A 144,179-nucleotide genomic window follows, 5' to 3' on the forward strand; every position below is an offset into this window, starting at 1 on the left:
CCAGGAGCACCTCATGAAGTTCAACACATTCAAGTGCAGGGTCTTGATTTCTTGAGATTTCATTCTTTGCCTGTTTGACATCCCTCAGCAGTGTGAACTCCGCAATTTCATGGTCACAACAGTCCAGCAACCTTTTCTTATTCTTTCTTATCTTCCAGGTTCTCTCCTTCTGCCTGGATGCTAGAGGGCAGGGGATCCATGGCTACTTGCAGAGTGTCCCCCAGGTGCTTCTCTTGCAAGGATGACAGGAAATGGCTCCATCAGTAAATCACCCTTTCATACTCTCTGAGTCTTCGTAATCTGCTCCTATAGTTATGCTACCAGGCAGAGAAGATTGTCCACCTGCTCACATTGCATGCAAGGGTATCCTCAGTACCTCCCAGTACCTGTGCCAGGTTCAGGCACTCCCTGCAGACCTGGACAGCCACACGTTTGCATGGGTGCTCAGTCTGGGTTGCAACAGTCTTCTTGGCAATGGCTTTCATCCAAGTGGAGACCATGGCTAGCCTAGTTCCACTGATAAGGCAAAGAGCGTTAGGTGGGTTGACCTCTTTAGTAGGATCAACTCCACTTCACTGAAGGAACTTTCACCAAAGTAGGAAAAGACCTACAAGATCATCCAGTCCAACCATCTACCTATCACCAATACCCCTCACTAAGCCATGTCCCTCAGTGCAACATCTGAATGTTTCTTGAACACCTCCATCATCAGTGACTCCACCACCTCCTTGGGCAGCTCATTCCAGCACCTGGCCACTCTTTCAGAGAAGTAGTATTTCCTAATGTCCAGACTCAATCTGTTCTTTCTAGTTCTATCGCTAATTACATGAGAGAAGCTCACTACAACCTCCCTTCAGGTAGTTATATACAGCAATAAGGTCTCCCCTGACCCTCCTCCAGGCTAATAATCCCAGCTTCCTCATCTGCTCCTCATAAGGCTTGTGCTCCAGACTCCTCACAGCTTCATTGCCCTTCTCCAGACACACTCAAGGGCTTCCATGTTTTTCTTGCCATGAGGGGCCCAAAGTTGAACACAGTACTTAAGATGCAGCCTCAAGAGTGCTGAGTACAGAGGGACAGTCACTTCCCTGCCCCCACTGGCCACACTATTTCTGACACAAGCCAGGATGCCATTGGCCTTCTTGGCCATTTGGGCACATTGCTGGCTCACATTCAGCGGAGTACTGACCAATACCTCCAGGCCCATCTTCTCTTCACAGTCTTCCAGTCACTCTGTCTCAAGCCTGTAGCATTGCCTGGGGTTGCTGTGGCCAAAGTGCAGGACCCGGCACTTGCCGCAGTCTTGCAAAAGCCCACACCAATGTCCACACCAACAGCCATGCCATGCTGTGTTTGCCTGTCCCATTCACAGAACTCCTGGGTCGTTGTGCTCCTTGGGATCTGCCTCAGTACACACGGAGGTTTGGTTTTTCTTGTTGCTCCACATTGTCAGAATTGGAAAATGGACTAATGAGTTCACAGATGACACATATGTACGTATGTAGGTCATCCAATCTAAAAATGACTAAATGGAGAAATAAAAACTTCTCACTAAAATGAGTTACCAGGAAATTACATTGCCTGAAGATGAAAGCAGTTATTCAATAAGTGAAAAATAATGAATGTTGGGCAGGGTGAATTCCTAACCACAGATATACAAATGTGCATCTGAACTTGTTATCATTCCTTGAAGGCCTCATCATTATTTCAAAAACACTTGTGAAAACAGTAACTAAAAGTTCAGTTACAGCCAAAATTCAATTATGACTTGAAACTATTAGAGTAGAATGTATATTAGAAAACATATTACAGAAAAAATAAAACACTGCATCATGCCAAAACAAACACAAAATTGTTGAATGGTTAAGGTTGGCAGGGACCGCTGGAGGTCACTTGACCCAACCCTCTGCTTAAGCAGAACCACCTAGGGTATATTGCACAGGATCTCATCCAGACATCATGTCTTTCAGGACATAAAGCAAGAAGGAAAGGCTCAGGAAAGAAGGCAACAGGGATGATATTGAAAGGCTACTTTATAAAATACCATTAAACAGATCAAGACCAAAATAAATAAATAAATAAATAAATAAAATAACTTACAGAGTTCAGAAATTTAAGACCAGTGAGGAATCCATGTCCAGTTTGAAATATATGAGGAGATGAAAACAAATTGGACACGATTCTTTCTTATAGGAGAAATACTGCCATTCACATCCACATATTTCTCAATTTGCCAATTTGCCAGAGAGAGAAAATCACAAAAATAAACAAATAAATAAATAACCAACCAGCCACCAAATGACATCCAGTCCACCAGCCTAGGCAGGTACCCCACCTAAGGCTCTGAAGTCAGCTCTGGAGGCCAGTGGTTACACTGACTTTGACTTCCCTTGCACCCACTCTTCTAAACTAAACCAAGCACTGCTTCCCTTTAATTGCAGTACTTAATTCATTAACTGGTGCTTATGCATGTACTCAGAGCACAACAAAGTTCATTCCTATTCCAAAGAATTAGGAAATACTTTTAGTTATAGATTTGCATCCTCTCCTGTCTTGAAGAAAAATCAGTTAAGAAACCAGCAAAACAGCTCCATCCAAAAATCAGTCTGGAAGGTTAACTTTTTTCTTACAGGACAGACACTTGGTATACTGATTAACCTGGGAATTACGTCTGCAATGCTCCTTCAACTATAATTCAGGGAATGATGTCAACTCTTGTTTCTGAATAGCTTTTAGCATACACTTTTCTTCTCCAAATTCTGGGTTAATTTTCAGTTAGGAAGACATACATTTTGTATTGTTTCTCTCTAATTAGAATTACATTTGAAGGACATTAAATATGATCAGCCCTTGGAATGCTAACACACTGTCCTTCAGCCAATATGACTGCACAAATGTTGACGTGGATGCCCTCTTGTGTTAAGTGAGCTTTCAAACAAGAAAGATCATATGTACTAACACTGAACATATATTCTTTAGAACTGAATATTCCAAATACACAGAAATATTTGCACTTTAACAAGCCTAACAAACATATTTTCTCTTAAGAGTGAATGAAGACTTGGATGAAGCACAAACACAAGGGACTATCCTTGATTTCCATACATGACAGATCTTCAAACTTCTTGAAGAGCTTGAGGAATTAATTTCAAGACAGAATACATAATTCAGTATGAATATGCACTGAAAAAATGAACATTCAGTAAGGTTTGCTACCTTGAGCACAGCAAAGAGTAGACAGAGATGAGCTCTATAGCCAAAAACAGAATTTGCAAGCATAACATACTTGTGCTCCTTATGATACCAAAGTCTCTTGAATGACAGGCACACTTTGTCTGAACATACTTTTAAACAGAATATCATATTTCGATCACAAAGGAATTTCTTCCATGATAAGACAGATTGTGACCACTGCTGGGAGAACAGGAAAGAACTTCCCCCTCTCTTTATCACATGGAAAACTCATGAGAAAGTTGTTCCTATCTTTATCTAGGAATGCCATCAAACAAATTTGTAGCTCCTTCAGAGATGTAAATCACTGATGACACTTGTGTTTATCCATCCCATTTTTATTTATTTATTTATTTGTTTGTTTGCAGTGACTACTGTCTCATAGCAGTGCTAGACTGAGAAAACAAAAAAGACAGCATTAAATTATCATACCAATAGCTGCACTGGGATATTTTCCTTTGTCTCAACAAAGTTGTAGTAAAGCCATTTCAAAACCTCTAGTTTTCAAGTAGATTGTCAAATTTGTCAGTAATTTATGGACTACATTGAGCACACAAAACAAAACAAAACAAAATAATGAAAAGCAGCATTGCCAGGCAGCACAGTCAACCTACCTTCAGCCTGCTGCTCCGAATCTTTATGATTCTTATTTGTATTGTACAGGCTGTCAGCTTTCGTTAAAGCTAATTGTTTTGTCTCTATTCATCAATTTCAACACTCATTTATAAAACCTTGTCCAGAGCTCACTGAATTTCTGCCATCTGTCTGATGAATTTGAAGTTGTTTACACCAATGAAATCGTGTTACTCAGCACTGAGTGATTTGGTTCACCAGGAATGAGACTGCGCTTCCTTCAGATAAGTTTGAATAACTCTGTCGTAGTAGTCATTTCAAAACAAAATCTGAAGCAAAAAATAAATGTTTACATTAATGGTTAACATATGAGTATATGAGATCAGCACCTCATGCTCTGGGCCACAGCTATTATCTGTAACAGCTGGAAGCATTTGGAAATGTTTTTTTCAATACCGGCATCATTATACATACATATTTTTTATTACTTCTCCCAGTAATCTCTATATTGCCCCAAAGGGTAAAGGTTTTTATAATTCTTGCTTTGGGGTTTGGTTTTGTTTTGCTTCCCTTTAGAAAAGGACTCTGTACTTAGCTGCACTACTAGAAAATATTAGATAAGTATTTTCAATGAGTTTGTCTTGCAAACTACGATGCCCCAGCTCTATTTGTAGTTAAATACATTCACATAAAGGGCCCATCCATGGGAAGAAAACAGTGATAAGCACAAGATAATTTTTTCCCTGCTCAGAAGTTTATAAGCTTGATGAAGTTGTTGCTAAACACCACATCCTGTGTACCACTCTGGACAATATTTATTCCATTAATTAGAAGGCCACAAATGAGTACAGCACTTACACACGCCTAGCTTGAAGCACACAAGCACTTCAGGGTCTAACAACTCCGAGGACTTTATCCATCTGCTTGCACGTAATGTACACATGTGCTTCTCTGATTCCATGGTGCAATGGACAAGCAATAAAGAAAGCGAGGAAGTCATTGCTGAGGGCGCACCTGTCCAATAGCTTGGATATGACACCCTACATTTAATGCAGCCTTTTCAGTTTTCTCCTACAATTACTCCACATAAAATATTTATCAACAGATACATACATTATTTTTAATTTATTATGTTTTTCTCCTTCATTTGCCTTCTTATTTTGGTGCAAAATTCCCCTTTTCTCTGTGCGTAAATTAAAAGTTACCAGACTCCAACATTTCAAAATCAATGCTTTTCTATGGTTCTGATTTATTATTTGTCTTAAAGCTGCTGTAGAAGTTTTCAAGTTCTTTATTTCCTTTAACAACATGTAGTTGTTTACTTCCTTTTATATCATTTCTCAATTTAAGATGATGATGTGCCATTTAAAATCCCAGCCTGGCTAGGATTATTTTTATGCATATTACAACAAACATAATCAAGAAATGTAAATATGACTTAAATGTCATGCTAATTTTCCCTTTGAAAAAGGAATTATAAAGAAAATCTATATTCTGACAGCAACAACATTTAACCTCGCCATTTTTTTCTTTCTTTTCTTCATTTCTAAGCTCTCCAGCACTGAAATGTGGCCCACAACAGTTGTGAGAACACAACAAACACTCTGCCTTTTGTTACATGGCACTTATTGGAAGAAATATAATTCTCAGAGCAAAATTAAGAAGTGAAATAAATGCTGGTTTCCAGTGTACTTTCATTTTGTTCCAACAGTAACTTAAACAGCACAAAAGACAGTTCTGGAAATGAATTACTGTAATACAATGTTTGGAGTTTTTAAAATTCCTAATTACAGCATATTTCCATCTTCATGAAAAAAAAACAAAACAAAACAAAACAAAAAGGAAAAAAAAAAAAAACAAGAATAATCAATTGTTTTATACTAAAATGACTTTATCTTTGCTCCCACTGTTTTTTGGTGAGATGTGCTTGATAGCTAACCTTCTTAAGTCTTTCAGATGAGACTCAGAGATGGGTCAGCATTCATGTAAAGCACATAATACCAGCAGGTCCACAACAGAACTCATTGCAGCTTCTCAAAGAGGTTACACACTGCCTGAAATTAAGGCATCTGCCAGCTAATCGTGTATAGTTTATATCAACATGGCATGTGGGAAGATGAACACAGTCCTAGGTGGTCCATCTGTCTGAATCTAAATGGATGTGGAAAAACTGGAGTCCAGGCCAGGAACTTCCACATGCATGAGAATTGCAAGAGGACATTCAGACTGTCTGTGAGAAGAGATCAACTGATCCCAGCTGTAAGGTGGATGTGAAAGCAAAACTTTCCAAGTGAGCCTGGAATCTCCCCCACTGTCTTAAGGTAAGTAAGTTATTCCAGAAAGACTTCTAAAAACCTATGGGAGGGAGGGGGAAAGCAGGGAAAATATCCTGTTGCAATTCTGTGTACAAGGAAACTGAACAAATGGGGTTGTTCAAAACCAAAGTGGACAAGCATGCATGATGATCTGACATGGCAAATGAGATTGCTGTCTCTCAGAGATGTGCTGGAACACTTCCCTTAGCCATAAAAGAATTCCCACTAGTATGCTTATGGTAAAAATGAATTTCCATTTGTCAACACCCAGTGCCCAGTGCTCTCAGGGCACTTTAACAGATGACAATTTGTTGAAACATTTGTTTTAAACATTTAGACAGAGGAACATTTTGTTATGTATGCATAAAGTTCTGCAGAATCAAAATATTTTTACTGGAAATTGAAATTTCGCTTCTTCCAAAGACAGTATTTTTTTACTTGGCAGAAGGGCACAACAGATGGAGAAATTACTAGAATGCTGAGAAAAAGTTCTTCTCTATTTTGAAGACTTTTGAGCCAGTGTTAAGATCTTTCCATTTGTTCTCCTTGAAATCAATGACACCTTATACCACCAATGCATACACTGCATAAGCTTGCAAGAAGTATTCATATAATGCCACATTTATTGAAAGCACCATCCTTTGCCTACCTCATCAGTGCTCCAGGACCTGCAGGAGCTCTCATGGGAAAGAAGAGATTATTATGATCAGTGATCACAGCAACCCAGGTGAGAACTCAGTTCCCATGCAGCTGATGGTTGGAGCCTTCTCTCACTCACACAAGAAATCCCACTACTCTTCATCCAGCTGGTGAATACCTTCCCACTCCGTTTCCTTTTTGACAAGAGATCCTTTTTGGAACAAAGAAAAACTTTTCACTTCGGAATATTTGTCTACCTCTGCTTTCGAGTTTACTTTTGTACAGCTCAGTTAACAAATATTAGTAGAAGAAATTCTATAGATATGAAGCAAAACTTCCAAGTGCTGGAGGAGACCAGTGGAAGTATTTGTATACAGAATTTTATGTATTAATAAATATACAGGATTTACTCAAAGAAGTGACGGGAATTGCTGGGTTTGTTCCAGACACTTGTGGATCCATAGGCTGTGCTTTTCGTGAGGGCAGTGGCACATGAGGAGCTGGCATCTCTGCTCCCAAACAGAAGCAAAGCTGCCACAATTCTCCACTTGCTTTCCACTGTGGTTTACCTATGGTCAGATTACACCTGCTTACTTGTACAGTAATATCATTCTTCGATGTAAGTAGTACTTTTTCCTCCCATCGTTCATCCTGTCATATTTATAGAGGGCATCTACAGCCCTCTGCATCTGTTTTGCTATGCTAGAGAGGCAGCCAAAGTCTTTATATTTGAAGGGTGAAAGGGACTGTTAGACATCTTAAATACAGGAATCCATTAAATTGCACCTAGGTCCAGTCAGCCTGTAATTTCCTTACATATAGAAACAGCAGAGCTCAGTGTCTCAAAGCTCAATCGAGATTTAAAAATGTACTTTACAGTTAGAAAAAAAAAAAAAAAAAAAAAAAAAAAAAAGTTGTTAAAAGTGATCAAAGCAAGTTAGTTATCTATCAGATGAAAAAACTAAAAGAATATATTGTAGAGATGTGGTGAAAGAACTAATAGCAAGAGTGCCAAAGCAGGCAGGCTATAAGCATGAGTTAGCAGGAGGAGAGAAGGAAAGAGAGAGAGAAAAGCAATAAAAACCACAATACTTCTATGGATTGCATTTTGCAGGGCTTGTGTCATATATCATCTGAATATCAAACCTTATTTTTAAGGTTTTTGCTTTTGGAAAAAAAAAAAAATAATAAAATAAAATAAAATAAAAATCCCAACCAAAAATGCAAAATACATATTCTTAGGCTTTACACTATAAGTGCATTCACTGTGCAAAATTTATAATTTTAGTGGAAACATAGGCTCTACTGCCTTCTGCACTGTCAAAAAGCTTAGCCTCCAATAGAGATGGTCTGAATGATTCTCAGTGTTACTCATATTCCTATGCCACTGTACTACACAGGCACATATAACAAGGAAAGAATATGAGAAGGCTTTGGTTATTTTTAATCCAGCTGTCTCTGATCAGCAGGACATATATTTCTACACCAAGAATGTTGCTCCTGTCTAGATGGCTGCACAGCACTCCCACAGATACGGTCTGTATCTATTCCAGATACAAAGCCCACAGACAGAAAAACATCCTCCAAAGTGCTGACACTTTGCTGTTTCTCGGATTGCTCTATATGTCAGCTAGTTTGCTAACAACTCAGAGGCAAAACTAGATGTTTCTAAACCAGACACAGTATCACTGAAGCCAACCCTGCCATAAGCGCAATATACATCAAAGGTCTCCAGGTGTAATCACATCCCAGAGGCATTCTCTGTTCTCCCAAAACAGTGCTTAGTTCTAACGTTCATGTCCTGGTTTACTGCCTTCTGCCTTTTTCCATTATAGCTGGGAACTTAGCTCAGTTCCATAACATCCAACACCCCTCAGTCTTTGGGGAATAAATCTCATGTTGTTCCTGTCATCCACAGGCTCAACGGGTGGCTACAGGAGATGGGATTTCTCTCTAGGAGTCACCAGGGTATTCATGGCCATAATACAGCTCCCTCATCAAACATAGCTCAGAGTTGCTTCTTGTCGAGTATATATTAAATATTGACTATATAATAAATAAAATAAATAGAATAAATATTGACACCATGATTTTAAGAAAGTGATGCTGGAGTAGTCAGGGCTCAGCTGCCAACTTCACAACCAGTAAAATGCATCATCATGATTCACCAGTAAATTACTATTAAAGTAGTATTCCACAGCTTCGCAATGTTTTGCTAGCACACACATAATGTGAAAGCATCCTTAAGGCAATGATGAATTTGTGAGGAAATATTAACCTTCTTCTATGTCAACCATTATAGAATCTGCCTTCTTGTGGCAGGCCCAGGTATCCATTTTTTTCTTACTTATTACTTATTATGCCAACCATTAAAGGAGTATCGACAGTAACATTTGATAGATGTTTACTTTTGCAGATACTTCCAGTAGCTGCCTATGTACCAGCTTACAGGCATATATGCCAGGTAGTACATGGAAGGTGTGCTCAGTAAACACCAGTGGGAAGAAATGGTGTATGTGATCCATAATTTAGCAGTGATCTGCTTACATTGTAGCCTGCAAATTAATACTAAATATTGGCTTTCTCTTAGCTTATCTAATTAGGAACTGCCCTTGAGACAGCTACTCCTGAGTGTAACTGGTACAGTGGGAGAAGTAAAAGAAATCCTTCTTCATCAGTTCTAGGTTTAGGATCTTTTCCTAAGAAACACTATAAAAGGAGATACTGCATAGATAAAAAGTCTTTATAAACTTTCCTAACACACTGTTGAGTACTGGCATGTGCTTGACAGTTTCCAGAGCAGAAGTTAGATAATGGGGGGGACAGTTGTTAAAATCTCTTGAAGTCTCATCCAGACACTTGGTGCATTACAATCTCTCTGTCAGAAATTCCTGGTGCTCAGTACTGGTAGATTCACCTCTCCCTGTCACCTGTCTCTCACTTTTGTAGCAAGGAGGTGATATTTTCACAACAAATTTACTTATAGCTTTCTGTAGGGAACAGGGAGAAGCACCATTCATTCAAAACCTTATCAAGTTAGAATGGAGGAATAAAGTGAATAGCCTTCTACTTTTCCTTCATCTGATATACAGGCTACTGTAATGTTTACAGCAGGCTTTTGTTTTCTTCAGGCAAGAGAGATCTTGTCCACATTAAAGGCAGCACCAGTAAAAGCTTCAACTTCATGACCTAATTACATGACACTTTCTTTATTTTTTCCTTCACCTCCCTCTTCACTCTCTGACAGCATTGTTAACAAGAAAGTTATTTCTTTGAAGCATTATCTCCTTTACTTGCATGATATTTTACATTCAATTTCAACGTGTCACACAGATATCATAAATATATATTTTTTAATGCTTTACAAAAGGAAAAAGTGAAAACAATAAGTGGAACACTCTCTGGAATTTACAAGGTTCCAACATGAGAAAGATACTTTTCACAGGCAATATGGATATCTGATGCTGTAACAGTTAAATGGCTAAATCTTCTGATGAATTTACGCCTACCTTTTTCTTAAGTGGAAGAATGCTGTATACTTTTAACAGTGACAAGGGGAAGTGTGTCAAACAAGGAATACAGAGAACTTACATGGTTCTATAAGCCCATGGCAGACAACCAAGGAGCCTCCAAGCTGCCAATATACCTTCTGGAGGGCTAGCCAAGTGGCCAGACACTGCTTCTGGAAAAACAGCTTCGCATGCTTGCATCTATTGCCAAGAAAGGAAAGAATAGCACAGAATAATACAATACGCTGCACCATCACCAGAATATTTCTATGTTACCAAAAAGCAGCTCATGCAAATTTGGTGACTACTGGGAGGGAGATAATGCCTATAAAGAAAGACTCAGGACTCACATAATTGTGATCTCTTCACTGTAAAATTGGACTTTGATTCTCCAGGATACATAGATGACATTCTCGATAAGAAAATCTTGCCTATCAATCAACAGAAAAAAATAACCCACAAGTAATTTCTATGTTAATCAAAGTCTGAAACATTTCAACAGTATCCCAGACAGCAACAGCTCTAACAGTGGTTTAATGCCACTGCTGAATATGGATTTTTAAGGTATGTTTTGTTTTAGCATCTGTGTCTTCCCCACGCAGGAAAATACAGGTCTCTTCCACAGGGGTTTGATTCAATCTATGTGAACTGTATAAGACAGACCTTAGTAGTGCTCACTGCCAGGCCAGTCAGATGCACTAGTAGGAAATTTCATTTTATAGCAAATTGATTTTTCTGAGAAATGAGATTCTCTAGTTCTGAAAGATGCACAGCTAATGACTGTCAGCTCCTCCTCAAAGAGAGGACAACCAAACCTGAGATATAATGCCTACACCCAAAACTGATAATGACACCTTGTCTCTCAAGCAGCAGTAGCACTGTGAAAGTTCAATTCTCACAGCAGACCAGGCTTCATCTTCTTTAATTGTAAGACTATATCTTTCAATTTAATGAGGAACTGAGAACCATGTCTACATATGTAAAGTATACATACATTACATACATACACAGATACACATATGTGTATATATACACTCACCAAGTAAATATGCATGTGTAAGACATCTGTGTGTGACATCTGATCTTTCACTGTTATGTGTACGTACATATACACATATCAAATGTGCTTACTCCAGACTTCCCCAAGAAGATTATGATTTTCAGACTGAACTGAAATTTTTTAGCACCACACACCACTTATCTTTCATTAAGAAATCTAGCTCCCACACTAATACTCTGTAATTCTGCATCTTTATGTGGAGATACTTACCTCAATATCTAAGATGTAATAGCAGATAACAACTGTAGCAAAGTGATAAATGTTAAGTCCATTTTACATACACAGATACAGCAAGTTGATATTATATCCAAATTACTGTACTGAACTGTAGTTCCTATACTGACACCAACAGGAATTAGATCAAACAGGGACTGTATTTTTAAACTCAGGGATGAAGAGCAAACAGGATGTTACTAAACGAAATCAGGAAATTCTTGCATCTTGCCTTCAGCTTAAAATTTAGCACAAGCTCCAATTTTAAAGATGATCATCAGGAGGCTAAATGCCAGTTAAGAGTTCCTCATGGCTGTTTCCAGACAATATCTGGTTGTTAAACAGTAACATTTTTCAATGTTGTCATTTTGTTGTTCACTGCTTCTGACTGCAGATGAACACCTGCAAGAACCTCATATAGTTTGCATGTGTAGTAGATACAACTATCTCTCCTGTGGATCATTAATCTGATATTGTATTTAATCAATTTATATCATTCGTTTAACCTCTTAATTTAGGATTAGTTGAAGACACTGAAAATATGTATATATTCTTTGATAAAATATCAATCCATGACCTTGAACATACAAACATTTCAATCTGTAATGCCACAAAGGCAGAAAATTAAACGATTATGAAACCTGCAGAAGTCTGACTTGGTAATATCTTGTAAGAAGTGATAGCTTAGATCATGTTCCGAGACTGCAATTTATGCACCTCATTGGGATGCAAGACATTAATAGCTTCTGGCCACTTGATCATACAGAACTAGGTTGTGAAGTGTTTGTCTTCATTTAAATAACCTACGCTGTTTTGTTATTAGCCTGGAAAAAGGCACCTGAATGGGCTGGATGGATCAGAGAATCACCAAGGTTGGAAAGCCCTACAAGATCATCCAGTTCAGTGGTCCACATATCACCAATAGTTCTCACTCAACCATGTCTCTCAACACAGTGGATAATTAGCATTGCCTCTGGTTGCTAAAAACAAACCCTTTCTGAAGAAACGTGACAGGCTCAGTAAGTTCAAAGTTAGAGCAAGATACCGTAGATATAGCACTACTGAAGCCAAAGCCAGACAGTTTAGAAGGCAAGGGAATCAAAGAAGTTCAGTTTCAAATCGCCTTTTCCAAACCAAGGGTTTAAAGATGGCTTTTCTTTTTCTTACTTTATTTTTTTTTCTTTTTTTTCTTTTAATACAGTGAGTGAAGTCTCTTTATTGCTAAGTTTTTAAAGTTTTCCTTCTCATAAAAAGTAGGAGCATGCTAATGAGGACAGGATCAAAAGAAAGGAAGATCAGAACAAAGGAGGATTTAGCTTGGAGTTTGGACAGGAAAAAAGCTAAAGCTAAGTAAGAGCTAATAAGCATCACTACTTTAAGCTGGGTACCCTGCAGGCAGAATTACCCTTCCCTATAGGAGCTCACCAGCTAGACAGAAAAAAAAAAAAAAAAAAAAAAAAAAAAAAAGAGGTAATAGATCTGCATAATACCATTTAAACACAGAAGATCTACATGGCAACTGTACAGCTTACCTAAGAATTCATAAAATGTTAATCTGAACAGAACTACGTTCATAAGTATCACTGAGGTATGAATGACATTCCTTACTTAGAATTACAGATATATTTGCAGAATGGCTTGAGACAGACAGACAGAAAAAAAGGAAAGCAGGGGAAAGGAAAGGAAAGCAGGGGGAAGGAGGGGAAAGAGACAGTCCCCAGTAGGACAAACAGGATGACAACACCACTATTATTTTTAAAATCAAAGTGTGATATTTGTGTAAATTTGATCTCACGAAACCATAACCTATGCCATCAAAAATGAAACTTGACAAGTCAAGACATTTTTACTGGTCAAATGTATTATGTGGAAATTTTTCTTCCACCTCATAAATCTAAAGTGTTTAGATTACAGAAAGAACTTTTGACTGGATGAATGGGGGAAAATGCAAAATATCCCAAAATTTCCAATTTTCACCATTTCTTGTTGGTAGAGGTATGTCTAAGTGTTGTTTTACATTATAATAGAAACAAAAACTGACATTTTCTACAAGTAAGAAATTTATGTTTTCTGCTTGTATTCACTGTAGTCAGAGGTTCATTGGATACTTCCCAAAAGATATGGTTCACAGGTCACAACACTACTGATCTTATTAGAGATAGGTGATGTAAATATGGGCTTAAATTTGAATACAGACTGGACAGCTCAGAAGGGTTCTGAAAGCACACTGGGGTCCTGACTCCTTCCTGACCTAGTGACTTGCTTAGCATCCAGCTCTCAAAAGATAAACACAATGAAACTGAATGCAAGTGAAGAAGAGCTGCATTTGTGTCTTCCACAAATTCAGTTGGTCCTTGTTCACATGGGCACAGTCCAGCAGTGTGTGCCAAGGGAGCAAATTTCATGTAAATTAACTTTCTCTGAAGTTGGTATCTTTAAAGAACTATCCCATGGGTTTCTAAACTAGGTTGATGAGACACTAATGCTTGAACTACACTATGTGGTTTGGCTAAGCTACTTGCTGCACCATGCCACAAGGCTGTAGCTCTAAGCAGGCAGCAGTCACTGAGCACCAAGCAGCAAGAGGTGCTGCTCCTGGGGCTGGTGCTGTATCCAGAGGAAATGAAGGATGTTTGATGTTTGGACAAAAAGGTAAAACTATGAGCTTGAAACATCCCTACCTGTAGTACAGACACCACTTTTTTTTCTGCAATACAGGACTTCAGTGACTCTTCCAATCGCTCATGAAACCACCACAAGTTCTGTACAAAATTTTATTTTCCCTTGAACATCGAGCATATGACAAATCTCATAGTGGGACAACAGTAAAACAACACATTAGAAAAAGCCACTTATAAAGCATTGGGTAAGCTCAGTACAAAACTCTGCCTTAATTTAAGAAAAGGATTTAAAATTCTCCTGGAACTGTGCGTTTGCCATTTGTGTAAAAGCAAGCAATACACCTCATCAGCAAAGCATACAAAGAAAATTACACAAACCTTGCTTAAAATGAAAAAGGAAACAGCACAACAAACATTGCAGTTAGTTAGCCAGCAGTTAGACCTCTCTCCTTGTAAACCTACTTCTTCAATTTGTCAACTGTGGTTCTTAGGGAGAAACAGCAATGGCTACATAACTTAATCCATAAGTATGCAGAACTGTCACAATGGGCTTGTGTAAACTTTTTTATTAATTATTTTTTGTCAAATTATAGCTATAAGGCAACATTAACAACATTCCATTCTTTTTTCTTTTTTTTTTTCTTTTCTTTTTTCTTTTTTTTTTTTTTTTCCAAATATTTTCACATAAGCTGAATCACCCACATGAGACCTTTTTGACCTGTAGCCAAAAGTACCAACTTAAGTAAAACCTCGGCTCTTCTTCAATCAGTAGGAGGTCTAACCTTGCATTTCACCTTGGTTTTAAATAGGGAACTGCATGGCAAAATAGGCAATACTACTACTATAACAAGTAGAGATATTTCCTTTAATTTATAAAAATCCAATATAAATTTTTGCTCACGGAACACTTGGAGCTATGAAATGCACAGAAGCCAATGAGATTAACACACATATGAAGTCAAAGCCAGACACGTTCTTTCAAAATCAAATACTGTATATGTCAGCTGCATGTGAAAGATTTCACAGTAGTTTACACCTGACCTATACCATTTCAGGCCAGCTCTGCTGCCAGTGGAGTTCCCTGTTCTTCTGCAAAGGACTTCAGTGGCAGCAGGACTATGATAGGAAACTTAAATACTAAATGTCAAATATTATAGTTATACTTATTTCTATTAGAATTGATGATTTATTTAAAAAACACTTCAATTGTTGCAAGTTACTAAAAAAAGTTGGATTTCCTTTTTTAAAGGACTGTAAAACATTTGGGAACCTTATTTATAATGTTCATAGTGTCAGAGGTACTTCTGTTCTTGTTTATGGAACTATTGCTGGTCACCTTCCTGAGACTTGAAAGACCATTAAAGACAAGCACCATATTCATTCCTCTAGATTATTATATCAAAAATTAATAATTCGGTCCCTTTCTAAATGGATCTCTTCCAACAATGACACTAAAACACAGGGATGGGTCACAGATTCCAGGGGGTCCAACTGGTCCTGGCATTCCGGGACTGCCACGATCTCCATCTTTACCAGGCTGCCCACGCTCTCCAGGGCGTCCTTCCTTACTCATACCTGGGGGACCTTCCGGACCTTAGTGACACACATGCAAGGAATACATGCATTACAGAGTATTTTTATTCACATGGAAACAAGAGCAATTAGTGACTCAAAATAGCCCTGTTGTTTGGTGAAGTACTAAGATAAAGAAAACCTCACTTCCTGAAAAAGACACGTGTCACAAATTATTTATATGTGTACTAAGCAAACTGATTATCTTATGAAGACTTGGAATGTAGAACACAAAGTAAAAATAGCTTTTTGAAGGAAATATAAAAATCTGCTTTGGCACAATTATACTTTATCGTATAATCTGGAAGCACTGGGCATGAATCAGAGTCCTCTGAAATGTATTCATTCTTCTAGCTCTGGACCACAGTCTAATCTCTCTTCCAAACACTCAGCTTTGCATTCTGAATCAACACAAGGCTGTTAGGAAGAATATTTCCATTGCTAAGTAATGGTTACAGGTCACATGTTTATATCAGGATTCGGTTTTCAAATAATGTCTGATAATAGTGACCCGCCTATCAAGAAAAAGGAATCTCAGGTACCAACCTATTCAAGATGGGTCTTATTTAAATAATCTATCCTATGACAATCTAAAGGGCATTCAAGAGATAGGCATTAGCCACGAAAGATATATGGAAAATAAGATGTGTAAAGGTTATTCACATTTTTCTCAACTATATAAACATTTTATTATAAACTCTTTCTTTATATTTAATGGCATGCATTGAATCTACAGAAACCATCTCTCACCTGGAGGTCCTGGTGGGCCTTGGATCCCAGGAACTCCAATTCCTTGATTGCCTTTTGCACCATTTTTCCCTGGCAATCCTGTGGATTAGCAAACACATGTATATCTTTGCTCACTAAGAATTATCTTTTTAAGAACAATTAGAAAGTCAACATTTGATTATACTTATTGAATGAAAATATCTAGTTGTTCAAAATCAAACCACGGGATGTAAAATAAACATTCCCTTGTAAACTGCACAGTGTAACTAGGTTCTTAATTAACCTCATCTTCACTAAATTAAGAGCCAGCATAGTCCCTGATAAACAGGTGGCCACTAAGAGCTGAGGAAGCAGATGACAAAGAATTAAGAAATATGTTCACTGTTATTACTTTCCCATTGGCAATGTGTTTATGAATATGCATAAATAGAGTGTAAGATGTTCACCACAGCCCCTGCAGAAAACAGACTACACAAGAAATCAATGTACAGCAAAATTAAGTGTCCACCAAGAAAGATATACTCTCTGAGAGGGGCAAAGTACATACTCTCTCATACCAGCACAACTCAATTCAATTGCTTCATAGAAACAGATACCTACTTTTCTCATATGGAACAGACAACATGGTTAGTCAGAGTCAGCTCCAGAAGAAAACTGTACATTCTCCTTTCAGAGATGGAATTATGAAAGTGCTACAAATGATCACTGCACCCCAAATGAATCTGATACGTGAAGTCATAGTTGAGAAGTCACAGAGAAAATAAATATTTAAATATTTTTCCTGTCAAGCCTTGGCACATTACTACATAGTAATATAACTTTCCTGATTATTTTGACATAATAGAAAACACAGCTGCTGCAGTTACCAAATGGACTTCATTTCCAGATTAGATGTACAAATCTAAGCTTGCAAAAAAACACTACAGAAATCAGATGAAATGCCTGTATGGCAGAGACACCTAAAAGCATTAGCTTCTTTAGTATTTTTAAAAAGAATTCAGAACCTTTAAGAAAAAGTATAAAGAAAATAATAGAAATCCTTTCAAGACAAAAAGGAAAAAGGAGAAAAAGACAGAAAGTCAGAGGGTGATAGATCTATCATATGCCAAAGAACAGCCTACAGGTAGCAGGCAGTAAATAACCAGTGAATATAAACAGTTTTTAAAATAGCAAAAAAAAAGAAGTTTGAAAGAAAACAAATATGAAAATATACTGAAACCCGTATATCTAAACATATCTGATCTAACAATAAAAACAAAAATAAAAAGTAACTAAATGCAGATAAAAAATATCTACATGAGATGATAAACGAAATAAAGATCACTCTGAAAGGATCAAAGTTTAAGTACAATAGAACTGAACAGTAGTTATCTTGTGCATTCTGGTGTTGTCTTCTGATATGCAAACTTCAAAAGCAAAGAAACCTTTGCACCATACCCCCATTAATACTTTGCAATACAAACTCAGCTATTCTCTTACTCCTCTACTGATAGTAAGTAGTCCCATCCAAAACTGCAAGCAGAAAACAGAGCCATAGAAACCATATGTACACAGTACCTCTTGTCCCACGAGCCCCAGGGCGACCTGGGATGCCAGTCAGACCTGGAACACCATCATTCCCTGGCAAACCAGGAAACCCTCTTGGACCTTCAGGGCCTCTTGGACCTGGTGGTCCTGGAAGTCCTGGGGAAGCACTTTGGGACTGACAGTGGTTGCAGTTTTGTAGCCTTCCGCTCTGTAGGATCATAGGTAACTGGGCTAGGAGAATTCAAACAAACAAACAAAAAAGTGCTTAGAGTGTTTTAACTGTAAAATATAGAAATATTTCAACCTATTCACTAAAATAATACCAGCTTCCTTTCTTTAGGCAATATGGTATCTTTAGGAAACAAGGTGCTTTTAGCACATTATGCAGCTGCTGGTGTGGAAGTGTATTTCTACAATGCTATGAATCCAGTGATAAAGCAGATCAAAATACTGGAGTTTTTTTCAAGAAAGCATCTTTATATTTACAAGGAAACTTCTTCAGCATTTTAAACAAGGAAAGAATAGTAAAGAGCCTTTAAAACTTACTTCTCAGTACATCTGAACACACCTGTCGAATAAATTCTTCTGAAAATTCTCGTGCCTAGATTGAACAGAGAAGTGTTATAAAAACAGACAGCCCACATCAGTTGGGAGTTTTAAAGCACCCAAAATGACTAGTGTGGGTTCCCATGCATACAGGTTTTCCATCTGATCCAGGTGGTCCTGGGGGCCCTCTGTCTCCAGGCTGACCTCTGACACCAGGAGGTCCAACCAGACCCTGGATACCGGATTCTCCCTTCTGTCCATTGATGCCTCGAATGCCTGGGTCTCCCTTCTCACCTTTCTGAAATGGAAACCAGTGAAAAGCAAATTGTACCTTCATATGCTGTATCTTTACATGGAAGCTATGTAGCACCACAAATATATTCTAAGAGAAGCTCCACTGACAATCTTCATTTTAAGTTGCCACAAAAATTTACGAAGTACCTAAATTTCCATATTAGAATTGAATCATAGAATCATCTGAGTTGGAAGGGACCCTTAAAAAAAAAAAAAAGGGACCCTGAGTTGGGACTGGTCCAACTCCCCTGCAATGAATATTTACAATTCGATTAGGTTGTTCAGAGCCCTGTCCAGCCTCACCTTGAATGTCTCCAAGGATGGTGCATCCACTTCACCTCTGGACTACCTGTGCAAGTGTCACACAAATCTTACCCTAAAAACCTTTGTCCTTACATCCAATCTAAATCTTCCCTCTTTCTTTTAGTTTGAAATCATTTCCTACCACAACAGACCCTTCCCTAAAGAGTCAGTCCCCTTCTTTGTTACAGCTCCCCTTTAGAAAGAAATCTCAAACAAATCTTAAACAAACCCATTCCCTTTACTAACTAATATAAAACAAATTCCTAACTAACATATGGACAAAAATATTTATTAACATAGAAGGCTGGAGAAATTACAAGTGAAATTCTGGGCCACAGAAGTTCTTGGTATGCTTCCAATTTACTAAAACAATGAAGAATTTTACTCCATGACTTTTGTTTACGAGAGAGAGGAAAAATGATTCTAATTTCAGTTAGGGTTTCTGTTGTTGCTGACTGACTTTTTTTTACTTCATTTATTCTATGTATGATAGATAGCAACTGCAGTCCATTTGCTTCTCTGGAAAAGGTTAAAATAATACCAGATCTATCTTCATCAAAGCAATGGTTCTTCTATGTATAGGGTTTGCCTACTGCAATAGCTCCTGTGGAACTCTTTCCCTGAGCAGAAGCCAACCAAATTCCATTAGAATGTAGTCTGGTACATGTCCAAGATTAATGTTAGTATACTGCCTCTGCTCCCTGATGAGTTTTATCCTTCCGTGTTTTGCAGCTTCTACACAGTGTTGTCAGTAGCTTAAAATTTTTCTTTCTCACTTTCCAATGATTTGAGATGGAATTATGGAAATAAGGCAACAGAATCACTATGAAGGACAAACAAAAGTTATTGGAGCAAACAATGCAAGTTTAAGAAGCGCAGGCATGCAGTCTTCATCTTCATAGACCTGCACTGCTTTTTAAATTATGCTGTTTATATTATTTCCTGTCCTCCTAGGTAGTACTTATCAAAACACTTTACATCAGAAAAATATATGGCTCACTCAAAATGTTCTGGCTTGGTCTGAATTAGTAACAATGCCCCAGAGCTCTCCAAATGAATTAATACAGAGTAGTACTCATGTTATACATAGGGAGCTAACTGTTAGGATTTTCACCCTGCTACATATAGATGGCTTGTATCTCAGAACTGAGACATGGTTACTGATAATGAAATGAGGAAAGCAAGGTCACTGAAAGAGAAAACTCTCAGAATTGCACACCTGGCATCACAAAAGGATCACAGCCTATTCAGGTTAACTGAGTGCTTCCATTATGTCATTTAGTTGGTTTTGGGAGGGTTGCATATAAATATATATACATATATATATGTGTATGTATGTATGTATGTATAATTTTTTGTTGTTGTTTTTGGGTTGATTTTTTTTTTTTTTTTTTTTTTTTTTTTTTTTGCTTCCATTAGACTTACAAGACTCAAAAAAAAAAAAAAAAAAAGGCACTACTAGGAAGTCAGGCATCTTTTCCTCTTAAGACAAAAGGTTACACGTGTTGGTAAAATGCCTAAGAGCAGAAAAGAAGGTCTACAAGTAAGATGCCAAGTTGCCAAGTGTGAATTGAACAGCAGCCCACATACTCTACCCATTAAAGAAGTTGTACTCTAACTCAGAACTTACTTTTTCCAAGGTTGTAGCTGTATTTTACTGCCTTGCTATTGTCAAGAGGAACACTGTAGGCTGTCATGGTGTCATGATTTTTGCTATCAGTGTTCCACGTCATAACCCCGTGATATACTCACAGAGACTAGATATTCTTAGTTACACCATGTGGATTTTATTTATCCATTTCTATTACATGATTGCAAATGATTTTACATTTAATAGTCATTTTAACAACACCTCCACAGGAAAAACAAGGCTGAGGGATAAAACGGAATACAAAGCAGCTGCTTGTGGCCACACCAGAAGCTGTACGTGTTGAGATCTGAAGACAATGCTGTTCATGTAGCTAGAAGTTATTTGTTTTAGTTTTAATTACTTTTACAGCTATGGCCTATGTTTATATAATGACATCTGATTTGGAAGTTGATTTATTTGGAATTGAATGTTAAAAGGGTTAGAAAGCATTAAGAACCAGTGAACAATTGAGAAAATGGCATGTATTGTAGAACATCACAGGCAAGAAGCCAGCATTTAACAAAAACCTAATCAAAACAAAAGGCAAAACACTAGAACCCCAGCACAACTGCCTGCAGACCTTGCCAAAAAGCAAATGAAAATGCTGAGGGAACATTTTCTGCAGTATATTGTGGTCTTGTAATGCTAACCTGCATCCCGTGTGCGGCCTTGTTTGCTGACCCTTGCTATTGGCAAAGAAAATCAATAAAAAGGAAAAGAGTACAGCAAGTGCTGAGAATTACAGCCTAAAGAAACTCCTCTATGAAGGAGTCAGAGCGTGACAAATGGCAATATAGTTTTTAAAGCAGAAAACAAACCAATTTTATGAGCCTGATAAGTAAACATAGTTACATCATTACATCATAATGTACAGTAAGAATAATACTGACAGGCTATTTTTAGACAAAAGAAATATTATTTACTGTGATTTAAAACATTTAAAGAAATTACCTCAATGGTTCACAAGTAATATCGCAGCAGTTTGGGCTACAATTTAGTAAAATGCCTATAAGCCAAACTGTAATTTCTAAGTATTCCATAGAACCACGGAACCAGTTATTGATATGCGACACTACTTAATGAAAAGGGGTTGGAAAAGACATCTCTGGGTAAATTTGAAGCAGAATGGGGCACTAAGTATTGATTTCACTGAACATTGGAATGCATCAAATACAACTAACAAGGTTAACCTTTTATATACCAGTACTTTACACGACGTGTAAAACAAACAGTAAAAAGGTTTGACCATGAATATATCTGCACTAGTCAACCATAGGAAAAGAGAGGGGACTTTAAAACATTTCAGAAAACAACAAACTTAGCTTCTCATAGACCAAGGAAAGTCCAAGTGTGCTTCTCTTTATCTCCCTCAAATTTCTGATGTGGAAATTATCCCAGTGTAAACTTAATAATAGGGAGAAATAATTCTGCCTGCATATTCTGAATCAGTGTCAAAGATAGAATCCCCTAAAAATATATCTTTGTACAGTCTTCACTATGCCATTAAGAGAGGCACATAAAGCAATCTCAGTGGCTGAGTTTAAAATGAACAGATAAACAGCTCATCTATGGAAGTCCTCAGACTATTCTGGAAGCTAAAAGCAAAGTCAGCGCACCAGCACAGTCTAAGGGAATTAGGTAAGTTTGTAATTGACATTAAATGCAACAGTTTGGATCTCTAGAGTAACTGCCCCTCAATTGCTGACTGCCAAAACCAGTATAAGCATACAAGAAGAAGCTGCTTTGTAATGTGTTCCGTATTTCTGCATTGGATGCTGCTGAAGTGAATACAGTGAAAAAGAAGGATCATTTACATCAAATATTCTGTATTCTTTTATGAAGTAACTTTTTGTTTTTCAATGACAGTTATTTGCCTTCTTCAACCAATTCTTTCTGATTATCTGTAACCCCTTAAAAGTTATACTTGGCTTTAACATTTTTAGATCTTGCATTTTCTGAAATATCCATTATGCTATCTGTCTCTTTTAACTAATTCTTCCTTCTCTTCTCTGATATTTTTTAATTAATTTCTCTTCTGTTGCTTATGTAAGTATGAAAACAAGACTGTAAACACACATTCTACAGATCATAAATTGCAGACAGAATTATTCTGTTCTGTTGCCATTACAAAATACATACCTCTCCTTGTTCTCCCCTCAATCCTTCTGTTCCCTTTAGGAATTAATATTAAAAACAAACAAACAAACAAAAAAACACAAGTTGAGCCAAGTTACTTGGAATAAAAAACATGTTTTTTTCCTTTGTTTTCAATACTTAATCACTAATGCTATTATTTAAAGATTCTGAGATCTCTATTTGTATTTAAAAAAGCAAATTTTATATAACTAACACTTAAGTAACAACTTTAATATAATGTACAAAAAGGATAACTGGGAAATACATCACATATATTACATATCATATATTTCATTAGTGTAGAAGTGCATATAGACAAAACCTGGTCATTCTTTGAAAGACCCAAGTAATTAAATTTTAGAATCTAGCAAAAGGAAACTTCAGATTGTACCTGTTTCATATTGTCTTACTAGACAGAACTCAAGCTCAGCCCATTTGAATCACAAGCACAGTTTGTAAAGCAGATTTTTCATGTTGGCAAATGGCTCTGGTGCCATTTCTGCCAAACTGATCATTAAATAATGTGGCAAGCTGGCAGCTTAGCACAGGTTTTTCTCTTTTCTGACAGGCTTGTATTAACAAGGGAAACTGTACTGTATCTTGGAGAAGCCCTGAGGGCTTAAGAAACCTTGGAAGGACCTAGTACTGTCTACCAGAGTATTTGAATGACTGATTTTTTGGTTGCTGCCCAAACTAGATAAGCATGGGAAACGATTTTAGATCTGTCTCATATTAGTTTTTTCAGCTCAAAAAAAATAAGAAAAAAGAAAAACACAAAAACAAACCCAATTCTTACGATTCACCTGGCAATTAAAACAATGACCTTAGGGAACTGTGTCCATTATTTGTAAGGGAACAACCCAGAAAGTTTAATTTATAAAATGTCAGAGTACGACATCGCATTTGGTTCAAAACAGTCATTCGTCTTTTAGTTTAAACTATTTCTTAAAAAATTTCTACTCAGCTTTACTACCAGATTCCTGTCAAGCTGCACACCCCTGAGAGCGATAAAACTAGGCAAACATACACTATAGACCTCCTGCCCATGTTCAGTTGGAATCAAATCTTTCTGGCTAGACAGCCAGCTGTATCAATGCTGTAATTCTGAAAAAAAAAACCAACTCAACTGCAACTTCCTTCCAAGTCTAGTTTTAGATACATCCCTCTAACAAATACTTTTCTGTTTAGACATGACGCACATTATGTAGTTAGCAAGTATTTCTAAATAACTAAGTTATTTTCTGTGGTACAACAAGATAGCCAACTATGACACAATCAGAATACATTGGCCCAGAATTAAAAGAAAGAGAAATAACTGTATCTCACTGATTTGCAGCTGAAACAGGAAACATCTGTAATTTATGTGCACAGAAGATGTCAATAATGGCTCCCTGTATACTATCAGGGTTAATAAACTACATGAAAATTTTGCATGGCATAGACAATATCTTAAAATCTCAAGCATCTCTCTCTTAAGTAATGCTTGACTTTTCACAAAGGATGCTTTGTGCTTTTATTGTTTTTTTACTTTTTATAACCATTTCACAAAAATTTTCCATTATGAAGTTTTTCATAATATAATGCAGGACTATGGACTTCCAGTCTGTTTCTCAAGATATATTCTGAGCCACAGAAACATGTGAGCTGGAAGGGATCTCCAAGGTTATAATCTCCTTTTCAGAGTGATTCCATCTACAGCAGGCTACTCAAGGCCACGTCCACCCAACTGTTGCTACAGCCTCTGTAAGCAGCCTGCTCCAGTGTCTGACCACTTTCACAGCAACATGTTTATCCCTTACATCAGGTTGGAATTTCCTGCATTCCAATTTGTCTCCATTTCTTCTTGCCATTCCACTGTGCACAGCAAAGAAAGGTAAGGCTCAATCTTCTCTACATGTGTTATATTTGTTATATTCAAATTACTAAAGTTGTTTAAGAAGTAATTTATATAACTACATACTCATGTTATACAGAAATATATTTCACCTGATAAAAAGAACTGCCATTTGGATGGAAATACTCTTCAGAAATAAATATGAACCATGGCTCTCTTGAACTAGAATCATCATTTTAACAGTACCTGTAAGCCCGGATTTCCTTGTCTCCCTTTTTCTCCTTTTTGTCCCTTCAGAAAATAAAAGTTCACTTGAATTTGTATTTATCTAGGAGAAACAATTGGGCTATCAAAAATAACACAAAAAGACAAAACCTAAGATCTCAGTTTAAACTGGGCCCAATCCCTCTAAAAGTTTACTCTCCAAGAGTTCAGAGCAGAAGCAGAGCAGATGACTACAATGTCTACTCTGAATTTGCAGGAGCCAAGTCAGGATCAGTAACAAGATCCTCTTTTTGCACGTATTTACAAGACTTTCAGGAGAAAAATCCACAGTTTATAACATAGTACTAGAAAGAGACCAGGTGGCATTACTGATTATGAGGATCTGTGTGTCTTGCAATGACTGGAGCAGACCAGGACAGAACCTTTCCCAGGATGGTGCTGTGTCATATCCCAGCACCCCCAGGCAGAAGCACAACCCAGGTACCTGTATCCTCACTGGTGCCACACCAAATGCCTACTCAACCCCAAAATGCTGCCAGCAATTAATGCAGGGCATACTGGACAGTTTTACTTGATGAAAAATTAAGGCTCAGTGATGTTATTCTTTTTCAAGCAGGAGTTTAAGGTTTTTCTTTCTAATTAACTTTTAGCTGTTTTATTAATAGTGTTGATAATAATAGTGCTATTAATAGTGTTGTTTAATAATAGCTTTGTGATTTTGATTAGAAAGATAAAATAGATATACCTGGATACCACTTTCACCCTGGCTTCCTTTGTCCCCCTGTAAAAATATTCAAAGAAAAGTCTCCATCATAACATGATTCATCTCAAAGACTTGCACTCAGATTTAATTTAACACATTAAATACAAGGAAAGCATCTAATAGCCTCTATTTATACTGAAAGAAAACAGAAAACTTTATCCTCGTGCACACAAAAACTGAAAATAATACAGAAAGCTATAATAAGAGAATCTGGCATAAAAAGTGCTGTCAGAATGAAAAGTGGATACTCAGATATCAAATTAAATGGCAAATCTAGCAGGAGTTCGTCTACTGAGCGTATGGGAGGGAAAAAGACAGGGAAAGGAGAGCAATAATTACAACAACAACATAATACTAAAATGCGTTTATCTTCATTGACAGAAAAGTTAGGAAGTTATAAGAGACCTCTTAAATTGGTCTGACTATTCTAATTGCCCTTGTGTTGGGCTCAGAACACAGCAATACATAAAACAAAAGACAAATCTGGTGCTGGTAGTGCTGGTGTAAAATTGCATTTAATAATGGAAAGAAATGGGATGAAACTCATGTGTTTGTTTTGCCAGTTTCCTGGTACAAACCAACCATGCGTATATTTAGCTGCATTTTTTAGAGAAAATGTTTATTTAAACACTAAACAGTATCATGGAGGAGATTCTGACCATGGCAAATATTTTCCTGACAGAAAATCCCACAAGATAAGAAGGTATCTATGCCAGCTGTGTATTGCACTTGAAAGTACAGTATGTGGTTTGGTTTCAAGTTTTAAAATAAGCTATAGCTGAAAGGCTTCACATTTAGTGCAATATTTTTCCTGAATAATTCAAAACTTTGTCATACTTTTAACTCCAGTTAACCAGAAATACGTATTCTGATTTGCATCCTCATATGAAATGGATAATGAATTTTTCAAGATATACCTTCTGCAATTTAAAATCTAGAGATCTTCCATAGATGTTAACAAATTCTCCCTCCTTAAAATCAGTATCTCTGTTTTGATCAATTACCCTTAGATATTGAAATGAAACTGAGTGTATGGTGGAAATGAATTTAATTAAACTATTCTGGTGACACCAGCCCAACTCTGGCCACACTTGGGCATCAGCGGATGTTGAAAGTTGTAAGCCATGAAGTATTCATCCTGAATTGATGTGACTGTCAAAAAATCCTACTTATCTACAGTTTAAAAATCAGCGACTATTCAGAAATTCGTAGAATTACAGAATCATAGAAAGACCAAGGTTAGAAAAGACTTCTGAGATCATCCAATCCAATCATCCACCTATCACCAGTATTACCCCACTAAACCATGTCCATCTGTACAACATCTAAATGTTTCTTGAACATTTGGTGACTCCACCACCTCCCTAGGCAGCCCATTGAGACATCAATACTAAATTTTATATGTTCGCAAATCTGTTCCTTAGCAATGAAGAATGTCTGCATAGCCAGGCCTGTAAAAGTGTTTGATTGACGCAAGGCCACACTAATAGATGGTGAGATCCTGAAAGCATGTTATCTCTGAAAACTCAGAATGCAGAGTTAGAACTACAGGTTCATGACTGAACAGAAGAAATACTTTTTAACCATGACAGTGTAAGTCGAATCCCTCTAATCTTTCCCACAAAACATTTCAACATTTACTTTAGCTAATTAAGCTTCATTTACAGTCAATAGAAATAGTAAATACTTCCAGATTCATTCCTAAACAAAGATATCAGTGAATGACTCCTCAGGTATCTCAGACTCCCTCAGCTAAATATGGAGAGAGCCTAGGCAAGATGGTTAGATGAGTTGACTCTAAACCGCAAAGGGGGTACTGAGTTGAATCTGTCCCAGCTACACAGGAGTAACTGCTCCAGCTCTTTGGGGAGATCCCCAGAAGACAGTACCATAGAATGTGTCAATATACTGCTTGCTACAAGAAGATATAATATTAAGCAAATATGGAACCATGGCTCATACTCTAATGTATGTAATGTATGTATTCATAAAGGAAAATTTACCAATGCCTATGTCACAGCATTTGATGTTAACAGTTTCTCCCTTTTTGTCATTCTCTCCTCCCTATGATGTCCCTATGATCAGTCCCTATGTGACTGATTTTCTAGCTGATATACTGCATATTCATTATATTTTCCAAAATATACCAAATTGCCTCTATTAAAAAGAATGCATTTAAAATATACATATATATTTCCCTGATACCGGCCACTTCTTGGAAAAGCATTTCCAATTAAAAACGTAATTAACATAAAACTAGAAAAAAGCTGCTTACCTTTATACCCTGGGTCCCAGGAATGCCTGGATAGCCTGGTTCACCTGGGGCACCCGGTCCTCCTGGTTCTCCCTGAACAATATAATACCTCTGTAAGTAGCAGTGATACACTGTGGGTCAAAAATTTATATTGCATGCTTTTTCGAGGTCACATGATATTTTTGGTTATGATATTCTGAAATTCTGTAACTCAGGATGATTAAAAATCTTGGAGAATTTCTGAAGGGGTGTTGAAATCAGACAAACCACAAAGGACACTCCTAACTTTTAAAATGCCTTTTATTTCCTTTTAATATCTTCTATTGTCTTTTAATACAGTTGATGCTGATTTTTCAACATTGCAGACAGAAAACTATCCAAAGAAAGTGGTGGCAATGTCTTCAGGTTTGAATTTCAGTACGAGGCTGGAAGTTGCATCACAATAAAACATATTGGTCTCTCTGTAACTTCATAACCTCTCCAGATGATAAAACACTGTAATAGAATCATAGAATCCCTAGAGTTGGAAGAGACTTTTAATGGTCATCTAGCCCAACTCCATTGCAATGAACAGGGACACCACAGCTACCCAGGGCCTGATCCAGCCTCACCTTGAAAGTCTCTTGGTACAGGGAATCTGCCACATCACATCTCTGGGCAACCTGTTCCTGTGCCTCACCACCTTCACCGTGAAAGATTTTCATTATATGTAACCTAAATTTTTAGATACAAAAAGGGCTTATAACCTAAACCCTCTTTAAATCTGAAATTATTTTCCTCTGTTCTATCACAACACAGAATCACAGAATCAGAGAATCCAGGGGTGGGAAGGGACCTCAAGAGATCATCAAGTCCAAACTAGTAGGCATCCAGGCAGGTCTTGAATATCTCCAGAGAAGGAGACTCCACAACCCCCTGGGCAGCCTGTTCCAGTGCTCCATCACCTTCACCATAAAGAAGTTCTTTCACACATTTATGTGGAACTTCCTATGCTCCAGTTTCTGCCCATTTCCTCTTGTTCTGTCTCCACACACTACTGAAAAGAATCTGGCCTTGCCACTTTGCCCCCCACACCTCAGATATTCATAGACCTGGACCAGGTCCCCTCTCAGTCTTCTTTTCTCAAGGCTAAACAAGTCCAGTTCACTCAGCCTTTCTTCATAGGGGAGATGGCTCCAGGCCCTTCACCATCTTTGTGGCCCTCCACTGGCCTCTCTCCAAGAGATCCTTGTATTTTTTGTACTGGGGAGCCCAGAAGTGGACACATTATTCCAGATGAGGCCTTACCAGGGCAGAGTAGAGGATCACCTCCCTTGACCTACTGGACACGCTCTTTTTAATGCACCCCAGTATGCCATTGGCCTTTTTGGCTACAAGGACACACTGATGGCTCATGGCCAATTTGTCATCCACCCAGACACCCAGGTCCCTCTCAGCAGAGCTCCTCTCCAGCAGGTCATCCCCAACCTGTACTGGTGCATGCAATATTCCTCCCTGGGTGCAAGACTCTACACTTGCTTTTGTTAAACCTCATCCGGATTCTTACTGCCCAGCTCCCCAGCCTGTCTAGGTCTCGCTGAATGGCTGCGCAGTCTTCAGGTGTGTCAGCCAATCCTCCTAACTTTGTATAATCAGCAAACTTGCTGAGGATGGCCACTATCCCCTCATCAAGGTCACTGATGAAGATGTTGAACAAGACCAGACCCAGCACTGAGCCCTGGGGAACAGCGCTAGTTACAGGTTTCCAAACCCAATAGAAACCAATGTCATTGTGTACATATGAAGCACAGAGACAGGAGAGGACTGGAGAAAAGGTAAAAAGAAGAAAATAAACCATTTATTTCCTGCCCTTTCCCACTAAGCTTTCCCAACATTAACTTTCTGACTAAACAGTTTCTCTTTTTTGATCACCTTTTTCACTTTAGACAACTGCTCTTCTGGTGAGACTGAGTCAACCCCATTAGAAAGTCTACCCCAGTCCCATCCTGTTTCTGGATCATGAAGACATCGTTGGATTGTGAAGATAGTTTCCTTATAGTGCTGCTTTCCCACTCAAACACATGTTTTAGAGCATCAAGGCTGCAGGTTCCCTTATGGCTCACATGCATCACCACAAATCCTTTCAGGTGTGATCCCTGGCCCCAAGGTGTTACCAGCACTAGACAGCATGCTACAACTGAGAGATCAGACAAACAGCTGCACCTGCCACAGAGGTCAGCAGATGTGACACTGTGTGGCTGGGCTTAAGCCAGAACTTACACGAACATGATGGAAACAGCCATACAATCTTGTTCACACAAACTACTGTAAAGCAGGATTCAAAGACACTGCTGATGTGAATTTCCTCAATTCTAGTATAAAGCTAGTAAGAATAACCTATCAAATTGATTCGGATGTGATTTTATGTTCACTGCTGATCTATTTTGAAACAAAACTGCCTTATAAGCAATTTAATCACAGAAAAGTAAATCAGTCTCTAATTTAATTCCAGATGTGTATTTACCTTTGCTCCTGATGATCCTGGTTTCCCCTGTAGACCAGGTTCACCTTTATCACCCTATTGAACATAGGCATTTTAGTGATACATCACTATGGCTATGCATTATATGATATTATATAACATGGTATCATACAAAATGGCAATACTAGCAAATAAAAACAGACACTGCTGGGTAATCTGCTTTTAAAAATAAGTACAGCAAGTGACTGAAAGGTTACTGCTCTGCTGCTATAAAGGAAACTTGCAGTTTCAATCTTCTCTCTGAAAAATAAGATACTTATGACAAAATGTGACCCACTTGCCTGTGCTCTCTTGTCCCTTACCCACCTTTCTTACATCCCACTCCCAGTCATACCACATTTTTGCATATGGACTTCACATTTTCACCACCTTATTTAATAAAACTGGAAATCCTTTGACCTGTCTGAGCCAAATTATACTTTTTTTTTGCTTTTTAGTGTAGTCCGTGGAAGTCAGCATATATTCAGCACAAGTACTTCCATTCAAGTCTAAAAATTACTGATTACTTTATGGTGCTTTTCTGCAAGAATTAAGATCTCTGAATAACAGGTAAATACACAAAACAAAAGCATGTTTCACAAATGGAAATAAAACTAATTAACTTTTTGTCATTTCATAGACATTCTATCTTATTCACCTTGGCAAACACCAACCACTTTAAAGCATGTATACCTTCAGTGTACAACTTTAAAGAAACACATATGTACATCTGGGTATAACATAAAATATGTGTGGAAATAGAGCTAAATGTAAACATAAAGTTGAGGAAATGGATTCCATATTCATTAATTTTCTTTAAGATATACCTTTCAGCGCTCACTAACCAAACCTCATCTTGGATTAAAATAGAAGGCTCCACTAACAGATCTAGATTTATGGTATCTGTTTTAGTTTCTGAGAGCATGGGTCAAATTAATTCTTGCTGTAGCTGTAGTGCAATCAATAAAGTTACATCTGAAATAAATTTGGCCCCTCAGATGGAAAAAGCAGCATGTAACTCTATTTAACACAATTAAAATATAAATAAATGTAACATGGGCAGAGAGTTCTGATGTATACTGAGAATTATCTGGCTCCAAGCATTGCAGAACATTTTCCAGGATTGCAAAGTTGAAACAAAGTCTCATGGCCATTTCTGTGGCAGTTCCAAACCTCACGGGATGAGAGGTGCCATTCACTGAGCTATATTAAGGTCTCCTGAGACTTAACTATTTTATAAGGTTATATGTGGAAAATCATCTAAGTCTCTCTCCAGTATTCAGTATACCAAAAACTTAGGTGCAAAACCCTGACCTTTTGTCACCTATAAGGCAGACATATATCAAAGTCACAATTAACAAAAATGCTCACCTTAGGCCCAGGAGCGCCAGGTAGTCCAAATGAGCCTTCTGGTCCCATCAAACCCTATTTATTTTTGACAAAGGTAGAGACATTTCTGTAATAAGCTGGAGGGATAATGGCTTCAGTTCTGTGTTAAGAGTATTATTACACTTTTACTGCAAAATAAATATGTTTCTCATCATATTCCTATACAGGCTGTAGCTCTGGATTACTTATGCTTTCTGTGGTGTGAGGAAGGGCTATTGTGCAATGGAAGAAAAAAAAAAAAAAAAAAAAAAAAAAAAAGAAACAGGAGAAAAACAAAGTGCTGTCATAAAATCTTCCTCATCTATGTTGTCTAATTTTTAATATAATTTTATTATAACCTTAGCTGTAACTGAAAGCCATGCAGGAATTTCTCAGTTGCCACTTAGGGTTCCCTAAACTATTAATGGTATTACAGAATTCTCTTCCTTGTGAGGTTGCTGCACCTTGGCTCTTCCACACCTTGAGGAGATTTATCAAGATCTGTGAACTTGGGGTCACATCTTTGCTTCTTTGGCAAGCACTGAGATTGAATCATTCCTTCAAGAGCCCAACAACTTCTGCTACTTCAGCACATGTACTGAACATGCCTGAGCATTGCCAAAACTAATTCCTTAGGCTCCTCTCACAGAAACATGTGACAAAGGCATTTTTAGTTGTCTTTGTTCCATACATAAACAAAAAACAAAAGGGTTTTAAATCATTAAAAGGCTGGCTTTCTTCTTGTCAATCTAACACTACTCTGAAGTATTCTTCAAAACTTAATAGTAAATCATACTTTCCAAGACGGAATTCCCATTTATTCTGGTGTTAATACACATTTATTGTACCACTTCATTTCATCTCTTTTGCACTTCAGCACTTCAAGTGTCAATAAAACCAATATATTATTAATGTTTCATGTGGACTTCCAGGAATATCCCAAAATATCACCCGCTGTAAGGAGGCAATTAACAAGACAGTGTAAAATACAAGAAATAATACAAAAAGTCAAATAAATAAATGAGGTCGTGTAATCTAATTTACTAGACAAATCTTACTGATGCTATTGATAGTATTTTCAAGAACTACTGCTAATATTGTTATTTACATCAATCTTTCTGTCATGTGGATAGAAACAAACACCCTCCATTTATTTCTAAATGCTAAGAATTATTCAGTTCAGTAATATTATCCCAAATCTTCTTTAAAAGTTACATATGATCAAAAATAAATGTGTCTATTGTATTTTGTTAAATAGACTGTAATCCAGTTGCGCCAAAAAATAAGTAAATAATAAATAATTTAAATAAATAAAAATACTTTTCTTTGCTGAGACTAAAAGGATTGCATTAGTTTTGAAAATAGTACAGAAATTTTTAGAACAGGAAATAATTTTTGTATGCAGAGTTTTTACTATGCTATCACTTTTCCACTATTCCACATATGCTGCTAATTGAGGCAGCACAGATTATCTTGAGTTTATGTCCTGCTGTGTTGTAGTAAATTTCTGGGCATCAAATAAACATGTTAACATTACTAAGCATGCCAACTTGCTCTTTGGGCCACAGATGCAGGGCTGTGAATACAGGAAAAAATGGCTCTTATACACAAGACTAAAGCTTGAGAAACTTTGCTGCTAATTTTCCTCTGACTCAGATTTCTCCCATTCAGTTAATTACACATGAAAATTCTTTCATTAAACTTCAGTTTCTCTACTACGATGATATTACATACATTGCATAATCTCCAACTCCTTCCTGAACATTAAATATTCATTCTTACCTAAAAATCTGTCATCAGACATGACCAAACTCATTTAGAATACCCATTTTTTTCCTGAATAAAGGCTTACTAGTCCATGATATTTCTTCAAAAATTTTGGAATATAAGTAACCAATTTTTCTCTAACTGGAGTGAAGCTTCAGTAGTCTACTTCTACTAATAGCCTAAGAGAGAGTGTATACTCATTAACCATTTGCTTAAGGCATATTTTCAGAATCAGCTTTGTTACAAAAAATGTAAGAAAATATTCATTTGTTCTTGGAACTAAGCCTTGATTATATTAGCAATGTCTTAATCTATTAGCGGATTAATGCTGCTTCTTCCCTTTTCTTATTTGCATTTATATTGCAAAATGAGATTTAGAGAATATTGATTTAACTGTAATGTTAAATACAGCTTACCTCTTACATATTCTCTATCGACTCACTTCTGAAATATAGCTCTAAACCACCTTTTTGGCATTCTTTGAAGTCTATCTTCCTTTTCTGCAAACTTGTGAAATTACTATGCTTTTCTCCTCAGGCTCCTGTTCCAGTAGGTTAGTTTAGGGGAACTAATTGTGGGAAGGCATGAAAACTATATGATATCTGGCTCCTCTCACATCACTAGCTCAGTGTGGCCATGTTTCATTTCAGGCCTATCCAATACCAACTCCACACTTCTGGCTTATGCCCAGACCTGTTCTTGGATTACAAGTAGTTAAATGTTCATTGCAAATGTCCCACATTCATTTTATCTTATACTAACTGGAAATATTATGTGTAAAGTATAGCTTTTTAATTTAATCAGGTATGTATACACATCCATCTCATCACTCACACATCATAGAATCCCCAAGGTTGGAAAAGGCCGTCAGGTTCAACCAGTCCAACCCTCCATCCATCACCAATAGTTCTCACTAAACTATGTCCCTCAATACAATGTACAAACGTTCCTTTAACACCTCCAGGGTCGGTGACTCCACCAGTGCCCTGGACAGCCTATTCCTCTGCCTGACCACTATTTCAGAGAAGCAGTATTTCCTAATGTCCAGCCTCAATCTCCTCTGGCATAGCCTGAAGCCATTGCCTCTAGTCCTGTCACCAGCTGCATGAGAGAAGAGGCTGATCCCCAGCTCATCACAACCTCCCTTCAGGTAGTTATAGAGAGCAATAAGGTCTCCCCTGAGCCTCCTCTTCTCCAGACTGAACAATCCCAGCTCCTTCAGCCACTCCTCATAACATAAGGCCTGTGCTACAGACCCCTCACCAGCTTTGTTGCCCTCCTTTGAACATGCTCCAGGGTTTCAATGTCTTTCTTGCAGTGAGAGACCCAAAACTGGACACAGTATTCAAGGTGCAACCTCACCAGTGCTTCTGCACCCATTCTAGATAAGGCAGAAAAGAAAGCAGAAACCTTAAACATAACCAAAGGTCAGATATGCATCTGCAGGAAGGGGAGAAATAAAACCCAGTTGTCCTGATTTCCTGTCTAGTCCTCTAATTACTAAGCCATATTTCATGTATTTCATTAAAAAAATACAAGAAGACAATTTTATGAAATCAGTGTTCTGCAAGACCTTTCTGCTGCAATACAGGAAAAGACTGAGAATGTAAACTGAAAACTAAGGCATGTAAAACTGTAAAAGAAGAGCATGTCCTGAATAAAAATAAACCATTCAAGGACAAATATTTAGTGTTACTCCCCCATGTTCCAGAGCTGACATTATTTATGTGGCATACAAATGAATAAATTACTGGCATTGGTAATGTAATAGGGATAGTTATTATTGAAGAAGAACTTGTTATTGAAGAATTTTCCCAAGGTATTAAAAGCACATCCACAAGCTTTCCATCTGTTTTGTCTGGAACAAGCACATTCAGTGTGACTAATACAAGGAAAATCCCACTATCTTTTCTGGCTGAAATTCCCTAATGTCATATAACATATTCAAATATTCCATGCATCAATTTCCTACTTATTTTATCAGGTGACAAAAGATACATTAAATTGAGTTGTCAGGAAACATGAACATTTTATTTTCAAGTGTATCACAGAACCAGATGTTATTTATGTAAAGAAAACTAGGAGAAAACATAGTAGGTGAGTTACTTGAATAAATATGTATGCTGTGGAATCCCACAAGGCTTTATTATAGCTGCTCTTACAGATTCTCCTCTAGCATATTGTTTAGCTTTGCTCAGAAAGAAATGGAGAAAAAAATTTCAGTGATAGGTAATAAAAAATATTAGAGGAACAGGTGAGACCAAATGCACATATGTTACCTAGGAGAAGAGAAATCTGAACTTCCCAGTTCAGTGTTTCTTTCAGTGTGATCTGAATGACAATATTATCTGGTTCTCAGGGAAATTTCTTTCAGAGAAAACCTTCAGGTACTTGAAAAAGTACTTTAAGTCCATAAAATATTGACCAGTAAACTCATGGTATACAAATATATATACATGTATCTTTTGACAGCTATAATGTACTGGTCCTATAAAGGACTCATGAAAGAAAATACTGACAGATGGACACAGGGTAGGTGCATTTTTTCTCCATTCAGAATTGCATTGATTTTAATTGATAATATATTTTACTGAGGTCGAAAAAGGACACCATGTCATCAACACACATCCATAGGCATACACATACCTATATACCAGCTGCATATCTGAAAACCAAAAAAAAGTTTTTCAAAACTTGTTCCACTGCCTCACTACTCTCACAGAGAGGATGATTTTCCTAATATCAAATCCAAACTTCCCAGGTGCAATTTGAGGCCATTATCTCTTGCCCTGTTGCCAGTTATCTGGTTGGAGGTGGTTATCTATAACTAACTTCTATCATTTCTAAAGGATTATAATGAACACAGAAATCACTCCACTCAGGCAGTAATGAAGATGTGTTAAGCTGGAGGGTTCAAAAAGAAGGAGTTAATCTCAATTTCCTAAATTCCAAAATAAAAACATCTCTGTGACCTCAGCTGTTCTCACTATTCTGGTCAAAAGTGAACATTATTATGAAAGATTGCTGTAATTCAGATTCAGAAATTCATTGCACACTCTGACTCTTAACCAGTCTTTACCTTCACAGTAAATCAATATGAATACATTCAGAGTTAATTCAAACTTAAGTATCTCAGAGAGTAAATTCATACTAATGTTTCAGTGGATTTGTTTATCAAATGTGCAGACTGGAAATCATCAATTTTAAAAGAAAAGTGGGAGGGGATTCAGAGATTAGACTTGGTCTGATTGGATTTGTAAATGTGAAAATGCTGGGTTGCTACTGTATTGCTTATTTCCTTATCATGGGTAGTGAATAACAGCATGAACATTAATTGAGGTTCCTGTTCATAATGACATGAATTTGCAAACTTACAGTTTCCCCTGGTGACCCTTTTGCTCCTGGTAGACCTGGTGGTCCAATTTCACCCTACATTTTTTACATAAAGAGAATATTTATTGAATTAATTTATGTATGAATAACAAATTTCTTAAAAATTATTTAATTCTACATATATATTTGAGTAAGATTATTGTGACATTATCTTTGTTTCTTTAAAATAATGCATTCCTTCTGGAATACAATAAATAAGAGATAATAAGAGATATCAAACACATCAAAAGCATTCTGGAGCATGTCTCCATTCATCTGCAACATGATTTGTTGTCCTAAATCCCCTCTGTGAAAACTCTCCTCTTGGGACAGCCTGAACCCTCACTTTGGAAAGAGTGTATAGGTACACAGTTTTCAACTGTGTTTTGAGATATTAATACCTTTTGTCCTTTTGCTCCTTGATTTCCAGGGATTCCAGGAATTCCCTGAGGAAGAGAAATGAAAACTTTTTAAATACACAAAATATTTTATATACATATATACATATATATACATATATATATAAAAGACTCCATGTCCTCATAAATTTAACATATGCAACATGATTACGGTTCAAAAAAGGGCTAGAAGTAGAAAATTTAATAAACTGGTATAAGAAAAGAGCTTCAGATGGAAACATGCAAACTATTTTATCTGCAGAAAGTGATACAGAGATGTTCAGTCCCTCCCTGGTGCTTTCCTGCTGGAACTCCACATCTGCCCTGGACAGGCTCATGTACTCCAGGTTACCCAAGAAGAGTTGCAGTGCTGTACTGAAACTCCTAACATGAGGAAAGAAACCATTAAACATAACATTCCCATATGAGATAAATTGTATCTTCTTCCAAAAAAAATCTTGGCCAATAGTACCTCAGGTCATCCTATTTTCCTATTTGAAATACAGTGATTGTAACATAAAACAAGAGGTAGATATTATCATATGTCATATCAGCTGGCTTTCACTATGATAAGCACCTGAAGATCTCTAACAGTTCCTTGACCTCACTGTTTATTTCACTTCACAGTACATCTCATAATGTTTCTTACAGTGATCCTACAAATAAATGTAGTTTAGCTTTAAAACAAAGCTCCATATACACTCAAAACTCTCATCTACATTCAGTTAATTTGTCTTTCCTCTTAGATCTATTCAAATTTATTGGACAGAAACTATTCTTACTTGTATCATCACTAATCTGAAGCAAGAATTAGGCATATAGACTTCAACAATCAGGAATAACTTGATGGTTTCCATATGAAGAACAGCTGTAAAATTCTGTCTTGGAAAAAAATAGCTCCATTGTTTTGTAGTTTACACCCAGCTTCTTGTTAACAATGACACCATAAAGCAGAAACAATTCAATGGTCAACAGCATATGAGTTAATTATGGCATCCTTGGCGTTTTGCAATTCATCAAGATTCCAGTGTACATATAATACGAAGGAGAGGTTAAAGAATATAAAAATAACTGGAAAGCCAGTGCTTTACTCTAGGACCTCTATTCACACTGTGCAACATAAGTCTTCTTGCTAAAATTTTGTTCAAAACCATCTTATCTGCACAGAAATGGGAAATCAGGTGTATTTGTAACCACATTTAGGAATTTCCAGACCTTGCATGGTTTCTTGGTAAATTTATTCAACTGTTAAATTCCGTAGCTGTAAAATGTAAATTTTAACTATAAATATCCACATCAGAACTTCACAAGATGCTGAAAAAGATCCCCCATCCTCTAGGCAGGAATCTTCTTTTACTGAAAAGATGCACCAGAGCTTCCCCTGGTTACATTTCCAAGTTCTGTGCAGGGCTAAGAGAAGTCCATCCCACATATTTATTCAACACGGTGAATGAACTACCCTTAAATAAGAATGTCAAAGAGAAGAAACACAACGTCCCACTGAGCTACATTGAACCTTCTTGGCTAAAAATAATAATAATAATCAAATAAAAAATCACATACCAGACATTTAACTTCACCTTTACATCAGTGGTAAAGAAAGATAAAACTCAAAGAACAACAATTGTAGAACTAAGCCACCAAGCCAATGTCAGCCTGTTTTTTGTTGTTGTTTCTTTTCTGATGGATTTCGTACTATGGAAGTGCTAGGAACTTCTGCTCCTTTTTCAGTGGAAGAGATAGTCCAGACTCCCCCAAATTCCCTCACGCTTTACTGACATTCACTCAGCTGAGAATGAAACCATCATTTATCTTAATCAGAATGATTCCCAGTGTACACAGGGTGGAGGCTTTCACAGTTACTCACCACAAGTCAGTTGGCATAGGAAAAGGAGAATGAAGTGGCTAATTTGTTCACAAAGAATAAGCTTTTCTCATGAGAGTTACTTTCCTGTGTAGCTTCCATAGTTCAGCAACTGCAAAGACTGATGTCTGTAGGTTCAGTTCCAGGATTGTTTAAACATTAAATTTTGCTTCCTTCTCATTGTATTTTCTGCATCTACTACTTCCTTTTATATGGATATCCCCCATTCATGCCAACTAGAATTACTTGTACTTTCCCAGAGGACAAAGTTAGAAAGCAGCCTAGATATCCTCAGTTTATTCCCTAACTTCTAGATCAAGAGCCAAACCAAGAGTAGGAAATGTATTAGTATCCTTGTTCCTAAACAGAGATTTTTATATGCAGTACAAATCCTCAGAACTTTTTTTTCAATCCACCCCGAGTAATAAAGCACTTTGAACTGAAAGTTATGCTTAATAGAGTGACATAACACAAACAAGGCTGTCAAGGAAATCTCACCCTAGATATCAAAAGATGTATTCCCACTTCAGAGCTTGAGGTAAAGCAGCTAATTTAATTTGTAAGATAAAAACAAATTTTTTTGAAGTGCATGTTGTAAGTAAAATTGTCACAAATGCCTGTGTCTAATCAAAACTTAATATGAAACAGATTAATCATGCAATTTTCCTGCCATTAAGGGAAACACAATGTTTGGAACTACCATGAGTGGGAAAATTGCCACCCACAGGGAGCAACAGAACCAACTCTATGGAATAATTCATGATTCACAAAGTTAGGGGGAAAAAATGACTCCAGGATGGTTTTTTGCAAACCTATCAAGCAATATTTTGTTCGTATGAAGTTAAAAAAATGGGTTGTAATTTGAGACTTCTTTCTTCTTTCCAGAAAATGCATTTTAAATGGTTCACGTTTATCATATATACAGCTATAATACCAAGAAGCATAGCATTATATTTCCAACCAGAATAGCCAGAAATCCAAGTATTTATTGGGCTTTAATGTTTTCTGTCCTTTCACAAGTTGAACCATCTCACCCTTTCGAATCAGCTATCACTTGAACTGCTTTTACATCAAATCTCATTTAAGGTTTATTCATTGTTTTCTATATTTAAAAGCTAAGTAATTGTAAGCCTTACCCCTGCCTTAGCTCTTTTAGCATCATCGATCTCACTTCATTTCCTTCAAAAGTCTCATCTTTCCTCTGAAAATTTCCCTTAAATGGGAAGTCCATTTTCACCCCCTTATATGTTTGCAAGTGCTACAGTCACACAAAATTAAAAGTTATCAGGTTAGCCTAATAAACACAATCCACAGGTCTGAAAGATAGGCTATCCAAAAGCTTCTCAACATATCTAGCCACTGAGTTTGTGACTAAAAGCTAATGTGACTGCAAATCAATCTGGCAACTAACTAATTTTTTTTGGTTATTGAGACACTGCTTTGTTTTCCTTTTACTCAGTCTCCTTTGCTGGTTTAACCATCTATTTTCAATCTTTGCTATCTCTGCATAACTTCAAGCCTGCCTGTTTTCTATGCTCCTGATGCAGACCAGGAAGACCTTGCAGGGTACTGCCAGGGCATAAAGTGAATACCATGGACATATCTGAAATTGTCTGAAATTGGTGTCATTTAAGGTGCTGTGGTACATTTAAGTTCATCTGCTCCTTAGAAAAGTTATCAGTGCTCTGTAAGTACTGTGTTATAGATGCCAGATATTGCAGATGACCTCAGTATCTCATCTTAGGCAAATCTCACACCCTGATGCCTTGTTCTCTGGAGAAGAAACAAATATACACATATTTGTATTTGCCTGATATAACAGGCCTCAACAGGCTCCGTTCAGTCTTCAATAAGAAGTGATTACTGACTAAGATTCAGAATACATATAACTGTAAACTAGGAATATCTGAGGGAAAAAGGTAGCTCTGAGTGTCTTCCACCCAAGGGAAATACCAGTGCTTAGCCATGGGGCTCAGCTTCACAGTTGAAAGTAGTTTCCCTGGATATGTAGCTAAATCTCTTGATGTGGTCTTCCTGACTAGCAGCCTCCACAGATATGAATTCAGAATACCCAAAGTAATAATCAGTTTCCATTATGATGATGAGTTTCAATGGTGATACTTAAATAATTCTGTATGAATACTCTGTGTTATCCCACCTTTAGCAATTTAAATAGTTTGGTTTTTTGTTTGTTTGTTTGTTTTTCTTATTCTTTGATAGTATCTGGCAGATACAATGGATTTAACTGTAAAAGGAAGGTTGTTTCACAATCCCTGGAAAAGCTTTCATGTAGGTTTCCTTAATCATGAAGTGTCTATTTTTGGTTTTGGATGATATTAAACAGCTGGATTTTTTTCCATGCAATCCAACTAAAAATCCATTAAGTAAGTTGTCCAGGACTTTATATACAAAACAACCGGGTGTAAGCATTTTCACTTAAGGCATATGGTATGTTTCTCAAAACATTTTCCCTCTTTTCTAGCTAGTGTTATTTGCTTTGTTTTTTTCAATATTCCTCACCTCTACCTACGTTTATGAAAAGCAGATGAAACTATGCATAAAAACCTTTCAAGAAGAAAAGAAAACAATTTATTCCTAAAATGAGCATGTGTTAGCTTATTCCATTCTTTATTTTCCGCTGCTGTCCCCCACAGTGCCTGGTAGAACTTCATTCTGTGGTTGACACGTTTGGTACGTAAAGTGAGAGCTTCTCAATTAGAGGTAACACACTCACAGTCACTATCCTAAAACTATCCTGAGGAAGATGCAAAATTACAGGACATTTCAAAAGACTCCCTGTTATAAGCAAACTGTTTCATGATCAATTCCTCAAGACTGTGAAAAGACATTAGTATGTTATCTTATTTTCACAGGGCAGGTATAAAAAAACTCTAATATTTTACCGTACATCTCCAAACAGGCACCAAGTTGAATGCAGTACATCTGGACTTACTTCATACTACACAAACAGTTGTTAAATAGCAACTAGAAAAAATCATTATGGAACAGTGTTTCAAACTATTCATTCTTCTTTCAATGTCAAGACTAAAATACCTTAAATAAAACTATTTTTCTCTATTAAAAATGACTATGATTGTAAAAGATAGGATTAAAAGAATATATTTCCTGTATGAACTGCGAGACTTTCTTAAAAACAAGACAAAAAAACAAAAAAGTACTAAAATGTCAGGCAAGCCTACACTATTTCTGCAGTCATTTTTTATGAGAAAATAAATACATATCTGCCAGCTTATTTACTACTGCTGTTGAATATTGTTTAAAAATATGGTTTATTTTAGAGTATAGTATACTATGCTTTCCTTTCTCTACCTTTGTACCTTTGTATGATGATCGCTAGCAAAGTTATTTTGTTGCAACTCCACCTTGTTTAAATTATGTTGATTTTCAAAAATGAATCCCAGAATAACATTAGGAAACTTCTGTTAAAAGATGGTCACATGCTGCTCTGCTGCCCACTGAACCAGCAAAAAATCCGGCTGCATCCCTAATAGTCATTTGTAACTCAAGAAGTGACACAAGCATCACTAAATGCTCTTGGCATGGTACTGAGAAACCGTTATTCAGAGTTTCAGTCTCACAAAATGCATAGAATTTTTATAAAGACTGCTGGAATAGTGCTAATTTTGACCCTGATCTTTTTTCAATAGTAAGTTAATGCGGATCAGTTGGAGTAAGATGTTTAAAATTACTACTGATATAAAGATGTTTTTTCTTGCATATATGAGTATAATATTATATTATATTCAGTTTAATTGATCCTTCTACTCCAAAAAATTTGAAGTTCTGATCCTAGGAAGGCATTAAAGTACGTTGCATAAGTCATAGCAATAGCACAAGATTCACAAAGATATCCATCTACCAGGATATCTCCATGATCACTCTGAGCACCTGAAAAAAAATCAACTTTTTCTGTGTTACTGATCTTCTTTTGAACAAACATACTTGATGATACATGAGAGATTTAGTGGAGGCATGCAAGAAAGTATGAGTCAAGTCAAAATCTGGATAAAAGTACAACAGTCCAGACACTTTTGAAAAGATTAGAGCAAATCCCTGATAATCCTGAAAGAATGAAAGACATAAAATCAATTTGGATAATGGATAAAACTCTTCTGCTGTGGAAAGTAGAAAAATAAATATAAAAGAAATTCAAAGAGGTTGCATCAGTTACTACTGGTTACCTGGAACTGACAACAAAGGAAAATGGGCTGAATACAAAGAACGGTTCCCACAGGCATAATGAGTATCTACTAGACTAAATCTGTGGCTTTAAATTAAACACAAGAAAAAAGAAAGCATTACCAAAACCTTCACAGTTATAAGACCAGAGTTTGCAAGCACCTTTTTTTCTTTTTTGGCAGATTGCTTATTAAAAATAAAACAGACGTATGTTACGTGTGGAACACAGTGACCCCTGTTGCATTGCCAGCAACAAAGAACTTGGAAAACTGTATTTTGAAAGCTGGAAACACAAACAGAAAATGATAACTGTGCATATTCTGTCACATGGTGAAACCAATCTCACTGCTTCTTGCAAACACACTTCAAAATAACACAAAATAACACTCAGCACATCTTGGTGGTTCCAAAGTTAGGCAGACAAAACCCAAGTCCCCAGCTCTGCAAGTGACACCATAATGTCCTCCCTCTGCTTGTCCTGTCAGGCACCAGAATAATGGACTACAAACCAAGCATGTCCACTCTGGCTAAAAATCTCACAGTGATTTCTACCAGCTGACAAATCAAGCTGTATTTCATACCTACGTGTAAATGCACTAATACTAAAGCAGTTACATGTCTTTGTAATAGGCTCTACTACTAACAACTTTTGGCCAAAAAAACGTATGACTCGTTGCACAGCCTGAGCACCTGGCACATCAGGGTCAGACTGAGGATGGCAGAGTTTCCATGAAGAGCACTGCCCAATGCTCTGCTCCACTCCTTGTACCAATGCTCCTGGGTGCTCAACACTGCAAAAACTGCAATTCTGCTCACTCAGATCGCACTGATGTGGAAGAATACAATTTTTGGCCATTCCCCTTTTCTGCAGTAAGAGGCCACTTATTTAAATTAGCAGGGAGTGGGTTTAATAACAAATCATGCTTTTTTTTTTCCACATGGCCCATAATGTGAAACCCGTCATAGGATGTAGAAAAAGAAAACAATAAAACCGTGTTCCAAAAGGATCATTAAACTACTAGAGAACTGGTTCATTGCAGGCCATTAAGTAGGAAGGGCCAGCATGCACTTTTGACAAAGGAAATCCCTAAAGACAGTCAGAATCTGGCAGTAAATAAAAGAGGAAAGGAAAGAGATTTTCTGCATACTCCTATTCATTGTCAGAGAAAGGGTTCAGTTATAATTCCCTTAGTTTCAGTCTGTTTGGCAGTTCTTACCTGTGCTTAAGACAGCTAACAAAAGTTGGTGTTGAGAATGGAAGGAAACCCTTCCAGAACACAAGTACGGAAAATGATACTTTGATTTAATCTGTAATTGCTATAGCTAAATTTAACTACTGAAACAGATTACTAAAGCAAAAAATGAACTTCTGCAATGTGAGCCAAAGATTCCTTCTTAAATGATCTGATATTTCTATAGTACATTGCTTCATGCCCTGTCTTTTTGGATCCACAAACCTTGCTTTAGCTGGTCATGCAATTTAATCCATATTTGTCCAATATGAGTAAAAGGTGTCAAAATCCTAAAGACAATCTGTTTTGTAGCTTGACCTAAGGACAGTATCATATATTCCATGTGTTTCATTAACCCCAAGCACAAATTGATTTCTAACAGGTCATCTTTTTTTTCAAAATGCCTACGTAGAAATATACACTATTTAAAAGTTATCTGTCTGAAAGGAATTGCTGGTCGTAACATATATTGAAAACAAAGTCTTTCAATACAGCAAATGAGAACTAACATAATACCTAAACAGTGACAAACTATGCTTATTGGAAGACACATTGCAACACTTAAGAAAATCTTGTTTCAGGGGAAAAAAAAAAAAAAAAAAAAAAAAAAAAAAAAAAAGTGGTAATGTTTAAGTCTGTGTATATTGCAGTCAGTGGTGGGAAGGACTGCAGTCCCCTAAATGCCCAAATATTTAAGTGGGAAAACATTTATATTAATTTTTAAGTAATTTTGCCACAATAGGAGATATGTGATGTGTTCTGTATGCACCCATACAGCTAAGCCAATTCTCTTTTGATCTTGTAGCACATCTCTAGATTCTGCCTAATGCAAGCTGACAACACAATAGCTGAGAATGCAGTATGAGGTGAATATGATCACTGCCTCAGCAGGAAAAGGCACAATGTGTGTCACACCTGTTACTCTATGGGCTTATACTCTACAAGTGTAAGCCAGACAAAACACTGCATCTGGGAATTAAAGTTCACTTTTTAGCACAGCTAATACGCATAATTTCAAATTCAAAGTCTCTACCAAAAAATTACCAGTAAACACAACTATTTCAGCATCCGATAGATATTAGACTCTTCAGATGCGCAAATTTGTGGTTCTTTGTATAAGCAGGACTAGTTTATTGGAATTGCTCATTGAATACAAATAAATAAGTACTACCAATAATTTTGCACTTAGAAGATACCACAATTTTAACAGAAGTGCACTTACACTGTTTACTGTAGGGCAGTTCTTACAGAATTGCGCTTTTTTTTTAACAGATTGTTTTAGTATATAACAGGTTAAGAAAAAGTTAAGAGAGATTTTAACAGATGGTAAGGTTCTATTAATTGCAATACAGTTCAGCATGTCAGTAGGGAGATTTTAAATTGGTACACCATATTGGCCAGAAGTGTTTCTACACCACTGGGCTTCTCCCAGCCTGATTTTCCAGAATAAGTTATCTGATTTGAACTGATGCTAACTGCAAAATTCCAATAAATAATACTTTCCTAAGTCTTAGCAGCCATAACAAAAATTAAAAGATACCATATAATTGCAGAAAATGAATATAATTAATCTAATTGCATGGTGTGCAAAGCAAAAACTAGAAATCACAAAGAACAACATAGAAAGTGAGAATTAGATGGAATAGAACTGTTTGATTTCACAACTTAGAAATGCAGGCATTATTTTCCAAGTTTCATTTGGACAGTAGATCCAAATCTATTACAGTACTTATTGTGGCTGCTGTCCAGATTGAATTCAGTGAGAATGCTTACAGTGACTTCAATAGGATTTGGATCAGCAGCTAGTTGCCATTGACATTAACCTGCCATAAGTCCCAGAAGTCTTTTAAGCACCTGTTTCTTATCATCACCAATCACACATTCATCTTCTTAACAGCAATTAACTTTGCTGAAAATGCAAGATAGAATGCATTTAGTTAATGTAACTTGTCAGACCAAATGATGAAGATCAGCAATGTTGCAAAGAATGTTTCTTAAAAAGTACATGCATCTTTTACGTGAATTTAGGCATAAGTTAAAATTGCCAGGAAAAACCTGCACTCAAAACGCGTGGGGTTTTTGAGTGTTCTGAGGAAAACCTGCAGTCCAAAAAAAAACCCTAAAAGATGCAGTTGAGCTTACAGCAAACACTACATAATTAAAGAAAGATTACAGAACCTACTGTGTTGTCAAAGCTGTCAACTCCCTCAAGTAGGAAGATTAGCATCTGTAATAGTAGTTCCAGCAATGAGAAAGTCCTCTGCAACACTCCGCCCTGACTACTCACTCAGTTCCACGAAGCCTCTCAAAGAGACAAGTAATCCTGCTTCTAACAATTTAGCTTAGAACAATTTAATAAACAATTATTAAAAAATTAATTTGACCAATCAAATCTACTTGTGAAGAAATAATAACAGATGGCATTTTACCCACCAAAGTCTTACTGCATCAGCTGCTAATAAATAAAAATAAAAACAATCAAAAAATAAAACCTCACCCCACTTGAATAGGCCTTTCACTTTATAAGTAAAGGTGCAAAGGAAACTTTTCACAAAAGAAATCACATATTTTTTGATATTTGGAGGACATAATACACAGATAAAACACTAGTTTTTATTTCCCTTATGACTGGAATGCTGGTACCTTTGGAAAGTAAGCCACCAGTGCTCAGCTGCCACTATTCAGGTATCTCAGACTAGTGGAAAAGTATAAATATTAGCTTTGAAGCAAAGAATTCTGATGAATTTACACCACTCAGATTGCTGAGTCTCCTGTGTATGCTGATTTGTCTTAACCATAGAATCACTGAATCATAGAATCACAAGGTTGGAAAGGACCTACAAGATCATCTAGTCGAACCATCCTCCCTTTACCATTCCTACAGAAAACCACTGGACCATATCTCCTAGCTTCTTATGATTGACATGGACTAATTACTTGTAAGTAGATTACTTTCATTACAGTGCCTACTTCAAGACAATGTAAAATTTAAATGATCATTTAGTACTGATGATCATTTAGTAAGATGATCAGGGGGCTGGAGCACCTCCCCTGTGAAGATGGGTGAATAGGTGTAACAGCAGGAATCTGGTCAGAAGCTGAAAGCCACGTTATACTGCTGTCACTGTTGCAAACAAAAGAAAATATCTGAGATGGTGTGGCCTTAAATATTAAGGGCAAATTCTATCATTTTAAGTATTTGCAGCTGTATTTCTGAAAAAATATGATGTCTGGAGAGTAAACATCAGCAGCTGCAATTGGTCAAACACATTACTTGTGGCAAGACAGCATATGCCAGGCCTAGAAGAGTGCTATAAACGTCCTGCCAGTTTCATCCACAAGCACTCACTTCAGAATTCCCATCTGCAGAACTGTAAAAACAAATCTCACTTTGCTTTCTCTGAAACCAAACTCTGACAAAGCTCTACCTACCTTAGACAGAAGAACTAGGCTGAAATTAAGTTCAAATATGAACTGATTTATTCTACCCTTTAGGCAGTTCGCCCCTCAAAAAACTGTATTTCCCAAAACAGCCTGTCATCAGTAAGATGCATGACTAGCCATTAAAGTGCCACTCAAGTGACAGCATGACTGCACTTGGACCGTGGCCTGTTTGTCACTGGTAAGCTGAGCTTGATTACTAGCTTTAACAAATGCTATGGAGAGAATTCTGTCTATAATATCAAATGTTTTTCTTATACAGAGTACATAGGATCAGGAGGATGGCCTTGCTAACTTCAGTTCTCCTAGTATTACCAAGGGAAAACAACCATTTCACTTGGCATTATTTTTACAACCTATTCTTTCCTGCTCATACATTTGAGGATTAATAAGAGTAATAATATACGAGACAGTATGGCATATTGTCCAGAAAGTAACCACACCTCTCAGTTGCTGGAGGCAATGGAAACTCAGTTCAGATGTGCTCCCTGTCCTAGGCAGTTGCTTCTTAGACACAGTTTCAAGACACATTAACTTTGCAACCATATTCTTTTTATTTGTAATCAAAAGACTGCTATTTTTAAAAAGACTAACTTAACAAATAAGGCCACGTTTAACACTAATGTGGCTGAATGGAAGAAATAATTGTTTGTGTGGTTGAAGTATTCATGCAACCAACCTACTGAGCTGCTCCAGGGCCACAGCTGCATCTGGTTGGCCGATACATAGTCATAGTTTCAGCAGAAACATGTAAGGTCTGTCTTGAGTTTAGGCTGCCTATTTCACTATCACAGTGAGTTCATAACAGAGCTGGGTGCCTTTCTCAGTGCTCTTTCTATTAGGGTATCCCGACAGAGAAGACTATTCTGATTTGGAGAAATCATAGTGACAGAAGAGCAAAGAGGAGCTTATACATTATGTATCAAATACATGGTGGAGGAACAGCAGGAACAACAGAAACAATGAATTGCACAAGGCATCCCCTACAGCCTCACATTTCAGTACACTTTCCATCAGATAAAGGCCCACTACTTCCTACTTGAATAAAGGATCCCACATACACCAGTCACTGTGGCTGACTGAAATAGCTTTCATTTCCCACAGTCCAAGCACACACTTTTGACATATAGTGGTTGCATGGAGACATCTCTTGCTCTACTTCCAAGATCTAAATAGATAGGGCACCACATCTGCCCATACAATTTGACACTACTCCAGCATCACAGGTAGAGAACCAGTAATGACTAGGTGTCTTAGATATCTTACTGGCTACCTTGAGGCAATTTCCTGATCAGCACGTAGACTTTCTGCTCTTCAAAAGAACCTCCACTAACTAAAACTGGAAAATATAATACAATCTGGTTTAACCAGATTAAAAACCTGCCTCTCATAGTGCTACATTCGATATTACATAAAATCATAATCTTTTTAAACTTCACCTTCTTATCTTACCATACATTTGAAAGGCAATGATTCACCAGCTGAGCTTCAATTACTTCTTGGCCTACAGAACGATTAGTCATGGCTTGAAGACAGCTGGCTCACTATCAGCACTGAAAGCCTTCAGCTTTCTTCCGATACCTTAGATCCTCTGCTTTTTGAGCAGACTTGAAGAGCGAAACAAGGAAACCTGGAAGACACAGTCTACCACATAAACACAGCAGGAAAAATGTTGCCCAAACACTAGCAGAGGAACAATGTATTGGTAAACAAGCAAAACAATAATGCAGCAACATGCTCCCAGGTAAGCTAGCAGACCAGAGATTTAGATAATATGGCCAGTATAACAAGATAGAAGGAAGACAATGAACAAAGAGAGAAAGCAGAAAGTGGAAAAGTAAATTAACAAGCATATAAAATAACATATTCCATGTTGCAAAAGCAAGAGTTAAAAACAGTCTTTCTTCAAGTAACCACCAATAACTAGCCAAACCATCCTACCAGTAGGAAATAAGTCAATAATGAGACATTATCTAAGAATAATGTCAGCAATGTAACTACTTACAGGCTCTCCCCTATGTCCTTCTAGTCCTGGAGATCCGGGCTGTCCAACTTCTCCCTTTAAAATGATAAAGATTGTTAAAAACCATCCTCAAAAAGCACCTTCTTTCACACAATAATTACTATTTCAATTGGTAAATTCGTATTCTTATTAAAAGTAAAACATATAGCAAAAACATATGATCAAGGCTCCATCAAACAGACAACTCAAAACAGTCACAAAAACAGAAGTTCTCAGTCCATAATTCCCCCATTCTGTACCCAGCAGAGAGTTGTCAAACATTTTGCAAAAAGAAATAAGAGAGGATAGCCTTTTGAAATTTGGGAAGAGTTGAATCAGAACAGCAACTCTTTGTTCAAGGTCATATAGCTCTAATCAATTGCTTTTGTTTAATTGTTAGTACGACTGATTGTCTGAAAACTGCTCCGAAGCACTTCAGAACTACAGTGGTACCAGATACAATCAAGTCTTCATGTTCTTACTCAAGATATGTATGATCACTATCGTGTTCTGAAAATCTGAAAAACAATTGCAAAAGTTCACAAAACAAATGTAGACCAATTGAATACATAAAACAATATAGTAACTGACATACATTACAAAAAATGGTCTTGAAGTCACATGGGGTACCATATGGGTTTCAAGGCATGCTTTTTCTTCCATTTTCTTTCTCAGAATGAATATTGTAAGAAAACAGGAAAGCTCCAGCTTTCATTCAGAAACAGCCTGTTACTGCTCCCTGTTTGATTATGGACTCAGAATGAAGCAACGTTTTATAGCTAGCAGAGGCAGAAGTCAAATTAACAAAATGTTTGAATGAATACAGCTGAAGTAAGCATTATATTCTAAAATGGATAAAATTTAAATGTCATATTTTTGTACTATGGTAATTAGAATAAGAACATAGGCAAAAAGTTTAAATGTACATATTTTCACATTAATATATTGAATCTTCTGTATTTTGTTTATAAACATGAAACCAGATCAATATACCCTCCATATTTCTTGATTGTCAAGAGAAAACTTCACTCTAAAAGTGCTGGAATGTGTGGCAGATAAAAAGATTTTATTGAAGGACTGCTGCTATTATGTGCCTACGTTATTAAAAAACACCAGAGTAGAAAACATCTAATATCTGATTATTTGATCTATTTCCTGAAATACCAGAAAAGGAACTCCTTCAGCAAATTAGCAGAGATATCGGTACATATGGAGTGAAAATACTGGAGAATTCACTTGAAATAAAGACACATAAGCCCATATCACAGCCAGTGGATATATAATTATCAAGATTCAGTCTTGATTCCACTATCAGTCACCAGGAGCTCAATTTCATTGCCCACATTTGGTCATTTTTGAAAGACTCAGGTTTGCCTTGTATAGGAAACCTAGGCTCCTACTCCCACTCCATAAACACATTGGTTTTCCACAGGGCTCATAATTTATCAGTTCCCTTATGGTGCTTTGGACAGTCTAACACATCTCAAACGTGCACAAGATGTGAGCATCTCAAATGTGCTTTAGATAGGCCATTCAGTGGGTGTCTACAAGTTTTACTTCTTTGAGCTGAATTGCTCTCCAGATTCCACTGCCATAACTGAATGAGCCTTCTCTGGCTTTAATGGGAACACAGACTGCTATGTCCACAGGCATAGATCTATGTGTTTTAAGAACATCTGTATAATTGCCTTTGCCTGACACAGCTTCAAGTGTCAGAGTATGCATCTGTAAATACAAAATAATGAAAATCTGTAGGCAAGTATCAATGGGGTGGAAGACCAAATGAACTGAATTATATGTATTATACATAGGAGTTTATGTACTACTGGATTTAAATTTCATCGTACTTCTAAAAGGCTGTTTAGATGTGCTGGGCAATTTTTAGACTAACAGTTCTGTACTGTTGTATTCAAGTGAAAAAATTCAATTGACTTGCTGCTTTAGCTACAAATTAAGACACGTACACGTGTTTTTTCTAAGATCTGAGATGCCGTGATAGTTACGAGGGGCTTGATTCAGCTCCCTGGTACTATCTGAGGTGCTGCAGGGCAGTCAGAACTTCCACATCAGACTGGCACATATCACCCAGAGAAGACCCGTGTCCTTCTAAAATGGTCGTCTGGGGAATGCAAAAGCGGCAAGTAACACTGCAAACTTAGGAGTGGTCTCAGTACTTAAGTCAGCAGCTGAATAAAATATAGGTATGCGGAGCCACTTCCTTATGCAAATAAGGGTGAAAAAATTTTCATCATGAAGACAGTTCTGGATGATACAAACAACACAGGGCATTTGTGCCACCTCTGTGCTTGGTAGAGGATAAAGAAGGCTCAAAGATGAACAAATTTCTAATGATCACTAATACACTGTTAATAAATACTACTGCCCCTATTTACAAACTGACTGAAATCAACGTAGTACGCCCAGTCACTGCAGTAAACTTTGACATTTCACAACACTGTTTTAATTTCTAGTTATTCTCCACAGAATGAACTAAATATATTTAGACAAACAGGAATGCTATTTAAGACTTTGTCAATATATGAATATATATTTGCAAATACCTTGAAACCAGGACTTCCTGGCAATCCATCTTTCCCACTTCTGCCAGGGTCTCCCTGTGGCAACAGTTAACAGTCATCAAAAGGTAAATTAACACCAAAAAAAAAGAAGTTAAAGGCACATCACATTGTCTGGGTAGAACTTACAGATCGTCCAGGCATTCCTGGAAACCCTGTATCACCTTTCTCTCCCTTTGATCCCTAAGAAAAGCAACAAACAAGAATAAATAATATTAAATGCTTATGATTCATGTTCAACCTATTTTAACAGCATATTCTGTTGTTTCTTATTCAGGAAAAATTGTGGAAGATTTGTTCTTATCTTAACACAGGAGGGAATTGATTAATAATTATGATCCATTTCAGAAGTGTAAATATGCTTTAAAAAGTCCAGACTGTTTTGCAATATTATTTTCATATATACATATATATATATGTACATCTATATAGATCCTATTAAAGGCATGGACACATTTGCAAAAATATATTCATGTGCATTTTGTGTTATATTACAGTGTGTTACATAAATACATTGAGAAAAGGAAGAAGAGAGTTATCAAAACATCCGAATACTTTTGTTATTAAACAAAACATATCCTCAGTGGAATGATGACTGAACTGGGAGCGCAGAATTAAATCCTTTGTGAATACAGTTCCTATAATATACAAATGATATCATATCAGGTGCAGGTGCCCAGGTGATGGCAGCCGGCTGTCCCATGCCACACACAGCCAGCTCCAATGGCCCCACTGCAGTGCACAGCTGGGCCCAGCTGCCAAGATGGCAGCACTGCCAAGAATGACAAACAATCCCACCACACATATCAATAACTTCATTTCATAATTTTACTTGCCTTTTTTCCATATATCCCTGGCACTCCTTGGTCTCCTTTAGGGCCCCTTTCTCCCTAGACAAAATGTATGTGAATAAGTTGACTGTAAAAATAGAAGTAGATATATACAAAAGTATATACACACACAAGTATATGTATATACACAAAGTAATACAGAGAGCAGATGATGTAAAAGGAAGCAGGCAAAGTGTTCCACCCGATAGAAAAGAAAAAATAAAAAAAAGAAGAAAATTAACAAGAAAGTAAAAGCAAATCTTGAGTTATCCAAGCTTTCCTGGGAAAGAAACCTAGACTGAGCAATGGCAAGACACTCCACAGCTCACAACTCACAGGCTTATTCCTTTTTGTTTCAACAGAAACAGCAGAAGGCACTTTGACTTCCTGGTTACTTTCTATAGGTTGGTACCTTAGTGAAAATTCAGCCTTCTATAAATGCTGTACTTTCATGAAAACCTTACTTGAAACGTTGAAAAAACAGATTTGGAAAAACTCTGAAATCAATCCATGTGCATACTAACATAGAAGATATGTTTGATGATGTTGTGGAAAACATACATATGAAAAGCTCATTGTGGTGACACCAGAACTATCCATCAAAAAAATTCTATGATTTGAGTTCCTAATGCATTAGATGGATATAGAAAATTCTAAGTACTTTATCAATGAAGTCCAAAGTAATTCACATAAAATTCCACAGAATTTCCACAAAAAAGAACCAAAAAAAACAAGGTAGGTTTTTTTGCTTTATGATGTTTGATAATCAAGAAACAAAAACTGGCCTTTTATCAAGGCCTATGGCATGTATTACTGTTCAATTTCAACATCAAATCTCTTTATTTATTGTTTTTCTTCAACTGCATCAGTACTGCAGATAAGTGCTTCTTTTTTTTTAAAAGTTAGAGAGTAGGCCGAAAAATAAGAATATTGAGAATATTGTAACAAGTTTTTTTTTAGAACCTTTGGTGCTGGCATCCCATGTAATCCAGGAAAACCAGGCAGTCCACGGTCACCCTAAAAGAGCAAAAACATTTGAAATCCTTATATCTAAAATAATTAATATTAAATAATATCCATAATCTAAATGATAAACAAAGTGTAAAGATGTTACATATTACCGTATCAACAACATAATATTGGTATGCTGACTGATGTGCATTCATTAATAACTGAACACGATTTAATACAGAAAATATAAAGTAACCACTAAGATGTTTTAAATATTTATACTGTAATGTCCCAATAAGGCTTACAGAGGTTCCAAAGCAGCAATTTCTTAAAAGTTTTGAAAAGAGCTTTAAAAACCTCTGTAGGAACTGTGACAATTCTTCCACCCACTCCTAATTCCCAGAGAGTAAGGAAAGTCCCTGAATCGGGAATGTTTCTGTCTCTTCCTCTTATTGATAATATCAAACACCTACTGACCTCATAAAATTGGCTACAAGCTTATTCTAGACAAGTAACATAATCAACAATAAGGTATTAAGTATTTTCTTTAAAAAAGTAAACAAAAGAAAACCAAATTAAATTGGTTTAAAAAAATGGCAGTTTGACAAATGAGTTCTTATTTCAATTAAAGAAACAATATACTTTGGCAAAAGCAGTTGGTAATTAAAAATACAAGACAGAGCAACAGTTCTTTCTATTGCCCTCACAGCTGCCAAATGTCAGGGATTTCAGAACTTTTGCTATTGGTACTGAGGATATTTATCTGACAATTGGTCTGAAAGTTTCCTTGAGGTATTACAACAAGAGGTTATATTATAACTAGGCACCTGCTGACTTGAAGCAATAAAAAGAAGGCAAGTCACTTGACTCAGTGGACTGGCCCTACTTTCCAAATAGAACAAATCACTGGGCAGTTTTTGGACAATCACAGTGGTATCTTTCTGTTAATTTCTAACATAAAATTCAGTGATATATTTCAATTTGTATAATATATTTTAACTTCTAAGAGAAAATACAAAAGATAACATGTCTCAGAGGTATCTATCAAAATCATCCATGCTTAAGGAGATTTCTAGTGGTCTGTCACACATGCCAGAAGACAGGAACACAACCATGAGAATGAAAGCTTTGTGGGTTAATACAACCAAGATATCTCTCAACAAATAAGTATGGAAAGGGGGCAATAGAAATGGAAAGCAGATGGGAAAAAAAAAAAAAAATAGCAAAGCATAAACCTTTCATGCATCCATTGCTTCTTGCTGTAAAAGAAGGGAACCCTAATTTCTGCTCAGAAGTGGTGATTCAATTATTGGGTAAATTGAAACACCTGGTAATGGAAAAACTTTAAATTAGTCGCTGTAGAAACTTCATAAGCAAAATGAAATTAAGAGATGAACATTTGGGCTTAATCATCAGGAAAAAATTTCTAATGGCAAGACCTACTTTATTGTGGAAGAAGTTTTCTAAAACAGTGGTGGAAGCCCTGTTTCTTGGCATAATTTAAGCAGGGCTGGACTGAACATAGGAAATATTCTATCTGTCACAACCTTACACTGCCAGGAGAATAGCATTTTTTGTCATCAATATCTTACTTTCAGCACATGGCCTGATACTGACTGATCAATTAGATTAACATAAGACCACTAAAGCAACAGAACACATAAGAACATTTTTCATTTTGAATAATACATTAGAGAGTTCTACCAAACAGTTATGAATGTATGGACCTGCTTTTAGGATTGGGAACTTTAGAAGAAGGAAATTTTATAGTAAAAGCTGTTTTGAAAGTGAATTTTCATTAAAAAACAAGAAAAATGGAGGTGTTGAAGTTTCAGTACAGGAGAAAGAAAATAAGACTGTATCTCAATGAACTAAACATATTTCTTACAGGGCAGAAGTATGACAGAAGGGTAGACACAAATATTCACATATCAAGCAGACTTGCCAACAGCCGAAGACTGTTTTAATTGCTGCGTATACAGGATATACAGACTCAAGTTCATACTGATTATCAGAAGGGACTTATATCTAAGCTTACACATCTGTTAATAGCAACAAGGAACTGGCTAGACCTCAGCTAGATTTTTCAAAAAAAAAAACCTTTGGTTTTAATTAGCCCATGTTTTCTGATAAGTGTTATCCAAACAACCTTACCTAGCTCATCTGGATGCTCACTTACAGAGAAAAACAGTGAAAAGAGATGGAAAGAAACAATTCTGACACATCTATATCAAACTTCCAGTCACTTAAAAGTACATGTGTTTTCTAAATGTAAATTATTCAGAGCAATGAAGGCATTACTGGAGGCGCTGATGTCTATACTAAAATGTCTTTACTAAAAACAGGTGACCAGCATCAGAGTTTCACAGAGGATTCTTGTGAAAATATTATTAACAGTACAACCAAAATGATGTAAAAATAAGAATTCTTTTAATTGCGTTTGTTTGTTTGTTTGTTTGTTTGATTGCTTTTTACCTTTGTTCCATCCTTTCCTGGTTCTCCCTTGATACCCGGTAAGCCACGTGGTCCCTAAGAGAGGAAAAAAGAATAACAGCTGAAATATTAAGACACAGTGCTACAGAATGAGACTCAGATATGCAATGCAATGTGAACCAGGGAATTATCTGATCATAGCATTTTGGTAACTGGATACTAAAGCAGAAATAAGCATGAAATGTATCTAAAGCAAGAATTTGGTACACTGTCATAAACCATGACTTGGGAACACCAAAACTATTATTTGCTATAACTGAGGAGCACCAAGGATTGTTACATAGATCGTACAGATGTCCCCTTCCTTACAAATATCCATCAGACAGTCTTCACATTTGCTGTGTTGTGGCTCTTGGTCCTGGCATGCCCTCAGATATTTAATTCAACAAAGTTCTCAACTATTTGTCAAGACTAGATCATGATACATGTAAAACACAGCACTGGTTTGCAATAATTTTCCCAGTAAATGCTCCTAAATTCAACATTATGAGAAAAAAAGAGAACTCTTTTCAATCATTTTGGACTTAATCTGGCCCCTTAGTGCCACTTGTGACTATTTCCTCATCCTGTCACTTGTCAGCTGAGAAAAGAGACTAATGCCTTCCTCATGGGAACTTGCTTTCAGGTAGCAGTATAGAGCAATGAGGTCTCACCTCAGCCTCCTCTTCTCCAACCTCAGTTCCCTCAGCTTCTTCTCACTACTCATTTTCTAATCCCTTTACAAGCTTCATTGCCCTTCTCTGCACATATGTGAGCAACTAAGATACTTCTTACAGTGAGGGGCTCAAAACTGAACTCAGTATTTGAGGTGTGGTCCCACCAGTGCTGTGTACAAAAGGGCAACTCCTTCCCAAGTCCTCTTGGCCACACTATTTCTGACACAGGACACGATGACATTGACCTTGGCCACACTGCTGGCTCATGTTCAGCCAGCTGTCAACCCCCAGACTGCCCACATCCTGTCCTTCCAGGTTGTTATGACCCAAGCATAGGACTCAGCACTTAGCCTTGTTGAATGTCACGCAATTGGACTCTGCATAACAATCCAGAATATCGTAAAGCCTCTGCAAAGCTTTTCTACTCTCAACCAGATGATAATTTATGTCTGATTTCCAAATTCCGGGAATTATAAAATCACAGCATACCCCAAGTTGCAAGGGACCCACATGGATTCTTGATTCCAATTCCTGGCTCCATGCAGGTTCACCCAAAGTTCAAACCCAATGTCTGAGAGTGTTGTCCAAATGCTCCTTGGACTCCAGCAGCTTGGGGCTGTGCCCACTGCCCTGGGCAGCTTGTTCCATGCCCATGGCCCTCTGATGCAGACCCTGTCCCTGACCTCCACCTACCCCTCCCTTGACACAGCTCCATGCCATTCCCTCAGGCCCTGTCGCTGACCTCAGTCACTCCTCATATGTTCTGCCCTCCATATCTTTGTTCTCCATAATATATTTATGTCCTTATATTGCAGTATCCAGACCTGCACACAGAGCTCATGGTGATACCACAACAGTGCGGAGTAGAGTGGAAAATGAAATAGGATCTTACTTGAACCCCTGGAGTTCCTGGGATACCTGGAGTTCCTGCTGATCCTTGGTAACCCTAAAAAAAAGAAACCAAGACTTGTGATTGTTTTGTAAGATATATTCAGAAATTTGAATTTCAGTAACTGAGAATCTTACTTTCGAGAACTAGATTTCAGATATAGTAAATTTTCATTTCAGCATCTCAATTTTGCAGCCTCCAAAATTTAGCTCAGTGTATCTTTTCAGACAATAAGGAAAATCAGTTATGTTAGAATTTGTAGTTGAAAATGTAACAAGCACACTGTTTTACTCACCATTCTGCAGAGGGAAAAAAAAAAAAAAAAAAAAAAAAAAAAAAAAAAAAAAAAAAGAACAAATTGACCTACATATGTAGACATCATTTTTTCGTCTTTTTTTTTTTTTTTTTTTTTTTTTTTTCCCTTCCACAAAAGTAGTTGAGGGATGCGAGGAGTTTTAAAGGCTTATTTCTAGTTATAGAAAAAAAAAAAAAAAAGCTTTAATGAACAAGGCATGTTCTAATACATTATGCAGCTCATTTTATAATATCTCTAAATAATCAGGGAGTCATCTAATGGTTTGGGTTGGAAGAAAATTTTAAAGATCACCTAGTTCAACCTCCAAATAATAATAAAAATTCCAATAATAATAAAAATTCCATTCTCAATAGTAACCACTTAGCTATGAACTTAGAAGTACATAACAGGCCATAGATGTGGGGGAAAAAAAAAAAAAAAAAAAAAAAAAAAAAAAAAAAAAAAAAAAAAAGGAATTTGAATGACTGGAACAAAGAAAAGAAATACTAAATATTTCATGAGATGAAAAGAGAATTTCAGGAATGCTTTACTAGAAATCAGCATTTGAAGAACAAGAGAACCTAGACAGAATACCAAATGTATGCATGAGATATTCTAGTAGACTGGATTCAGCAAATAGTGCAAAAATATCAAGTTATCTGGGCAGAATGCAAAAACAGTGCTTTAGAAGAGCCCCGAAACTAAGACAAGCTACTGAAGAATAGGGAATTCTACTTAATTCCATTTAAAGCATGTCATTCCAATGCAAAAATGAGACAGAAGGAAGATTTTTTTGACAAAATATATAGAACAACAGGGGAAATTCAAAGTTTATTTGGCTGAAGCCTTTCAACAGTTAGTAACTTTCAACTCTTTAAGTAGGAACATATTCAATAAACCCCAGAAAAATGGACTACTCAATTTCAGCTGTTCAGAATCTGATCTTGGTTTGATCTGAAATAGAGAATAATCCCATTTCTACAGGAGTTTCAGTCTTAAACACAAAATTGTGTGGGGGGATTTCCACACTAATGCAGAAGAGGTAATAGAACCTTTTTAATACAAGTAAGGCTACTTTTATGTCTGATGTCTTCTTCAAATAAGTTAGAGCTGCCTGGGAGTAATAAACAGAGCTAAAATTATTTACTGGTTAGACACAAGATGTGCCTTCTTCAAAAAAGATGTTTAAGCATATGCCCAAAGAGTCAGCTGGTAACACTTAATATAGAAGTAAACAGAAATCTAGGTCTCTGTCCTACATGGATTCTTTATCAAGCAATTCTCTTTTAATGCTCAAGGCAGTTCTAGCAAAGTCAACTTTAGCTGTAAATAGTGTAGCAATTCAAGATTGCTTATAAGGCTCCTGGGTAGCTGAAACAACTTACCAAGCCAAAATGCCTTTAAAAGTTTGTCCTTTTATTTCTACTCCAAAGAAAGCAAAAAGTTTGTGTGACTTCCTGTAGGATGTAGTCCTATATAAATAAAACTTTATTTCATATTTTAGATCTCTGAAATGCAATTTCCCTTTCTTTTCCTTGTGAGAAGAAATGGCAGATATAATTTCCTGGCTGAACTGAATTTCAAAATGTGAGAGTTGAACGGAGGATAGCAAGAGTTTTCAGCTTACAGAACTGCACATTTAACTCAGTGCTAGACCTTGTAATACTGTTTCAGAAGAAATAAAGAACATGTTCATTGTATTTGTTCAATGGAAAGTGGTACAAATAACCTAGCAACTCTTCAGGCAAGTTTCTGTAAGTTATGACAGTTAGTCTTCAAAATACTTCTTTTTTCACTTATCAAAAAGTAGCAAAGTATTATTTTATCAATGACAATTTGCATAATATTCTGTTTGCTTACGTTAACCTAATGCATACCTGCTAGTTAAAAACATACATTCTAAATGGCAAACTCATTCTGGATTATCAAACTACAACCTACACACTGATACCTATTATTTTCATTAAAGCCAGAAAAAGTCCTCTTTCCTCAACTTCGCAGACCCCTCAACAGAAGCTCATATTTGACATACATACACACACCCCAAGAGCAGCTGTATCATAGCTCATATTTTACATAATGAAGAAAACTGGAAATACACTTTTTATATGACTAGTTCAAGCTAGTTCACCTGAAGATTCACTTTCCTGATAGGGTGAAAATACACAATTTGCCACTGAATAGAATTATTTTTTTCTTGGTTTTCTCTCATCAGTTCCACAGAAGACACATAAATGGTGTGAAAAGTATCATAGCTTACCCTGATCTTGCTACTCAGTTTTGATAAGTAACAGCCTAAACATTGGCAGTTACTGACTTTTCATATCCCCTAGACATCTGCAGAGTGCTAAAAGTCAAACACACTTATTTGGAAGACATTCACCCTTTTGAAGCAGCAGCTGTAGGCAAGACAGCCCTGTGCTCAATGGCATGAGAATATCACACCTCCTGGGGTATAGCAGTCATAAATACTTTGAACAACAAGGGAATTTTAGACATCCAGTGCTCTTGCACGCACTGAAAACACCAAACGTGTCTTAAATTAAATCCCACCTATAATGTTTCATCAGTGTTGTCAAACAACACTGCACCAACAACAATTTGTTTATATTCTTGTTTATTATTTTTCACCACTGCAACTGAGTATACAAAATCTCCCCCTCAATTTGTTGTGGATGGTAGCAGTGCTCATAAATCACAAATCACTGAAAACCTGTAAAGGTGACATTATTTATTATTCAGAAAGATACCATGATGCTTAGGTATCAGATGGCCAGACAGTAACAAAATCACAGATACACTTTAGTTTTGGAATTTAGACAGCGAGACAATAATTTACAAATAATTCTGAAGGGGAAAGCAGAACAGATTTCTTAGGTTAAAGACTTCATACACAGCAAATTAGCAAAATCAACATCGTAAGTGAAATAAGAACTTTGTAGGGAAATTCAAGCTAGTTTATCTGTAAGGGTTAAAAAGATAGAGCAAGAGAGGTGTATGACAGTTACCAACTCAGAAGGCATTATAGGTACAATAGCAGAGTAAATGTCAGAGGTAAATCTTCAATACACTTGCATGCCTAAAGGGAAGAAGTTCAGACAACATTCATATGTGTATCACATCAGGAAAACATAAAAGAAGTAAAAAAAAAATAAAGAAAAATGAAAAAAAATATATAAATTAAAATAAAATCTGCTAATTGCACTGTACACTTCCTTATTGAAAACTTTCAGAAGTCACCAAACAGCATAAATGATAAAGCAATTACAACAGGTCTACTTTAAAAAGTCAAGAGAGAAGTAAACAAGCTCTGGCTAGGAAACAGCCAAGGATCAAGTAGTGGTCTAAAGATATTTAAGGACTGTAAACACTAAGTAAACACAACTATTCAGGGTGGTATAACTAATCATAATGGAATTCAACTTTGAAAAAAAAAAAAAAAAAAAAAGTGACTTGGTTTTGGGAAAACATCCCGATAGAGAGGTCTGCAGACTCCACGTGGAAGTCTCTGTAGCAAATCTTCAGTTCATTTAAAACGGGCATCTAAAGCATTAAAAGAAAAGCTTTTAAACCCTATTCATGAAATACACTGTGTATTTCAATTGATGTCAAAGGAAAAAGGTTTTTATAACCATTCAAACAAGTATCCACGGCCTATATTCAAATTTGTACTTCATCATATGACCTTATATCTCATCAGCAACATTTCTATAGCAACTAAAATCCTGTAAGGCAATAGAAATGTTAGAAAGTACATGATGAATCTGAATGAAACACTTTAGCCTTTCTCTGAGAAGTTGTTTATCATCTTAAATTTATCATCTTAACTTTTTCCTTAGGTCCTTCTTCCTATTTTTCTCAATGAGCGTCTTTTACCCCATCCTTAAACAACCTACTCCAGCACTCCTCTCTGTCTGCACTCATCTGCCTACTGCTTCTCTTCTCCGGCCCCTCTGGACATGCTGAATACCAGCTGATCCTGAGTTTGGAGACCATGCCTCAAGACCTTTCCCTTCTGAGCTTCTGCAACATTATAGCTCTGCTGGCAACTTAGAGATCAAAACAAGCGCCATCTCTTCTTTCCTACCTCTGCTATTCAACAAGGCCTTATAAAACACTTTTGTTCATCTGCTTCTACTGGTTGCAGTGAAGCTACTCTGCCTACACACACCCAAATGAAAAAATGAATGGTAGATTGAGCATTAAGTCCGAAAGGTAACTAAATGCTGCTTTTACATTCCAACATAAATTGTTAAGTGACTCCTGATTAAAGGTCAGGCATCACATGAACATCATTATGGTAAAAGTACAGAACAGAGTTTTAATTGCCTTGTTCCCTGCTTTATTTATTGCCTTTTCCATTTTGCTTTGCTTTGAACTGTTTAGTTCTTTCTCCTCTTGATTACACTTCCTTCCATTGGCTACTCCATCTTCTGCCAAGGTTTTCATAGCTCTAAGCCTCCAGCAGAATATTTTAACTGATCATGATGTTGTGTGATAAGTATCTGCTTGTGCTGAAGAACCACAGAAAAGAAAAGTTTCCTCAAGGCTATAAGATACAAGATCATAATATCTGGTTTGAAATATTCATAAGCATTAGATTGCTGGGAAATGAGACAATGTACTCTGCATGTATAACTTCCTATTCATCATTTAGGTGTTCAACCCTAGCATCTGCCTTACCTACTGCTGAAAACAGTCAGATGGACTTGCATCTGCACTAATGTACAGAGCTGCTTGGTGCACAGATGTATACAACACAAGTCAGCACAAGGTATCACACTGATTTCAAAATAGGAGGTCTCAGAGAAGCCATTACATGACTGTGGTAGTCAAAATGGAGAAAACATAGTTCCACTCACAATAACAAGGTCTCAGTATTACTAAGAAATAGTCACTTATCTGGAAATCAAAGCAGTGTTTTCTAGTGAAATTATCAAATATGCTTATAAAAGTTTCCTGAAGAAAATAGCTGCAGTTTATGTCAACTTAAATCCCCAGACAAATCAACCAATAGCACAGGTAATCCTAAGTACACATGAAACTATTATCCATTTTGCTTCCAAGAGTACTGTTAAAATAACTGGCTATTATACTAAGCTCTTCATAAAAGATTCAGTCCTCAGTTTATCGCCAACTCTGGGTAGTACAGCTGTAACAGTGTTCTACATGTTTTTAAAAAGAAATTTTGGAATGACTAGAAATTACTTATTAAGCCAGAATTTTGATAGCTTATGAACTCTGCATCTGCACATATCAGTACAGCCAACTCCAGCAGATTAATTTTAAACTTCCTATTGCTTATGGACACTGTAAAGACAAGGTAAATGGTTCCAAATTTTCATTAATGAAACTAGATGGAATACAAGAAAATAGGGAATATTTGTCAGCTGTAAGTTTCAAAGTTAAAAAGCAACAAATAAGTATATATAATTTTTCCATTTCTTTCAGCAAACTGATAACCTATCACCTTTATTAACCACAAATGATTGCTATTTGAGTTCTTCCCCAGCATGTATATAGTATCCTTGGGAACAAAAAACGGCTTTGTGACTGCAGACCGGCAGCTGAGCATTCTCAGGAATTCTCAGAAACTACTCCAGCTGCTTCTTTCTGATGAATAATTCCCATTAAAATGAGTTCCAGTTGAGATTCAAACACTATTTTTACCCTTCTACTTATTTACCAATGGAATTTCTCCTGGCAAGGCAAGGTATTCGGGTTGAGAATAACATTTTTAATTGAAAATAAATCTATTTTTATTACATATTATGCTTCCATGCTTTTCTCCAGTTAAATTGAATGATCTTTTCTATATGTATCAGAGTAAGAAAAATGAACAGAGACATAGATGAAAGGAAAGAAAATAGTACCAAAAAGAGCTTAAAGCCCAAAGTATTATTATTATTATTATTATTTTAATTCAAGAATGATTGAAATAGTGTCAAGTTTATATTCACTTTCCCCAGGTATTACAGCAAAAAAATTTTACTAGGTAATACAAAGTAAATAATTATTTTCTGGTAATACTGAAGATATTCATGGGAACTGTTTAGAAATTTTTCGGACTAAAAGTAACTTTACGTGCTACAACCATCTAGGCAGTCCACGAAAAATAAACTAAATTTTCCCGATGCTTAGCTTTAAAACCAGTTACATATCAGTTACATATAATCGCATGCCTAAAATCTTTCTCACAGGAAGAAACATTTTGTTGACCAGTTATACTGTTCCAAGAAAATGAATACCAGATATGCAAACTGGAATAACTTTAGAGAAGAATATAAAAATGTGTTTGGGAACAAAAAAGACTGACTTTCCAGGAAAAGCTTTCCATGCAAAAACCATTTGATTAAACAACACTGACTACACAACTACCTGCAAGCGTATTGTGCTGTCCGAATTAAGAGCTTGCTTTCCAAAGTTCCTCTAGGGGATACAGCTAAAATGATTCATATGAGCAAAGTTATCTCAAATAAGGAAAATCACTGACAGCAAGGATGAAGTGCTAGTAGTGTTAGCAAATAAAGAAATAAAACAGAAGAAAAGGACAAAACGAGGGGTCTGTTTTCCTACACAGGGTACCTAAAGGGTCTTCTGTCGTTCACAGCTAACAGCTAGCCTGGAAAACACTCAAGAACGTACTGTAAGGAATAATAATGTACTGGCCAGAGCTGCAGATGATCTAATAGGATTGCAATTAAACCCTTACAAAGAACAAGTGTAAAAAGCTACAGCCGATTTAAAAATAAAAATAAATTAAAAAAAAAAAATAGGAAGTTAATAGGATTTTTCTGAAAGTATTTCAAATAAATTATGAACCTCAATGCACCAAAATGGTAAAAATTCTTTATTGGCAGGGCTTTTAGAGCCCACTCTATCTGTCTGAGATACTTTTGCTAATCTTTCCTAAGTTCAGAGAATGCCCATCTATGCACACGATGACTCACTTGCAGGAAAAAAGTATAACTGCCAGATAACAGCATTACAGAAAGACTACAGCATCAATTTATTTCTCCTCCGTGATTCACAGCTACAAATCCCAGTGCTTATGGGAAGATACATGGCACTGAAGTGAAAACCAGTTAATAAAAGCGAGATAAAGTTGTAACAGCTTCTTTCTAAAACTGCTGCTGTATCTGACTGGGCACTTTGGAAATAAGGTCAATCTTCTTTTTAAAGGAGAGAACAGAATCTGACACCTCCCTACCAATACTCAGTCTATTTCAACTTCACTAAAGCTTACACAACTTTATTTTATTTTTCAAATTGTCAGTTAGCTGGAATAAAAACATCTCTGCTTATCCACGTTGCACTCCTACCTCTAGCATTCTACACGGTCAAGCTGTAATGTATGCTCTCTTTCAGACAATTCTAGGCTGATGCAGTTTGTAGAACTATCTTTGTACAGAAGAAAAGTGCACAGAAGGAATGGTCTTCAGAAGCTTAAACATCATCAATAATCAACTGAACAGAAAGGCTATGTTCGTTAGGTCATAATTCCCAAGCTCAGTTTCCACCTATTTTTTCTATTATTTCAAACTTTGAAGATAATAGTTTAGCTTTGTTAGCTTCTACTAAAAGTTTCATGTAAAAGTTGAAGCTTTTACTTCAACTTTGAAGGCAACAGTTATCAAAATCTGTTTACAACAAAAGCTCAGGGAAAATACATGAATTATGTAACAGGATAAATTAGGATCTTTACTTGTGGAGCTATTAAAATAATTGTGTTCTCATTGGTCTGCTGGACCACTAAGGTTATCATTGGCACATCTCAATATACCAAGTCTATGTTTTAAAACAGAATAATTCTCAATTTTTAGAAATAATTGTATATTTTGTGTTCAGTGCCTATTTTTTTCCTTTCAAATTAGTTCTACTTAGAAAAGGATTCACCACAGTTAAACCTACCACCTACTATCCCTAAGGAAATGCCAGCATGTAATTAAGCAGTAAAATAGGAGAAATAAGAACTTTTAAATAATGTGTAGCACAGCTTTCTCTTATAACAAATTATATCTACTGCCCTTAAAATATACACACTTCAAAGTAAGTATCAATCTCACTGTTTTCACCTCTAGCTGATGCAGAATTGATAGGTATTGAAAGGTATGACTGATACGGAAAAATTCTTAACAAAAACAGAACATGAATGGTTTTATTAAGCCATCAAAGTTGACAGGTAGTGTTTATTTAGACGGAACAACTCACTACAGTTACTAAAATTGATAAGGAACTGCAAATTCAAGTTAAAATTGTGTGTAGTTACAACAGCCTCATCAATCTTTCCACAGGACAGAACCATTAATATAACAACAGAATGCCAAACTGAAAAGCCCAATATAGCCCTTTGTTGATCTTCTCTGAAGTTTCTGTGGTTTGTCCAGCATGGACAAAAATGGCCCAAAATAAGTCAACGTCCCTTCTAAATTTCAACCAAAATAACAGACTATTAATTACTCAGTCCATAAACCAATGTTTATTTCATAAACTGTTTTGTCTTCTCTAATCTAAAAAAAAAAAAAAAAAAAAAAAAAAAAAAAAAACAACTAAGTTTTGTGATGTGTGAGTGCATCTTTATATATGTTAGTTCTTGATACCATTTGGAATTCCTCCCAGCTGTATTTTCTGCAGATACAAGATACAAAATACTGACTGCTCTGTGAGTGCAGGACTGCAGCCTTGTAACAGAATCTTGCTCAACAGAGCAGATTGGATGGCGATGTCTTGGAGGCTTCCAATTAGATTCAAAGATCTAATTTATTTTGTAATGAAATCTTGGACTACTATTATATACTTATTTGCTTTCAATAAAGTTTTATTGCAATAAAAATGTCAAACATGAAGCTTACACTAACCACTGCCATCACTGGCATTTTTATTTTAGAGGCTTGTGTTATTCGTCTACTTTCTTCCAGTCTTTACCAGCCATACTACAGGAATGTCAGCTTAAAGTAAAAAGAAAGGCAAAATACAGGTATTTTTGTGACACATGTTTTAACACACAATGCTCAGAACTGCACAATGTATTTTTATATTATGTACCTATACCTATATTTTAGCTGCCCTAAACTGCTTTGTATTGGAAACACAGTAAAGTCTGACAATCAGAAGGTGTTAACTTGTGCAAACTGATGCAAAGTCCAACAGGAAAATTCAGACCCTGTTCTCTGCTTTATAACAATGCATATCTCATGTTATTACATCTATATTTCTGTTTGAGATAAAAATACTGTGATTGACAGCTTCATAGAATTTTTACATACTGTTACATTCAGAAAATTGTTAAGAGCTTAGTAACATGCACAGTTTCAAATAATAGAGACAAACCATCAATATTTCAGAATCTATTATAGTGGTACACGTATTTTCTCCTCTAGTTTTGCTTTTTCAATATATGACTGAGTTTTTAGTACTCACAGGCTTACCATCTGGACCAGGCTGACCAGGATACCCATGATTCCCAGGCTGCCCAGGATCTCCCTGTAAAGAAGTAGCAGGTTAACACACACAAGGCATTTTAAAATTAGCATACAGTAGTCTTGGCCCTAATACATCCCATAAAACTGCGGCTGCAATCCCAGGTACCTGCAACTGAGGAGCAGTTCCTACAGGAAAAGAGAACTGATTTTGCAACTTCTCCCCTGGAAAACTATCCCTAACTTCAGGTGTAGGACCTGGAGAAGCAAGCCTATGCTTAATGTTATAGTGCAGGTTTGACCCATCATCACATATGCCTTCAAGTTTCTCAACGTCGTCAGCAACCTAAATAAATAAATAAATAAATAAATATTGTTTTCATCAATTAAACATAATCAAGTCTCTACTAAAGCCTTATTATTCTACCAGTTTCTACTCTGAAGAAAACTCTCACCTGTTTAGTAAAGATTTGGCTGAGTCTAGTTTTTAAAGAGAAGCATGGAAAAGACAAGAGCTAAGATCAAAACCTGTTAAATAAATTCTCCAGACATTGCCGTCTGAAAAGAAAACATCATTTTTTTTTTCAGATTTCTTCTTATAAGGCCTTTGCAATTATTTTGTTAACCTCTGTTAAAACCACAGTAAGGAAAAGACAACTCAATTTCTCAGACATTGTTTTTATTGTCAGAGAGCAAGAACGTATCTTCCTACTCAATATTTTAGGATTTTAATGTATTCAAGTTCTCAGTTTATTTTACTAACAGACTTGATCAGGACTTGAAAAATCCATTAACGCCTCAGTCAATAAAACATTTAAGTCTTGCACAAGCATTAAGCAAATAGTCTTCTTCAGTCTGATCCGTCAACAGACCTTCAGATCAGCTACAAATGCAGAATTGTTCTAAACAGGAAGGATATCATAAGAGAAATAGGAACAATCATTCATTGTGAAAAACATGTATTTTAACACATAAGCCTGAGAAATGTAATGCTGAACTAAATGGGAAAGGATATACAATAACGTCCCTTTAAAAAGCCACTGAGTGTAACAGTTATAATTTTCTAAACTAATAGTAGATTCTCTAGTATTATTGACAAAATTAATTTAAAGTCCAGGTTTGAGATCCAAACGAAAACAAATTTGTTTTCAGTTACACTGCCTAAACTACAAAATGTTATGCCTTTTTCTTGAAAAAGTTGAAAAATAATTTACTTGTATTTCAAAGTTTATAAATGAATTAATTCTATTATACTTCCTTATTATCACAAACACAAATTAAATCTATATGCTTGCAAAGTCCAGTATTCAAGAGTTAAGAAAACTGTAACTGAGATGCCTACAGATTTTTAATTTGCTTCCTTTTCATTCTTCCCGCAGTCTTTTGGGTTGGGCACCATTTCACTATCTGTATTATTACCTTAACTATTATATTGCAATGCAATTGGAAGATCACGTGTGAAACAGATACTTAATTAAAATTGCATAGATCACCTTAGTTCAGATATTTCATACTCTTTCATGCTTTACAGACTGTAGCTTTCAAATTTTTTGTTATAACTATTTCCTTCTCTTTTTTCTCTAATACCTAAAGGAGAATAAGGTAAAAAAAATAATAATAACACCACCAACAAAAACAACCACAAACATTCTATTATGTGAAATAGCAATGGTCTCTCCAACTTGTGGTTTCCAATTCCCTGATTAGAAACCATTATCACAATAGCAAACATGAGGTAGCTGCAGCAGACTGTTGCCATTTAAATTATGAAAGTATTTTCTTTAAATCATTTCGTTAATAAAAGATAAGCAGTTTGAGATCATCTTGTCTATCCATATATGGAGAAACAGTAACTGGGGACAGTGATGCTTAGCACAGTAATCGGGGAAGATACAGCAGCAAAACACTTGTGATGTGAGTCTGACACACGTCAGGCATCTGAGACCTGAGTCTAGTTCACAGCCTTATCCTTCTTACCCTTGGTCAACACTATCAGGAGGTCACAAAAATCAGACCAGCAAAGGTGAAACTCTGCAGCAAGCATTTTGTCTTAAAGAAGGAAGAAAACCCTCTCTTAAAGACTACTTTATTAGCAATCCACTTCATTCTGAAATAACCAGCAGTGCAAGATCATTTGCTGAAGATTGGCAAAATAAATAAATAAATAAATAAATAAATAAATAAATAAATAAATAAATAACACCACTATTTTCTAATCAGTACCATTTTATTTGAAAGTAGAAGATGTATTTATGCAAGCAGGAGTTACGATGCCAAAACCTGACCTTGTTGCTTCTAATCACTATATTCATTCACTGGAAACCAGAACTAGCATAACTAGGATCCTACTTTTTTTAACCTGCACGACTATGAATGGTCAGCATGAGACTAGAAGAGAAAATAAATAAATAAATAAATAAGTAAATAAATAAATAAATAAATAAGTGTATGCTCAAGAAGAAAGAATGGAAACTTACTTTGGGGCCTGGAGGTCCTTGTTTTCCTGGAGGGCATATGCAGGGGGCAGGTGTGGAGCCTACATCACTTGGGCCATTCATGCACTATCAAGAGTAAAGCCAACCATCAAAACACATGCCAAAACCACTGAACAAAGATATCATCACATTATGTGGGGTTGTTCTTCCTTAGGTTGCATAGGTCCTGGCTTTCACTCTTTTGTTCAGGTAGAATTTTTGCTCACCTGAACAGTGCCTTCCGACTACTTTGAATGTATGGATCCATCATTTTACAAGGAAGAAAATAAATAAAAAATCAAATACTAATACTTGCCAATACCTGTAACTCAAATTGCTTTTCCTTTTCCACAGATCTTTTATCAAGCAGTTTGGTAACTTCAATCTGGCAAAACACAAAACTGTTTTCCTAAACTAACTGATGTTCATAATTTGAAGCGTGATCACTTATCAAATATACTTATTTAACAGAAGTTTACAATAATAGTCTAACAAATAATATGCAGAACATGTATAGCATAGTGACTGCAACTGACTGGGCATGCTACTGTGTAACAAGCCAGAAAAGGATGTAAAGCCCAGATCTCCCCATCTTGTGGTAACATGTTTGAGCGATTAAGCTACTTCAGGAAAGGTAGGGTATGGCAGCTGCCACTGATTCCTACCTGGAACCCCAAGGGTGCTCATCATCACAGTTAGGTGAATTCCTCCAGACTACACTCCCTATACAAACAGTGGTAAACACTAAGTCTCAACAGATCATTTGATGCACCTATTTCCCTCCTTTGAGATCACATGAAACCTAAGGCAGAAAAGGGGAGAGCTGCTAGATCAAATTCATTTACTCAAGACTAGGCACAGAAAATGTAGGTGCATCTGTAGGAAATTTATATGTTGCAGCTAGATTCAGTGAATTCTCTTTCATTTAGTAATTTCTCAGAGATATGGAAAGGTAACAATTTAAGAATCCAAGATATGAAAGAGCAGACTTTGTATTTATTATCTAATGCACTTTCTATAAAATTTTGTCTGGATTTTCAATAAGGACACAAATTAAAATTTTCTATACATGTTCTCTGAATGGAATTATTTCTTAGGCTCAATTGATTGTTCAAAACACAGTTCCACATTGCCTTCATAATAGTACCAAGCAAGAGTGGAGTTACCAGCACAGCTAGGCTAACTATCATATTAAGCTTTCAAACCAACTCCCTTTCAGGGAGCTCTCATTAGTATGATCCAGGAACCTGACTGCACACCCCCATTCACTTTGCAACAGTACCCAGCCCTGTTAATAGGACCACTCCAATTGAAATGGGAAAAAAAAAATCAGGCCATTTATTCTAATACATGTTGAAAAACTGATTTTCAGTTTGCTCCCTGAGTAATGAAAATAATAATAATTTTTCAAATAATGAAAAACAGTGTTTTTAAGCTTAGTAAACCTCACCCATTTTTAAAAACAAAAACTACATTCCCTATAACAGTAAGTTATATAAAGTCACATACTACCTTAAAATGAGTTTGAGCAGTTTAGGATTGTGCCTACCTCTCCATTCTGAAAGAAGAAAAACAACATTTAAGAATAAGACAATACTTGCATTAAATAAAATCCATTCATTTGTAAACATTATCAAAACCAGTCATAAATGTGAAGCAGCAAATATTCAGCATCTGTAATTCAAAATTTCAGACTTTCTCAGATTTGTGCACAGCTGCTGCCAACAGACAAGAAGCTCGGTATCTTTTAAGGGCCTCTAAACAAGAGCTGCCAGGAACGATTTATAAAAGACGTGACAAAACTAAAATTAAAACTGGACTATGCAAATATTTATATACTGAACGTTTAGATTTGGCTCAAATCTCTTGCCAGAAGTAACTTCTCATCAAAATAACACTCATTCATTAATGATTATTAATATATTAATGATTATTAATATATCCTTAAAACATTTCTAAAATCCCTGGTTTCTGCCCGAATTCAGCATCTTGGAAAATGCACAGCAGCACAGAGCCAAATCTGGCTTTCTCTAACATGATTTCCTGTGTGACTGCACGGTATCTGTAGTATCATAAAAAAAATCCCCATATATTTCATCACATCAAACATTAAATTGAAATTTTAATGATTTAGCCACCATTACCTGCATCACATACAGGAGTTTTCTGATGCACACAGTTATCACAATTACAGTCTTTATAGAGTGGAAACAGGTTCCTCTGAATTCAGTCTTTCCCTTGGGCAAGCTTTAGAGAAGACTGTTTTTCCCTAAGTATCATAGTGGGAGTTTGAAAATATTCTAAAGCCTCAGGGACAGGGGATGAATTCAGGCTGTAAATATTACATACAGCCCCAGCTTAGTTCAGGAGCTCTGACACAACCACTGTGATGGAATATAACCACAAACCACATGTGTCTCCAACTTTCATTACCCCTTTGGAGACCATCCAAAATGTTTATTTCTTGAAGGAATCCAGAGTTTCATGGGTGAAGCCTAAATTTAATTTACAACAGTTTGTGAAAATGAACTGGAAAAATGTAAGCTTGTTGCTCAGACATCTTGCCAAGTTGAAGACACTGCAAAATGACAGACTTTTCAGTGTTTATTTCTAAGGATTATCTTTTTTTTTTTTTATTTTTTTTTATTCTCATTTATTTTTTTATATTCTACTGATACTCTGCAGAGAGCAAGAATATATGTGGTGCAGGTAAATAGTTTCCTTCATATTTAAAGCTAACTTTAACTCCAAGAGTGTTCCTGAGTTCATTAGTTCCAGACACACATTCAGATTTTTTGCTCAGAGATATGATTTATCAGAGGGTTGTTGAAGTTAGGGTACTATGGTTAGGCTGTGGTTGGACTTGACAGTCTTTGAGGTCTTTCCAATCTGAGTAATTCTATGATTCTATGATTTCAGAACAGTAAGAACCTAGCCATTTTCTCATTTCCTAAGTTGTGAGTTCTAGAAAGGTTTTAATGTGGATGCATATCACAACAGAAATGCTGGCATTAACTGAATGGAAGCCAAACACACTATCTGTGACTCTATGCAAATTTGGCAAAAAATAGGAAATATCTGGATGTTGAAGACTTTCAGGCTCTCTTCTCAAATTGGCAAGATGGACTGAATATACTAAATCACAATGTGCAGAATATGGTTTTGCATGCACACCAACTATCTTTAACTCAGTCAGGTTTAGGCACCAAACAAAGGATTATATTTTAAAGGAAAAACTGCAGATATAAACCAAGTTCTTGCAAACATTTTGGGATGGGTGTTAATGCTTTAGAAAATCTGGCCACAGCTCTGTGCCACGAATGGTTTTCTAATTTGTCTGCGCATGTTTTACTTTTCCTTGTATAATTAAGTAAGAGAAAAGAAAGAATCAAAGAAGACCCATGGGCTTCCTAATTGCATATAAAAACCTTGCAATACTGAACTGCATGTTACTTTTGTCTTACTAATAACATACTTTACAAAATATTGGCTTCACTTCAGCCAGTAGGATTTTAAAATCAGACTTCAGCATAGATATTTCTGATATGAAAAGGCGATTTAAAAGTATAGGTATGTTGAGAACATACAGAATTTTCAAAAAGGAAGTAGCAAAATGTATATTAGATAAGTTAAAGCATTTTACACTGCTGTAATCTAGCTATTTTATTAACTTGAAATGTTTAAGTTTGTGAATTGCAACTGAAAATTCTGAGATTATTCTACACTGCTGTTACAAATCAGCAGCGTCAAATATCTAAAATGAAAAAAGCTTTTAAATTTGTTTGTGCAAAACTCAGGCTGAAAGTGGACAAATTCTGGGTCACTTGATACTGCAGTCTTAAGTCAGCTTCAAACAATGATGCATAAAAAAGCCAAGTATGTCACAGAAGTTCATCTATTGTACTCACAAATCCTGGGATCTCACAGACTGTCTCTCGATTATTTTGCTCTGGGTCACAGTAGATTCTCAGTTTCTGTATATCAAACTATAATTTAAGACATAAAAGACATTTTTAGAAAAATTGTTCACAGTCTGACATTATATCCTTAAACAAGACCCTTCTTACTTTATATCATTCCACAGGTTTAAAAAATGAACGTAACATTAAAAAGCAACTGAAACTGGAAGCTCTATGTGTCCGCTACAGTTAAAAATCAATGAAAGATGTAGGCGCTCTAAAGTGAGGCTTCTCGCAATGATTCATTTGTGCAACCGATTTAACAGAATTGTTTAAAGAAAAATAATCAACCCAAGATTTTGTTTTCTAAAATAATATAAATAACCACTCTTAATCCTTGGTAATAAATCCAAACATGCACAGCATGAACAAAACCAGTTGCCAATACCATCTGGAAAGTTGCAACAGAACAAGTATTGGACTGGATGAACTTGGAGTTCTTATCCAACCTTGGCAAACCTATGATTTACTTAGTAAAACCAGCACTTCCCTTTTCACCTTAACAGTCCTGGTTAGACATGTCTACACTGACCTGCCTCTTCTGAACACCCTGGGGGTGTTCAAGGAATGATTGGATGTTGTGTTGAGAGACATGGTTTAGTGAGAGCTATTGGTAATAGGTGAATGGTTGGACTGGATGATCTTTTAGGTCTTTTCCAACCTTGGTGATTCTGTGATTCTAGAAGTAAGTTTACTAAATTTTGGTGAAGCATCAGAAAATGTCCCCGAAACTTGGAATAATTTAGTGTTCAGGTGCATAATGTAAAATTGTAAGAAGTAGCCAATAGAAACATTGGCAACAGTTAAGCAAAAATCTGTGCCATTCTGCTCTGCCACTATAGGAAAACAAAAGCACTGAAGCCGGCTTTTCTAGAGTGAAACTATCACGACCACAAAGAGAAAAAAAGCCCCAATCACACTTAACAAGAAATCACAGATCATAAGTTTGACAAGCAGGGGGAAGAGAGAATATCAAGTATGTTAATACCATACGTAGCAATATGAGTATTTTTTGAAATACAGAGCTGTAACATGAGGCAGATTTTCTATTTCTTTTCTAGTTCACTATCGAGAGATGTTCTGATACAATTCTACATTCCTAAAATGATTTCATTTTTATTTTAGATTACATGTTTTTTCTAATAACATTCTTCAACTGACAAACTGTATTGTTGGGAAAGCTATGAAATCCAATTCTGCAGAGACTTACGACAAAAAAATAAATAAATTATTAAAAAAATAAAAAATACAACAACCAACCCTAAAACCCTAGAATATATAAAACTGTGAGAATGAGATAATCCTGCACTGACACGGAAAATATGTGAGATGATTGACTACAACTCCAAAATCTCTGCATTCCTTGAAATAAGTGCCTACCAGAAATACACGAGAAGCATTCATTGTTATTCATAAAGAGTGTTACCATACAAACTATATTTCTATCAGAAATGCTGAGTCACAAACATAGAATGCTGTCCAAGTTTCCGTGTACAGTTTTAGAATATGGTAATAATAGCACTGAAGCCTGACAGTAAATGCACAAAACTAGGAGTAAATGATTAATGGCATCTGAATTGAGTTAACGAAGATGATGCAAAACACATTAACATAGTTTAACAGGAGCTGTAAGGGTCATGAAATTAAGCACTGAAGTGTAAAAGAATATAATTATAACTTGCAAAATGAGTAGAAAAACTCTGCCTACTTGTGTAATTCAGTATTTCTTAGTATTGCTTCCTTTATTCTCAATCTAATTGTTAATGTTATCATCATTTTGCCCACATTTTTATAAATGCATGGAAGCAATCTTCTTAGTCAACATCTGTAATACTGTCCTCACCACTGCTCTATCCTGTATAGCTTGATGTTATCAGCTTTTTGGTGTCTGCATACAGCTGAAGGCAAGAGGAATTTACCATTCCTCAGAATAGAGGAGAACCTCAATACAGCAGTTTAAGGGTTTTTTTTCCAGCACAGCAGGCAAATGATACTCCCTTGTTCACCCACTATTTGCCATGCAACGTAGCCAGGAGTTGACAAGTTTCATACTTTCTTGACAGCTAGCAATGTGAAAAATGTTGTTCTCTCCCAGCTGTGTTGACATAGCTCACACAACGATGGATGGAAATCATACACAAGTGTCAAGAACAGAGGATATACTCTGCTCTGATACATTGTCCTCCAAATTTGATCAAAGTACTGCATCATATCAGTGACTCACCATAAACCAACACCCCCTGAAGGCACCAACAAAGTTCACCATACAGAATACACCAGTAGTGCTGGGTCCTTCTGACAATCCACATTCCCTCTACTAGAATTCTAAATATTAAATTTCAACCTACAGTAAATTAGAAGAGCAAGTGCAGGAAAAAATAAGGCACCAACACAATGCTAACATACAGTACAACAAATACAATAACCTGACATTTGAGTTACTGTGCTTTTAACATAAGCATACCTGTACAGTTTCCTCTTTTCCAGAATACTTTCCTATTTGGGTTAGCCCACTGATGTAAATACCTAAAACAGGATGTAATGGTTTTGTTTCAATTTCTTGGTCATCTATATACAAAGTTACAAAGTCTTCCGTAACTAAGAGACGAATCTGATGCCAGCCTTCATCAAACAATGTCTAAAAAAGCATAGAAAATGGAAACATTTAAAACAAAATTACTTATAGTTTAAATGAAAATAGAAATAATTTTGAACACTTAAGCTATATTTACAATTGCACAGGCAAATAGAGTATTAGTCAAGTAATGCTACAACTGAGAAAATTATCATAGTATCATCATAGTATCATAGTATTGTGCGAGTTGGAAGGGACCTTAGAGATCATCGAGTCCAACTCCCGGGATTCGAGCCCTCTGTGTAGCAGAGCGGCACTTCTACCCCCTGCTCCACAGGGGGGATTCGAACCCGGGCCCCCTGGTGTTGCAAACGGGAATTCTACCGCTGCGCCACCGGGGCACACACATTATACTTGCTAATAAATAGTTTGTACTTCAGAATTATTATAAAAGGACAAGTATTAGATTCATCATATCACAGAACCTCAGCCTAAGATTTAAACAAAGAGTATATTTACATAGGCAACAAAATGAGAGAAGCTTTAGAGAAGTATTGATCACATCTACCTAAGAAAGGAAAATCAATATAGGAAGAAATACAACCCTCAAGTCTTTCCCTTAACTTCAAAAACAATTTAGATATTTAGCTTAGCCTAGATCACCTTCCTTTCACTAAATTTAAGAAATCAATCCCACAGTAAGTCTATATACATAACAGCAATTTAAACATACCCCTTCCATTAGATATCTTTACTAACTTCTGTAGGCATGAAGATAAATTAATTCCACTTCACTGAGTACATTGGTCACTCCACAAGTAATGCTTCCTATTTATTTCCATGGAAACTACAACAAATGCAAGAAGCACAGTAGGACTATTTCATAGAGCAAATTCTCACTAAACGCTCTTTTACAACAGTCACCAGCGTTAGCTATGCATTTTTGCCAGCAATGAACAAAAGCCTGCATGCTGTGTCTGTAAAAGTTTGCACCAGTGCACGTGAGCCTCTGTTGCAGTTACCATTGCTGAAACGCACCACCCACCACCTCACTGTGCTCACATCCACTGTTTGGTCTCCATCAGTGTTCAACAAGCATAAGTGAGCGTCAGTGGGTGTCATTTTATCCTCACGGAAGAATTCAACAACACACTTTTGTTTCATAGACACTTCCCTTTACAGAAGGGGTGGTTAGGTACTGGAATGGGCTCCCCAGGGATGAATCGCCATCCCTGAATGTGTTTAAGAGCCATTTGGATGTGGTACTCTGGGATATGATTTAGCAGAGGTTTGTTGTTGTTGTGTTTTTTGTTTGTTTGTTTGTTTTTGTTTTGTTTTGTTTTTTAAAGAGATAGGCTACTGGTTAGGCTGCGGTTGGACTTGATGATCTTCAAGGTCTTTTCCAACCTGAGTAATTCTATGATTCTATGATTCTATGTCAGATGACATTTTGTCAGACTGCCCCTCTGCACAGCAACAAAATGTTATGGAGTATTGGTAGAAAGATTCAACCCCTACTGCCATACCATCAACATCTGCCCTTGATGTTGTGGGCCAAGATAATAAAATAGGAGGCATTACTTTCAGAGCAGCACACATGTAGCCTTATGCAGCATCTTTGTTGCCAACGTATTTTCATTTGTAGATCCCAATTTTATTTGCAATGGTTCTCATTGCTCCAATGGAAAATCTTTCCCACTCTTTTTGTTTGTTTGTTCATTTTTGCCAAAGTGTCCCTCTTGCTTGAATTAAAAAAATACTCCCTGAGCCAGGAACAGGAATCTCTAGGCTTCGTATTCCTATACCAGTATGAACACGAGAGTGGAGACATTCAATCTCCTTCCTACAACCTAGTTCATCTTTCTTACAGACTTGAATACTTCACTGGAATAATGAAAAAACGACTGAGAGGAAACCTACAGAATACACTAAGAAATGTTTACACAAAGAGGGGAATCCTTTCAGTGAGAAAAACAAGCAGCTGAAAGGAATTTTTATTCAACAGACAGCTAAACAAATCCAGATCCAGCTCATTTTGTGCTCTTCTAGAGAAGAAAGTAACTCATTTTATTATGCATACTTAAATGAGTATTCTAGCACAATGCTGTTCTATTTCTTACCTTTACACGAGGTGCAGCAAAAGTAATAACCTGTGTGCCATTTATTAAACTTGTTGTAGTGAATGACAACGTCTTCTCTTCTCCGTTAATTGTGACTGCTATCTGTGGTCTCTTATCCAGGCTTAGAACTCTCCACAAATCCCATGTCTTTTTTACTTTAAATCTTTGAGTGGAAACAAACACATAGGATGGAGGCAGACCTTCTGGAAACACATTCCTAAATAAGGCAGTGGAAAAGAAAATAGCCAATACTTGAACACTTACATAAATCTTAAAAAAAAGTCTCTCTCAATTTAAACAAACATTAAAATCTTATCACACTTAGCACCTTACTTATCAATGTAAATACCTTGTCAACTCTGACAGGTCAACACGGGAGGTTACTTCATAAGCTTTAGCATTAGTAGTTGGTATTTGAATTCTCTTTTTAACCTTTTTCTTCACACCTAGTCCTACAAGAATGTCAAATCCCTTCTCATCTCGAGCTGCCACTGGAATTCTTGTTGGACAAACAGATTCTGCAAAGTAAGAAATGTATATACAGTTAAAAATGCAACTTAAAGCATTCAAAAGGTAACCTCTCATCTACCTAATTTTTTGTTGCTGCCCTTCATGAAATAAAAAATAAACTTATAACTGCTGCTGAAGTATGAGAGAAGTGATATGCAGAATCCTCTGAGATGTGAAGCAAGAATAAAGAGATTTCACATTTTACTGCAACTACATAATACTATTTTGATTTGCAACTAATTTTACTTAAAAAGGTATTAGAATATTTGACTCATAAAAACATTGGATTTATATTTTAAAATTCATGGTCTCAAAATGCTACAATAGAATCATAGAGTCAGAGAAAGGCTTGGGTTGGAAGGAACCTTAAAGATCATCCAGCGCCAATCCCCCTGGTGTGGGCAGGAACAATTCCCACTAAACCAGGATGCCCAAAGCCCCATCTTGTCTTGCCTTGAATGCCTTCAGAGCAATGCCTCACAGCTTCTCTTTTTAGCCAACGCAAGGGCAATGAGAAGCTATCTCCATTCTGGTAAGAAAAGTGGGATATCTAAACTTCAAGTAAATCTTCATCTAGAGAGTCTGTACAAACTATCTATGATAGGAAAAGGCAATCAACCCTAACAGGACATGACACAACTACCTGCAGTAGCAGCAAGAAACTGCATGCATTCCCCCTGGATTTCTTTCTTTTTCTCCAAAGCATAATGTCACCACAGTCCCAAAATAAAAATATATTACAACTTATTTGCCTCGTTGTATAAGAAAGAACTGCAATAATTCTCAGCTTTAATACTGCTTGCAACACAACCCACCAAACCTCAGCCTTCTTTTTCCAAAAAGGAAAGTACTGCTCCTATGCTCTTAGGTTCATTAAATAACAAACTTAGAAATACTGAAGAGTAAAGGCTAGCATTTATTCAGACATTAAAATAGAGATGATCAAGTCAAAATTGCAAAACTTCAAGAAAGTTCCATGTGGTTGACCATAGCCAAAATATTGCTGCTTTGCCCTTACGGAAATTCCTCTCGGAATCAAAATCAATCATAAAAATATGTATAAAATAATCCACTATTCATGTACAAAATTCCCCCAGCCTGCTGGTCTTTGAGTTCACCTGGTAAAAACATTGCAGGTAGAAACAAAGCTGCCAATTGGCTCTGCCCACTCTTGACAAAAGGCATCTCTGAATGTCAGTGTGAATGGAGAGCACATTAAGGGCATGGAGGAAAAGGGTCATTAGAAATAAATCTGTAAAAGTAAGCACTATTTTGCACATGTAGTCAGCAGTCACAGTTTAGTGCTGTGAGAGTTTAGTCAAATACTGTATTTGAGTTTTAAGGACACCAGCTAGCTTAGCATTGTAGAATTATCTAGGTTAGAAAAGACCTTTAAGATCATCACATCCAAGCATCCACCTAACACTAAAAATCCACTGCAAAACCCTGTGACTATACATAATCCTGAAAGCAGAACATTTATCTTGACGAAATACAGTGTTTATTTGAAGAAAATATTGTGCTTATTTTGGGAAAACCACCCCTGCATGAAGTTTTATTAAAGAATTCAGCTGCACTTGGTTGACTTAACTTTTGGACTGACTTGACTTCACTACATCAGCCAGATGGAATTATTATGATTTTCATAATTTTATCAAGAAATAAGCACTATTAATCTCAGCATAAATAACATTTTCTTTTTTCAGTGAAGTCAATAATCATTGTGAGAACAAATGAAAACCATTTCTTTCTCTTATTAAGTGCAGATATATGGTACAACTAAAATATAACTTTCATCAATTCCTGTTAATAAAACATGTACTACACAGCACTGATGCATATTAGCTGTCCTTCTGAGTGATATTTTAGAAGAAATTTGCTTGCTTTTTTATCCACAGGAAATAAATTGTTTTACAAAGTTATCAGAAAACTCTACCCAATAGCACTGCTGCAGCATTCTAAAACTAAAAAGTCATTTTACACTGTTGGTCTTGGCTAATTCCTCTACAAAATCCTTTTCACAAAGATCAGCTTGTTACAATTCCAGACACTTTTGCCAGCAGTCTGTTTTATTCAGCACACGCTTGCAAAAGGATTCTTGTTTGGAACAATAGGCTATCTTTGCAACTGTCAAGAAGAAACTCTGAAATGTGAATAACTATCAGTTGCACTTAGGAAAAGGGATGAAATAAGCCATATACCATCAGCACTCAGAGACGTGCTCAACTATTTCAATGTGAAAAATTTGGAACTTAGGGCAAAATTCTACATGCTGAAATTAAATTCACCGTGTTAACGTACTGCATCTTTCCCTCTTTGTCTAGCAGAGAAACAACTTCAGGAGGGATTTCTGCAAGCATGATCAAAAAGAAAGATCATAGGAAAGGTTATCAAGAGCCTTATCATGATCATGAATTTCTGCTTCTGGAAGAAATCAATATGGGTACAGAACTCCATTCTGCATACCCTCTAAAACATTTTATGATCACTTACCTTCACAGAGCTTTTGCTTTATAACTTCTTTAATTCTTGATATTGCAATATAATCTTCAACATAAAATACATAAGTTGATGAAGGCTTGTTGGCAATAGCTTTAAGTTCATCCTCCTCAATTTCTGAGCCAACTCCAATTGCAAACAAAGTGATTTTATTTTTCCTTGCTTCTGCTGCTACATCTTTGACTTCATCTTGGGATTTTCCATCAGTGAGAACAACTGCTATTTTTGTTAAAAATCTTGAAGATTTTGCAAAAAGATGGTCATAGGCAAACTGAATAGCTCTTCCTGTTCTTGTATTTCCTCCCAAGTAGTGTATGGATTCCATTTCCCTGATAAGATTTTCAGTGGATTCATGAGTTCCTAGAGGGATTTCAAGTACAGGGTAATCACTGTACTGAACCACTCCAACTTGGATAAATTTTGGCCCTATGTCAAAATTTCTTGTAATATTGACAAGCCATCTTTTGATTATTTCAAAGTTTTCTGGGCCAACACTGTAAGAGCCATCTAAGATAAAGACTAAATCAGCCGGAGCAGTTCTGCAACCTAAAAAGAACAAAAATCAAACAAACATTTTAGCAAACTCACCCACGTCCCTCTTCCACAGGAAATTATCCTTTCATATCAATTACTGTTTGTATTTGAATCTATGTCAAAATAAAAACACAACATTAAAATGACAACAACAACAACAACAAAACAATCAGCTGAGTTTGTCAGAGAAAGGAAGATAGTTTCAATAAGCTACACAGATCCAGTTTGGTATCTGAAACCTATACCACTTTCTGTTTTGTACATTATCATCAAAAACGACTATGAAATATTCTGGAATTTAGCTCCCCAGCTGCCAATTGCAATTCATGGATTCAGAGGATTTTTTTATTTTTTTTTTTCCCCATATCTCATTGTCTGCAGAGATGACAAATAGAAAAATCCTTTTTTGTTAGCAAATCAAAACACACTGAAGAATAGTCTGAATACTCCAGAATTCAGCAGTAATACCCAACTCCTTCTACAAATACATTTTAATGGTCTTCTGAAACTACTATCTGGCACCTCCAAAACTTACCATAAAGCCCCGAGCCTCAGCTGAATGCAGTTAATAGCATATTGTGATTTTATTAAAAGGAAAACGTTCAGTTAATCAGCTCAACCTCCACAGTAAACTTGTCTAATCATTTAGTAAATCAATGCATTCTACATAGAAAGGTCATCATAACTGCATGATGACATAGGAATTGATTCAGCATTCTTAGTTATAGCCACCCATAAACGGAGATCTCACACCAAATTCCAACTGCAGGTCATGGACTAAAACACATGTTTAAATAGGTCAGTTCTACCATATATGCACATCCTCAGATGGAAGGAAAAACTCTCTGGAGGGGAGAAACACCTTCCATTCATTTTGATAGGAGCTGAGATAGGTGATACACAAGGCACCAAGGAAACAGCTAAAAAACAAGAGAGGTTAATTTGATCCCACAGCACTTGGAGCCACACAGGCTGCTATATATTCCCATGCCTTCTATTTCATGAAAGGCTCCAACTTCACATTAGGTATGTAAGATCTGCCTTGTTCTGACCTCTGCCTATGGTAACTCCTTGCCAGATTTCATTTTCCTTGAAAGCAAACAGCCATAGTCTGCTAGAGAGATGCTTTCACAGCAAAGATAGTAGCAAAGAGGAAAAAACACTGGGAGAAGCAGCAAGAAGCAAATATACTGTGATTCTTCAGAAGACAAGACAAATAGCCAGGTCAAGGGACAAAAATACACAGAATAATTTAGGTTGGACTTTGGATGGCACTGAATCCAGCTCTCTGGGTCCACTTATTTTTCTATATCATTTTTTTTCAGACCAGAAGGAATTTGATGGAGTTTCCTGTAAAATAACTGAAATTGCTTGACTGAAAGAAAAGGTAGAAGGAATACATCCTGGAATCATCCTTTTGCCCAGAGGAACGTTCTCCACACTCCTTTTATTTGGCCATTTTGTCTTTCAAAAAGATGCTTTTGTTTATTTTCCCAAATAAAAGAGATACAGATTTTTTTTTTTTTTTTTTTACAGCCAGCTTTGTGATGACCATTCTGAAGAATATACTAAAAGGTGAACCCCAGAGCTAGAGGCATCTTAGCTTCCTCTATCAGAACTTCTATTTTTCTTACCGTTTTCTCACATAAAATTAAAAGTTAAAAATCATGCTATTTAAACCTGTGACTTCTGAAGAAACAAGAACATATATACTCAGGACACAACTCTAAACTAAGACTGGGCCTTTACTGTACCATCTGCTACCTTGGATACTTTCAAGAAACTTATAAAGGTAAACCCTTCCTATAGGAGGAATAAGACATTGCATCATAGAATTTTCACCAGGAAAATTACCATAGAAAGAAATGTCTTTGTGGGACTGAAAATAGATAGCATACAGCATGCTTTGAAATTGCCCTAAGCTGAAATATAAAAATTTAGACTTACTTGCTCTCGTTTCCCCATCTTCAGCTGAGATGTAGTCATGAAGTAGCAGAAATAACAGTGTTTGAAAAAGTCTTACAAGCTGTGCCATGTGTATTATATCTTCTAAGTCTTGAGGTCTAGAAGGGGAAGTCTTGAGTCTAGAAGGGGAAGAAATAAAAAGAAGATAGTGTCATTATAGTACAAAACAAATCCAAACTTTTGTGTTTTAAAACCTGTGCATGAGAAACAATTTTCAACAGAATCTGCAGGCTCTGACACAAAGCTGGTCTGCAATGGACCTCAGACTCAAAAAGTGTCAGTCAGGCACACAAACCCAGAACTGAGTTCTGTCAATGCTCAGTTTTCACCAAGGCCCATATACAGGCTACATACGTATGCAAGGAAGTTTTATTATCAGTAGCTACTACAATTGCTAACCTGCTATCCTTCCTCTGATGCCATTATCCAAAGTCTTGGCAGCTACTATTCCAAAGCACAGCAAGTGTTTATGCAACACATACTGGCATACAGAATTTATTGTCATCTCAATTCAAGCATCTGCCTGCTTCAGGAAGTCAGGTGCTCCTTTGTCTTATCCACCTTGGAACTGGGCCCACCACCAGGAGTCAGGACACCAGGAACCATCAACCCCCAGTGACTGAGTCCCTTAACACTCAAAGTTATATGAATTACATGCACCTTAAACTTCAGATTTTTTATTCTGTTCATGATACCTCCTTTGTAATCATGGTCTCTGAATTATGTCTCCAGTGGCAAGCATGCAATTTTGATCTCACGTTGCAGCCATAAATATTATTTAATAAATGTATTTAAATTAAGCCACACTTCTAACTTATTGTAAAAAAAAATAAAATAAAATCATGAATTGTATCCATCAGGTACCATAAATAAAAGAGAAGAAAAAAAAAAAAATCAGAGTAATTTAAATATATCTTGGTGTATTTTAACAGATACATTTCCTCCAGTAAGTTATTAGGTTTGCATTCAGAACACACCATTGCCTTGCACTGCTTGGTAACTCACCAACCAACTCACTGTTTTAAATTTTCCCACATTTATGAACAAGTATCTAAACCATGGGGGAAAGAAAAAAAAAAGCTAAATTTATGGCAAATTTTCAGTGTCAGTTCAGGGACAATTCATTGCACCGCTCCTCAGCTCCGTAAAGTGTTTTACATCTGGCCAGAAGACTAAACACTCCTTTTCTCTCTTCAGGCCCTGCTATGTCAGCCATATTTGTATTTACCGTTTTATCACTAACATTCTTCCTCCTTTTTTCCAGACCATTTCCTAGAATTGAAATGCCTTCCACGAAGGTCAAGACTCCAGAAACATATACACCAGACCTGGGGGGAATTCATTGTGGCCTTCTGTCATAGGCTGAACAGAGAAGCTGTGGAAGCCCCAGCCCTGGTGGCATTCAAGGTCAAGTGTGATGCAATACTGGGCAGCCTGATGTAGTTGGTGGCAATCCTGCTTTTGGCAGGGGGGTTGGAATGAGATGATAATTAAAGATCCTTCTAATCCAAGCCATTCGATTTCTGCTTTTATTCATTTACATCCATTTCATTCGTGGATATATCTTGAAGGACAGATAAATATTAATGGCATAGCCCTTGTATGTCCCCACTGGTCAGCTCTCATCAAGTTGTTGTCCTAAAACTCTGCAGAACAAAAGTCCCAGAAGAAAAAAACAAATGTAGAGCAAGAAAAAAAAAAAAAAAATGCTAACAAGCTTTCCTGGCCTCCACCCCATCTATCCAAACAGCAGGAACTTTTGCTCACCATGTGGTAATGGCCTCTCAAACTAGGGCATATCCAAACTTCTTGCTCCACTGCTGAAAGAAATAATTCTGCCTTCACAAGATATCAGGCGTCAATGTAGGAAAAACATGAGGAAAATGTAGGGCATGCATAATATATATCTCACTTCTCACAGTGAAGAAATTTCCACAGCAGCCATCAGGGTAAGACTTTAACCTTGAAAGACATTACAGTCATTGAACTATTACATCAGAGCAAGATTTCTCTCGGTGAAAACTATGCTTGCATTTGAAGTATTTCTTAAAAAGAATCAGCAGAATAATTGCCAAGATGGGCTTGCCTGATTTGCAGAATTAAATTGTACTCCCTCAGTGGAAGATTTTTTTCCATCTCTTTGCAACAGTCCTTCCGTATTTCATTTACAACAAAACCCAAATAATAGAAGCCAAATAAAGTACCTAGTAGTCCAAAACATACTTACTAATAGAATCCAAAATTAAAAGGATAAACCTAAGACTTAAGCAACCACCCGAACAAGATTCCAGGAATTACCAGTGTTCAATAAACTCTAAAGAAAATAATAATATAGCACTGCACTTTTAATAGCCAAAAGAGATGCCAAACCAATAGTTCTAGAAACCAAACTTCTGTGTCTTCTCAACACAGTAATTACAGCCCAGGCAACAGAAGCACACATGAAATTACAGAAAACACTTGCCAAAGGGCCTCATTTCTGCTACCATGTCATTGTTAATATCAGCCTAGGACCTCCCCACTGACATTGGGAAAAATAAAAATTAAAAATTAAAAATGAATCACAGCTGATTGTGACCTTTCTATCTTTCCTTCTGTAAAAGAAACACAAAAAGTTGTCTCTATGGTGGTCCATGGAAGTGCTCGCTGCTTTCCTGCTCTGCCTTTGAGAGCTGAGAAGTCAGGGTCTTCATGCCAGCTTTCTGCCACAGGAGCTCAGAAGCCGGTTTGGGCTGAGTGGGGAAGCACTGAGGGGTGGTAGATCTGTCCCAGCCCCTAACAGGCAGCAGGACACAGGAGTCCTGCTTGCTCCTTATTTTCTCTGCATCTGCTGGGAATCAAAGAGTAGCCAGCCATATACCTCAAGGTATTACAGCAAGCAATGTGAAATTGTTCATGAGTAGACTTTTAAAAATGTAACCAGGAAATGAGATATTATTTTTTTTTCTACCTCTTAATTCTAACCACCCAGTTTTAGCATATGGGAATTCATGGAAGAGAGATTCATACAGGTTTACTGCACAAATACTGCATCCAGCTGAAATAAAGGTTTGGATACTGAGAAAGCAATACAAGAGAATTATCACACGTTACCATATTTGTTAAGGTTTCCCTCACGGCTACTTAATTTTTCCACTGTAAATGGAACTGTGCACCACACCCAGAGGCTCTGCAATTCTAGTGATGCACCGGGTAGCAAAAGCAAAACTTTGGCTACCTCCCAGCTCTGCAAAACTGTTTAATTTAAAGCTGCAAAGGCCTATCAGGTGATAAGGGTCTAACAGATATTAACTGAGACAGGATACTCAATTTGGTGGATCTTTATAACTTGGCAGAGTCAATCTTCTAGTCTTCACTATATGTTTTTCCTATATTATGAGAGGGGTTTTTTATGTGTTGGTCTTGTGCTGGTTACTTGCCACTACTCTGATAGCAGAAGGGATGTTCTCAGTGAGAACAGTCTTCTGAAGTAAAATAGACTCTCACACAAGGCAATCCCAAATGTAAAGGCCTTTGTTTTGTACCCCTGAAGTAAGGGATTGTAGAGTACACTAGATATTTTTCAGTATCTCTGTGCCTTTAATTTGCATTGAAAGCCAGGCAAGCTTCTGCTCATCTCAGACAAAGTGAAAGGCAAAACCACAGCAATAAAGCTTGGCTCCACCACCCCATGTCTTATGAGTGCATGGTAAACTACAGAGATAGACAAACTATCATCTCCCTATACAAGTTGCTTTTCTGCCATATATGGGTAGAAAATTCATTTAAGTTTGGAACTTAGTGACATATCAGCACAGCCACATGCTGTGCCATTTTAGGCAGCTTGAGCCAATTAGACAGTCAGTGTCTAAATGCACAATCTTTCTTGGTATATTTTCTGGGCATTGTAATTGCACTATACAGCAGCATTTGCACTAACAGGGCAAACACTGAGCACCTCCAGCTGAGAAGGAAATGGATATCTGGTACAGCTATTAATGAAACAAACATCCATTACCTGATTTTGAATGAATTCAATGCTTGCCCATGTGCTGGAGATAGCAAAGGCATGCAACTCTCAAAACAGCTTTGCTACACAAAAGTACACAGAAAGATGTTCAGAGAAGTGCATCTTGTCCTGATTTCAGCTGGGACAGAGTTGATTTTCCTCACAGTGTCTGGTATGATTCTATGTTTTTCTCCCAGAATCAAAATAATGCTGATAGCGCACTGATGTCTTAATTGTTGCTGAGAAATGCTGTACAGATCCAGTGTTGTTTCAGCTTTTCAGTGTCTCGTACTGTCCTGCCAGCAAATGGGCTGAGGAGTACAAGAAGCTAGAAAGAGTCAGAACCAGGATAGCTGACCTAAACTGGCCAAAGGGATATTCCATACCACATGGCATCATGTTAAAAAAAAAGAAAAAAAAAAAAAAAAAAACACCTATAGAACTGCAGGGGGTTGGCTGGGGCTGCTCAGAGACCAGCTGGGCATCAGTCAGCATGTGGTGAACAAGTGCCTGTGCATCGTATGTTTTGCATGTATATATATATATACACACACATATATAATTATTCTTACCATTCTTTCTATTTTCTAAGACAAAAGGAAGAGAGCTTTTGTCTCAGCCTATGAGTTCTGTCCTTTTTTTTTTCCCCCCAGTTCTTTTCCCCATCCCTTTGTTGAAGAGGGAAGAGCAAAAGTCTGTGTGGTGTTTAGCCGCTTGACCACAACACCTCTGTATACATACACAGCAGAAGAATTTCACATCCAACTTAAGTTTTCAGTAGGAAACACAGGTATCTAAGCAGGTTAGAACAGCATTTCCACCCTGCATTTAAGAAGACCAAAAGCAGCATCTCTTGTGTCTCAGAAGGCAGTCTGCTGATGCACTCTCCACGGACAGCTTTCTAGTGCCCAGATATGTGTATCATTTACTCTTCCTACGAATATTTGCTGAAGAAACTTTCCATTTACAGCAGTTTGGAATCTTACAGAATCAAAACTATTTGCTCTTCAGCGCAGTTATCACTATTCAAACTGGGGAATGAAGTGAGACTTCATTTCTCTGAAAAGCCTGGCTTCCCTAACGTAATAAGAGTTCTTGCTCAGGAATGGCACTGAAGTGTTACAGAGGTTGTTTCTTTCTTCACTTCTTCCCATTGCTAGTGATTGCCTATGAAAGAAGCTGGTAAGAGTATGATTTTAACCTTTTCCAGCATTCCAAGAAAATAATCAGTCTAAGGGTTATGTATACTATCTCGTCTTCCAAGTATAAATTAACACTTCTCTCATATTACATCACTGTATAAACAGCTCTCAATTCAGCTAGGGATCATTTGGTCGGGCATACAAAGAAAGAAATATTAAAACATTATTATAACAATGATTTAAAGGACATAATGGAGATTTTTTTGTATTTCCAAAACTTATGCAGTAATATAGAAAAAGTACAGCAAGATAAAAACAACCCTGAAAATACTAAATTCAAGGCATAAAATAACATGAAAAAGAAATGCAATATTGCATCACCTTCTTTATAGTCAATCAATCTGTTTTCAAAATTAATGACTCTTAAAAATAATATGTTGGGGCAATTCATATTAACTTTTTATTCTTATTCCTAATATTACCAGCCCTAAACATTCACAAAGTTAATGAAGTTACTCCAAGTCTGTTACTTTTAACAAGTAATAATCTGAATCTCTATTTCCACTTGGATTTCACCCCCATTCTGCAGTCATATTTTCAATTTTTTTCCATACTAATCTTCATTTATTTTTCTCAGCACAACTGATGAGTGAGGTTACTATACCTTCAAAAACTTAAAAGAATAACAGCATTGCCCTAGAAGGGTAAGGCTGTAAACACATAATCAGCTTAGGCTGAGTTTGTACATAAATTTGTGTACATAAATCATAGAATCACAGAATTACCCAGGTTGGAAAAGACCTCGAAGATCATCAAGTACAACCAAAGCCTAACCATAGTACCCTAACTCTAACAACCCTCTGCTAAATCATATCCCTGAGTATCATATCCAAATGGCTCTTAAACTCATCCAGTGACAGTGACTCAACCACCTCTCTGGGGAGCCTATTCCAGTGTTTAACTACCCTTTATGTAAAGAAGTGTTTCCTAATGTCCAACCTAAACTTACCTTGGCGCAACTTGAGGCCATTTCCCTTCATCCTGTCACCTGTCACCAGTGAGAAGAGTCTTGCCCTGTTCTCACTGTGAGCACCCTTCAGATACTGGAAGAGAGTGATAAGGTCTCCCCTCAGCCTCCTTTTCCCCAGACTAAACAGTCCCAGCTCCCTCAGCCTTTCCTCATAGGGTTAATTTTCCAAGCCCTTCACAAGCCTCACTGCCCTTCTCTGGACCTGCTCCAGTACGTCCATGTCTTCTTTGTATTGAGGTGCCCAAAACTGAACACAGTACTCGAGGTGAGGCCTCACCAATGCCGAGTACAGGGGCAGGATGACTTCTGTGGTCCTGCTCACCACACCATTCTTGATACAAGCCAAGATGCCATTGGCCTTCTTGGCCACCTGGGCACACTGTTGGCTCATATTCAGCTGACTGTCCATCAGCACACCAAGGTCCCTTTCCATCAGGCAGCTTTCCAAATGCAATGCTGTGCATACATACATAAAATCATCCACAGTAAGTAGTACATTAGTATTCCCATACCATTTCTTTCTATTTTTATGCAGGAATGAACTATTTTGGTGCAATCACCAGTAAAATTATTTTCATACTAGGACTGTTTTGCAGCAGCAAATGCATGTTTACGTAATAGTTCAGAGGAGTTTTTACTAAGAGGGATCAAAAATGAGGATGATGTGTTTAAGTTGCACACACTGAGAGTTTTCTTTACTTGTTATTATACTTAGCACCAGCGCAACAAGAATTAGAAGTAGTTGTACAGGAGATCTTTTCAGCTAAGTAGCATCTATACTTATTTCTATTACAGCTGCTATAAAGGAATATGAAGTTAACAGCACACAGACATCTTCTAATCCTGAAAACAAGTATGAAACATTTAATGGACTCCCTCAAAACATGCAAACGCAGATATTATCTCGGCCTTCCACCTTGTTTCAACATCCTTTGCCATCTTTCTTTTTAAAGCAGAGAGGAGAGTAGGAAGGGACTGCTTTGTTCCCCCTCCACAGAAAAACCTACCTGATAACAGGTTAAAGAACAGAGACGGAGCTGAAGAAACATATGAAGAAGCACAGAAGGATGCAGGTAAAAGCCTGCTGCAGCTGAGTAGAGGTCCACAGCAGAAGCAGTAGGAGATGTGCAGTGATGATGGCAAAGTGAGGCAGTTAGCTAAAGGGGAATGTCCAAGCACCTGCAGAAAGTGAACAAAGACTGAAGAGTTTGGAGAAACTGCAGCAGTTTCAGAAAGGTAAATGAATTAGACATGCACCTGCCACAGAAACCCATGTGTTATCTGCAGGTAAAATAGAACTCCTGAGGATGCAGAAGGCTCACAGATAAATGTGTAAGCTCCACACCATACAATTTATTTCAGTTATCTCCTCAGGAATTAATATTTCCTGAAATACAAAATGTCTCATCCACACCACACCACAATAACCTCACATCTTACCAGCACTCTCACACGCACAAACATGATCTGTCATAGAGTCACAGAATGGTTTGGGTTGGAAGGGATCTTTAAGATTAATTAGTTCTAAACCCCTTTCTACAGGCAGGAACACCTCCCACAAGACCAGGCTGTTCAAACGTTATTTTAGATTTCTCATCCAAAGCTCAATTAAGGCAACAACTAGTATTTCATGTTTATGTTTCATATTTCATTTCCCCACAGCACAGCTACAACTTCAGTTTCTCATTAAAAACGGATAACTTGACATCAAAAGAGCATTACTTGGACTACTGATAAATCTTTTAAATCTTCAAAAGACATTATAGAGATAGATAAGGGGAAAAAAAGAACAAATGATGAGCAAGTAGTTTATATGAAAAGACTGCAAAACAATTGCAATTTCCACGCCTAACAGTATTTACTGTACAAAATAAATTCATACAAGTTAACACAACATGGTAAGTATGCACTCCACATTTATAGCTTTAACACATCCCGTAGCATAAAGTATTATGAAGATTAAATAAAGAAGTGGAGAGGACTAAAGAAATGAATCATATTTAGGCAAGCTTTGAAAATTTTATTATAGCGGGCTCTTCAGAACCAGAAATATCTGCATTTCTCACAATTTGGGTTTAAAAGAAAGAAAACCCCAGGTTATCCAGCCTATTTCATGGGACGTCATACATCACAGACAAATGCAATCAATAGATATTTTAATCCAAGCAAAAAAGAAAGATATTTCTGAAAGCAAAAAGAAAAAAATCCTCCGAATTGGACTGTTTATTTTTCATGAGATTCTATGAAGCCCAGCAGACCCACAGACTCTTCCAAGCTATGGCAGAGAAAGTTTGTATTCACGCTCCAACATCTGAAATCACAGAAATGTATTTTTAAATCCTTTTTTTTGTTTTGTTTTTTGGCATTCTGCGCTTTGCTGGACTTACTCCTTACTGATACTGTGCCAGGTTACAGCAATTAGTTATTATGGGTTAAATTAAAAAAGCCTTACCACAGCTTTTTGGTTGCTGAACTGATACATGATTGACTGCAGAACAATATAGGATGGGCAACTTATGTAAGAAACCACCACTGGCAGCTCAGCATCCTGGCTGCAAGCAATGAATCTGAGGTCTCCCTGGAAACCATGATTTCATCCTGACTGCAAAAGCCCATGCTGTTATTTCTCTCTTTATCAAGCGACTTGAGATTCCACAGAATTTTCCTTCCTTCAACAGATCCAAGGAAAACAAAACATCCAATCAATGGGACAAAATCTGACACTCGAATCATACACTTGAAACTCAACTATGCTCTTATAATAAGACTCAGTGTAAGAAACAGTCAAACTTATTCCTACTGGATATCCAAAAGGACTAATTTTAAGTGTGCATATGTATATGTATGTATTTAAAAAAAAAAAAAAAAAAAAAAAAAAAAAAAAAAAAAAAACAGATGACAATTTAACCCAACTGACAACTTAATCCTGGAGCAATAGTCTAGGAGACCATTCTGTCTGCACTCAGGAATGCAGAGCTTAAATGGGCCAACAGTAAGTGTTGATAAAGGAAAGAAAATAGCTATTGGGGCACAGAGTGCAGTAACTGGTAATTACAGATAGTTTAGACGTTGATAGAAAGGGACATAATGGTAACATGAAAACTGAACCAATCCAAGTAAACTTCTAAAGCAACGTAAAGACTATGTTAGGATTACACCTAGTTGACATGAGATACACAGGAACTTATATCCATTATTGCCACGGTTCTCAAAGTCTGCATAAAAGAACAGTGTCAGAGGATTCAGAAACAGTCATTGCTACCAAAATTAACTATGCTCTTAATATGCCAGGTAGATGCTTCTGCTGATAGCTCCTTGCTTCCTCCTCTTCCCATACATTTATTTTTGTTCTCTACATTTTAGAAAGGGAAGATAAGGCTGGCTTAGTTAAGACACATGATTTGCAATGTCATGACTGCAACATTCTGAGTGAAACCAAGAAATAGTAGTAGGAAATGCACAACAGGTAGTATAAAATGTTTGCTATATGAAGATAACACTGACTACAAGCTCTGTCAACCTCTTTCAATACAGAGTATCAGAACCAAGAGTTATATTTTCTGTTTCCATTTCCTTCTCCTGTTTGTTCCTTTTGTTTATGCCTCAAAGAGGACTGGGTTCCAACAAGCACAACAGATCCAGTCTATTACACTTATTCATAATCTTTCTCGAAAAATGATGGCTAATCACATTCCCAGAGAGATGTGATGTACTGTCAAAAGCTGTAAAAGTAAAAATGTCAACAAAGAACCCACTTCAGCTGAAGGTTTTAACACTGTATTTGAAATCTTAGCCCTTTCTATTTCTTTAATCATAGAGTCACCAAGGTTGGAAAAGACCTAAAAGATCATCCAGTCCAACTGTTCACCTATTACCAATAGCTCCCACTAAACCATGTCCCTCAACATTACATCAAATCGTTCCTTGGACTGTCTGCCCTCTTTTTCCTCATTTCTGGAAGCATTAAATAGGAGGTAAAACAGACCACTGTTTGATAGGTTGGTTTGTTGTTTGGTTTGTTGGTTTTTTTGTTTGTTTGTTTTGTTAGTTTATTTGGTTTTTTGTTTGTTTGGTTTGTTTTTTTTTTAGTAGTAGTAGTAGAATAAAGCCATGGGAAAAACTGGTTAAAGTCTCTGCTAAAGCTTCAGAACCTGTTTTTATTGTTTTATACTACATGGTTATAACAGGATGGAAAGTGCAACAATGACAGCAGAGTAGCAAGTTCCTAGGCTGCAACAAGAGAGGGTTAGCTCAAATACAACAGCCACAAGCACAGAAATAAAGGAAAGAAGCTGCTTACATTCAGAAGACCTCAGATAGGCAGGGATCTCCAGCACAGTACCTTTGCTTCCACTGCCAGCCCTTAAATGAGGTCTGCGAAGGGGTGGATCCTGACTCCATCCCTTCTGGTCACTCAACACCATTCTGTGCACCTGAGCTCCCCTGGGTTGGCCCTGTCTTCCCACCAGATGCTCAATTACTGCTTCAGGCCAGGACTCAGCATTTCTGCTACAACAGTGAAAGCCACTGTTAACATCTTTGTCTTTTGTGGTCTTTTAATTCTAGTGAACTTAGTACAGCTAGCTTTTGACTACATAAAATGTATCAGAGAGTACCTTGGAAATATTTGATTATATCTTAAAAGGTATATCTTAAAAGAATCATATGAGCTAAACAGACAGGAAAGAATTCAAGGCTTTCTAGATCTGTTCTTTAAAATGCAGTGGTTGGGGGTGTTGTTTTTTTCTTTTTTCTTATTTTTCCCCTTTTCTTGTTCAAAAGTAGGCTGTGGTTGCTGCAGGAATAGAAATAACAGTGATTCCAGAGGAACTGAGGTCTTGAACTATCAAAAAGCTTAAAATAGCTCCAGTTCTCTTTAGGGGTGCTAAATCAGACTCTTAATATTTAAGACAGTTTTCAAAGGGAAAGAAAAAAAATTAGCACATTCATGCTCAAAGAGCAAAATATCTTTACTTCATAAATATTTATTCTTTCAACTATTTCCAAAATTTGGTACTTTAATAAACTCTTGAAGGTCCAGATATGCAGTGACCCAAGGCAAAATTAAAACCATGCAAGATTTATCTGCTCAGCTGCTATCACCTGCAAAAACACCAAGTAAATACTCCAGTAAATACTCAAGCTCACTTTCTTAAAAATGTGATTATTTTTATAGCCTGTTATGCAAAGATAATTATTTAGATTACATTTATAAAGTATAAAATTCCTCCCCAGTCCCTAACATAGATCCTTCCTTCAGTTCACAAGGCAAGTGAGGACACAGAAGCTGCACAGTTGAATAAACAGTGAACAGGCAAAGCACACTAACGTTTAGCAAAGGTGCAGTTTGGGAGATGGTCACTGCCATCCAGCTTTATTTAACCAGTGTCTCTGGATAAACCCCATCCCAGGAAATTCACCCTTTGCTTTCAGCTTTGTTTCACCTATGTAAGTAGCATTAAGAAAAAATATCCAAAGCAAGGCATGGAAACTTCACCCTTGCTGTTGTAAATCACATCCTGACTGTCATGGTTTTGCAATGTTGTAATTTTGCTATCAGTATTCCACATCATAACATCATGTTAAGCATAGATAATTTTGACGAATCTGCTGCTCACAGAAAGAAGACTACATGTCCCAGGGAGCACCACGGTCAGTCATATGACCAGGACTATATAATCTCACTTCAGTGCTGGACTCGTGCTCTCGGATCCTGCCAGCCATGGGGGAGTGTGTGGAAGCGTTCCAGCCGTTCCGCCTAGAGTTACAGTAGGCCTCTCGGTTTCGGGACTCACTCTCTCTTATTTCACTTGATTTGTTAGCCTTAATTCCAATTATATTGCATTATATTGTGTTATTCTGTATTCCGATATAGTATTTAGTAAAATAGTGTGCCTCCTTAGATCGCTGCCGCTGTATTTATTTTCTCTTTCCTTGTTTTCTTTTCCTTTTGGGATAGCGGCCCTGCAGGCCATCTATACCCCTGTCATGGGTGCCGGTAGATTTTAGGGTAACCTGTGACATAATTGGTGGAGGATGCGGGCAGATTGCCAAGAAATTTGGGCAAAAAGGGGCAAAAGTGGGGAAAAACTGCAAAAGCTGCTGTTTTCCCTGCTGTTCCTTTAGCTTTTACAGAGCTACGAGTTTTTTTTTCGTTAAGGAGCTATCTAAAGTTTACGTTTCTGCACCTGGGAGCTTGACCTTGAAAGTCCAGGCGGACGGCCAATACCCCAGAATATTTTGTAAACTTTTAGCTCTGCTATCTCGGTATTGAAGAGAGGAAAAAAAAATGTGTGCTCTGTTAAAACTGCTTGTAAAACTGCTTTTCAGGGGACTGTATGCTCCTTGTCCCTTCCCTGAATCCTTAATGCAGTTTTTGAATGCCCATTTGACCACACTGTTAATTTCCCTGAACATACTGTTGGTTAATTTATTAATCTCACTCAGTATCTGGATTTATAACATTCTGAGGAAGTCTTCCCCAGAACCAGAGAATACTGAGTGGCAGGGAGTGTGGAGAGGCTTTGAGGAGACTTTAAAAAGGCAGACATCTTCAGCGTCATGGAGCTTTACTCCTGAACACTTGAAGAATCCTGAGAGCTTGATCGCATATTTGAGGCAGGAATGTTGCGGCACAGGCAGATCTCAGGAGGCACAAATGATTTGGGGCCTGGCTAATGCCTATTGGGCCTTATTCAATTTTGAAGCTGAGAGAGAGAGTCTCAGAGCTGAAAAGGCAGAGAGGGAAAAAGTTTCTGAAGCTGAGATAGAGAGTCTCAGAACTGAGATGGAGAGTCTCAGAGCTGAGAGAAATGACCTCCTATATCAGCGTGACACCCTCCGGTCCGAACTTGATGCCCTCTGGTCCAGGCAAGACACACCCCAGTCTGAGCGAGACGCCCTTCGGTCTGAGCGAGATGCCCTTCGGTCCGAGCGTGACACTCTCCAGTCCGAGTGTGACACTCTCCAGTCCAAGCGCAACACCCTCCAGTCTGAGCACGACGCCCTCCAGTCTGAGTGTAACAACCTCCGGTCAGAGCAAGGCTCCTTCCCGAGCCCAGGCGAGGCAGCCTGTAGCGGAGCAGCGCAACCCCAAGCGGACGTCACCGGTCTCAGCTCTCCCGGTGGGTCTGTTCCATATCTGGAAGGGGTTGGTGCGCTTCCAGGCTGAGCAGGCGCCCACCGCTATGGCCATGGGGCAGGAGAACTGCACTGCCCCCATCCAGCCCACTGGAGGCCCGGCTGTCCGGCATGAGGGGTGGCCTTAGATGTGGCTGAACGGGAGAGGTGGCCAATGCTTCATCTTTATACTGACTCATGGATGGTGGAAAATGCCTTATGGGGGTGGTTGCAGCAGTGGGAACAAGACAACTGGCAACGACGAAGAGGTAAACCTATTTGGGCTGCTGAACTGTGGAAAGACATTGCTGCCCAAATAAGAAACATTGTTGTAAAGGTGCGCCATGTAGATGCTCACGTGCCTAAAAGTAAGGCTACTGAAGAACATCAAAATAACCATCAGGTTGATCGAGCTGCCAAAACTGAGGTGGCTCAAATAGACTTGGACTGGCAGAACAAGACTGAATTATTCCTAGCTCGATGGGCCCATGAGACCTCAGGCCATCAAGCAACAGATGCAACATACAAGTGGTCCAGAGACCGAGGGGTGGACTTAATTATGCATGCTATTGCTCAGGTCATTCATGACTGTGAAATATGCGCCATAATTAAACAAGCCAAGAGGATTAAACCTTTTTGGGGGGAAGGGCGATGGCAAAAATATAAATATGGGGAGGCATGGTAGGTTGATTATATCACCTTGCCATGATCTCGCAATGGTAAGCGTTATGTGCTCACCATGGTGGAGGCAACCACTGGGTGGCTTGAAACATACGCAGTACCCCATGCTATCACCCGAAATACCATATTAGGGCTGGAGAAGCAAGTTCTATGGAGGCATGGTACTCCAGACACTGCCCCAGCAGTTCCACTCCTATCCCTGTCACCTGGGCATGAAGCAGAAGCCCATGGTGAGGATGGTGTGGATGTGCCAAGTGAGCCACCCCGCAGTGAGGGGGGTCATCCTGCAGCCACGAGGCCTGAGTTCACTGTTCCCCTACGAGGGTTTGGAGCTGAACTCTCCAGGCCAGGATATGAAGCTGCTGGCACAATCGTGTGCCCCAGTGGCGCGGTGGTAGAACTGCCGCTTGCAACACTGGAGGTCCGGGTTCAAATCCCCTCTGTGGCGCAAGTGGTAGAAGTGCCGCTCTGCTACACAGAGGGCTCAAATCCCGGGAGTTGGACTCAATGATCTCTAAGGTCCCTTCCAACTCGCACAGTACTGTGATACAGTGATCACCTGCTGGGGAGTTTCTTGATGAGTCTCTCCTTGATGCTTCTGTTCCACTGGACGGAACAGATGACTTGGAGGATGGCCATACCACCAGCAGTGATGCTGGTCTGCTTCTCGGCTCTGCTTATGCTCTGGGCTCCTGCCTGACATCCAGATTGATGGAGACAGACGAGGACAGTCCCAAGAAGTCCTCCATGCAGCGGCCCTGTAGCTTAGGGAAAGGATGAGTGCACCTTGACGTGGGGGACGCCCTGCTAGTGCTGCCTTTCTCCCTTTTTCTCCCTCCACCGTTATCATGTTCCTCTTTCTGGCAGTTTTGCTATTTTCTCGAGTTAGTAAATAATAGTGTGTTAAGCTACGGAGTTTTATTTTCAGCTTATGGATTTGCATGAAATAGAAAATAAGGTTGCTGATTGCTCACAACTATGTATGTGTGTGTGTGTGTGTAATAAGCATAATGTAATGATGTAGAATAAGGGGTGGAATGTCATGGTTTTGCAATGTTGTAATTTTGCTATCAGTATTCCACATCATAACATCATGTTAAGCATAGATAATTTTGACGAATCTGCTGCTCACAGAAAGAAGACTACATGTCCCAGGGAGCACCACGGTCAGTCATATGACCAGGACTATATAATCTCACTTCAGTGCTGGACTCGTGCTCTCGGATCCTGCCAGCCATGGGGGAGTGTGTGGAAGCGTTCCAGCCGTTCCGCCTAGAGTTACAGTAGGCCTCTCGGTTTCGGGACTCACTCTCTCTTATTTCACTTGATTTGTTAGCCTTAATTCCAATTATATTGCATTATATTGTGTTATTCTGTATTCCGATATAGTATTTAGTAAAATAGTGTGCCTCCTTAGATCGCTGCCGCTGTATTTATTTTCTCTTTCCTTGTTTTCTTTTCCTTTTGGGATAGCGGCCCTGCAGGCCATCTATACCCCTGTCATGGGTGCCGGTAGATTTTAGGGTAACCTGTGACACTGACATAGCAAATACACTAGTTTTTCCCCGGTCCCCCCAGTGGGTGCCTGAACAAGAATCTGTTCTAAGTTAGACATGAAAGCGCACACATTTGGAAGAGAAATGCTATTTTAACAACCATACAGCTAAGTGAAATTCATCTTCTTTGCCAAAGGCACTGTGACCTTGGAAAGAGAAAGGATCACCCAGGATATTTTTATCAAGTTTGACCCCCGTACACATAAAGCCATAGAGTATTTACAAGAAAGCATTTACTATAAAAACCATTTTTTAGAAAAATATCTATTCTTGTTTTAATGACCCTCTTCACTCTCCCTAATCTTTTCTACCATTGAACCACCCTCACTTTTAAGACACTGCACCACATTTCTGATGCTTTAAAGAAACTGCACTGCATTTCAAAGCTGAATTTCCCAGAATACCCAGCCACCAGTTCTGTTTATGACTTTCTTATCAAAACAACAAGGTCTCCCCTACTTTACTTGATCTACACATACACACAATTCAAGCAACCATCCAGTTCTGTCCTTCATATACTTCATCTTCATAAGTTTCACACTGCAGTATTTGTTTTTCAAATCCCTTCTCAATTTTGTGAATTTCCTCTGAGCTTTGTTTTTGCCATCATACTTTTGAGGCACTGACATAGAACAGGGCACATACTTGCTATTGTAAAATCCCAGAATCATTCCTGTTCAAAAGACTTGTACTTCACGCATCCAAACATACTGGTTTATTTTGCCCCAGCACTGAAGCAACAGCACATATTGAGTCAATTATCTACTGAATAGTGATAGAAAAAAGTAATATCTGAAGTAACCTACAAAGAATAAATCTCTGACAAAGAATGATTATTCAGGACGGATCTCAAAAGCACTGCTGATCGTGGGCATCCCTTAACTGTCTGCTACTCAACCTGTTTCTAATTATTTAAGAATGCCCTTTGCTGAAGAAATTGAGGCAGGGTAGGATGGAAGCAGAGGGTGGAATGCAGCATGGCTTCAAGTCATTAAGAGGGAACTGGTAGGAAGCTAAGTTGTCTGTAAGGACTCAATTCGACTCCAGGAAAAGGGAAGCACAATGGGGAAGCTGCATGCAGTCCTGGAAATATTGTTCTGAGGTTCCAGAAAACTAAATCATAGAATCACAGAATCCTTAGAGTTGGAAGGGACCTCTGAAGGACAACTAGTTCAACTCCCCTGCAATGACCAGGGACACCACAGCTAGATCAGGCTGTCTAGCCTTGCCTAGAAAGTCTCCAGGGATGGGGTGTCAACCACATTACTGGGTAACCTATAAATTGGAGGTAGGACTAAAAGTGAGGTCTCTTCTTCTCTCCTCAACCCCCAGTCTAAACACAGGTAAAGCTGAGGGACATCAGTCCGCAAAAGAAGGCATAGAGGAGATGGAAGCAATCTCTCCCTACAACCACACTGGAAAGTCAAGTAGAAATGGGTACACTGTCAGAAAATACAAAATGCCAATGATGTGTAAGGGACTAGTAGAGAAGCCAAAACCTCCACACTTGGGTTATTCAGACTTGGTCTGTGCAAGGCCCAAACCAGACTACACTAAGTGGGTCTGCTTTGAGCATGGCTAGACTACAGAATCACAGGAAGCCCCCTTCCAACTTCCACATTTCTGTGTCTCTGAGTCACTTTCCAGGAACCCTCTTTCTCACTCATGAGTGCTACTTCTAGGGCACTTGCTCTTTAGGTGAAGAGGCCCCCCATTCATCAAGCATAATGCTCTTCTCCAGGTCACTTGCCTTCCTGAGATATTTGGCTTTAGGACAAGGCCTGTGAAAGTAAGAGGACAGTATGATGAATAGCAAACAGGAGAAGATGGAACAGGGTGAGTAAAGCAGGCCCAGACAGCCCTACCATCCCACTGCCCCAGAGGACAGAACAGAGCCCTAGTAGTAGCATGCCACCCCTCATATTTGACTTCTGTTAGCATCAAGAGCTGCAGAGAGAGAGATGAGTAACCAGGAAACAAAGTTTAGCTATACCCTACACTACAACACCTACCCTGTACCTCCCAACTTCCAAAATGGCTTTTCATTGCTTATGATTTTTTAACAAGTAGTGGTGTGGATTTCTCACTTTCATGAGTATCTCCACCCATTCCCATCTGATGCTGAAAGGTCAGTGCTTGTATTTACATGTTCCTTACATAAATTTATGCTGGATTTTTCTCATGTGGTACTTCTTACTTGTATACATAGTTCCATATCTGCATGAGAACTGCTTAGTTATTGCAGTCTTGTTTTACTACCTCTCTATATGAAAAAGTCTCTGCGCCCTATAATACTGCTATCACCATTCACTTTAATAACTTTGGTTCCCCTTTTCTCTCACTCCAGACAATCAATGCTACTGGCCACTTTCTTAATTTTCAGACAGTCGCTGGTCAGGATTTAATAGTACAAGAGGAGTACATTTCCAAACCCCAAGGAAAATGAGAGAAGGCCTAATCTCAAGTCAGAGGCATTTATTTTTACAACAGCGACAACACTGAGTTTCACACAAGTTTGTTACATGCTTGGAAATTCTCTGAAACTTCAGTGTTCAAAATTGCAGAAAATTCTTCCCGGGCTGCCACAGACAACTCCCAACAAGCTGGCACTGCAAGGATGAAGAGGGGGTGGAAGGCAACATCCTGTTCAATCTTTCCAGGTTACAGCACATGGGAAGAAGGCAAATTCTTTCCTCCCACTCTACAACTATGAAGCAATCTTCAGCATATGGGTTGGAGAGTCATCTAGGACTCAGGGATGAGATTTGCTACTACGCTCAGCAGTGATCCCAAACAGTCATAAGCATTTGTCATCTGCAGAGGACTAAAAAGGAAAATACAAAGGAAGTAAAAGCTCTCTCTAGCAGAATCACTGGAATAATCTCTTATATCTGCCCAGAACTCTCAACAGTGCTTCTAAGTAACAAAGAGTTGCAGCAAGTAACAGGTTGTAGCAAGGAAAAAGGAAATTAACAAATTACCCTAGAATGATAGCTCTTGGCTTTTCAGTAAAATTTTCATCCCTTTATTTCACATTGCATGAACCCATCTGTACTAACAGGACAAATAAGCAAAATAAGTACCACAGAAAATGCATAGTGCTCTGATTTTATTATTTTTTTTTCCAGTCTCAGAAATTAGTCTTGATCCCAGCATCCATCTTCAAACAATGTTGTGTTCATATCACACTGCTGTTCTCACTCTAAACAGGGCTAAACAAGATGGTGTTTAAAAGTACAAATATAGAACCAATTAATAAATTAATAGCTTTGGTTAGGAAGGGCTTTCAAAGATCACCTAAGTTTTGACCCCTGCAATGGGCAGGACACTTCCCACTAGATCAGGCTGCCCAAAGCTCCATTCAGTGCCTCACCACTGTCATAGTGAAGAATTTATTCCTTATATCTAACCTAAATCTGCCTTTTCTCAGTTTGTCCTGTCATAACAAACCTTGATGAGGTGTCTCTCTCCAGCCTTCTTGTAGGTGCCTTTTAGATAACAGAAGGCTGCCATAATATATCCCTGGCACCTTCTCTTCTCCAGGCTGAACAACCCCAACTCTCTCAACCTGCCTGCATAGGAGACAGAAGTTCTTCAGACTTCTGATTATCTTTGTGGCCCTCCCCCAGACACACTCCAACACTCCATTTTCATTTTTTATGCTGGGTGCCCCAGACCTGGATGCAGGGCCTCTTAAGGATGCAGAATAGAGGGTGAATCACCCTCCCTCACCTTGCTGGCCTTCTTTTAATGATACATTTTTTTATACACACAGTGATGTGCACTGATGTTTAACTTTAATAATCTCCCCTAAAAGGAAAGAAATGAAGAGGGAAAACAGACTATTGGTCTGATACTACATCTGCTTTTCTGCCTAGATTAGGCAACAAAGTCTGATACCTTCACAGACAAACCAGTCCACATTAGAAGGTATTAGAATACAGTTAAAAAGTGTTCTTATAAGTCTTTAAATTTAGATTTTAGTTAACTTTAATGATCACAGAATTGTAGGGTTTGGAAGGGACCTCTAGAGGTCCCTACCAAAGCAGGCTCCCTACAACACGTCACACAGGTAGGCGTTCAGGCGGGTCTTGAATATCTCCAGAGAAGGAGACTCCACCACCTCCCTGGGCAGCCTGTTCCAGTGCTCCGTCACCCTCACTATAAAGAAGTTCTTGCGCACATTTGTGCGGAACTTCCTATGCTGAAGTTTCAGCCCATTACCCCTACCCTGTCCCCACGCACTACTGAAAAGAGACCAGCCTCGCCACTATGGCTCCCACACCTCAGGTATTTATAAACCTGGATCAAGTCCCCTCTCAGCCTTCTTTTCTCAAGGATAAACAGACCCAGTTCCCTAAGTCTCTCTTCATAGGGGAGATGGCTCCAGGCCCTTCACAATCTTTGTGGCCCTCCGCTGGACTCTTTCCAAGAGATCCCTGTCTTTTTTGTACTGGGGAGCCCAGAACTGGACACAGTATTCCAGATGAGGCCTCACCAGGGCAGAGTAGAGGGGGAGGATCACCTCCCTCAACCTGCTGGTCACGCTCTTTTTAATGCACCCCAATATGCCATTGGCCTTTTTGGCTACAAGGGCACACTGCTGGCTCATGGCCAAATGATCTAAACCAAATTAATAATCTAAATCAAATAGTTTGTGAGAGATTGCATTGCCTACCATTGGATAATTTTTTTCATGGAATGATTAAAATATAAACCTATTCTTCCCACAACACTGCACTCAGAAGTGCAAATAGCCTGCCTAACTCTTCATAGAATCACCAAAGTTAAAACAGACCTCCGACATCACCCAGTCCAACTTTCCACCTACCAATAATACTGCAACTCTGGACATACTATTAAAAATATTCCACTGCAGAGGATTTTTTACAAATCAGTCACACATCACAAAACATACAAAACACTTGTAGCATATTTTCTGCAGAGTCCATGTCACCAAAGTAGGTTCCAAAATATAAAAGAGTAAAACAACATAGCCCATTAGCTAGGGCCTATGACAAGATGCTTCCACAGCATATCAATGCTTTTGGATAGGCCTCAACAAATTACAGGTCAGGTCACGTTCCCTTGTACTACCCACGTGTATTATTTTGGAGAGAGCCCACAAGTTAAGACAGCAGGTGTTTTATTTTTATCAATTCTAATATATGGGTTTCCAAAAAAAAAAAAAAAAAAAAAAAGTGAAAGGAATACAATGTTATTATGCATGCCAGAAATTTGACATTTCTAAAGATGCCAGATGCATTTTCAGACATATTCCTGAGGTTTGGTTTTTTTTTTCAAGCTTGGAAGGACTTGCTATTTTTTGTTAAATGTCAGGCTGGTGCATCTAGAAGAAAAAAAAAAAAAAAAAAAAAAAAAACAAAAAAAAAAAAAACAAAATCCTGAATGAACATTATATGGAGAATGCTAATATATTTTGTGTTCTCACTGCTCCCCATGAACATAAACTCCAACAGTGCTTCAGAGCAAACATTTCCTGGGTTGAATCTGGCACTTGAAACTAAGGATCATACAGCTGGACAAAAGCATTGAGCATGTAGTCTTAGAGACTTCATATGAAGAAGACTTGTGCAGATAAATTCACCTGTCAAACGTCAGTTCCAACTTGTATTTCTTACAGTAAATAGAAAATCATGGTTTAAATGCATTACTAGCAAGTAGTAAAAAAAACTACTTTTTTTTTTTATTTGCTCTCCGAGATGCACAGGATTTGTAATTATTTCTATGTTGGTATTAGAAAATACGTTAGCTTTTAAATTGTTAGATTCATAAACCGTTACAACTAATCCAGCAGCATCAGCAAGCATTAAACAAATACAACATACAATAAGGAAGCAAAAAGAGAAAGTTCTATACCCAACTTACCCAAGAATGGCAATAAATAATTTGTTAGCCAACATACACAGAGACCAAAATGGATCCATTTCTAAACATACTCCATGGTATATGAAATTCAATTCATAGACAAAGTTTTAGTGGACTTAACATGAATTTAAAAGACAGTTCAAAAAACATAATAGAACTTTATTTCTACATTATACTGCTCTAACACTCTTATGATACTAGGAGGTTACTATCAGTAAGCATGGAAACACCCTGCAGAACACAACCTCCTAGTTTTGAAAGGCAGTGTGTCAAATCAGGCACAGCCTTTGCTGTCCATCTGTGTCACAGAGCATCACCAAGTATGTATGAGAAAAATACTTCTCCAGATCTGTGAAGAGCTATCTTGAACAGGAAACTCCTACAGAAGCTACTAAGCTTCTGTAGTGCTACTATTGCTACTATTTGAAGCAGTATGAGCAATGCATCCATGTGTTTTACTTTTGCAAGCTTGTTCCTAATACAGCTGCCTCCACCCTATGTTTGTCATTATCCTTAATGGAATAAATCACACTTAATGTAGCTTTCATCTTTGCCTAGTAAGAAGCATTATCTCTACCATACATAGACACAGTTTATTTTGGTCCAGTGTAAACAGCAAATGCTTACTGAGTGACAAGGTTTGTTTTAAGATGCCTAACACTTACAATTAATCAGACTTTTCTGGTGTTGGTGCATGTTGGTTAGGTACCCAAGGGCCACTTTGGAAACTGAAAGTGTTGAAACCTATGCTTATGGCTCTCTGCAGTGCTGGCAAAAAAATAAGGTCTTGAAACACACGGTACCACCCGTAATTACACCAACTCTCACTGTTTTCATCTTCCATACCTTCTCTAATAAGAAGCTCACCACTTAAACATTTACCAGTAATGAGGTAAATGGTTCAGATTGTTTTAGATTGAGGAAGAAAACTAAACTCAGGCCTTTTTTATCTTGGCTAATGCTCTAACCACATGACAATAAAATTAAATAAATAAATAAAAACACACCTTACTATTCCTGGAGATTGTTCCAAAAAACATAAAAACGTCCTAAAAATTCCATCTAGATCAAGATCGACAGGTGAGACAGAAGAATTTCTGCCCTGTAAATCTTTCTAGGAATCTGACATCTGTCAAGTATCTACTATGCTATGCACTCTAGGACAGTCCAGGCATGCCTACCATCAGACATGGGGGTGTGCAGGAATTTTTACTGACATAAACTTAAGCAAAATGACTTCAGTTACCACTGCAGTTGAGTAGAAGCAAGAATCAATCTGGCATTTAAATGGTGGGTTTAGGTTGCAGTTGCACATCTAAGTCATAAGGTCCTCAGGAAATTACACAATCAAGACTGGGTTCTATATATCTGAGGGCATCCTCTTTAAAGTACACCAGAACATACCAGTGATGCAGAATGCAAGGGTTCTGCAGTAAATTCTGTAAATCAAAACAGAGAAGCTAAATTTAACTTGGGTAAAATATATTTTATATATATATATATATAATATATATATATATATTGGGTTATATACATCATCAGGATTGCCCTAACCCACCCAGCCTTGTTCAGCTCCCTAAGCCTCACACAGGCCCACAACCATCACCCATCAGGGTCCCTCTAGATGGCTGCACCACACATCCTGGTGTCATGTAGGCAAAATAACCTTAAAACAGCATTTTTGAAATTCTGATTTTTGAATTTATTTGTATACAGATGTCTTTGAAGAAACTTTTTCAAAGATATCCTATAAATGCTCCTGGAGGAACAGAAGACATATTACTAGAGTTCTACCTAAAAATCCTATCAAATAGAGCAGGAAACAAACCCAGAAGTACATGAAGTCAAGTCTCAAGGAGAAGAGAAAATTATGTCTCTGCAAAGCACCCGAACTCCCATAAGCAAAAGGTTTGGGAATGGACAGCTCCCACAGTGACCTTGTTGAAGCCTTCTTGCTACTACCAGGTAGCATAAAGGGACAAACTACTCATTAACAACAAAGATTGTTTAGCGCAAATTACCTAGGCATACGCAAAAATGAAATCCTCCTCGGCTAGAAATACCACTTTCGAGAGCAGATATCTTATTCAAATCCAGATCTGAAAATAGCAGAAGAGATCAAATAAATGGAATTCCTTTACTCTTTAGGAAATCAAAATTAAGCTTTTTTTCTTGGTACTGCTTGGCTTCCTCAAAGACAACTATGTGCTTCTGAAAATTAGGTACAGCTGTCCTCTCTTTTGAGCTTCTTAATGAAATCCTCTGCATCCTAGCTTCCCTCCCCTTCTTGGCAAAAGTTGTCAATGTTCATTTCAGCTGAGTCAGAAGCACACCATGGCCATGTGGACCTCTTTGCACAGCAAATGGACTTAATCACAGGGGCATACAATTACATTCCTTTCTCTTCATTGCAAATTCATTGGGGAATAACAAACATAAACCACTATTGTCTAGGACCTTAAAAAAAAAAAAAAAAAAAAAAAAAAAAAAAAAACATGTTATTCCTATTCAGCAAATCTGCCTCCCCTTCCCCACCCCTCATTCTTTTTAACAGAAGTAGGGAAAAAAAAAATCCTTTATAATTTTATCTTCCATTACAATTCAGAAGTGTATTTTTTTCAGTTTAATAACAATTTCAATACATTTTATCATGATTTTCCATGATCTGTGCAATTCTACCTGGAAGACTCTCAATTTTACTCTTCAGGGATATGAATAATCTTCTCCAAGTCTCCAACTGCCATTACTTCCCCATTCTTCTTTTTCTGTCAACTTCCAGCCAGAGCTCTTCAAAATACCATTTTGTTTATTTTGTTGATTTGCTTAGGGTTGCCACTTGCTTTCTCTGTACGTGACATAGCTTCTGAAGTACAAGAAAGACTCCTTCTTAGAAGGTGAAAGTTTTTATTTCCTTTCAGTAAGAAACACCTTTGGTATATATCACCTCTTAATTTTTGTATTTCCACCTAATGTTTCCTTTGTTTTAATTTGCTATGAAATGAGGGACCCTTTCCAGTCTGAAAACTGAGCTCCAGTTTTCTCAGCTGTACTTTTCCACAAAGCTCTGTCTCATGAGATAAACATCTTGTGCTGTATCTCAAAACTTCCCTCACTTTTGCTTGCCCTGGTCTTCTCCCTCCAAATGAAAGCCTTTAAACAAAATCTGATAACTTTTCAGAAACTGTTCCACTTGGTAAGGAGTCCTGTTTTCCAATTCATTTCGGTTCCATTTATATTCTGTCAAAAATGATCTGTTTTATCTTGTAATCACATGCTTTCAAGGCTAAGATTTTAAAAACTGGAGACTCCTGTGTCCATCTCCCATAAACAACCGATGCCCCCAGTTAAATGGAAGAACAGTATTATAACTTTCCCCTGGGTTTTTTCACTTGGACGTAGATTCTAATCTCAGAGAGCAACTTCCCACAGAGAGATTTTTTTGTTTCGAAACACTTTCCACAGCTGAGAAAGGAATGAATCCATGACCCTAACAATGCAGCAGTGGTCCACACTCATTTCTTCCAACTTCAAGTCATAAATCACCCACTCTTTAAATTATTGCACAGATGTGCCTTCCTCCTCTTCACCATGATGATACTGGAATTACACTTACAGTGTTTATTTTCTTGCCTTTTTTTTTTTTTTTTTTTTTTTTTTTTTTTTTCTGATTCTGTCCACTTGCAATGAGAAGAGAGGAAATGGAAGAAAACCAGGGTCAGATCCCAAGTGCAAGAGGTAGGAACATGCTGAACTGGTCAAAGAAATCTGCAACTAAAAGATGAGATGTTCATTTTAACATGCATAGATTGCTGCCTAATGGAGTCTCCAAGAGAGCCACCTATGTGGCTAAAAGACTAAGAAAACAGAAATTGTTATACTTGCAGACACCAAATATGTACTTTTCTAATTGCACCTACAATATGAGTATTGTAAGTGAAGGATATCAGGAAAAGAATTAACGTACCACTATGCACATCTTCCTTTGAATTTACAGACAACACTCATAGCCCAAAAGGCTCGTCATGACACTGAGTGGTCCATCCCTCACAGATACCCAGCTAGTTTGGCAAGAGTTCACACAGTTCTGCACTCTTTTACTAGAAACAAGGGTCACGCCACAAGATTTTACACCGAGCTCAATAATTTGGTGTTTTAATACATCCTACTGCTTTTACAAATACATAGCATTATCTCAGCCTCTCCACATAAGATACCCCAGGCTGCTTTGGACTTATGGAACTAACATTCACAAGGCAATGAGAACTGTAGTTACTAGGATGAACATAAGAACAAGGTATTCTTGGCAACACAGAGCACGCAAGTCTTTGTCAAAGGCTGAACCTACAGGTACTTCTGCTATTACAGCAACTGCAACACTCTTCTCTTAGATGTCTTAAGATTACCTTAAGTGTGCTCAGCAAATACAAAATAAAAACGTTGCAACTGTTTTGACTAAGAATGAAACTTTTGGAAATAATTAACTCTACTTAATGAAGAAAGTACAGACTGTTATAAAATAATGTGGAAAAAACAAGCTGGCAGGCTTCAAAAATTATTGGCTTCCTCTCAAACTGGAGCTCGGATGTTGTTTTTTTCTTTTTTTCAGTTTTCTGTTGATGTAGGATATAAATGGGCTCAGGCAAGTTAAAACATGCTCTATCATTACTATGGATCCAAAGATTTACACAAGAGAAAAGGGGAAAGGATGAAGACAATTTGAATAACACCACTCAATACTGCAAATTTGATAAATTAGACTAAACACTAAAAAAGTTTGAGGTTTGGTTATTTTACATACTTTTTTAAATATACCAAAATGTTCTGAGGTAACCAAATTTCAGTGTTAATGTACACTCCAACCACAGTAGCTGGAATACTCTTTATACCAGCAACTCTCCCCTTCAATGACAGCTTGGGTACATATATATTTCTAGTGTGTTCTACAGATGAAATCTTTAAAATCCTCTAAGTTTTGTTACAGCAGCAAATACTCAGTATGCTGCAAGTGTTTCAGCCATCAGTGATCCGTGCTCAGACAGACAACCAGAGCCATCCCAGGAAATTGTAGCTCCTTAATTAAAACATATAAAAACCCAACACTCACTTTTTTGTTCAAAGTCTTTCATAGCTTTGAACAAACCTGCACATGCATCAGCAAGTAGTCCACTACAATTGGCACATTTTATCTATTCTATGCAGACCTACAAAAGCAATGAGAAGTTCCCAGAACATGACACAGTGCAGGAGAAAACAACGAGAAAGGCTGGTCTGGATGAAAAATCTGAGGAAATGAGAGATTCTCCCCTCAAAAAACTCCATGCAAACCCTCCTAAAAATCCTCTGAGCCCTCTTCACATCTGTTCTCATGCCAGTTCCCAGAGGACTCTTTCTCCCCAGTCCCACATCCAAAGCCATATGGCCCCTCAAGCTGCTTTAAACCCCTCCTGCTCCAAAGAGTGCCAGTTTCTCCCAGCCTCTACATCCTTCCCCCCTACAATCTCCAGAACCCATTCATTTTGCCCCACTGTTCTTTATTTCTGTTGACATTGCTGAGAAACGTGCAACTTCTCTTTGTTATTAGTACAGTGCCTTCTGCCTCAAACCAGAGCTTCAGACCAAGCTACTGGAACTAATCATGGGAGGGAGAAAATCTTGAACTATGAAAGCCTAAATTATGAACAGGCCTTAAAATACTAATATACAAGGAGGAAATTTAGATTTCCTATGTGCTAATGTAGCATTCTTTGAAGGCTTACTTTGATCTGACAGAGAACTCAAGAAGAAATGGAAATCTCTCACTGGCATGAAAGGTGGTTTAATTTTTCATCTCACCAATTGCAAACAAACTTCCCTGCAATTTTTGCATGTTCTTTGTTAGAAAGAATGCATCTCATTTCAGGGCCAGTGTGTTTCACTTAGAGCAGCTATTACCTTCTCACTATTTAAACTCTATGTTATTACAACATAAAGCACACTGATAAAAAGACCAATTACAATTCCAACATTGAAATGATATAAATCACATAAAATTCCAAAAGGTTGACATGTATTTACTTTGTACTCCTATTTTCATTCACAATATTATTCAGTGTGATCAACACTGCTCATCTCCCTGGCTTTTATCAGCTATTAATCACTACTATTGTGCCTGGCATCTCCCCTAGAAAGCAAAATCAATCAGCATTGCTGTAAAACAATGTCTGTGCAGATTATGGGCAATATAGAATTAAGTTTATTTTATAAATTTCACAGTACTCCAGTAACATGGAAACTAGAGAGAGGAAAAAAGCCTTTTAAGTTATTTTGTCTAAGCCAGCACAAGTTTTCTCCTACTGCTTCTTTCCATGGCCAGTCCACTTCTAAATGAAGCAACATAGACTATTTTCCCACTCATGGGCGGGAAAGAAGCATCAAGGCCCAATTTACTAATTTATTTATTTTAATTAATTTATTAATTTATTAATTTAATTTATTTTAATTTTACAAAGCAGTATGTATGGTCACAGTGTATCAACCTCCTCAATTTTCCACTTGTCCCTAAAGTTCACTGGTTAGGCACTCAAAGGCTACAGTACATTGCTCAAGGAGGTGCGCTGAGTCCTCCCTGGAAGGGGGTACACAGGGAACATCATATCCCACAAGCTACCAAGACAGGGCTTTGCTGAACCACAGCTTAATATTGCACAAAACATTGACAGGGGGTTTTGTTTAACTGGTAAAGATAAGCACTCAAGCATTCTCCTTGCAGTTATCACACTAGGATATATTGTAACATTGCCTCGCACTCTGCCAGCTCCCTAAAATCCCCACCTTTGGATACAGTGCTAATGGGTAGATATCACACTTTTCCAACACAAAAACTGGATCAGTGAAACTTTTTCATTGCCTTCATCCCACTTACAAGCTTAACACCCGGGGCCTCATGCTAGTCATGGGGCTCACAGCCCCTGCCCCAAGCAAGGCCACACCAGGTGTGCTCTCCAGCATTGCCCAGCTGCAGGCCCATTGCTTGGCTTCCATGTAGGTGCCCAGTGGGTAGGGCTGGAGCAGGCCCCAGTTGCCCTGCTCCTGGTGGGGCAGTGGGATGGGCCGTGATATCCCCTGAGAGCCTCTTCTATTCCTGGCCCCGATGTGTGCTTTGAGATGATTCAGAGGAAATCAGACAGTGCATTTTGTAAGCAGCATTTTGACCTCCTTGAGCATTCTGAACTAACTCTACCCAGTGCCAAAGGCTGCTCCCTCAGCATAGATATGATGGAAAGCGAACAGAGCAGCAAAACAGGAAACAGTAGTAACCCCCCTTCATAAACAGTGAGTCTTCAATGAGATTATCAAGTTCAGCTCCGTTTATGCCAGCTCAAAGAAGATAAAAATAAATAAATAAATAAATCATAAACAAAGACATCTTGATAATACAGATGACTAGGAGCATAAAAAAAAAAAAAAAAAAAAAAAAAAAAAAAAAGGTCTGTCTTATAAAGAGACACTGAAAAGATTAGATCTGTTCAATTTGATAACTTTCTAAAGCAGTAAGAACAAAACAGGACACAAAGCAATGAAAAACCTTGAAAGAAAGGTAGGTCTTCTGTACGCCCCTTCTCTTATAAAATGGGGGTATTCAAAAAAAGTGTTTTTCCTTTTTCATTTCATAGGCCAACATGGGAAGCAAAGAACCTAGTAGAATTTTAACAGTAACTGTTAGCTGGTAATAACACAAAGATTAACAACATGAAAGTGTAAAACTTGAGCAAAAAGGGGAAAGAAAAAAAGAACAAGTAACATAATGGAGGTAAGGGAAGAAAAGCATCAACAGAAGGTCCATTTCTGCTAGCTATTTCTGTAATCAGTTGGGCTGATAACTGGACCAGGCAAAAAAAAAAAGCTTGCTGAATCCCGTAGGATAAACTACACTTTCCAGCTATGTACGCAAACCGAATTATAATGCAAGTAATTTCCAAGATTATGATCATAGTCCAGAACAAGGGAAAATAAACCAAAGTGCAGTTCAACCTTATAGACTTGCCAGGAACATATTTGTGTTACCAACCACCTGAAGGGAGCAATGTGATACAATTTATAGAACTGCACTCTGGAATTGAGCTCCAATTTCCTAACATTCACCAATAAGCCAATCTGCTGATTGCGATGGTGTCAGACCAAGATGTTCTTTAGCGATCATCCACCGCTGTTCCTAGACCTCAGCTGTAAATGCAGTTTGAGTAGAAGGAAAAAGGATCATAAAATCTAGTGTAATAATTAGGCATATAGGTGAAATATAGGAAGTGGATTACTGTGTTTAGCTTACAAAGCTGCCACTTAGAACTGCCACCAGGAGCGTCAGTTCACAGGCTGATCTTCTGACAGCATCAGACAACCTAGACAGCTGTAAGGGACCTGGAGAGATGAGATGTTTCACAGTATCATAGAGTCACTGAGGCTGGAATGACGAATAAGATCATCTAGTCTAACCATTAACAACTGATTGTGATCACTCTAGACCATGTCTTTCAGTGCCATATCTACACCCTTCTTGAAAACCTCCAGAGACAGACAGTGACTCTACCACCTCCCTGGGTAGCCTGCTCCAGTGCCTCATCGATCCTGAGAAGAAACCTTTCCTAACATCCAACCCCTTGCCATGGTCACTCTTGCTTTCAGTATTTCTGGCAAATCCACTGTTAGATAGGTTAGTTTTGATCTTAAAAAGTTCCAGTGAAGGAAATTCCATACCCTACCTGCACAATCCAACACTCGATTACTTATGGAGTTAGAGAGGACTTCCCCTGCCATTTAATCTAATCCCGCCTGCTACAGTTCAGCATGCTGGTTCTTGTACCTTCAGTTGATGTGAAGAACAGCTTATTTCTCTCCACTCTGCAGAAACCAATTACAAATCTGAAGATTGTTATCACGTCTTTCATCGCTCTTTGTTTCCCTGCACCATAAAAATGCAGTTCTTTCACTTCTTTATCATAGGGTACATTTTCTAGATCTTGGATCACCTTTATTACTCTTCTCCTGGCTAACTGCCTGATGGAACCGTGGTGTCCAAAATCACATACAGTACTGATACTGTAACTACCACAAGGTGACATTCTACGCCTGGAACACTCCACTTGGGCATCCCAGGATAATGTTTGTCATGACTTTTCTTTAAGTACAAACACATACACAGCTCTGATCAGCAGAATTGACTGAGTAGAACCTCCACTTTGGAAGCCCACTTCACCTTTTGCTTGGACATCATGTTTTGCACATACACATAATATTCTGTATCCCAACAGACATTTCACAGTTGAAAACCACATTTCTTAATGAAAACATAATTTTCACGGCACTTCAAACCAATGTTCTGTGCTCATTCTTTAGTTCACTATTATGTATTTGCATAAATATTTGAATGACATACAGTAAGCAACACCCCAATCAGTAAGGTTTGAGGGAAAATTCCAACCCTCTGCTTAACGATGTAAGTTTAATAAACCTGCAATGCTTCCTCAGGTGCCTGAGAGCTGGAAGTCTTTCCAAATCAACCAGAGGACTGATTTCCTAGCCTGTGAAATCCTGGAACCAGAGACTAGACCCTTCCAACACAGTACCATGTACATCTCAGCATTAAGCAATGGAATGGGAGTCATCCCAAGTGGCCTCCCAAGCAGACTTTTCCTTCCAGGTGCAGAAATGGGTATAATTGAAGTCACTGTAATCTCTTCTACTCTGCTCATTGCTGTAATGCCTGAACTCCCGTGCCACAAACTAGCCTAAGCACAGACACATAATGCCAGCAATTCATTTCACTACTGTGTCTGACTATTGTGGATTTCTATATCATGCAGAACAATATAACATAAATGATATCATCGTGTTCCAACAAAGCAAGCATTTCAAGTTAGCACAATCTACCTGCCGCATCACAACTATACTCCAAAAAGCAGAAAATCAACAAGAAAACCCAACACATCTGTGACACACCGTGCTCACAGATCCCTATTAAAAAGAAGGCACGAATATCATTATCTCGGACACACGGCTTTCCGGATCTGTACCCAGGCTGTCCCTGTACCCAGGCTGCGTAGTCGCCCCTACGGCTGCACCTGCCGTCTCGACGGAGCCGTCCCTCCCGTCACCCCCAGACTCCAGCACAGCCGCGAACGCGGGTCTCCCCGCGGGGTGCAGCGCCGCCCGGCTCGCCTCTCCCACCCGAAAGGATCCGCCCCGCTGACCCGCAGCCCCGCACGCCCTCGGCCGGCCGCGCTCCCCCACCTGCCACAGGTCCGCTCGCTGCAACGCAGCTCTACCCCACGCCAGCTCGGCTGCAACACGGGCCCCGCGCCGCTGGCCCTCCCGCCCCGCCCGCAGCACCGCCTCCTGCCCGCCCCCCGCAGCTGCGGCCGCGTGGCTGGGGATGGTGCGTGGGACCTGCCGTGCGTTCGGGGGTTCAAAAAGGAAAGAAAACAAACAACTACACCACGGATAGAGAACATAATAGCAAACATCAGCTCTAAAAGGGTTTAAATCTAACTGAAGTGGTATTTTTCGATATGTAGCACATCTGGGCCATTGCTCATAGGAAGAGAACGTCTCTAGTAACATAAGGAATGTTTTCCACCTCAATGCCCTTAAACAACAGTTATCTGCAAACCTTCATGATACGCTGTTAAACAAACGTGTTTCCTGTGAATCTATATAGCAAGGTTATAGTGCATGATTTTTGCCTTTCATAGAATTTACACCGAAGCCCAAAGGTTTACAGTAGTATAACAGTAGTCTCAATAACAATTTGCTATCATAGGACTGAAATCCATTGGTGATAACCCAGATTTCGCTACTGACATTTTTTCTTGGCTTAATGAAATGGTATAAGAAGGTAAATTATACATGAAAGCGTGTGAACGTTGCTCCCTGTAGTTGATAGTTTTTCCACTGTGATGCTTTTTTCAACCATTAGAGTATCCTAGCATTAAACTATGAAAACGGTGATTTCTGGCTGATCATTCATCAATAATATTTGAGTTTGAAGAGGGAAAAGAGACACATTCTCATGTAAAGCACCAAAAAGATGTGATGTCCAATGGGGTCATGTGAAATTGAAATGAAAGAAAATCCAGGCTGAAATCTAAGCATGAATTGTGTGCAGATTAGTCATTTGGAGATCTCTGCTACATCCCCATCTTGCTTCAGGCAATCAGAAATTGTGTCATCCTTCTCCCACACTGTGAAAGCTCTCGATGTCTTTCTTTGTGTCAGGATTCTGTGGTTTCAAATTCAGTTTCTGGTTATTCTACAAAGATGGTACTGTAGCCAAATCGATGTTGACAGAAAACTTTCCCTGTGGAAATTCTCAAGAATTAGATTGACCTAAACCCATGTTGCCTAAATATATTTAATAGTCAACTTTGAGTCACTGAAATTAAGATAACTACATTTAAAAACGTATTTTTCCATGTTTATGTTTCTCCTCCGAGATTCTTCCTTAATTGAGGCAAAACTTCAATTTTGCTATTTTTAATGAAGTTATATTGAAGTTTTAAAGGGTAGAATATTAAAAGAGAAATAGAAACAGAGTTTTGTCTTTCTAAGTCTCAGGAAAAAATCAAGTGTATCATAGGGTCTGCTTCTGTAACTACTTGCACACCATTAGCTTTACTCAAAATAATGATACGTTGTATTGGTGCACATGTTAGTGTTTGCAGGGAAAAGTCCTGAGGATGTGAGTAATGGGGGTAGCATGACTCGTCCATGTAGAAATCTTACAAAGGTCAGTTCTCCCAAGACCCATTTCACCAGCCACAAATTTCACCAGCCACAAATTTCACCAGCCACAAATTTCCCCTTTCCTTCTCTCAGAGCAGCAGTGCAGGGCCCTCTCCCATATCCTTTGGTGTGGGACAAACCGGATGCATGAAGTGGTGGGTCATGAAAGGCTGGTTTCATGAAATAACATCTTTTCAAATTCATCAGCTTTCCTGTACATTAATTAAAAAGCAATGTATCTGTTTAGACTGTTTCCAAAGTAATGCTGTGTTCAAGTCATGTAATTTGAGAGATGTACATAAAATTCAGCACTTGTTAGTAGTAAACACATGTAAAAGAGCAACATTTCATTGTCTCACAGGCCAGTCTGGGATCAACTGTACTTTCAAGCTGTAGGATATTTTCTACTAGATTCAAATTCAAATTAATTTCTAGTTTTCAGATTTTTCCAGCTTAAGCTTTGTGTGCCGATGATTTCTTTACTTTTATCCAGCCTCACAACCAGCCAATAAATAGTAGAAAGTCAGCCAAGGAACCAGTAGGCTGAGAGATAAGTGTTGATGCTGGGCCAGCTGAATTTACACTTGCATATTATAGATAATTTTCACTGGACCAGTACTTCTGCTGACCGCAGCAGATACTCAATGAATAAGGAGTACTTAGACTTCTCATACACATATTCTTGCCTGGGAATTGCAGTATTCAATAAGAGTTCAGGCTGTGCAGGATGACACTTGCACCGCAATGATGTTTACTGCATTTGAGACAGATAAGATTTTAAGTTGTAAATGAAATCCCACTAAATACAGGAGCTGTAGTAATCACACCACTTGGAGCTTATGCTATAGAAAACCAGCAATGCAAGACATTTATGAAATTCTGCTGTCAGCAACCACACCACATTCTATAAATCATCTCAGCAAGATCAGATTATTTTACAAGGGACAGAAGCTTGATGACTTGATTGCATACCAGCCTGCAATTTTGCATTATCTCTTCAATAAATATACTTTGGTTTACCATATTGGCACAATCAAGATTCTGAAATGAGTTCTGCATTATCATGATGAGAGGGAAGGACTAGGATCGGGAAAAAAAAGAAACTAGAGCTAAAGCATGAGAAATAAACAACTGGAAAATACTAGTTGGATGCCAGGATTTTCAAAACAGAAGTTTCCACAATCCCTGTCATTTAAACCATTGCTTTAAAAAGCTTGATGTTTGGAAAATTGTATTTCCATAGCTAAAAGTGATAGCCCTTCATGGTTTAATGATAATGCAGACAATGTGGGCAATAGATGCAAACTGTTAAGTTTGGTTTCTGCTTTAGGAGCCCTGGCTCTCTACAAAAACACTGGATCAAGAGACTTCTCCACGGTATGAGGAAAAAACATTCAGGTTAAGTCTTTATCCTCTGATACTACTGCAAATTCGGGATGGAATAACACAAGGTGAATAACCCTTCAGGACTAAATAGGCCTTAAAAAAAAAAAAAAAAGTTGTATGATCTTTACTAACTCTAGTCATTAACACAGAAGAAGACAAGTATTTAAAATTCACTTCAACTTTTGAACTTAAAAAAAAAGCCTTTGCCCTTAAGGCCTCGGCAGAATTTACAAAAATCTAATTCAATTCCTCAGAGAAAAAAGAACAATAAATGTTAAGTAAGAGCTAAGCTCCTTTCTTCTCACTGCATAGTTTTGAACTAATTCAGAACATGGTTCTGAGTGTGACTCAAAAAACAGAAACTGGTCCTACATATGAAAGATTTTTATGTAGTTGGGATGTGTATAATACTCCATCACTTAAAATCACTGATTTGCCATGGGGCCTCACAAGGGCAGTGCAGAGGGGGTAACCACCTCCCTCTCCCTGCTGGCCACCCCTCTTTTGATGCAGCCCAGAATACAGTTGGTCTTCTGGGCTGCGTGCACTCAATCCTGGCTTGTGTCAAGCTTTTCATCTACCAGCACCCACATGTGCTTCTCCGCAGGGCTGCATTTAATAAGTCCTTCTCCCACCCCATGCACATATGTGGGATTACCCTGACTCAGGAGCAACACCTTGCACTTCGCCCTGTTGAATCTCATTAGGTTCACTGTTCCCTTGTCCAGGTCCCTTTGGATGGCATCCTTTTCTTGTGACCAGTGCTCTTTAACACATTTATCAATTACATAGACAGTGGGATAAAGTGTATCCTCAGCAAGTCTGTGAATGACACAAAACTGGGTGGTACAGTTGATATGAGAGAAGGAAGCGAGGCTCCATCATCTGGATTACTATGTTCAGGTCTGGGGCTCCCAGCATAAGAAGGACATGGAGTTGTTGGAGTGGGTCCTGAGGAGTCAGCAAAGACAATCAGAGGGCTGGAGCACCTCTCCTACAAAGAAAGGCTGGCAGAGCAAGGGCTTGTTCAGCCTGGAGAAGAAAAGGCTTCAGAGAGACTTTGATGTGGCATTCCAATATTTAATGGGGGACTTATTAACAGGGAAACTGACTTTTTCCATGATTTTATAGTGGTAGTACAAGGCAGAATGGTTTAAAGCTAGAAGAGGGAAGACTGAGGTTAGACGTTAGGAAGAAATTCTTTACTCAGAGGGTGGTGAGGCACTGGAACAGGTTGCCCAGAGAAGCTGTGGGTGCACCATCTCTGGAAGCGTAAAAAAGCCAGACTGTGTACGCCCTTGGCAGCCTGATGTAGTGGATGATAATCCTGCCCACAGCATTGGGGTTGGAACTAGATAATCTTTGAGGTCCCTTCTATACCAAGTGGTTCTATGGTTCTATGAAAGTGCAGCTGAAAAACATACATCATGGGAAAAGTATACAACAGGGCTGGAGGTGAAGAACCTCTTAGAACAGTAGAGAAACCCAGGAGTAATATATATATATATATCTAGGAAGAGACCCAACAGAAATTTACATAGAAATTAATGAAAGGATGTAAATAGAACAATTTCTTTGTACCTTGTCTTCTCCTGTTGTAAAGAAGAACTGGGAAGATATGATGAGTAATAGCAGTGAAGCATAGTTGATGGAATAGGAGCCCTTTCTCCATTGGATTTTCTAGCATAGCACATAGTAGCAAAAAGGAAATTAAATTTCATCCTAGAGGATGGCTTGTAGCAATATCCACCACAATCCTCCACAGTTATGATTGTATTAAACAGGTGGTACAGTCATGAAAAGACTCTAAGATTTCAGCTTATGAAAATCTTAATTTACAAAGAGGTAGGTAGAAATCAATCATGTTATTACACAAGAGAAATTTTGAATAATAGATAAGGAGTATAATATATTCATAGTTTTCATTTACTCAGTACAGATATCCTTCCAATTGGATACCATTCAAAGGTGGGGGGTTAAAACAGCTGTTAAGTTAACCTGTGTATTGCTTCAGTGCTACAGGCTGCCTTTTAGAATCTGGAATGCACTCGGGACACTTCAGATGTTTGTAAGAAGTATAACTCAAGTTCTGAGGATCAAAAAACATCCTCACATCCTTAAATGACTTCATCTGTTCCCATAAAACATGGGTGGAACATCTGGGCGAACTGAAAAGTACTCCAAAACTTTTTAGAGAGCCAGGATTTAAATCTGCAAGAAATAATGCTCATATACAAAAGATCACACAGTTTTCCTGGGACAAAAGTCATTAATGTTGGACTGGAGCCTTGTGTCCGATAATACGGGAGAGTATAATAACTGAACGTTCCTATGTGAGGAGGGTGCAGAGATGTCTACAGGAGCTTAGCATGAAATTTCTACAGAGCAGCAAATACAAGCTACTTTTTTGGACTGAGAAACAGTGAAGAGTTTAATCCTGAAGGAGAAAAGGACTTCTGAATTATGCTGTGCCAGAACAGTTCCAGCTACTTGCCATAAACCTGTGATAACTCTTTCTGTTAAAGACTGAGTTCAGTGTGCACAGAACAGAAATGATCAAAGCAAAAAATTAATGGGAGACACAATTTCATTTATTCAGTTGCTAAGCCATTTTTGTCATTGTAACTCACTGGATACAGAACTGATTTGGACCTCAGATTCTTGCAATGAATCCTAGGATGTCTGTAAATAATGCATTAAATATATGTAAATATGCATTAAAATGACACCACAATGCTGGAGAGTGAGTAGAGTCTATTTGTATGTTCACCTGCAACCCTAGTGAGAATAAAGTCATGCTGCATTTAGGATGACTTCTAAGAACTTCATAAAGCTACTTTGCAAAGTGGCTTTTCAGCAACACCAGAGAAGCCTACCTGGGAAGTCATACTCTGCCTTCTTTAGCTGGTTCCTTAGGGAAATATCTGCAAAACAAAAAGAAACATGTGAGAATTTCAATCTAGACCACAGCTGTCTCAGTACAACTACAGGCAAAACCTATAACCAAATACTGAACCTAACCCAAAAGGTGAGTGTGGCTGCTTGTGCCAGGTATGCTCAGCTATAAAGAATTACCTCTTTGCCTAAGCAACTTGTTACCCATTTTATTTATCAGTATCATTAAAAGCTTTTCTTCTTATCTTGCATTATTTTTTATACAGCATGTTATGCCTACTCCTCTATATTATCCACTTCTGGTTTTAAGAGCAGATTTCTTTAAATTTCCTAATTTTAAGAGCAATAAGGCAGTCCCACTTACTAAATGCCTTCACAAATAGTCCTTATTATCACTTTAAGAACAGTATGTTTTTTTGTTAATTAAGAATTACATTTACATTCTTATCATAACTCATGTGTCACTGTCCTTAAAGCTACAGAAGCCAATGTGAATACAAAGTCAGAAACTGTGAAACATAGCATCTCTGCAGTATCTCTTGCTAATTCTGTAAACAGTCAATCTAGAGAAAGAACATACATGAGTGAAATCTGGGAAGCCTGGCTGAGTGGTTGGTGGCCATACCTGTGGCAGGGGGTTGAAACTAGATTATCATTGTGGTCCTTTTCAACCCATGCCATTCTATGATTCGATGATCCTATGTAACCTAGTCCTGTTTGAAATCTGTGACAGAGCCATGATAGGCTTCCTTAAGGTCAGCATTTAATGCTAGGAGTTATATTTCCCCATCAACCAACCATAAAAGGTCTCTTTTCTTATGTGTACCTAATTTTCCTCAGTTTGTCTTCTCTTTTTCTTTTATTTTTTTCCCTTCTACGGGCTTTTAGTGAACAGATACATAATGCTATAACGTTAAGGAGCATTACACTGCTTACTTCTTAGTTCATGTTCTAGCCTTCCAAACAGAAGTATTACATTTACAAAAGTACAACAGAAGTTCATGAAAAGCTCATTGATTATATTGTACAATATAATATATCAGATTGTTCAAGACATTATATATTTCCTTTCTAAAAAAAAAAAAAAAAAAAAAAAAAAAATCCACCTGTATCCACACATATGTGTAAAATAATTTAAATTGTGCTACTTCTAGCATTATAGATGACAGCACTGGGAATTTTTCATGGTCAGCAATGCTTTCTAGTAGAATATTTTATAGCTAACACACGTTTTTTCTATTTATTCCGTTATTCTAATACTGCATATTTAGCACCCAGATTTTACTGTGCTTCTATTGCCAGCTTCAGGAAGCAGCCACTGTAAGTTTGTACTGAAAGCTTCTATTCCTAGCAATCTGTCAACTGCATACTATTTACTGAGCATGAAGACAGCTGTCAAAGTGTGATAACAGAATAACATAATTCCAGAAATTAGATAATGACCATTTTTTGTCACAGGCTGTCATATCTAAGTTAATATAAAATGTTTAAGGGGAGTCTAAGGTTCAATGGGTATTTTCAACACAGATACTTGAAACAGTTCCACGGTTTCAGGCTCTGGAAACTTTTTCCTCGTAGTTTTCCTAAAGCACACAAATTCCCACAAAGTAAATGTGTTGTTCCCCCCGTTTTCTTTTATGAACACACAGCCAGGAAAACGAGTAAAGCATGGGAAAGAGGTAGGAAAAAGAAATCAGGGAAATAAAAAAAATGAATAAAATTGAATTGCATTTGAGGAAACACACACTCCTGAAATGACATGCTGACTCAGAAGTTGCAAGGCTTCTCTGGCTCCCCAGTGGTGAGCTGTGATGTCTCAAGGATTTTCTGACTCCTTTTCAAGTCTTCTGGGCCCTGGGTAGCCCAGAGAACAGGCACAGATTTTCTTTCCAGTTCTGTAATTTTAAGTGCTACTGCTCTAAGTATAATCAAGTCCATCCTGTTATTACTCAATGTTAGGCAATAAACTGCTGCAATAAAATTGTGACTCCAGCACAAAAGCTGATCCAGTGTCTCTGGGGACTTGATTTCTGGAAATTTAGTGAGTGAAATGACAATAATAATTCATCTAAAGCTCTACATATATTACCATTCTCCTCCTCATTGTAGAGCACATCTCTTTGGCATACAAGAAAATGATGACAAATGGTTTTGTGTGGCACTGAACTGGTTTTTCTTGGTAGTACACACATGGTGGTAAACTGGAATCAAATAATAAAAAGCAATAATAACTGAGAAGTCAACATTCAGCTTAAAAAAATTGCTAAGATGAACTTTAGAGAAGAAGTGAGAATGACCTCCTTTTCCTAAGGGTATAAATTTACACTGAATATACATGAAAAGTGAAGGGATGGTTTTGCATATGAGGAAGGAAGGAAAAAGGAGGAGAAAGAAAGAGGAAAAGAGAAAAAGAAATAGGAAAAGGAAACAAGAAAAAGAATTAAACATGAAATACTATAAAATATATAAAACATTAAATACTATAATGGATGAGCCAAATGAAGATAACTTCCATTACAACCTCTTGGCAGCCCCAGAGGGGGGAGGAAAGACGAGGTGACAAGGTGGGACTGCAGAATGACTCATCTCAGGGTTCATTTTCTGAAAGGTCAGTGGGGAATGGGACAGGGACCAACGAAAATTAGTCAATTGCTCTGTGAGTTAACATTTTCCCCACTCCAGCTTTTTTTTTCTGCACTTCCAGCACGTCCTTCCACACAACATTTTCTATTGGAAATTTGGACTATTTTGTTGGAAAATATATATGCTCAAGTGGACAGAAGCAGTGTTGTAAACCACTGTGCTTCCAATGTCCGTGTCAGCTTCATATGGTGTTATTAAGGCTGCAACTTGCCCTGAAAGTATAGCATATAATGTACACCTCCCATGAGTACAGTGTACACTTTATGTCTTAATTAATGATGGTCCAGATTAGTTAAATTTTGTGCTATTTGTTGTTTCTTTAAACAGACAAAGCAACATCAACAATACCAGCAAATAGTACAAGCAGATGATAACAAGGATGATTTTGTATTTTCTCTAAATAAAACATATTTCCAATAATGGGATGCAGTATGCCTTGCCAAAAACAAGGGTGAAAGCACTCCAGGTATCCCTCACTCTGTGCTTGGAATTCAAACTCCCCACCACACATAAATAAAAATGCCAGCATTCTCCTCCTGTATATTTAATAATCTTCTATTTTTTTAACTGTCTGTTAAAAAGGATGGGTTCCTTTTGTTGCGTACAGATTTTGTAATGAGCATTTTACACATCATCAAAACTAAATACTGACATTATATGCTTGGGGTTAATTTCCTATGATGTATTTCAGTAATATTCTAATTTCAATATAAATTTTAAATCTTTTTAAGTGATAACAAAGAAATACAGTGATAGACATAGTATGGATTTCCAGACATAAAATAGTGAAGCTATACCTAAAAGTATTCAATTAATCCAATAAGACATGAACAAAGATAATGAGCTCTGTTTACTTTCAAGAGAGAAAACTGACAATTAAAATGTCATAGCTTCACAAAAAGTTATACAGCATCTCTTCTTCCTCAGTGCGATTTGGAAATTTGCTTTTTGTCCTAAACTCCAATAATTTTCATGTATTATTGTTCATCTGCTCAGCATTTCTGTGTTAAAACAATGTAAATTCCAGATCCAGTAGAGATGGTGGTTTGGGTGAAGGTTGAAGTGAAAATACACATTGAGAAATGTAGCCAGGAGGCAGGACAGTGTCCCAAGAGGGGCTGGCCAGTGCTGTGATCCCTCCATGCCACCAACACAGAACTCAGGCAAACTGGGAGATTCTGCTCCTGACATTACATTTGGATCTGATCAATGTACAAGTCTCTAGAGAGTTTACCTGGAAAGCTTTCTTATTCTGCATCTCGCATTGCAGCATATACACAACTAGAAAGCATTGCTTTTCAACCTGTACTGTTCTTGTCTGCTAGTACTAGAACTACAACTGTTCAGTTCAACTAAAATCACTGCTTGCAGATATCACAACTCTTCAACTTTTTTGCAGAAAATTTTAGAGAGCTTACTTTTATTTACCAATTTCTGCTGTCCTACAAATAGATAAATCATGTTGTGTATTCCTCCATGCCAGTTCAACAGTATCATACTTCTAGATTTTGACTCAAAGTTCAGATTAAATATAGCTATAAGCTGTTTTGATTAAAAATACATATACACAAATGTGGTTCAGAAAAAAACCATACATTTTCACCATTTTGTGTGTATCTACCATATATTATTCCAAGTGGAATAATAATTAGTTTTAAAAAGAGAATAAGAGTCCCGGACACTGAATAATAAAAAAATAATAATAAAAGTTATCAGACATGGAGTTAAATAAGACAAAAACATTTGTGAGGACTAACCAGACTGGCTACTGGATCTTACCCCTGCCAAGGCAGTGGAAGAAGCTAGGAGCAGGGAAAGAGTAGAGAAGGAGCAGAGGGAGAGCTGAAGCAGAGCTATTTGGACAGCAGAAGAACAGGAAGATGAAAAGGACAGATTTTGGCAACGTAGCTAAATCAGTGGGGGGAGGAGGGGAAAAAGAAGGGGGGAAAAAAAAAAAAAAAAAAAAAAAGCAGTGACAGTTGTATCAGTTGTATCTGTTGTAGTTTCTATGGAAGAAAATAGGAGGCATTACTTTTGGGGTGACTTACCAATTGCTTTCCTGTCAAACAAAGCAAAACAAGAGATGAGCCAAAATATTATGTTCTTTTAAACCCTTATGATCTCTTGGGTCTGTCTTAGGATTTCTGGGATTTACAGTAGACAGATTATTTATTCCAAATTTTTTTCCAAGGAGGAATTTTAGATTCAACTATAACCAGAGATGTGCAGACATGAGAAAAGTATCGCATCACTATCTTTTATTAAGCTGATCTACTTCTGACAGAAAGACATCGGGAATCATATGGACTCTGTTTGACCCCTGTGTTCCTCATGGGTCAGTGCTGGGGCCTGTCCTCATCAATATCTTTATTGATGTCCTGGATGAGGGCATCTAGTGCCCCCTCAGTAAGTTTGCAGATGACACCAAATTGGCTGGGAGAGTGGATCTGCCTGAGGGTAGCGAGGCCCTTCAGAGGGATCTGGACAGGCTGGAGAGCTGGGCTGAAGCCAGTGGGATGCACTTCGGCTACAACAACCCCAGGCGATGCTACAGGCTTGGTGCAGAGCGGCTGGAGGACTGTGTGGAGGAAATAGACCTGGGGGTACTGATTGTTGCTCTGCTGAACATGAGCCGACAGTGGGCCCAGGTGGCCAAGAAGGCAAGTGGCATCCTGGCTTGCATCAGGAACAGTGTTGCCAGCAGGAGCAGAGAGGTGATTGTTCCCCTGTACTCAGCACTGGTGAGGGCGCACCTCAAGTACTGTGTCCAGTTTTGGGCCCCTCACTGCAAAGAAGACATTGAAGCCCTGGAACGTGTTCAGAGGAAGGTAACAAAGCTGGTGAGGGGTCTGGAGCACAGGCCACATGAGGAGCGGCTGAAGTTGCTGGGATTGTTCAGTCTGGAGAAGAGGAGGCTCAAGGGAGACCTTATTGCTCTCTATAATAACTACCTGAAGGGAGGTTGTAGTGAGCTGGGGGTCGGCCTCTTCTCTCGTGTCATTAGTGATAGGACCATAGGGAATGGTTCCAAGCTACATCAGGGGAGATTCAAGCTGGACATTAGGAAGTTTTACTTCTCAGATAGGGTTGTCAGGCACTGGAATGGACTGCCCAGGGAGGTGGTGGAGTCACCTATGCTGAAGGTGTTCAAGGAACGACTGGATGTTGTGTTGAGGGACATGGTTTAGTGGAAGCTATTGGTAATAGGTGAATGGTTGGACTGGATGATCTTTTAGGTCTTTTCCAACCTTGGTGATTCTATGATTGGTTGCCTTCAGAGCCAATGGACCAAAAGCCAACACCTGTGGACTCTGTCCATAACACTGTCTCACTTTTCTCTGTTTTCACTAGGCTTAACTAAAATTTAAGGAATACAGCTGTGGGGACTAATCGTACTGTGGGGATTTAATCACTATGAGTATTTTTACCTCCCCTTGAAGCTTCTATACTTCTCACCTGTTGTGACTCTGCAATAAGCTGGTAAAACCACCTCAAGTTACAGACCCAAGCAAGAAGAAAGGATAGTTTCTGACAAGAGCAACTGGCCTAAGGAAGGACCTGTATCATGTGGTAATGTGCACCTTAGAAAAGGATCTGCATGCCCTCAGTACTGACAGCATTTTTAAGTTACAGCTAAATGGTGCAAGAGCAGCTCAGGCAGAGATTACAGATGATCCCCCACCTTCAGCAGCAGTGTTCCTCCTCCAATAGGTGTGGGGTGAGATAGCAAGGAACCCAGGTCTTTTTCCCCTCTGAAAATGTTCTCCTGGAGTTGGTGAGAATTAAAAGAAAGAAGTGACAAGAATGTGAGCATGCAGCTTACCTCTCCTTACATATGGAAAGGGGCAAATAGTAAAAAACAATAATTTATTGTCTCTTGAGATACATTATTCAAATGCATCCAGCTCAGGTGGCAGATTCATGTATGACTGTTACAAAAGAGATTAAATGATGGCTAGAAGCCTAGAATTATAGGTCCATATGTTTCTATACTCCATGTTTGACTAAGTTGTTTAGGTTTTTTTTTTTGGTGTAATTCTGCCACCCAGTGGATCATTCCTATGAAAACTCTCCTTAGTGTTTATTTCAAAAGATGTCCTAGAAAGTTACTTTCTGTTTGTGATTCTTGGTGGGTATCTAATGCCAAGCCTTCATTGAGCATCCACTTCATGTGAACTTCCTAGGGTGGGCAGCAGATTGAATGTTGGTCAGCAGTACAGGGAGAACGAACTATATAAATCTAAGTACACTAATATTTAAATATCAGTTTTTTTGAGTTTTTCTTTCTTTTGTGTGCATGTTGTATTTTTTTTCCCCCACCACAGTCTCTTTATTCCTCAGTTTCTATGAAGGAGACATGAAAATATTCCCTCACCATACAATGTATCATCAAATCAAACCAACTCACCTTTCTGAAACAGAAAATACTCCAACAGCAGCTGCATGAAGGGAGCTGTTCAGAAGCTAAGTGATTTTCTTCCTAGCAGCAGCTCAAATATCACAAATTATAATCACTTTGACCCACCTACTGAAGTCAGCAGAAGACTGAAAAGCTGTTCCTAAGGGACTATCATCTATTCTGTGCTCTTAGCAATCACCTGAAGCAAAACTGTGTTATAAGAAATACAAGAGAGCTTGAACTGAATTTTTCCTAACATTGGAAAATGTAATATTCCAATATGGAAAATACTCTTATAAAAGAAATTTTAGCTTAAAATAGAAATTGAATTCACCTCCCATCTAGAAGGCTTCTTGAAACATATTAAAACTCACATAAATAAAAACAACAAAAGGGCTGTTGCTATTGTTTTGTCTTCCACCACAAATATCAAAAGAAAAAGCTTTACAGAAGACTCTGGACAAGGTCAGGCCCAGAAATAATCACCTCTAACTCTACAATTCTTTGTCAATGACTAGGCATAGCAGTTGCACACACAATGTAGTGTTTGCGGGACTAGGGCTGACAAGAGAGTTTATTACATGTCTCTCAAATATTCACCCTTTACACAGAGATAGAGGCCAGTCTATGAGCTGAACTTTTCCTCACTGAGATAGAAAAACTGGAGATGATAAGACTACTGTTAACCTAGAGTATGAAAGCCTGTCCCTCTCACTCCACTTCTCTTGAATTATTAATAGAGTACAGATTTTCTAGGAGAAAACACAGTTAAAGCACTGATCATATTGCATATCATACATTCAGGTTCCTACAAAAGCTAAACCACAGTGAATACACAACCTCTCATGGATATTCAGCTCTCATCTTCTAAGAAACCTGCCTGAAGAACTGATTAAGAGGCAAGGACAAATTTCACCTACAGAATGCCTTACAGGGAATTTTCTGACAAGAAGTTCGGCACTAAAAATCCCTACCAGCAGTCACATACTTACACTGGAAATAGATATTAAACACTGTAGACCCGCTGTCTCTCAACCCCTCCTAAGACTTCCTCGTAACAGAGAAACAGAACAACTGCCAGTGGTTTCTGGAGCTTCGTTCTACATTTCCAGCACGTTAAAAGACAAATTATCCTTATTTATTACACCAGTATCTGAATTAATGCAACTTCAGTTTCACAAGGTGTTTGTCAGTTAGAGAGGACAAAAAAGAAAAAAGAAAAAAGAAAAAAGAAAAAAGAAAAAAAAAAAATCTGGCCTCATTAAAGCAGCCTTAAAACACCTGCAGTCACCACCATTACGACCCCACCCATAACTCCCTGAACCAGATGATTCTTCCTGCCCATTTGCTCCCAACCTTGTAACTAGATATCATATCGCTTACACAAATGTGTCTCTAATTTGCATTGCAGGCCTCAGGGGGGAGTTTGGGCATGGTTGTTACACCCAGTTTCCTCTCTCCCTTGACCCTCTCACAGGAGTGGGATGTTACTAAGACCAGAACAGAGGGATGTATGCTAGCAGCTTAAGGGATTAAAACCCCATTTCCCTTTGTCCAGTAACTGCAAGTTTATGGCTCATCTGGGAAAACCTTAACTCAAGACAGGAGATAGATCCAAAAAAAATGAAATATCTCATTCCATAGTAACATCTGGAAGACAAAATTGTGAAAAGAGGCTGGAGAGCAGCCCCATGGAAAGGGATCTGGGGTTCTGGTTGACAGCAAGTTGGACATGAGCCAACAGTGTACCCTGACAGCCCAGAGAACAAGCTGTACCCTGGGGTGTCCCAGGCCCACCACTTCCACTGGGAGAGGGAAGGGGTTGTCCCACTCTGCTCTGCGTGGCTCCAGCTCCAGCACTGCGTACAGGTTTGGGTGCAATAATGTAAGAAATACATTTGAGAGGATCCAAAGAAAGGCTGCAAAAATGGTGAAGGCTCTAGAGGGCAAGAGGCTTGAGAAGTGACTGAGTTACCTCGGTGTGCTCAGCGCAGAGCAGAGGAGCTGAGGGGAGGCCTCGTGGTAGCCTCAGCTCCTTCACAGGGATCGGAGTGGCAGTGCTGAGCTCTGCTCTGTGTGACAGCGACAGGACCAGAGGGAACGGCATGGAGCTGTGCCAGGTGGTGGGCATAGAACAGGCTACCCAAGGCAGTGGGCACAGCCCTGAGCTGCCAGAGTTCAAGCATTTGGACAGGACTCTCAGACACTGCATTTGAACTTTGGGTGGACCAGCATGGAGCCAGAAGCTGGACTTGATGGTCTTTGTGGGACCCTTCCCACAGAAGGGAATATTCTATGATTCTATTTCATCAAGTAGACTCCAAAGTATAGAGCTTCCTGATGCCATGGCCCTGTTTCTCCAGGTCTATGTGTGTGTCATTAACAATCTGAAAGTGTGCCTTATTCTGCTTCAGGGCATACTGTAGAGAAAAAGGAAATTCGGTGTACCTTGCAGTGATGAAATTATCTTTTCTTTTGTTTGCTATTTTGTCCTATGGCATGATCACAATTAGTCTGCACATGATTTCAAAGACCAGTGAGAAGAGCAACTTTGATATTTTATCAGCAGATATCAGTAAAGAAAGTAAAAAGAAAAAGGGAGGGAAAAAAACAAGATACAGTAAGAAGGAACTCTACCCAATGAATACAATGTGGAGTCAGTGGTGCTTTTTGAGAAGTATAATATTATAGTGAATATGAATATATTCTCCAGAATTTATGCGCTTTTCTTACTGCCTTACTTAGAAGAAAAAGATTATGGAAGTACTGGAAAGAAGCAATAATTACACATTTTTGCATTCTAACTCCTGTAAAGATCTCTAGGAACGTAACACCAAAAGAAAATGGAGAACAAGAACTTGTAACAACTTACCTAAAGTTGCAATTTGTTGTATGATATCTGGTAAATGATGGTCAGGAATGTTAGCAGATCTTCTGCTATCTAGTGCCACATTGTAGGTTATAAATCTTCCCCAGAATACCTCCCTCCTGTCCCATTATATACTTTGTTTCTCTCCCGGTTACATAATCACAGGAGGGTCTTCTGGGTCCTGGATCCCATGAACAGCTTTCAAGACATGACTGTTCCCAGGATTTGCAGGATGAGCTGGAGCTTACAGCTGCTTTGGAGAACTGAAAACTAAACATTGCTGACTACACCAAACTGCTTTCTTTGTTTTCAAAAACTGCATTACCTAAGGTATATGGTTTATGTATCCTCTTCAAAAATGCCCCTATCCATTGCACAAGCTCTTTATTTTGTTGCTACATTAGAGAGACAATACATTCTTTTAGGAAATGTGTGTTCCAGCAAACAAATACAACCAGCTTCATGAGATGAAATTACTGTACAAGCTAGCATACACCTGTTGCAGAGCTGTCTCCTGGAGTTTATCTGGGCCATGTGTGGAGCATGGCAAGCAACGTAAGCAGCACTTGGCTCCATTCCCCCATATAGTCCCATGAAAATAAACACTACAAGCAAGCAAGCAAGGAAAATAATCTCCATTTCCCAGGATCTCCAAAATCAACCTAAAATCATTTTTGTTTATATTCCTCACCTCACAGACCTATAGAACTCTACAAGGAAACTTCTAGTGTGGTTCCATATATTTGGAATAAAGAAGAATATTTACTACTGTTAATAAACGTCTGAGAGCAAGGACCAAAGCCCACAAACAGATGCCTGCTTTACTGTGAACAGTGCATAGATCCTAACAGCTGAGAGCTGGTTTGTAAGGACCTGATCATGGCTTACTGAGCTGTGGTTGAGGGCAACTCCCACAGGCAGCAGTGATTTGTGCCTCCTCTCACCTTGACTGTGATGAAATTATATTTAACAGTGTTCTTTCTGAGCAGAGAAGACATGAAGACAGTAGGGAAGTTGGGAAGGATTGGTTGCTCTACTTGTGATTCAAATTCAAAAAGAGAAGCTAGGAATGGCTGGAAATACAGACAGAGTTCACTCTGTGGAGGAAGAGGTAGAAAATGCACAGCAGCAGAATGTAGAGAGAAATGCTAAAGACAGTCAAGAAAAAAATGAAGGCATTAGGAAGGCAAAGACTGTTTAGAGCAAGGAAATAGCACAGAACAAAGCCATTCAACTTTTATTTACAAGGTAAAAAACAATAAAATTCAACAAATGGTAACAAAGCTGCAGATGTTATACTGTATGGCAAGAAACCTGAGATAACACTGAGTGCTTTCACTTTGGCATTGTGGTCTGTAAATACTGAAATATGTTGGTGGGAGTCCAAGCAAGCAGGGAAGAAGAGTTAAAGGTCAATGAGCACTTCAAGTCCTAGTAAATTACTTTCAATAGAGTAATATTATTAATGTGTTAATTTGTGTGTGAGGCAGTGTAAGTTTATGAAGTAAACATAAAACTAAATTAATGTAACCTGAAATTTGTGAAGCAAAACAAGCTTCTTTTTGCACATTCTCCAAATCTGGCATAATCCCTTAACTTTTCATTCTACACACAGAAAAGTATCTTGCGTATCTTTAGTCTATCACTAAAAATATCTCATTACACCTGTGGTATTTAACTCCTGGTTTGGAAAATGAGTATTCTTTGACTATAGCTCATGACATGGTAGACAGTGGTCAGCAGCAGAGTAATGAAGATCTACAAAGAACCATGAAAGTAAGAAGAAACAGCACAGATGCTTTTGCTGATGGCTTTCTAAACCCTTCATCTTTTAGATGATGCAGTAAGATTTTGGCTGCAGCACAGTAACAAACAACTCCAATGAAAGAATTGCTTTGGAACTTACACTGCCATTCTTTGCTGTAGGAACTTGAAAATACTAATCAACTATTCATGAAATTATGATCTCTCACAGGTTCCTCAAGTAAGGAAAAGGCAAATAATGGTCCCTTGGGTCCTTTTAGAGTTGTGGGAGATAAATACTGTGGTTATGAGTCACAGTTTGCTTTCAGAGTCATTGAAAATAGTGATACAGTTAAAGTTTCAAAACTGTTTCATATCATTTTAGGGTAGGTTGTTGTTTTTTTTTTTGTTTTGTTTTGTTTTGTTTTTAAAGTTTGTTACACTATTGCTCATCTTGTAATAATATTAAAATGGATCTATCTAATCTTTTACCATAACTTGACTGCATGTTTCTCTAAGCTAAATTTATTACAGTCATGATCTCAAGTTCTTGGTTTGGTTATTCTATTTTGTTTTGCAGCTTTCTAATTTCTTACATAACTATTCTGTATTTGTTTTCCCTCCAGGAAAAATAATTCCCCTGGTTCCTATTGAAGTCAGCTGAAAATGAACTTTGGATTTAGTTCAGTGAGAAAAAAAAATCAAATACAACATTATAATAAAGGTACACTTGAATTTGCAAAATGGGTCTAGTTTTCTCTCCCACTGCAGTTACCTCTTTATGCCCAGGGTGTCAAGGAATACCCTCACAACCTGGGGAACCTGTGGGCTTGTTTCCATCGAATGGGCTTATACTAGCATGTTTCTTACTCATAGAGTCTGCAGAAGTTGAGATTTACTCTAAAAACATTCTCTTACACACCAGTATCACATCAGTTGCTAGAAAAGGTAGTCCCTGTAGTTAGAGTACTAGAAATGTTAGGAAAATAAAGTAGAAATAGTTGAAGAAACACTGGTGTTAATAGAAAATCTTACAACACACCTCCTAAATTTCCTGTAATTATTTGATTAACGATGTTTGGCTGTGTTGCCCTCCTCCCTGCTTTTCCCAGTCCCTATGCCTCTCAGAGGAAGCTGAATTTGTGTCAGGCAAGCATTGAAAACATAGGCTCCCTACCGATATAAACAGAGCATCACACATCACACTTTGACCAACTGCAGTAAATAAAATTGCAGTTAGATACTCAGCATGTGGGATAAAAACAGAGGCAAAAACAATCATCACCAACTCACACACACCAGATATTGATACTAAGAGAAGAAAAAACCTCAGGCCCTGGTCTTTAACTCCCTACTCCATCAAGACTATCATGGTCCCTTGCAATGGAAAACCACGCTATGTATTTTGGGTCAAAAACTCTTGAAAAGCATAGACCTAAGCTCATAAATCTACTTGGCACAGTGCTGCCCTGTATAGATTTAACAGCTCCAGTTCACACGAGGAAATCTGTATTATGCAGTGCTGCCTCTGAGCCAACATATGCTTTTGCCCACAAATCCATCAATCAGCTTGCATGCAGCCAGTTCATCTATCAGTCTTAATTTCAGAATTAATATGAATGACCTTCAGATAGCTCTGCTCTACTGCATAGTTGCATCTACAACCCTCATTCCCTCAGCGCTCTCTAACCGTGATAGCTCGTCTCACTGCTGTGAACAACAGGCATATATTAGCAAATCGATTAGTTGATAGTACACTGGATTTTGAGCTGCCCTATTTCTATCTAGAATTTTCCTGACAAAAACATGCATATGTATATGTTTGCACTTGCAGGCAGCATAAATCTGCCAGCAAACACACTCAAATCTGTGCCTGATCTGCTTATGCACTCCAGTTCTGATGCTTTTCACATCTGGCAAGTGCAAAGTGCAAGGAGATCTGAGCTCACTGTAGAGGAGATGCAATGACTGCAGGAGCTGTCTGGGCTGCAGGTGCCCAGAAATCCCAGAAAAATGGGGAAAAAAAGTTTTTTAAACAAAGTCTTTTAATTCTGACTCCTCTGAAAGTGGTGCTGAAAAAGAAGGATGTGCCTGGATGAACCTGGATATTATTTGCTCTAATTGGGAGTTATTCTTTGCATATGGATTTAATGATACCTATGATACATATTAAAATACTCAGAGTAGTGCCGGAAGGATGCCATCAACTTTTACTATACCTTATGGCTCCGTAGTGAACATTATACATTTTAGTATAAAGTTTTAATACCTTTATAGCTTGGAATCCCCAGACTCCCATAAACCCAAATTCTCCTTGATCTCCCTAACAGATTGAATAACAGCTATCAATATTAGACACAGATGTGTTACCCTACTTAGAAATCTGCACCAGTAATGTAGCACAGTGCTGTAAAGACCTTAATGCAATTCGTGTATCTTTACCTCTCTATACTTTCTACCCATTTACTACGTTGTCTGTCCGGCATTCATAGATTCACATACATGTAACAAATACAGCCATGGTTGGAATGAACCACCAATGCAGTACTGCAGTTTTGTGGAAGGAATGGAAAATACTTCTAAATCTATAGAAAGAGGGGAAAAATTGTCAGAATAAAGTGTTTCTATCACCATTCAGGACAGAAAAGCAGAAAATAATAAAAATAATATATATATATATATATATTAAAAAAAGAAAAAAGAAAAAGAGCTAACCAGAAAGAGGTTTCTGAAAGTCATCAGGAAAAGGGCATCAACAGAAGGGTATAATTCTGTAAATTCCACCACACCAACTCAGTATTAAGAAGAGAACTATCTTGATTCATTTGTACCACTACTTGTACTGCAGCTTTTCCAACCATCATACAAGAATGCTGAAATTCATTCTGAGTTTTGAAATCACAAATAGTGATCTCTGCATTGGCAGAGAGAGTTGCATTTTCCTTTCCAACAGTTCAAGTGCAAACAAGCTGCAAAATAAAGGAAGGGTTGTTCATTATGCTTTGTGCCCCCTGATCCTGACTTATCCCTGCCATAATGAACTATTCAGCCCTTGTTTTTTTTTCTCATGCCTTCTACCAACATTTCCATAGTTCAGCTCACAGGAAAAGGTAGACCAAGCTGCAGCTGGTCCAGCCCCCTGATGTGGCATGCTAAATGCCTGCTGCCCAATCAGTAGAACAGATGCTGAATTCTCATTGCCTTTCCCAAAACAGGGAGTGCAAATTCCAGTCTCTCTCTGTATATAGCTATCACATTTCACAAAGCTCATAAGAACTCATGAACTCTGAGATGTGTAGCTCCTTTCACACGTTGTTGGATTTGGCCAATTGGATGTGGAAAAATGACAGCAAAGGTGATGCAAAAGTTGCATATAGGAAACAAGGTGTAAAACCCACCTTCACTCCTTTTGCTTCAGGTTGCCTTCCAAGTATTCCAGATACTCTTTTATAAGGGGAAAAAGTCATTTCTATTAACAGCTGTTTTATTGAAAACAATTTTATGGCTCTGTTGTAAATGAAGACGATGACATTATGTTACATGCATTTCAACTCTGGACTCTAATAATACACTTAAACTGCAGGAGACAGACAAAGGTACTGCTGGGAGAATTTATGACAGTCAAAGAGCTGAACTCCTTTGAAAGAGAGACATATTCATAACACAGAAAATGCTGCAGCATTAATCAGCCTGACAGCTAAATTGCCATGTTTTACTTTTCTGATTTTATATTGTTTTCCAGCCAATTACTTGACTTCAAGTCATAAGGAAGTCATACAGACTGAGTTCTTTATGCTAACCTAAAGGTGTGTAGCCTAGTCCTGTGGATTTTAAAGAAGCTATGTGAGGAAAGTGTCTAAAGATGTAGCTGTATCTTATTGGTGAAAGTTCATTCTCCTACCTCATGCTTTAGCATTTACCATTTACACATAAAATGTCCTCATAAAGATTTAGATCAAATAGTAACATAGCTGCTATGCAAGGCACTCATTTTCTCTTTATACACTTTAACGCTAACTTTAAAAAGAACACTGCTTGCATGATTTTCCCACGTGTCAGCAGGTCTTTAAAATACACAAAGCCCACTCCATCTATCAGGCAGCCCTTTCAAACCTTCCTCACCTTTAGCACCTAACTTTCCCTGAAGAAAATAGACTGTCTTTATGAAGGAAATCATTTTGTTAAGTCACCCAGAGAGCATTTGAAAATACATGTATAATAAAATCGTACGTATGTGCCAGGACTCTAGCAATTCCTCACCCTCCTGAATCACCCAGAACAATTGTACTGCATCACTTTAAGTGAAATTAATACTGCCAAATGTTTTTCAATAACTGCCCTGGACTGCAGTGCTTTCCAGCCACTTTCGGATTGCACTGGAGGCAGAACACCTTCCAGGTTTGCTGTGCTGATCATTATGGTCTGGGAGGATATTTGGGGCTGTGCAAACAGAAAGAATCACAGTGACTCTGCTTTTAACCCTGCAGTGATTCCAGCAATAGCATATATTGAAGCTAATAGGACTGAGACTGTGGAGTCTGGCAAGCTTGGCAGAGAAGCATGAGAAATCTTCCCATCACACACACGTGCAAAATGCAGCAGTGTGGCACAGATGAAGTTGGATAATGAGGCAGAGCTTGCTATGACAGAAATGATTAAAACCTTTTGCTTCCTGCATGTACTTTATGCTTTGCCTGCTAGGATGACAACTCAGTCATAGTGATACCAGGAAAATTCAATTTGGGATTTTATTTTGTTTTCCTCTCAGAGATCTAAGCATAAATTGATTTTTTTTTAATGAATAAAACCTCAAATCCCTCAAGAGCTGTCCTCAAAGGACCATGGCCCTTGCTTCTTCCCCATCAAGAGGAGCCAAGCAAGTCCAAACCAGGACCAAGTGCTTTCCGCAGCCAGAGGGAGAGGTGTGGGAAGCTGTTTGCAGTTTGACATGGGATTACAGCAAGCAGGCAATCCAAAAACTGTGCTTACTGCCAGATTTTCCATTCATAAAGGGAGTTTGCCCCACTTTCAACAGTGCTGTTCCTCCAGCCCAATATAGATGGTGAGAAGACCTGCATCACATGACTCAGAGCTAGCTTTGCAACACAGAGCCAGACTGCTTAAGTGATAACATCTTGGCGTAATATCAGAATTAAAGCATATGACTATAATACTTGCAACTCCTTCAGACTGTCCTTTCTGCCCTTGCTAGCTTTATGATGAGGAAAATGGGGTTTGGAAGGGAATCAGGAGAATTTCCATGAAAAGCTCCTCATGGACAGCAAGCTGTATTTTCCACAGGTGGCCACACTGAATCTCCACCCCGAGTCCCACCAGCACACTCACACAATGGGTTTCCAGTGACACTGAGACCAGAACTTCCTCCTGGGTGGCCACAGACACATTATTTGTTTTCTGAGTCATTATAGGAAAATCCAGAGGCAGAGCTTCACTGGCAAATGAGTTTCAACAAGGCTGGAGGCTGGGGAGGGAGATGCAGCAGAGAGCTGGCAGGTCCTTGCTTCCCAGCATCTGGTAAGCTCTCTAGGAGGAAGTCCAGGCCAGTGGGAGGAGGCAGGGCTGGGGAGAGGAGCAGAACCTGCTGCGCCAACACAAGCAGCCAGCGGGTCCGGGAGATGAGCAGCAGCCTGGTTTTGATTTTGGTTTTGCTGTATGAGGAACAGTAATGCTGCTTTTTCCCAGAGCATGTTGGAAAGGCAGGAAAGTCCCATGGCAGAGTTGCCTCTTCACAAACATCAGGAGGGACCTCCGTGCCACAGCGATCCCTTCTGAACCCACAAACAGCACACACATTCAACAGCAGCTTCCTCACTAACACAAAACTTCTTCATTTCCACATGCTGACCCCTCAGATGCTGTGTGAGCAGAGCCTGGAGCTCACTCCTGCTCCGTGCAGTCTCATTTCAGCAGGCAATAAGGAAACTACGTGTTCTTAGACAAGGCAGATAATTAAGGGGAAACAGAAGGCTAATATTGAGTAATTATTATTGAAAGCAATCATGATACTGAGAAGAACACAGGTACACAGTGCAGGGAAACACAGCATGATCCCAAGCAGGCTTTTTGTCCGGCAGAATACAGTATGCTTCATGCTGCTTTCAGAGTATCTGGAGAGATTCATAAAATAATTACTTCTATCAAGGCACGATGTGGGACTCATTAAAAAACAAATACAGGAATCAAGCAAACTCACAAAGCAGACTGCTAACCCCACTCTGATCCCATTCGTGCCATATTTCAGCTCCTGTGGAGAAGTTTCAAAGTCTTCTGATCAAGTTCTGAGCATAAGGCAATTACACCTCTGCTGATCTCAGTCTTTTTTATAGCTATAAATCAATTTTCTTATGCAACTGAGATTTTATTTATTAATTTATTTTAAGTAAGACATCCATTATTCACAGCTTTGTCAGGAACAACACCGTGTATCAGAAGTCCACCACCCAATTTGCATCTAACAGGTTTCTCTCCCTCTTAATTTTTCCCTTCTTAGGGTGGAAAAAAGTAATATGGTGAATTACTTCACAGATGCAGGGCTTAGTTAATAGCCACTGTGCTGCATGTAAGTATGGTAAGAAAGGCTGTCAGTACTGTACAGAGCTCTGTAATCTGTTGGTGTACAGCACATAAGCAGCAATCACTCCTATTTGAGCCCAGCGGTTGCCACTAGAGGGAGATGTTGATTAAATAATACTGTTTGGTGTCATTAACTGTATATATATATATCAATAAAATAATATCTTTTTTAATAGAAAAAGCAAATGCAATTTTAATCTGATTTCTATAAGATCAATAACTAAGAAAAAAGTATCTGACTGTAGATCAAAGGAGGAAAGCAAAGATTGCTTTTGACACACAAACGAAAAACAAGACACTGACCTTAATGAGGAAGAGTGCGCGCTTTAAGAGATTAACGCCAGGGGTGATAGGAAAATCTGCAATTATAAAAAAGGTTGCTTACTGAAAAACAGGGTAAACACTCAAAAAAGCGGCCCACGTGTGGGCCTCACCTGTCAGGCCAGTCAGTGTTAACCAGCATTGTACACCAGGAGGAAGCAAACTGGCTGAACTGCTTACCAAATCAGAGATTCATCAACTGGTGTGTTCAGTGGCAAAATGTATTGCAAGCATTAGTCTCGTTATTTATTGAGATAGGATTGACATTGTGGCAAACAAGCAATAACTTTGCATTCGTTTTTTTCATGCTGTCTTGTGCCAAGAACCATCAAAATCTTTGCTCATAATGAACTGAGCATGACAGTTTTATCTGGAGTGATACAGAAGAGACATAGAAATTCCCTGTCTGTCAGGACACAAAGGATGATGTGGCTTTTGCCGTCAAGAATTACTGAATTTGTAGACTGCCATTCATAGCCACAAAAGTCATGATGATGAAGTACTCTGATGAAAAGCCATTTGGATAAGCCACGCTTATACATGCAAGGCCTGTTAGAGCCTGCTGTCAGCAAATACAGAAATGATCCACATTTCTAATGATTTCCACATAGCTATTTTAATGGCACTGTAATGCAGCAGAGAGACCCACATCAAGAGATGACGAGGAATACATTTTAAGATTAGTATTTAAAGGATTTGACTCCATGAGGCTTCCTGATATTAATTAGCCGTATTTCTGGGGACTTCAAAGAATAAAAGGTCCCTATCTGCATTTTTATCTCAGGCAAACTTCTGCTGAAAACACCATGGATGCAGGTTGTACATCTCCTGGACCCTTTGAAGTGGGTTGCCTTCCAGCACAACCAGAGGAAGTGATCTTGAGGCACTTATATGTGTAATTGACTGCAGTTAACAACTCAGTGAGACAAGCTGTGAAAAGATCTAAGCACTATATCACAGTCTACCAAGATGGTAATTAATGCCAATGCTATTAAAATCTTCTTTTAACAAGGATTTATTTGCTAGCGTTTCATCTCCTTAAAAAACAACACAAAGACAATCTTAGTTTATGACTTACCTAGATCTCCTGCATTGTACAGTAGGATCTGGGGGACAGACTAATGTTCTTGAGTTTAATCTCTCAGCTATGCTTATCTCATTTCCTTCAGACTATCTGATTTCCTGAAGGAACTCAAACACTGCAATTTGGAAATACGTCTATTACTTTCATTTGTTTGGTACGCATCCACAAAAATTAGCAGTTACTACAACCTTCAACCCATCTGTTTGACCTCAGCAGCTGAGTTGGTCTTTGGAGGTAGCTACTATCTTGAAATGCTGCCAACAGAAAATGAATTTGGTGCTCTTGTTTCCAGGCTCATATCCTAAAACCATTGGGTTTGGCAATTCAAAGGAAGGAAGATGCCACCCTTCTTTCAGATCAAGCCACGATGCCAAGGACACTCAAAGCCTTGGTGCTGGTGATGCCTGAAGTACTGTCAGCTGCACCAGAGGAAGTCAAACACAGCCACAATTATTGACCTGTTTCCTGGTCACCTGCTAAAACTGGGTTTGGAATGCAGAAAACAATCCCAGCTCCCCACAAATTATGAGGCTGCATTTAAATTGCATTTGATTTCTCCTTTCAAAAAGCTCAATGTGATTTGTGTTAATTTCCTTGTTTTGGCTACCTGAGGCATTCTACAGTAAACACTTTCAAAATGAAAAAGTAGTTGGAAGGTATGATACATTTCCTTCCCCAGATTTAACAATGACTTCTTGCCCTGGGAAAAAAATACCTACTCTTCACAATTGTTTATTTCATTGGTAATTAGAAGTAAAAAGTGAATGTTCTTATGCAGCTATATAAAGTACAATCGCATCCACTTGGTTACTTACCAGGTAGGATTCGGTTTTGTAAGCTTAGCTGAAGTACCTCGCTGCTGTCAGCTTTCAGACTACAACTATGACAGCACTGAACCTGCTGTAAAAATTTTGAAGCTGAGCACATTTCATAGAATCATAGAATGTCCTGGGTTGAAAAGGACCACAATGATCAACTAGTTTCAACCCCCCTGCTATGTGCAGGGTCATCAACCACCAGACCAGGCTACCCAGAGGCACATCCAGCCTGGCCTTGAATGCCTCCAGGGATGGGGCATCCCCAGCCTCCCTGGGCAACCTGTTCCAGTGTGTCACCACCCTCTGAGTGAAAAACTTCCTCCTAATATCCAACCTAAACCTCTACTGTCTCAGTTTAAGAGCATTCCCCCTTGTCCTATCACTATCCACCCTAGTAAACAGCCTTTCCTCTTCCTGTCTGTATGCTCCCTTCAAACACTAGAAGGCCACAATGCAACCTCCCTGGCGCCTTCTCTTTTCCAAGCTAAACCAGCCCAGTTCCTTCAACCTTTCCTCATAGGAGAGGTGCTCCAGCTCTCTCACGTTCTTGGTATGTGTGTTTCCATCCTAACATCCAACACATACTACTAACTAGAAGAAAGTTCATATTTTGGATTACAAAACAAAAAGCAGTTTAATCTTAATATTAAACTGAATCCCTTGTTCTCTAGTTGCAGAAATGAAATACAAAGAAATATGTTCGTACCTTTAAAAACAGAAATACCTATTAAAGCAAAAGTGGAAATCAGCTTTAACCTCATGACGTACAAGGTCATTTCTCTCTCTCTCAAAAAAAAAAAAAAAAAAAAAAAAAAAAAGTTAAAACATTGTCCTTAATGTTATTAATACTGTCTGTTGTAGTATTTCCATTTTAAAAGATGGATAAGTTACGAAGAAAAGCACTGTTACTCCTCTTTGTTCCTCATTACAACATAACTGTATAACAAAATAAACACCTGTATGAACATCAAAAGAAAATAGCTGATCTCCTTGTAGGTGCTCTAATTTAACATGCTCTGAATTTGCTCTAAAAATGCTCTACTTCAAAAATATGAAAGTGCTAAAAATGTAAACATTCCTTCTTTACATAAATTTGTGTCCTAGAAATATATTCTCTAATTGTTTTGGAAACTGGGTCAAAGAATCATCCATGATCAGAAAGCATCAAGTAACATCTTCCATAGCTAGACTGTTAATGTTGTTAAACTCTGCATATGTATTAAAAAAGCAACAGAATTTCGACTAACTTGTACTTTTAGAACACTCCAAACATAAAGGACAACGGTAGCACAATTCCTGTGCTGAGAAGTTAAACACTGAATGGGCCATTTAGAGTTCACTGTGAAAGTCTATTCTAAGAATTCAAATTTCTGCTTTCCTGCAGACCATTGCTACATGACTAATG

At 37.9% G+C, this 144,179-nt stretch overlaps 1 protein-coding gene and 1 long non-coding RNA gene across 2 annotated transcripts in view; both read right to left on the bottom strand.

Annotated features, from left to right (window-relative positions):
• Window positions 1–14,302: 14,302 nt before the first annotated feature.
• On the bottom strand, window positions 14,303–116,599 carry COL21A1 (collagen type XXI alpha 1 chain). Its single transcript, XM_072331961.1, has 31 exons — window positions 116,532–116,599; window positions 92,031–92,202; window positions 84,846–84,982; window positions 82,359–82,910; window positions 79,705–79,873; window positions 79,356–79,572; window positions 77,125–77,298; window positions 74,610–74,687; window positions 72,251–72,259; window positions 70,705–70,788; window positions 68,229–68,291; window positions 58,517–58,570; window positions 56,951–57,004; window positions 54,488–54,541; window positions 53,531–53,584; window positions 52,824–52,877; window positions 52,680–52,733; window positions 50,122–50,175; window positions 37,383–37,427; window positions 36,985–37,038; window positions 31,846–31,899; window positions 30,478–30,531; window positions 27,996–28,067; window positions 25,703–25,738; window positions 24,979–25,023; window positions 22,902–22,934; window positions 18,687–18,833; window positions 18,536–18,590; window positions 18,020–18,220; window positions 16,484–16,561; window positions 14,303–15,754 (listed from the first exon to the last, which is right to left on the bottom strand). Exons 3-31 carry the CDS (start codon window positions 84,931–84,933, stop codon window positions 15,567–15,569), a joined length of 2,874 nt encoding a protein of 957 aa, XP_072188062.1. The 5' UTR covers window positions 84,934–84,982; window positions 92,031–92,202; window positions 116,532–116,599; the 3' UTR covers window positions 14,303–15,566.
• Window positions 116,600–139,506: 22,907 nt separating this feature from the next.
• The window catches only part of LOC140249808 (uncharacterized), a 5,346-nt gene continuing 673 nt past the window's right edge, over window positions 139,507–144,179 (bottom strand). Inside the window, exons 2-3 of the long non-coding RNA XR_011903083.1 lie at window positions 140,855–140,910; window positions 139,507–140,085 (exon numbers count right to left, since the gene is read on the bottom strand). This is a non-coding gene — a long non-coding RNA (uncharacterized lncRNA). The remainder of the gene's footprint in view (window positions 140,086–140,854; window positions 140,911–144,179) is intronic.

Source organism: Excalfactoria chinensis, chromosome 3, assembly GCF_039878825.1.
Source record: "Excalfactoria chinensis isolate bCotChi1 chromosome 3, bCotChi1.hap2, whole genome shotgun sequence".
Lineage (NCBI taxonomy): Eukaryota > Metazoa > Chordata > Aves > Galliformes > Phasianidae > Excalfactoria > Excalfactoria chinensis.

What these genes read in the sequence shown, in the direction of transcription:
- COL21A1 (XM_072331961.1), bottom strand. Translation starts at nt 84,933, where the DNA reads ATGGCACAGCTTGTAAGACTTTTTCAAACACTGTTATTTCTGCTACTT. An exon ending in CAGGAACTCCAGGGGTTCAA is followed by an intron (nt 57,005 to 58,516) that starts GTAAGATCCTAT and finishes TTCCTCTCTTAG; the next exon opens with GGACCACGTGGCTTACCGGG. An exon ending in AAGGAAATCCGGGCTTACAG is followed by an intron (nt 22,935 to 24,978) that starts GTACTGTTAAAA and finishes TAATTCCTAAAG; the next exon opens with GGAACAGAAGGATTGAGGGG.